This window comes from Doryrhamphus excisus, linkage group LG21 (assembly GCF_037039965.1).
Source record: "Doryrhamphus excisus strain RoL-2023G ecotype Guam linkage group LG21, RoL_Dexc_Guam_v1.1, whole genome shotgun sequence".
Taxonomy (NCBI): domain Eukaryota; kingdom Metazoa; phylum Chordata; class Actinopteri; order Syngnathiformes; family Syngnathidae; genus Doryrhamphus; species Doryrhamphus excisus.
The window spans coordinates 15,006,216-15,146,867 of record NC_136377.1 but is presented as its reverse complement, the minus strand read 5'-3'; the positions used below and the strand labels follow the sequence as shown (position 1 = coordinate 15,146,867).

The 140,652-nt window shown below is 44.7% G+C and overlaps 9 protein-coding genes, 1 long non-coding RNA gene and 1 other non-coding gene across 20 annotated transcripts; 5 read left to right on the top strand and 6 right to left on the bottom strand.

Moving 5' to 3' along the window:
• Positions 1-22,238: 22,238 nt before the first annotated feature.
• Positions 22,239-34,297, top strand: fgfr4 (fibroblast growth factor receptor 4). Its single transcript, XM_078788005.1, has 19 exons — positions 22,239-22,585; positions 24,803-24,984; positions 25,059-25,227; positions 25,652-25,921; positions 26,016-26,105; positions 26,180-26,346; positions 26,432-26,555; positions 27,294-27,484; positions 27,562-27,700; positions 28,597-28,790; positions 28,879-29,024; positions 29,239-29,360; positions 29,431-29,541; positions 29,654-29,844; positions 30,757-30,879; positions 31,099-31,169; positions 31,245-31,382; positions 31,464-31,569; positions 32,544-34,297. The coding sequence occupies exons 1-19, from the start codon at positions 22,465-22,467 to the stop codon at positions 32,718-32,720; spliced, it is 2,832 nt and encodes a 943-aa protein (XP_078644131.1). The 5' UTR covers positions 22,239-22,464; the 3' UTR covers positions 32,721-34,297.
• LOC131138185 (uncharacterized) lies at positions 27,296-55,041 on the bottom strand. 3 transcript variants are annotated; one of them, XR_013625241.1, is made up of 4 exons: positions 54,967-55,041; positions 54,095-54,156; positions 53,893-54,022; positions 27,296-27,781 (listed from the first exon to the last, which is right to left on the bottom strand). It is a non-coding gene; the product is annotated as an uncharacterized LOC131138185 (long non-coding RNA). The 3 variants fall into 3 exon arrangements; XR_009132067.2 differs by lacking the exon at positions 27,296-27,781 and adding an exon at positions 35,164-35,252; XR_013625242.1 differs by lacking the exon at positions 27,296-27,781 and adding an exon at positions 51,567-52,462.
• A 2,846-nt stretch (positions 55,042-57,887) lies between these two features.
• Positions 57,888-62,100, bottom strand: znf346 (zinc finger protein 346). Its single transcript, XM_058088016.2, has 7 exons — positions 61,959-62,100; positions 61,270-61,373; positions 60,950-61,045; positions 60,714-60,855; positions 60,246-60,473; positions 60,061-60,160; positions 57,888-59,139 (listed from the first exon to the last, which is right to left on the bottom strand). Exons 1-7 carry the CDS (start codon positions 62,014-62,016, stop codon positions 58,845-58,847), a joined length of 1,023 nt encoding a protein of 340 aa, XP_057943999.2. The 5' UTR covers positions 62,017-62,100; the 3' UTR covers positions 57,888-58,844.
• Positions 62,101-62,255: 155 nt separating this feature from the next.
• On the top strand, positions 62,256-62,328 carry trnav-aac (transfer RNA valine (anticodon AAC)). Its single transcript has one exon. It is a non-coding gene; the product is annotated as a tRNA-Val (tRNA).
• Positions 62,329-62,612: 284 nt separating this feature from the next.
• Positions 62,613-67,522, bottom strand: LOC131138786 (15-hydroxyprostaglandin dehydrogenase [NAD(+)]-like). 2 transcript variants are annotated; one of them, XM_078787722.1, is made up of 8 exons: positions 67,389-67,522; positions 66,743-66,866; positions 65,198-65,304; positions 64,933-65,029; positions 64,158-64,234; positions 63,916-64,073; positions 63,003-63,190; positions 62,613-62,894 (listed from the first exon to the last, which is right to left on the bottom strand). In XM_078787722.1, exons 1-7 carry the CDS (start codon positions 67,479-67,481, stop codon positions 63,040-63,042), a joined length of 807 nt encoding a protein of 268 aa, XP_078643848.1. In that variant the 5' UTR covers positions 67,482-67,522; the 3' UTR covers positions 62,613-62,894; positions 63,003-63,039. The 2 variants fall into 2 exon arrangements, with proteins under 2 accessions (XP_078643848.1, XP_057944001.2); XM_058088018.2 differs by having other exon boundaries at positions 62,625-63,190.
• Positions 67,523-70,658: 3,136 nt separating this feature from the next.
• On the top strand, positions 70,659-96,226 carry larp1 (La ribonucleoprotein 1, translational regulator). 3 transcript variants are annotated; one of them, XM_058086447.2, is made up of 21 exons: positions 70,659-71,280; positions 82,889-82,953; positions 83,024-83,089; positions 85,078-85,149; positions 86,865-87,015; positions 87,314-87,448; positions 87,542-87,688; positions 88,391-88,553; positions 88,769-88,913; positions 89,870-90,038; positions 90,221-90,390; positions 90,588-90,671; positions 91,323-91,649; positions 94,201-94,324; positions 94,427-94,632; positions 94,698-94,804; positions 94,899-95,056; positions 95,311-95,455; positions 95,533-95,642; positions 95,701-95,828; positions 95,972-96,226. In XM_058086447.2, the coding sequence occupies exons 1-21, from the start codon at positions 70,956-70,958 to the stop codon at positions 96,161-96,163; spliced, it is 3,189 nt and encodes a 1,062-aa protein (XP_057942430.2). In that variant the 5' UTR covers positions 70,659-70,955; the 3' UTR covers positions 96,164-96,226. The 3 variants fall into 3 exon arrangements, with proteins under 3 accessions (XP_057942430.2, XP_057942429.2, XP_057942431.2); XM_058086446.2 differs by having other exon boundaries at positions 90,573-90,671; XM_058086448.2 differs by lacking the exon at positions 85,078-85,149 and having other exon boundaries at positions 90,573-90,671.
• A 2,376-nt stretch (positions 96,227-98,602) lies between these two features.
• faxdc2 (fatty acid hydroxylase domain containing 2) lies at positions 98,603-104,748 on the bottom strand. Its single transcript, XM_058086453.2, has 9 exons — positions 104,619-104,748; positions 104,130-104,161; positions 103,575-103,672; positions 102,823-102,926; positions 102,293-102,414; positions 100,143-100,348; positions 99,713-99,818; positions 99,478-99,644; positions 98,603-99,402 (listed from the first exon to the last, which is right to left on the bottom strand). Exons 1-9 carry the CDS (start codon positions 104,641-104,643, stop codon positions 99,246-99,248), a joined length of 1,017 nt encoding a protein of 338 aa, XP_057942436.2. The 5' UTR covers positions 104,644-104,748; the 3' UTR covers positions 98,603-99,245.
• Positions 104,749-107,722: 2,974 nt separating this feature from the next.
• Positions 107,723-115,882, top strand: macroh2a1 (macroH2A.1 histone). Of its 4 annotated transcripts, none has more exons than XM_058086449.2 (9): positions 107,740-107,921; positions 109,353-109,555; positions 109,855-109,961; positions 110,044-110,235; positions 110,430-110,537; positions 111,329-111,428; positions 112,798-112,887; positions 114,103-114,277; positions 114,708-115,882. In XM_058086449.2, exons 2-9 carry the CDS (start codon positions 109,384-109,386, stop codon positions 114,871-114,873), a joined length of 1,110 nt encoding a protein of 369 aa, XP_057942432.1. In that variant the 5' UTR covers positions 107,740-107,921; positions 109,353-109,383; the 3' UTR covers positions 114,874-115,882. The 4 variants fall into 4 exon arrangements, 3 of the variants coding, with proteins under 3 accessions (XP_078643971.1, XP_057942432.1, XP_057942435.1); XM_058086452.2 differs by lacking the exon at positions 111,329-111,428 and adding an exon at positions 112,222-112,312 and having other exon boundaries at positions 107,741-107,921; XR_009132007.2 differs by lacking the exons at positions 114,103-114,277; positions 114,708-115,882 and adding an exon at positions 112,222-112,312 and having other exon boundaries at positions 107,723-107,921.
• Positions 115,883-122,559: 6,677 nt separating this feature from the next.
• On the top strand, positions 122,560-133,899 carry LOC131137807 (glutamate receptor 1-like). The gene is made up of 18 exons (XM_078788007.1): positions 122,560-122,723; positions 123,410-123,544; positions 124,648-124,887; positions 125,450-125,634; positions 125,752-125,805; positions 127,626-127,784; positions 127,862-128,029; positions 128,100-128,204; positions 128,319-128,429; positions 128,533-128,739; positions 128,823-129,043; positions 129,113-129,219; positions 129,297-129,456; positions 129,521-129,719; positions 129,795-130,042; positions 131,345-131,459; positions 132,305-132,439; positions 133,220-133,899. The coding sequence occupies exons 1-18, from the start codon at positions 122,636-122,638 to the stop codon at positions 133,433-133,435; spliced, it is 2,853 nt and encodes a 950-aa protein (XP_078644133.1). The 5' UTR covers positions 122,560-122,635; the 3' UTR covers positions 133,436-133,899.
• On the bottom strand, positions 133,173-136,752 carry LOC131137810 (magnesium transporter NIPA2-like). 2 transcript variants are annotated; one of them, XM_078788009.1, is made up of 9 exons: positions 136,612-136,752; positions 136,168-136,305; positions 135,628-135,684; positions 135,266-135,356; positions 135,011-135,171; positions 134,762-134,951; positions 134,628-134,730; positions 134,349-134,561; positions 133,173-134,267 (listed from the first exon to the last, which is right to left on the bottom strand). In XM_078788009.1, exons 1-9 carry the CDS (start codon positions 136,646-136,648, stop codon positions 134,061-134,063), a joined length of 1,197 nt encoding a protein of 398 aa, XP_078644135.1. In that variant the 5' UTR covers positions 136,649-136,752; the 3' UTR covers positions 133,173-134,060. The 2 variants fall into 2 exon arrangements, with proteins under 2 accessions (XP_078644135.1, XP_057942122.2); XM_058086139.2 differs by having other exon boundaries at positions 133,174-134,267; positions 134,628-134,707; positions 134,778-134,951.
• A 900-nt stretch (positions 136,753-137,652) lies between these two features.
• Positions 137,653-138,617, bottom strand: ins (preproinsulin). The gene is made up of 4 exons (XM_058086144.2): positions 138,478-138,617; positions 138,226-138,373; positions 137,946-138,136; positions 137,653-137,878 (listed from the first exon to the last, which is right to left on the bottom strand). Exons 1-4 carry the CDS (start codon positions 138,497-138,499, stop codon positions 137,727-137,729), a joined length of 513 nt encoding a protein of 170 aa, XP_057942127.2. The 5' UTR covers positions 138,500-138,617; the 3' UTR covers positions 137,653-137,726.
• Positions 138,618-140,652: the final 2,035 nt, after the last annotated feature.

Below are 140,652 nucleotides of genomic sequence, written 5' to 3'. Positions count from 1 at the left end.
CACACTGCAGTGTTTTGGGAGATGACACATACCGCAATGTCAGAAATAGGCTCGCAGTGATGTCATCTAGACAAGTGTTCCCTTCTATCTTGTCTATGTCTTTGCCACAATAACAAAAATGATAGTTATGCATTATTTACAAAATACATGTAGTAACCAAGGTCTGTTTTGGAATGTTGATCTATTAACTTAACATTTGTACTATTTTTCCACAAATAGCAAATCAGATAAAAGTAGTAAGTGGAGGGCGACGTACAGGAAGGAAGATATAAACATCTTCATTGCTAGACGAGGGGAAAGTGGAGGGAGGAGACGGACACCACGATGGACAGACCAGAGAGTGAAAGAGAGAGACACATTGATTGGATGTGTCACCCAGTGGAGATGAATGAAATAGGGGGGGGGGTATGGGCGCCCAGTGAGAGGAAGCAGGATCCAATCAGACGCCGTCAAGGTCAGTTTGCAATGAATGGGACCCCTCCTCCTCCTCCTCCTCCTCCTCCTCCTGGATGCTCTTACACTGAAAGGATGGGGGGGGGGGGGGGGGGGGGCTCGCTAAGCCATGTCCACTAACACACAACACATCCTCAGGCACATTTTTTAAAAACATACAGCTATTGGATTGGATTTCAGGTGTACCTAATGAAGTGACACGGTGACAGCTTGACCTTGGAATATTTGCTGTGGGTTTGTGTTGGACCTTAGCACTTCCATTGTATCACAGGGGAGATTTTCTATGATTTTCATATTTCGTAACATAGTATCCGCAATTATTCCAAGATCTGGATCAGCCTTTGATATTTTGTAAAACCTGTTGGGAACTTGTCCTTTACTTTTTTCCAAAACCAAATAGCCCAATTTGGAAAAATTCCTGGATCCAGACGGTCATCCGGATAATCCCCAAAATGTTATAATTTCTTCCATATCTCATTTCTGCCAATTTGTGAAAATTTTATCCAAATGCATCCAGAAGTTATTTACAACACAAACAGAGAAACGCCGCCTTTGTGCTGTGCGTGGCGGAAGTAGCAATGATCTACTACTAATACTAATGACTACTAATCATTTATGTTGAAGAGTACTTCTGCATCCCACTAGATCAGCGTCATGTTTACACTAAAATAACTACAGTTCTCACGATGCAAAGAGGGCTGAATCAGGAATTACTGCATTTCTGCAATACAAGCTAATATCACAAGCTAATAGTGCTGTGCAGCGATCATGTTTTTGATCTGAGAACTCTTCAGTACATTTGATCAAGAGTAGTTTTACTACATCTTCTGCTTGGACATTAACACTGCAGTAGCTCTTTGAACTCTGATCACAAAAAAGGGTATCATGTCTCAAACCAGTAACACAGTGAAAAAAACCAAGTACAGTTTGCATAGTAAGGTTTATAGCGTGCGTAAAGCATTGAATACAGTGTTACGCGTTATTATTGACAGTGCCATACCATAGTTACCATAATTCAGTCTGGTAATCAAAGTCTGCTCTTGGCTGTCTTGTAATGTTAAATTGTTCACAAACTGGTAAGTTTGTTGAGAAAAATATGAATAAAAAATGTGCTTATTTGGATTAGTTGTTTTTGTTTGCCTATAAGCTTTGTCTTAAAGATGCAATGATCACTCACTCTTAGAGTATCACAATATTTACAACAAATAGTACCCTTGTGTGTGTGTGTGTGTGTGTGTTGGGGGGTGTTTTGGCAAGATCTGTGTCTCACACACACACACACACACACACACCTGGAATCACTTATGTCCATAAACCAACACAGGAAAGACGCGTGGCTCCACAAAGGACACAGTTCAGTGCTGAGGCCAAGAGCTTTAAAGCCACCTTCTTTACACCGCGTCACCTCCGAGAAAACATCACGTGTCTCCAGCGTTTCACCTGTCGTCCACGTGCTGGAACTACTATGTCCCATTTTAGCATTCTGTCACTTTTCACTCTTAAAAGGCAAAAAAATATGTTCTTACCGTATGTGTCCGTAGAGTGTTGATGAGCAGCAAGCATGATAATATCTCCCTCACTTCATGACGTCTGGATGGGAAAAACTCCTTCATGGACATGATATCGCCTCTGAAAAAAACCAGCTCTTAAAACGCAGCTTGGAGCTCTGCCAACTGGTTTACTCATTTAGTTTGTCTTCAGTGAGTCGGCTTACCTCGCGTGATGTTGCTGCTGGGCCTCACATACTGACTATGCTACTTTTGCTAACATTTGTCTCGCTCTTTAATGTTATGCTCTTATATGTGATATCTGGCATCTAGTGTCACGTTTCGCCATGGGGGAGTTACGATGTGGAGACCAGAACCCAGTGCAGGTAAAACTGTACCTTTAATAATACAGGGTCTGACACATTTGTAGGTTAAATAAAAGGCAAATAAAGTAAAGAAACTAAGTGTTTTTATTTTCAAAAAATACATCTAACGCTGTTTTGCTTTGTTTCGTTTGTTTTTCAGTTGCTGCCATGAATTGGACTGGTGAGCATCGTGCTTTCATTGTGGAAACGTTAATCAAAACCAACCAACCTGTAACTGCAACACAACCAGCGTTCCGTTGGCTTCCGTTGGCACTTCAACCTTGGTAGACGTGATCCCGTACCAGCTCCAAACACCATCTTGTTATGGGGTACCAACTTCACAGCTACTGGATCTGCACTGAAACCAAAATCAACCGGCTCACCTTGCACCACCAGAACTGATTGAATTTTTAAAACATAATGAGAATAAAACAGAATGGCATTATATGTACTTCTGGAAGATAAAAACACCTTTTTTGTTTCTTTACTTTATTTGCCTTTTATTTAACCTACAAATGTGTCAGATCATTTTGCCCAACCCTGTACTTGCAGCTCAGCAGCAGCAGCAGGAAAGCAGCAACAGAGCAAAGAAGATGAAGAGAAGCTCGCACCTGAATTAAATAGACAACCGAAAATTAGAGGCAGGTGTGTAAAGGCAGGAACAATTACAAAGGAAGTGACTACAAAATAAGGGTATGGAAACAGGAACTGAGGCATTGAAAGGACGAAACTAAACAAAGTGTCAGGCAGGCGAACTCCCACATGGTGACATCCACGATGTTTGACAGGTGTGGAGTTACCCAAGTACCTGCCCATGTTTAAAGTGGATCAAACGGATGTCGTGTGGAAATACACAACTCATTGGCACTAAATTACCAACACGCGTTCCCAGTTGGGCTTAAAAAGCACTTTTAAACTGCATCAAGGCCAAATTATCACAAAAATGTGAGAAAAATTCAAAAAAATTCAAATTCAAAAATCTCTAGTGTGTGTGAGACAGGACGCAACACTCCCACAAGGCCAATCATCCACGCTGCAGCTGCAGGTCTTTACACCCTGATGACAGCACGCACCCACACATGTGCAAACATGAGCGGGCCAACCTCTGACCTCCCGTGACCTGAAGGTTTGCTCCCGTGTAGCCTGTGTACGCGGGAGCACCCCCGGGTGACAGATGGTGGTGGCCAGCGTCACCTGAGGCGGGTGGATCAGGTGAGGAAGGTTCGGCTCGTGGGTCAGGGTCAGGCAGTGGGCGATAAGGAGAGGGTCAAGGGAACACGAACCTCTTAAATCAGCCAATCAGAGGCTGCACTTGTTAGATTTTTCATTTTTGCAAGACATCACCAATTTTATGGGAACGCTTTGGGGACGGGACAATGGCGCCACATGGACATCACTTTTTACATTAGGACACCTGTCCCAATACTTTTGCTATAAAATGTTGCTCCAATAAAAGCCATTATTACAGGGCTGCACGGTGTGCGAGTGGTTAGCATGTGGGCCATGTGTGGATTTTCTCCGCTTCTCCCCAAGTACACCCCTAAAAACTGAGGGTCCGATTCGGATATTTTCGGGGTGTAAGTGTTAATATTCACATAATATTCACAAGCCGTACACTGACTACTTTACAATGTATCAGAGTGTGATTTCCTCAGTGTTGATATCATAAAACATTTGCAGAAATCGAAGGGGTGTACTCACTTTTGGGAGTTAATGCAATTGTATTAGAGCTCATGAGGTCCTGCAGGTGTACCTAATAAAGTGGCCAGTGAATGCAAAAAGTGACTCAAACGCACCACACTCAAAATCAGCATTATTGCAAAGGTTTATGCATGGCTTCTGCTGTTTCCATCCGGTCATCCGTCTTGGAAAAAAAAAAAAAAAAAACATCCTCCCGCCGTAAAAGCGGTGACAAAATAGCAGCTCCTAATTGTTGAGTTTAACGCCTGGTGATTACAGGGCCTCATAAACGTCCTCTGACGGAGAAGCCTAACGCACCCCCCGACCCACCTCCATCCGCCCCCTCCTTCAAGGCCACACAGACCGCCAATCAAGCTTTTTTTGTTGTTGTTTTACAGCCCAAGAAGGGGAGGAGAAGTCTGGGCTGCTTTTGCTAAAGGAGGCCAATAAAGTGAGAAATTGGGATTAATTGGGGGGGTGCAGAGGAGGGGGTCCATCATGCTTACTGGCCTTGAATGTGGCCTTATTTATGCTTTTGGCTATATGGATTACTACTACTACTACTAATACTGCGTACTGTCTAAGCCTGTCTATTACTGCATCTAGCTACTACCATTCTGTATACGTAGCTTTCATGGTGTAAGCTTGTAGAAGGTGGAGCTCATCAGAGGCTGACATTGGAGGTAGGGCCAACCCCTCCAGATGACCCGTCAATCACAAAGCTGACACATGGAGAAAAACAAGTTTTCCCATGAAGGCAATTCATAATAAAAGTGATTAGAGAGGTTATTTTAGATGAGCTAGTTAGTAGGATTACACAAAGATTGCCGGACACATTTACACAACATTTTTCACAGGCCAACGAAACCCTTTTTGGAATTTGGAATTTCTTTTGTCATAGTCTAGTCCACAAACAAGGCTTTTGAAATGTCAATAAAAATAACATTCTTTAGAATTTGGTTGCATTTTCATTATTGCTGATTAATGAGTTAGTTGTTGTTAGTTGGGTGCAAGATTACACAAAAGCTACCTGGCACATTTTCACAATATTTTGGAGGGGCAGAACTGGATGAAAGTATGAAATTAGATTTTTTCCTAATAATTTAACATTTCAATGCATCTCCACACAAAAACAGTTGATGACATTTTAAAAATGTTATTTGCACCAGAATGTTTACTATTATCCTTCCATCTTCTACGCCGCTTATCCTCGGGGAGGCGGGGTCCACCCTGGACTGGTGGCCAGCCAATCCCAGGGCACATATAGACAAACAACCATTCACACTCACATTCATACCTATGGACAATTTGGAGTGGCCAATTAACCTAGCATGTTTTTGGAATGTGGGAGGAAACCCACATGCAAGAGAACATGCAAACTCCACACGGAGATGCCCAAGTGGAGATTCAGACCCCGGTCTTCCTGAACTTCAGACTGTGTGGCCAAAATGCTCACCACTCGTCACCGTGCGGCCTATTTACAATTAGCATGAGGACATTTTTTATTGTCTATTATGCAAAAACAACAAACCCAGTTTTTCTAAATGTTGTAAAGGGAAAATCTGCTAATATTTAGTGCAGATCCAGATAAAGGTGTGCCTCAAGGAATTTTCCCGAATTATCTAACCTTACAATGTGATTCCACACATAAATAGTCGTTGGTATCATAAAAGGTTATTGTTGTCATCTGATGTTGATTTGGCAAAAACTGAACTCATGTTGGGTCCATTTTATCGTGGGTTGGTGTACAAGCTAAGGAAGAACCCGTCGGTGTGGATCCAGATAAAGGAATTAATTTGGACTTTGTGATGCCTCAACAACAAAACAAGATCACTAAGAATTAGCACAAGGCCCATGGTTACATTATTGTTATTATTGTTATTATTATTATTATTATTATTGTTGTTACCGCCCCCTGCAGGACTGGAGCAGTATACATTAGCCACTGTGAGCCATTCTAGTTGTGATCTGCAAGTTGCTACCTGTATCAGCATCATGAATTCTGTTTTGTTTATGATTGCTAGAAAAGTATGGCTGCTAGCATGAAACAGCTAAGCAGAGGGTGATGTGTTACTTTAACATTTACATACGTTTAACATTCACATCCGGCTTCATTCTCTTTCCCACTTTCTTCAGGCACAAAAAGCAACGTTCACAACGTGCCTCATACTTTCACTTGTCAGGTTTGCGAAGGAAAACACTTGTGTGGCGTCTTTGTCCGCGGGCCTCCTCCAGTCCGGGCTGAAGATGCCTTCTAATTAAGTCAGGGGTGCTGGGCCTCATTGTTGTGCTAATCAGGCACAGATGTGGACACCTCTACACCGGAAAATCAACCAAGCAGTCCTGACAGCCGACGCCTCTTGGGACGAGAGGAGAGGCGGGCGTCCTGTGGGGACCATTGTAATTGTTCTTTACGGGGATCCATTTCGCCGATGAGCACACATGAAATGAATCAAGCGTTTAGCTGTCAGAACACGGAACTGGTATATTTGTAGAAATAGAGCAGAGGGAACGCTAAAGACTGGAATGCTGACACAACATTAGTCAAACCTGCACATGATGATGACATTGGTGCGAGTGCTGCTGTATAAAGAGGATTTTCCATTGTGCTATTTCCGAGTTTGGGACATTTCCTATCCAAAATCCCCCCTTTTTAAAAAGACATTCAAATAAAAACAAACAAAAATGTCTAAATTTAGAGATACAATCATCCTTCGCTACATTGCCCTCACTCTACTGCAGTTTATCAAAAATCAATTATTAAATGAGCGCTCTTTTGTTGTTGACTAAGTTCTATTGCAGACCAAAATCTTAGGATCAGTTTAAAAATGGATGGAATATTAAATATAATAACATTACATTTGCACTTTGGACCCTAATGAAGCTTTAAGTAGAGCTACAATATGCTTGAAAAAAATAATTACAGTAAACTGAAATAGGTTTACGGCGGTCTAGTGGTTAGCGTGCAAACCTCACAGCTCGGAGATCAGGGTTCAATCCCACCCTCGGCCATCTCTGTGTGGAGTTTGCATGTTCTTTTCTCCGGGTACTCCGGTTTCCTCCCACATTCCAAAAACATGCTAGGTTAATTGGCCACTCCAAATTGTCCATAGGTATGAATGTGAGTGTGAATGGTTGTTTGTCTATATGTGCCCTGGGATTGGCTGGCCACCAGTTCAGGGTGGACCCCGCCTGGGATAGGCTCCAGCATGTTTGTTTTCACCTGATCAAAAGTTTAAAACCACAGACTATAAAACAAATCAGGCATTCATGAGGCCATGCCCTCCTGTGATGGCGAGAACAAAAAAAGTCAAGTGGTAAACCCCAAAAAAAGGCACCTGATGACACCTGCACTGAGCCGGAGGATCCGATTGGCTGTTAGTCAAGACACAGGGAAGTACTTGGCCCATGTGAAGGCCCTTACTGGTGCCCACTGCAGCACCATAATAATCAGACTGCATCTGCGGGAAAAGGGTTTCAAAAAGATTGAAAAAATTCCAAGACAACAAAACTGCCCGTTTGGACATCAAACATGGGGCATTGAAAGGTGGAATCAAGTTCTCTGATGAAAAAAATGAACCTTGGCGGTCCAGATGGCTTCCACCATTGCTGTTACTTACAGTACGACGAGGAGATCCCACCTGGATGTTTTCTACCCGACACAGTGGACGGGGGTCCATCATGATCTGGAGTGCTTTTTCATTCCGCGGAACACTGAAGCTTGAGGTGGTGCAGGGTCGTCAAACGGTGTTATGCTCCAATGAGCATGATTCCCATGAAACAAGAAAAATGCCCTCTGGCATTCCATTTGGGCCAGCTCTGATTGAGCCTTTGTGCGCGTAGTGATACTGGAGAAGAAAGACCTGGTCCTGGTGGGGATGGAGTTGGGGGAGTGAGGGTGCAGAGGTCGATCCGATGCAGGAGAGGCTATGGGATTAAGACTATCACTTTGGAGGATGATGGGACATGAAGGGGGGGGGTCACTCGGTTGAGATTAACACCTCCGTTTGGTTTTCCCATACAAACCTTTCAATCCCTTTGGAATGCTGTGTCCCTCTCCCCCCTTTCCATTGACATCTCTCTTTACCATCGGGGGTATTCCTGACATTCCTGCTTGCTCTGGAGCTAAACAGGCATCTCTTATCAACTAGGGCCAGTGAGATGCAAGTCAACCAATAAAATGTGTTCTTGTCTCGGATGGACTGCACATTTTGGTGACTTTCCACCTTCTGGTCGCAATACCGACAGGTCACAGCGAGTGGATCATTAACTGGATTCTGCATTTAGATCTTCATCGTCCATCCAAAGTCGGACTGTAACATCAGCCGCTAGAGGACAAATGCACGACCGCTAGCCCCGAAAGTACGAGCTTAAGGTTTAAACCTCTCATCATCTAACATCTCATTGTCCTCCCCAAATCCTGCGCACCTTTTAAAAGAAGCCTCGCAACAATGTGGCCCAAAAGACCCCCACGCCTGACAAAAGAGAAAGAGAGAAAGACCCCCCCCCCCAAGAATCCCTCTCCTTCAGCCTGATCCTCCGTTGTGAGAAGCTCTTAATTAGGGGCCAAACTATGAGGCCCGCAGATCCTTCCTCCTTGAAGAGGCCCTGATCTAATAAGCAGAGCAAGGCTGGGATGGGGGGGGGGTAGGACTGTTACCCTGATACATGGGATTATTTGGAGAGGGGCCAAGAAGAAGGAGTGGATCAGGAGTGAAGAAAAGGATGGAATTGATCAGATTATTGGAAGTATGGTATTTTATGGTATGGTATGGTATGGTATTTTATGGTATGGTATGGTATGGTATGGTATGGTATGGTATGGTATGGTATGGTATGGTATGGTATGGTATGGTATGGTATTTTATGGTATGGTATGGTATTTTATGGTATGGTATGGTATGGTATTTTATGGTATGGTATGGTATGGTATTTTATGGTATGGTATGGTATGGTATGGTATGGTATGGTATTTTATGGTATGGTATGGTATGGTATGGTATGGTATGGTATGGTATTTTATGGTATGGTATGGTATGGTATGGTATGGTATGGTATTTTATGGTATGGTATGGTATGGTATGGTATTTTATGGTATGGTATGGTATGGTATGGTATTTTATGGTATGGTATGGTATGGTATGGTATGGTATGGTATGGTATGGTATGGTATGGTATGGTATTTTATGGTATGGTATGGTATGGTATGGTATGGTATGGTATGGTATGGTATTTTATGGTATGGTATGGTATGGTATGGTATTTTATGGTATGGTATGGTATGGTATGGTATGGTATGGTATGGTATGGTATGGTATGGTGTTTTATGGTATGGTATGGTATGGTATTTTATGGTATGGTATGGTATGGTATGGTATGGTATTTTATGGTATGGTATGGTATGGTATGGTATGGTATGGTATGGTATGGTATGGTATGGTATTTTATGGTATGGTATGGTATGGTATGGTATTTTATGGTATGGTATGGTATGGTATGGTATGGTATGGTATGGTATGGTATGGTATGGTATGGTATGGTATTTTATGGTATGGTATGGTATGGTATGGTATGGTATGGTATGGTATGGTATGGTATGGTATGGTATGGTATTTTATGGTATGGTATTTTATGGTATGGTATGGTATGGTATGGTATGGTATGGTATGGTATGGTATGGTATGGTATGGTATTTTATGGTATGGTATGGTATGGTATGGTATGGTATGGTATGGTATGGTATGGTATGGTATGGTATGGTATGGTATTTTATGGTATGGTATTTTATGGTATGGTATGGTATGGTATGGTATGGTATGGTATGGTATGGTATGGTATGGTATGGTATGGTATGGTATGGTATGGTATAAGACTTTCCAATAAAGTACCAACTCATATGGGCAGGGCTTCACTCACAATTTGCAAAGGCCGATACTACCAGAGACTAGATTTAGTATCTGGTCATCCAAGCGGGTCGGGAGGATTCCACATGATGAGATATGATGTAAACCACCGTTGGTCGCTCAAACGTGGAGAAGAGCAATATTAAGAGAGATGTTGTTTATTGGAAATAGATTTCCAATAAAGATTTCCAGTAAGACGCCAGAAGGAGTGACGTTTGAGAAAGAGGAACGGAGCAAATGGATTTCTGGGAAGGTTTCATTGGCCAAAAGCGGACAGGAAGAAGTGTTACGGAGGCCCCTAAGCGCTTCAAGGCAAGGCACCGGCTCCCCTTTCATTCTCCCTTGCAGCCTCTCCATCTTAAAGCCTCCCTTCATCCCATGCTTAGCCACCTCTTAACCCAGCCATCACCCTGAGGCCCCTGCAGCCATGAAAAGTAACCTCTTGTGCTCTTCAGCCTCATGATTCCTATCTGTTCTAGCCCCCTCCCCTCGCACCAATCTTCAGTCCTGAACACCATGACTTGGGGGTCTAACTGGTAGCAGTGTTTAATCTTCATTTGGTCTACCTGTTTGACTCCATTTACATAGTAATATCAACACCGGTCACTTCCTGTTCCCGACGGGGGCGTTCATGGCCATTTCAAACCATTTTGGCATCACCACACACTAGACTAGGGTAGTGTGCTGACATCTCCAACTTCAATTCGGACTGGAAACAACATATTGTGTGGTGTACCCCCGGGGTCAATACTGGGACCAAAATTCTTGAACCTATACTTTATATAAATGAGATCTGGCGAGTCACAAAAGACCTAAAATTATTGACAACTTATGCCCAAAGCTAAGTAAAACTAAAATAATGTTATTGGTACTAGCAGAAAGGATACTTAAGCGCAAAGTGTACATACACCGCTCGCAATTCTCGCACTAACTACTCTTCATTTCTTAGGACTTCTTGAAGTATTATATTGTCTGTACTCACTCGATATTCATTCATTCATTTTCTAACGCTTTTTCCTCATGAGGGTCGCGGGGGTGCTGCAGCCTCTCCCAGCTGTCGTTGGGCGAGAGGCGGGGTACACAGCCAATCCCAGGGCACATATAGACAAACAACCATTCACACTCACATTCATACCTATGGACAATTTGGAGTGGCCAATTAACCTAGCATGTTTTTGGAATGTGGGAGGAAACCGGAGTATGCACGGGGAGAACATGCAAACTCCACACAGAGATGGCCGAGGGTGAACTTGAACCCTGGTCTCCTAGCTGTGAGGTCTGCGCGCTAACCACTAGACCACTCAATATTTTATTATATTATATCAGTTATTTGAATATATTTCTACTGCCTTATAATTTCCTTATGTAAAGACTACATTCGGAATACAGGAAGTAAACAAACATATTAGCAATTAAATAAACTTTGCCTTTTTGGACATGTGGAATTGTGACTTGTAATGTTGTAATGGTGATGTATTCCACTGTGACTTGTATGTTCCAAATAAATGAAAGCATGAACATTACCACAACAAATACCCAAGCCAGGACTTGTGAAAATCAAACATCCAATGCAAATTCAAGGATTCCGACTAAACCTGGTCCCTGAGTGTCAGAAGCCACCAAAGGAATCTAGGCCCATTGGTCTGACGGCTTGATCGTTCTTGACATGAACCATGGGGTGTGTCTGAAATGGGGCGGTGGGGGTGGATTCTGTCACCCTTTTGGCTCTCTCAAACCAATGGCCCTATGGTGAGGGAGGGGCCATGAGTGGAAAAGGCTACTGAGACATCAGACGCTCCTCCCGGCTTGATGTCTTCATAGGCAGCATGAGGTTTCTCTGTAATGTTTCCATGACTGCAATTTTGGAGGGGTATTATACGGTATATTATCACTATATATTTTTCTGCCTTGCGGTCATTATTTCATCTTTTTGAAGATTGTGCAGTTTCAGTCATGTCGTGTTCGTTCATTCATTCGTGGGCGTGCTGGAGCCTATCCCAGCTGTCTTTGGCGAGAGGCGGGGTACGCCCTGGACTGGTGGCCAGCCAACCACTCACATTCATTTTTCTTATTTCTCATATTCAAATGTTTCTTTTTGCAGGCTGGAATGAGTTTACACAATGTTGGTGATTGTTAAAAATAAGAAGTGGGTGCTGGTTCACGCACTTTCACAAAATTCTACATAAAGGCTCAAATATAGAAACGCATTCACCAAAATATTTGAATAGACGGTGCTGAAAGTTCCACAATGTCTTTTAACCTGACGAGGTCAAAACCTGTTAATTAGTGTTCACAATTGACTGCAGCGAGTAGTATAGAGTCTTTTGGCCTGAGCGGAAGAGCTAAGCCTTAAGAGGAGAAAAGGGAGCAGGAGGGACGAGGAACCATTTGATGGGCGTCAGGAGGACACAGAACCGCTTCCGTCCTCTCTTTCTGTTTATTGAAGTGTAATCATGAATAATGCTCCGCATGTGTAACACGTTATGGGATTTCCTCTGGAAGAGTGCGACCGGGCGTCTGCATTCACTCAGTGTTGAGGTTAAGCAAACATGTCTCTGTATGGACATCCTGGGTACATCGCACTGTGTTTGGATGGCACTAATCCGTCTTTTTGCCCGCCAAACTTGCTGGAAACAACACACGTGGGCGTAAATGACATGGAACTTTGAAGAAAGAAAGTGTTTTGCATCATCTGAAAACATCTACAGACTGTATTTGACACTGAATTCTACATTAAAACATATAAAAATGCATTTATGCCATGTTAAGACATAAAATATAGTTTTGATAACAGCAGTTGAATGTAAACAAGATCGCCAAAGACCGACAAATTACCACCACTACCACTGCAGTATGCGTGCCAGGCCGGTATTTGTAGTAGTTGTTTTTTAGTCTACCAAATTATTTAAATATTCAACCAATTTTGCAAGAATGGTTGACTCAAAAAAAAATATCGTGGTTAATTGGTTCCACGTCCGACCTTGGTTGATAAATTGCCAGGAGTAGTAGTCCTTATTTATGAATGCAATATTGGCGACTCCAGATTGTCCATAGGTATGAATGTGAGTGTGAATGGTTGTTTGTCTATACGTGCCCTGTGATTGGCTGGCGACCAGTCCAGCCAGGGTGTACCCCGCCTCTCGACTGAAAGATAAGTGGTACAGAAAATGGATGGATGGATATTGTCAGAGTTAGAGCAAACGTGTGTACAATCTTCTAAATACAGTTGACATTATTAGAGCCCTCCAGACATGAAACAACACCCCTATAGTCATTTTCACACTCATAAAACTCAATAGAGTAAACAAAATAAGAGAAAATAGGCCATTTATTATGCCTATTATTATGCCTGCAGTGCCATAATTCTTAACTTGGGGTAAAATGACATAACATTTGCTTAAATATGTACTTTTTTGACTAATAGTAGGCGGGATCCAACCATGAAACAGCATGATTTATTATTACTGCAATGTGGTTAGGACTGTAGCGGGAGCTGGCCACACTGAAAAAACCCGCCACACTGAACAAGACACGTTACAGCAACAACCATGAAAGAAAACGAGTGTCTCGGCATCTGGCTGCTGGCCACATTCAACTATTTATACCCAAGACCGAGGCTAGCACGAAGAAAAGCATAGATTGTGGGGTAGAAAACTGGTGGGTAAGAAGGTGAGCTAACGCTCTGATCACAATTCTAGTCTAATTCTACTCCATCCCTAGTACTTCAAAGACCGCCAAAGAAATCATGAACATCGTTGGAAAGAAAGAATTAAAGTGGCAGGGGTTCAAGCAGGGTTCATCCTTCTGTATGTGAGTTGAGGAGAGGTTGTGGGGGGTCAGGACTCCCCTGCTGGATGTGATTAGGAGAAGAAAGGGAGAAGAGGTGAGGGCAAACAGTGGTGCTCAATGATATCCATCAACATGTAAACAGCTGGCCGTGTGGGTGAGTGTGTGCATGTGTGTGCATGTGTGTGCGTGTGTGTGCGTGTGTGTGCGTGTGTGTGCGTGTGTGTGCATGTGTGTGCATGTGTGTGCATGTGTGTGCGTGTGTGTGCGTGTGTGTGCATGTGTGTGACCAGCTTGAAGATGGACACCAACTGTACGACCACAAAACCAAGAATGTAAATTAGCTGGGTTTGCAGCTGAGTAGCTATGCTGATGAGAATGCTTGCTATTTCACTGATGTTGTCTAATAATAGTCATTCATCGTGATTGATGGTGTTTTGAAAACCTTTTTTTATTTTTACATTTCTAAGCTTAAAATTTGGAGTGTGTCTACTTACGTATTTTTAGAAATCAAAGTTGAATATTTGTGTGTTTTTTTTTTTTGTCCGCCCAGCATGTGTCTGTGTTGACAGGACCACCAGTACATGAGATGCCATGTTTTAATAGTGCGTCTCTTGCTGAGGGACCCCCCCCCCCACGACCACCATCCCTTTGTCCCTCTGTTCATTTCACTCCCGCCTTGAGACTCATCTCTTTCACTGCTGTATTTTGGCAGCAGATATCCCCCGCACCCCCTGCCCGGTCCCAAACCCTGCATCACAAAGACCCATCCGCTTAGCTCGTCCCTTTGTGTTGCGAACATGCCAGGTAATGATTAACATGAACACACAACAAGACATTGATTCCTCTTAGATCTTTCCCTAAATGTACTTCTACTACATGTAGTTCTACTCACATTTGATAGATAGTACAACTTCAGAAAGAATAAACCTTACCTTTTGGTGAGAAGTTTCTTTGTTGTCCTCTTTGGCTTATATGATGGCTTATTCTCTAAAAGAGAAACAACACATTTTAAAAGTACAAAGGTGTGTGAGGTCATCTGACGTTGCATCCCATCTTTCCACGGTTGTGTGAATGGTTGGGTATGGAGTCTCCAGCAGCAATTGGCTAAGTGCAACATTTGAAACACAACGGTATCATGCAGAGTGCATGACCAACACCTGTGGATTTATGGTGTAGAAATAACAGAGGGCCCCGTCTTTGACGCACTACTCTCTAAACAGCACAAAATAATAAAGCATTTTTTCATTGAACCGCAAACAACTCAAGTACAAGTTTGTTTGTTTTTTTTTTTAAGAAAGCGTTTTCCTTTTCTCGGTTCTTCTTGAGGTCTTCTAATGTCATTGCTGCTGTTTTGTGCTCCGGTTCTGGATTAAACTTAATACTTTTGGTGGTTAACTGACAAATGAAAATTAATAATTTTATCCGGCTGCATGGTGGAAAGTGGTTAGCGTGCAGGCCACACAGCTAGGAGACCGGAGTTCAATTCCACCCTCGGCCATCTCTGTGTGACATTTGCATGTTCTCCCCGTGCATGCGTGGGTTTTCTCCGGGTACTCCGGTTTCCTCCCACATTCCAAAAACATGCTAGGTTAATTAGCCACTCCAAATTGTCCATAGGTATGAATGGGAGTGTGAATGGTTGTTTGTCTATATGTGCCCTGGGATTGGCTGGCCACCAGTCCAGGGTGGACCCCGCCTCTTGCCTGAAGGATAAGCGGTACAGAAAAATCTCGCCCAAAGACAGCTGGGATAGGCTCCAGCACCCCCGCAATTTGCACTAAATACAGAAAAAACACAAAAAATAACGAACATTCTTCTGACCTGAATGCACCTTCATGGACCCATAGCTTGTTGATGCCCAGGAAACACAACACTAATGCAGAAGAAGAACACCATGCAGTCAAAAGACTGCAAACACGAGCAAAAGTCTGAGCTCTCAACAAACTTTGTTTATTTGTTTACTTGGCTGAAAGCTCAGGCAAGGATGCATTTAAGGATGCTCTGCATTTCTTAAATTCCCAGACGCCCTTCAAAATCTTGTAGAAAGTCAGTATCGGTTTGTGTTCGCTCTTCGCCCACTGGAACGCCAGAGTGCTTCGTCGAATCAGCACAAAATTTGGTATGCACCTTTGGGGGGACTGACAAGCACATGGGTGTAAAATTGGAGCCCGATTGGTGGTCTTTGCTTCATATGACCTGACTGTTGATACAATAAAGTACTTCATGAGGAGATATTGAAGGTTCCACATGCAAAGAAGTCAGAAAGCGTAAAGACAAGCTTTTAAATGAAGATGCACCATTGTTGTCCGAGGGGCCACAAGTTTAAATGTGAATGGGACCTGATGTTTCCATCATATGCCCCCCGCCGTCAAGTCGACTAATGAGCAACCAGCCACACCTCGCACATTCTTCTTGACCTTTATCCCACCTCACTTTCCCTCCACACACACACGCACACACACGCACACACACACACACACCACCCAATCATTATCATCCACTCCTCCCCCTATGCTCAATTTGTTATCAGTTGTCAGGCATCCTAGCAGCCCCCCCCCCTCCTTCTCCCCAGCAGTGTTAGCATAAGTATGCAGGGTGGGCTATCGCTGCTATCTGGACCCGGGGGCACCGGGAGGGAACCACCAAACTGATGTCATCAGATATAAACAACACAACACGGGACGGAGGGTCTCGCCCCGCTTCAGGAATCTGATTCTATCAGGTAGAGGTGTTTGGGATGAGGGAAGATAAACAAATAAAAGATGGAGTGTGACATGCCGAGTCCCTGAGATGTGTGTGTGTGTGTGTGTGTGTGTGTGTGATGCTGACCTAAACATTTAGCAGAGTATTTTACTCTTTAAGTTAACCTTTCAGAGGGAGAAAAAAATACAAAAAGAAAGAAATTCAACTCTACACTTTGAAGCAGGGATGGGCAAAAGTTTTGACTCGTGGGCCGCACACTTTGTCTTATTTTATCGGTAAAAATGTCATACAATCTGCTCTATGTGCTTGTGTCATTTTCTTCAGGAGCACTTTAAGCATCAGACCACATCAAATAACAAAACTGGTTTTATTTTCTAAAGGGACCTATTACGCTCATTTTTCAACCCTTTGTATTGAGTCATGGTCTCCTATAGAGCAGCTACACACAATAACCCTCACAGAAAACTTTCTACATCTTCCAGAATTTGCACCTATTCCTGCTGTATTTCCTTTCATTTGTGCTTCCTGCCAAAATGGTCGGTTTTAATTCATTCAACCCACCCACTCCACTGTGATTGGTCACATGCCCAAAGCGCCTCCTAACCATGAACCATATAAGGAAGTCCGCCCCTCTGTGACATCACAAAGGAACGGTTTGAAACCAAGCATTTTGAGCCATCCCAAACTTCATTCCTGATGGGCAAACCTCATTATCTGAAACTTGAACATGAAAATACAACATTGTAACTACATTTATAGGTCAGAAAAGTGGAAAAAGCATCATAGGTCCCCTTGACGACACCAGGATGTACACGAAGAAAGAATGTGTGCTATACAATATGAACTATGAACGATAAAACGCCAACTTCAACCATCAAAAGGTTGCCTCAGATTGACTCAGACGACTTGCAAGTCATGTTGTCAGCTTGCATGTAAGAGGTGTAGTGGTTAGTGGTCTGTACTTTGGAGCAAATGCCCCAGGTTTGAATCTCCACTCGTAAGCATCATTGGTATTTGTCAGGAAGGACAATTACAGATGTTGACAGAGTGAATCCCTGCGATTGGCTGGCAACCAGTCCAGGGTGTACCCCGCCTCTCGCTCAAATCCAGCTGGGATAGGCTCCAGCATACCTGTAAATCTAGTGTGGATAAGCGGCATAGAAAATGGATGGATGGATGCAGCGAATCAACCTGTGGTGTTTTGTTATTCTTGAACTCTTAATAATAAAAAAGTGGCTAACTTCCTTCCCTCCCTTCCCTTATTTCACCTGCTAAATTGGTCCATACAAGTCCTTTATGATCAATCACAACGCAAATCACATGATGGGATGACTCATTAACATTTTTACACTTGTATGATAGTAACTGATAGTGTATGATAGTATGATAGAAACAACGAAACAAGTCACCTTCACATGACATGTTTGTCATTACTAGAGTTTTGTTGTCGCCCATCCATTCATTTATATGGCATGGGTATGCTGGAGCCTATCCCAGCTGTCTTGGGGCGAGAGGCGGGGTACACCCTGGACTGGTGGCCAGCCAATCACAGGGCACATATAGACAAACAACCATTCACACTCACATTCATACCTATGGACAATTTGGAGTGGCTAATTAACCTAGCATGTTTTTGGAATGTGGGAGGAAACCGGAGTACCCGGAGAAAACCCACGCATGCACGGGGAGAACATGCAAACTCCACACAGAGATGCCCCCCAAAAATTAGAATCTTGATGTTTTGTTGTTTTTGTACTTATTAATTAAAAACATGGTTAGCTTCTTTTTACACTTGTATGCGTTATATGTGACTTAATGTGGCGTTAATAAAAGATTATTATGGTAACCCTGGAATAGTTAATAATAATAGTATTTCTATGAGCGTTATGCTACCATGACCATTAAGTCCTAACCCACAGTAGTTACGAAGTCAATCAAGTCCAGCCCTCGGCAGGATTATTGTTGTCTTTGGATTTGATTGTTACGACGGAGAGGAAGTCCTAGAGTAGGGAATACTACAAAGGTCCTGACTCGGATTCAAACATGGTGATGTGATACCTGCTTCAGCCAAGCGAGTCACAGCGTCGCTCTTGGAGAAGTTTAACTCCGGCTGGAAGGACGGTTGGGGCACTCAGCCAGAGAACGGCGCCGCCACCAGGTCGAATGCCATTTAGCTTTATGCGCTAAGGTGTTGACCAAAATTTGGGCTCTGACCTTTGACCATGGTGCACAGGGGAGCAGACGGGGGGGGGGGGGGGGGGGGGGGATTTGACGGTGCTTTACAGCGAAAGTCAAAGTACACAAATAAAGGAAGTCATAAAGCAGATAAGGGGCCACGCTAATGGCTGCTGGCGCTCCATCTACCATCGCTGGGGTCAGCGCCGCCATGTTTGTCTTTAGTGTGTGTTTCTGTGTTGTTGGCTTGATGTCCGGTATTGCCTCATTGTACTTTTTATACCCTGACCTTTGAGATGAAAAAACGTTATGGACGTGTTGACGAGGACATACTGTAACAGCAATGAGTCATCCATCGACATCATCTTGTCACACAGAGAAGACGAACAGACCAGCATGCACTGCACCGAAGCCAATCGTGAGAAAGGGTATTTGAGGTGGCCGCTTGCAAGTTGTGGCATCATGGTAGCCTGGAAACAACGAGAGCAAAGATTGTTCAACATCATGGTCAAACTGTCAAACTGGACCCAAAACCAGCTCCAAGAATCTACAACATGATCTGGCTGTCGATGGTGTCACTGTGCATCCTTCAACTATTCAGCGCACTTTTCACTTTTCACAATGCTTGGAAACAACTTGACTGAACTGGAGATGTTTTGGAAAGAAGAATGGTCCAAAATACGTTCAACCAGAATCTACACCCTCATTGGAAGCGACAGGAAGCATTTATTTCTGCAAATGGAGGCTCTACTAATACTAATACTAATGCTAATGCTAATGCTAATGCTAATGCTAATGCTAATGCTAATGCTAATGCTAATGCTAATGCTAATGCTAATGCTAATGCTAATGCTAATGCTAATGCTAATGCTAATGCTAATACTAATACTAATACTAATACTAATACTACTAGTCATTTCTCTGTTTCAAATTTGTAAATCCTATAAACTTCATTTCACGCCTCATCTATCACTGTGTTGGTCTGCTATATGTCGAACTGATATGGCTGGTCCAAACAACCAGTGATTTATGAAGGAAAATCTGGAAATTGATCAGGGGTGCCTACACTTTTTCATACCACTCCATGTAAAATCTGAGCCAGGCTGATAAAAACGCACGCATGCACGGGGAGAACATGCAAACTCCACACAGAGATGGCTGAGGGTGGAATTGAACACTGGTCTCCCAGCTGTGAGGTCTGCGCACTCACCACCGTGCCGCCCACATTCAGATTATGTTATTCTTATTTTTGGAAAAATGTTAAACTTTATTACTGTAGTATTTTGTATGATTTTACTATCTTAATTTTCCTGAAATTCAAAGACCTTTTCCCTATTTTCTGTTTGCACAAATGCCATTATTGTTAATGTGGTATTTTCCTGTTAAAGCGAGAATAAGATACGGACACCCAGCTAAATACACCTTTTTAAAATGACTCTGGCTGTACGGTCTCTGAATCCACAGGTGTGCCTAATAAAGTGTCCAGAAATGCCACCACGCTGACAAATACACAATAAAATAAAAGAGATGATGTTTTGTGGCATAACGATAAGAATTGAGGTTTATTATGGTGGTTATTTTGGTGACTTTATGTATTTGAAAGAACTCTACAGCTTCAATGAACATGAAAATCCATATGTGCAGCGTTTTCATGAGATGCTATCAAAAGCCACTGGGGGGGGGGGGGGGCTCATCTCCATGTCCTCTGCTGCAGATAATGGGATTACCTCTCTCTTTTTTCTTCTTCTTGTACTGATGCAATTAAAACATGGAGGCCAATTGACACAATTTACTCCATAAAGACTGCCACTTAATTGGATGCGTCTTCTCTCTCATTCACACACACACACACACACACACACACACACCACACACTCACACACACACACACACACACACACACCACACACACACACACACACACACACACACACACACACAGCCCTTATAGTGCTTTATTTGCATGAAGGGGTAATTAGGGAGCCATAAATGGGTAGTTGTCAAAAATAACATTTTAATAAGCTGAAATTTATGGTAGGGGGTGGGGGGGGGGTGTCACGCGCCCACCGAGGAAACCTCTTCTTTTTTTTTTTTTTTTACAAAAGTTTCCCCAATTTTTTCAAGGTACGAGTTAATGGCTGATTTTTATTTGCCGGCTTTGGAAGGATAAAAAGGGGGCTGTTTTTGAGAGGGGGTGGGGTGGGGGGGGGTAACAGAAGTGCACCCCTCCCCTCACACACGCGCACACACACATCCTCCCCCAGCCACCATTGTTGTTGTGGCTGCAACAAAGAGCAGCAGAGCAGTTGGAGCAGAGTTGCTGCGCGGACGGACGCGCTCCCACGTCTCCCCGAGTCGACGTCCCAAGAGCCTGCACCGAACCCCGGACCGAGATTCCCATTAGGGCTCCACGTGTGCGCGGACCGAGTCACCACAGTGGACACTCGCAGCGGATAAAAAGTGAACCAATAAGAAGAAGGAGAAGAGAGTCGTGCGTAAAAGGACCCAAAAGGCGCGCAAGTGTTGGTGTGGACTCACCGCGACAGTCACCCAAAGGGGGAAAGTGGACCACCTTCCCACCCCGGCTTCTGGCGCCCTCCTCCATGGATGTAGAACTCGATTAAGAGCCGGCGGCTCTCTCCACTTCTCCACCAAGGCAGCCCGGCAGCTGTCGCCACTCCGGGCGGGAGGGGGTGCTTTTGATGGATGTATAACAACACCGTCTCCGCTGGAGGACACACAAGAGCCCAGTTAAAACACTTTTTGGACTACATCATCCAAATGGGGATTTCAATCTTCACCAGCTGGGAGTAACAATAAAAGACCAGTGAGGATCAGAGGTCAGATATTCAACCTTGTCATATGTCACTTACTTCTTACCTCCAAAGTAACATGAAAAGGTCCTTCAGCACGGCTGAACACGCTATGCAGGACTTTAGTGGACATGCATTGTACTTGAAACGCATAGCCTTTGCAAACAGTCCTGATGTAGACATTGAACCCGACGGAGGTCTGCAGACTTTGGACTCTTTGGTACTTTTACACACCTTACAATCCTGGGTGGCGTTTATGAATGGATGCAAAGATGCTAAGAAATCATTTTAGGGCTTCTTTGACACATTGATACGTCAAAACAGTCTGATTCCGCACGTCAGTTGTATCTAACACATGCAGTACCTACCATAGAAAATATGTCTAGGGTTCAGGCAGAAGAATTGTTTGACAGAATATGCTTCATTTAATAAGCTAGAGAGTGTAAAAAAGACTAAACTAGACTAAACAATGCCAAAAGTCTGTCAGATCAAATAGAGGACACTGTCGTGGAGACATCTTAATTGGCTTGAGGGAAAAGGCCCAGGTTTATTGACACGCTGTCGTTAGTGATAATACCTTGAGACGGGATTTGCACTTAAGAGATAAGAGCTTGAAAAGAATTGATGAATCCTGACCGATAAGATGTATCACATCCTTTATCTTCAGAGTTAACGATTCAGTGGATAGAGTGGCGTCAAATTCAGGAGGGAAGAGACGGAGACGATGCCACGATGGAGACGATGTTCCGTGTCTCCCTGGCAAGTTTCAAGTGTTTTCCCCGAGCAGTGAGGGCCATCCTTTGACAAACAACAGGCGGTAACAGCCTCCTTATTCATGACGCAGGGGGGGAGCCTGGACAATGTAGGACGAACGAGCGGGGCAGTTTGCGGGACATCTGGTCGAGGATGCAGCTGCTCCCAGCCAAAATACGCATGCTGTTTTCGCTGAACGGGGAATTGGGGAGGGAATCACATCAAATAAAAAAAGGTGGTGATCAAACTCGCTTGTGTTTCTGCTAGATTGAGAAACCGCTGGTGGCCAATGCCAAGACCAGGAGGCCGACTGCAGGCTTCTTACGTTCACCGCAGCCGATAAATGCCAGAGAGCGTCCCCACCGTGGAGAAGATGGCCAGGGTCTGCACACTCTGCCTCCTCCTACTCTGCTGTTGGGACAGAGTCTCGGCCAGATCGCACAACGGAGGCGGGAGAATGAAAGGTAAGGAGAAAGGAGGACCATGTTGGTAGCCTTAGCCAGTGCGTGTTGACGGGATAAATCCCAGGGAACCTGACATCAAGTTCCCCGAAGTGGACAGGGCCTTGCTCAAATTCACGGTAGTATGTCCCCCAAAGGTGTGGAACAAATTTTGTTTCGGCCCTGCAAAAACAACCTACAATGTGGTGTATTGTCAGAAAAAGAATGGTCAGGATGCGTTTTGACACATTTTTACCCTTTTGTGTGGAGCGATTCAGGATTAGAAGCAATCCAAATAAATACATACTGTACACCTTCATCGGGAATACAAAGGGGTCACAAAAGTGTGTTTTGGCTGCCATGAAAAAGAGCTACCTGATCTGTCGGAAGCCCCGAGGCTCGGAAGTGTAAATCAGCCGGGTCGCATGCCAGCTGCAGAGGAAGAAGAGGAGGAGGAGGGATGGGGAGCATGTCGTTGAGGACGTCTTCATTCATTGATGTTTTTCAAACAAATGCCAAACGCGACATAAAACAGGCGCTCCAGATGAAATCAAATGCCCCTTCATGTTTTTCCACGGCACGTGCTAAGTCTGCTCAAAGTCAAATTAAAGGATGTTTTTTTTTTTGACTGATGAAAGACAATGTGGACGCTTCCTTGGAGGTATCAAGGGCAGAGGCCACCCCCCCATCCCCCCCATCCCCTGTGGCCAGGTGAGGCCAGCCAGGGCTTGTTCTGGAGGGAAAGCCTCTTAAGCTTTATTTACAAGACCCAGACAAGTGAAGATGGATCATAGATAGAAGACGACTAGTTTTAACTTCTGCGCTTGTGCTCTGGGGACGCATTCCATCATTGGCCCCGCCCCCCTTCTGGGACAGTGTGATCTCGAGAGATCACAAGAAAGAATCCAAATGTTCTTACATGCTTTGTACAAAGTTGCGGATGTTCGCTTTGTTGTGGTTTTTCTGTCTGCTTTGTGAGAGAAGATCTCGAACGGCAGTTGAGAGCAGACCTTCGCGAGGTTTATCCTGACATCCTATTTAACATCCTATTCTAATCAAGTGTGGTGCGTTTTGGGGTTTAGCTAGTGAGTTTTCTTCATACGTTTCTGCCATAGTTAACTCCTTTTTAATGGCGGCTTAGACACAAGGATTACGCAAAAATACTTTGCACTATACTGTATAAGTGTGTCTTAAATATTGCATGACATAACATGACAGTGTAGAAAGGAATATTGATCCAAATTAGGATTGCTGCGCCTCATCAAAGGTCTGTGCTCGACTGAAAGGCATCCTAGTCAGTGGTGGCTTTATCCAAAGGGGAACATTTTGGCACTTGGTCAAAAAATAAAAAGCTCCAAAAAGTTGATTATTTCATGTCCTCATCAAAAGAGGTGTGAGCCTGCCAAAGAATCTTTAACACTCGGCTGGCATATTTTTGAAATGGGTGCATCTGCTGGTCAGGCCATTCAGCGGGATGACCAAAAAGGACGGACAGCTTGACTTCAAAGCTGCTCTACTGATGCAGATTGATTTCACATTTGAATTCTTGCACAATTTACTTCTTTCAGGTTGGGCTGCCAGCCCCGCCGTTCAAACCGGGTGAGACAGGCCGCCTTGTTTTGTTTGCCCCCTTGCCTCTGGGTGACAATTCACACTCTGCCCCGAGTTCAACGGCAGGGCATGGCCGTCCCTGTCCCTCGCAAGTTCATTAGCACGAGTCCTCGGACTGCAGTTGAGGACGCAACAAGTCTCCTAAACTCTGTGAACAAACCGATTTGTGTTTCCACACGGTGATTTTTTCCTCCCTTCTCCACACTCAATGTTGCAATTGTCCATTTGTTCCTGAGCGCATTAGCAGTGTGTGTACTTTGGGGCAGTTAGTGAAAAAAAGGGCAGCACTTCACTCCGACAGGGGAACAGATTGCCTTTTCACTAAGCGTTCGCAGGAAGCAATCAAACAGAAAATTGCCCTGGAAAATTGCTCGTTCTGAGTGACTGGGCGGTAATGGAGGTCCCCGGACAGGGAGCACACATGCAGACCGAGTGGGCGAGCGACCCAATGAATGGAGGCCACTGTGGCCCGTGGTGACATGATAGTAGCCAGGTTATCTGGGCACTCTATCGCCATTTCCTGGCGTTGTGTAGGAACACAATGTTCGATGTTCCGCTGAAAGCACCAGGATGCGGTAGGATTTTTTTTTCATTTTGTCAACTCCTCTCTCGTCCCTTTCCATCCTGCAGATCTTCGGGCCTCCAGGCCTCTGATTGTGCCGGGTTATCCAGAAAACATTACAGCGCTAGTTTACGGTCAAGCGACGCTGGTTTGTAAGGTCCACCGGCCGGCGTCCACCAAGGTGCAGTGGCTGAAGGAAGAGCTTGGTGGGTGGGGGCAGGGAGGAGAGCCACGCCTCAGAGCCCTCACGGTAGTGCCTGAAAGACCCAAACAAAATGTCGTGGTATTGTAAAGTAATCTGGCTAAAATCTATGTCGTGTGCAGCCCCTGCAGAGCAACACATCCAAGGTGAACACCCTGCACCTGTCCAATATCAGTCTGGAAGATGGCGGCAAGTACATCTGCATGGCAGAGAGCAAACATGGCGGAAAAACTGTACAAGCTATGAAGTCGGCGTGGCTGGATGTCCTTCCGGGCACCGTCATTTCCCCAGGTAACGTCAAGCTTTCAAATCTTCCAATCTGGAGCACAATGGACAATAGGCTTAAGGGTAAGCTGACACTGCTTCTCAGAAATCTGAGAAGAAGGTAAGAAAGTGAGCTCTTCTCCAATGATCCTTCACCAGTTTAGGCTCTTTTCGCTGTTACACGCAGACATGATCACTCTGTCCGACAATAACCCACAAAAGGGCCAATAAAAGCAAACAGCTCAGGGGAGGCGAGGGTGTGTGCTGAGTGGAGTCAGTCGTCTTCATCACCATGGTGATGCCACTGTTTGGGGCAGGGACATGAAAGAGTGGGCTGGGGGTGCATTTAATACATCACATTACGAGGTATCCTGCCGACTGGTCCACGGAAGAAAAATCCTAGCTTGGATCGGCACTAAATTGGTCTACGTTTCTTTTTTTTCCCCATCAGATGTTCGAGAAGACCTGAGCGAGGAGACCACAGTCAATCTTCTCCTAGAAGCAGGCAACGTTCTGAAACTGAGCTGCGATGCGAGCGCTCGGCCAGGCATGGCAATTAACTGGTATAAAGAGGGAATCCGGTTAGCACCCACTCCCCGAACTCACATCCGTGGCGCTGTCATGGAGATCACAGATACTACGTATGGGGATTCAGGAGTTTACGTCTGCATTCTCCGTGGAACTAGAGAAGCTTTGAGGAACTTTACTGTCACAGTGACGGGTAAGGATGAAATATGACGTTAGTAAAAAACAAGGTAACTTTGAAGGTTTTCTTTGAAGGCCAAACAATCAAGTCGATTGTCTTCACATTGTAGACTCGTTGGGCTCGGGGGATGATGATGAGGACAACGGCCTGGAGGACTCATCATCCGAGGTGGACAACGATCAAGTTTACATTTCTAGAGGTGCGTTGGTCAACTGCTTTGTAGTCAACTCAACCTGGAGGCAATGCAACACATCTATGGTCTGGTGTTCATAGGTCCTTACTGGACCCACACCCAGCGTATGGAGAAGAAGCTCTATGCCGTCCCGGCAGGCAACACAGTGAAGTTCCGTTGCCCAGCCATGGGCAGCCCTGTGCCCACTATTCGCTGGCTGAAAAATGGGCGGGAATTTAGAGGAGAGCACCGCATCGGTGGCATCAAAGTAACCAACTTTTCCAACTTCTGGTTTCCTTGGATTCATCTTTTTGGTTCATTGTTTAATTGCCATTGTCTGGTTTGTGTGGTAGCTGAGACACCAGCACTGGAGTCTGGTGATGGAGAGCGTTGTCCCCTCAGACAGAGGAAATTACACCTGCCTGGTGGAGAATAAATATGGCTCCATTGCTCACAGCTACATCCTTGACGTTCTGGGTAAGCTACAATGATTCTTTTTTTTGGGTCCAGAAGTATTTTGAACAATAATTTGGAACCTTCAAGTGAAAAAAAATGTTTTCCTAAGATGTATTCACAACTGTGCAGAGGATGTAAAAAGCAAGTCCATAAAACGAAGAGTTTGAATTCCAAGCCATGCCACCTGAGTGACTGTATTCATGGCAGCCACAGCAACAGCCATCATTCAACTCTTGTGGAAAAAGCATCACACCTACAAATGAAAACATCCAGTGTGGGATGGGGTGGGGGGCATAATCAGGGGGTTGAACGGGGTGACGGGGCGCCTGGCGTCGGCTGCAGTGTGCAGGATGTGGACGGTCAGGCGTCCAAAGTGGTTTTCTACCTGACCTGAAGATTGCGGAGGGCGGCCGGCTGTTTGTTCATTTGTTGGCCGTCCATCCACAGCGGGGTCAGTTTCTGGTCTCGGTCGACGGAGGGAGAGGACTAACGAGATGGCCAACAGGATGAGCGAGCGAGACTAACAACTGATCAAAGAGACCTCGGTGGTCAGCTGACAATACAAATGCTAATGGACCAAATGCCATTTCTTGCTCTTTGGCCGCCTGAATGCGACACAGACAACTGTTGGCTACGATAGCAGGAATAGTTGTCCAAGTGTTCACAGCAAACATCTGCATTATGAGCAGGGAAATCATTCCTTTGTGGCATTTGTTCCACAACTTTGCTCACCACTGTTCTGCTCTCCTCTCTCCACAGAGCGCTCCCCCCACAGGCCAATCCTGCAGGCGGGTCTACCGGCCAACACCACAGCTGTCGTGGGCAGCGACGTCCAATTCCACTGTAAAGTCTACAGCGACGCCCAGCCGCACATTCAGTGGCTCAAACACATAGAGAGGAACGGCAGCCGATACGGTCCTGATGGGACGCCCTATGTCCAGGTTCTCAAGGTTAGTGGGATGGTGAACGTCCCAACTACAAATTGTCCTGTCTTGTGTTCTAAGCTCTTATATACTGTTTGATGCAGACGGGCAGTTTGAACATGTCTGAAGTGGAGGTGCTGTACCTGTCAAAAGTCTCCATGGAGGACGCAGGAGAGTACACTTGTCTGGCTGGGAACTCCATCGGTTACACCCATCAGTCCGCATGGCTCACTGTTCTTTCTGGTAAAGGAAGAACTTCTTGACTTCAAACTTCATGCTTGTGGTAACTCCTAGGTTTGTCACAGGACACTCCAGAGATCGGGTCTACAAGAAAGAGACGTGATAAGATTTTTACATTTCTCTTAAGGGGTACCTATGATGAACATTTTTCAGCCCTTTGTATCGAGTTGTGGTATCCTATAGAGCAGCGACACACAATAACCCACACAGAAAACTTTTTAGATTTTCCAGAATCTGCACCTATTCCAGCTGTTTTATTTCCTCTCATTTGTGCTTCTGGCCAAAAGGGTCGGTTTTAATGTATTCCACCCCATGGCCTGCCTTCGGAAATGCCCACCAAAGCACTTCCTAACTATGAACCATATAAGGTGTTAAGTCCACCTCCCTGTGACATCACAAAGGCGCAGTTTTACCATGCCTTTTGAAACTGAGCCTTTTGAGCCACCCCAAACTTGGACTCATTTCCAAATGCGTAAACCTCACTATCTGAAACTTTGGCATTGTTTAACACGAAAATACAACATTTTATAAACTACATTTATAGGTCAAAAAAGTGGAAAAAGCACAATAGGTCAAGGAAAAAATAGGACAATATGTCGTAATCTACACTCTTCTGCTCTTCTGCTCCCGGTCTCCACCCACTGAGGCAAAAACTATATGACTGGTGCTGAAAGGTTCTGAAACCAATGCACCCTCTTCCTGTCGGTTTGGAGGCCAAAGTTGATGAAAACAAACACGCATGCACATGCTAACATATCAAGGCCGGCACAATTCATTTTCGTATATTGTGTGCTTACTTCATTTATTGTCTTGGGCCATTGTCACGTTTTAATCTCACAAGATCTTGTGACATCTACCTTCCACGACGTGTTTTGACTGATAAAGTGTTTCCACCACAGAGGAAGAAGCTGCTGATTCCATGGACACCATGGAGACCAAGTACACCGACATCATTATCTACGCCTGTGGCTTCCTGGCTCTGATCATGGCCATCGTCATCGTGGTTTTATGTCGGATGCAAGTCCACCCAAGAAGGGAGCCTTTTGATGCCCTGCCGGTCCAGAAGCTTTCCAAATTCCCACTGCGCAGACAGGTGCGTTGCCATGATTCAACACCGTGGTTGCTTAATCTCGATTCACATTTCTCGAAGGCTGAACTTGCTTCTTTATTTCTTCTTTTAGTACTCTGTGGAGTCCAACTCGTCAGGCAAGTCCAGTGCATCTCTGATGAGAGTGGCTCGCCTTTCGTCAAGCTGCTCTCCCATGCTGGCTGGAGTGATGGAGTTTGAATTGCCCTACGACCCGGACTGGGAGTTCCCCAGGGACAAGTAAGAAATTAAACAATGTTCATGTCTTCGCCATGCGAAATAGATGTGCCTCGCTGCCTGCAAAATACTTTTTCCTTTCAACTTATGTTTAGTTCCCAGGATTCAAACAGAAATTGTAGAAATGTAATTTCCTTAAAAGAAAGTCCCAGCCCCAAATTATAGCTGTTTACAATTGGACGTACTTATTTTTAACCCACGGCTATCCTCTGTTTAGTTTAACACTGGGGAAGCCTCTGGGTGAAGGCTGCTTCGGCCAAGTGGTTAGAGCCGAGGCCTACGGCATAAACAAGGACTCTCCAGACCAGGCCACCACTGTGGCGGTTAAGATGCTCAAAGGTAAAAATGATAACCTCAAAAGATCAGTTCAAGTCTCTGCTTGTCTATGAATGGTTTTTTTTGGCTATAGATGACGCCACAGACAAAGATCTTGCAGACCTGATATCAGAAATGGAGCTGATGAAGGTGATGGACAAACACAAGAACATCATCAATCTGCTGGGTGTCTGCACTCAGGACGGTGAGTCGTACGTGGTTCTAAGCCTTGATCAAGGATTCTCAAGACTTCCTCGCCTTTGGGTTGAAACAATTAACTGACCTAGTTTTGTTTGGGCCCCGCTACCCAAAAACAGGACCTCTGTATGTCCTGGTGGAGTATGCTTCCAAGGGCAGTCTGAGGGAGTACCTGCGGGCGAGACGGCCTCCCGGCATGGACTATACTTTTGACGTAACCAAGGTGCCCGAGGAGCAGCTCACCTTCAAGGACCTGTTGTCTTGCGCGTACCAGGTGGCCCGAGGGATGGAGTACCTGGCCTCCAAACGGGTATGTGGAATCCTTTGAATGTAATAAGATGATCAGAGTCTTGGGGTGAGTTCAAACACGTCAAGCCATGCCAAACGCAGTCAAATGGTTATACTAGTATTTATACTAGTATTTATACTTGTGTTTGTTTAGTGGACTAAAGCCAAATATTTTCTGGTTGTTGGAAACAATGGACCTAGCATGATCATGGATCTAAACCACAAAATTGTATTTGAATTGTATTTAAAGCCAAAGATGGGAATATGATGACGTGATGCATGTGTATCCTGACGGGGTCAATGTCAACATAGTTGGGGGTTTTAATGGAATTCAATCGGGGTTTTATGAGCACATGGCCTTCAGATCAATAGTCCAGATGGGTCTTTTTTTTGGTCCCATTTTCTTCGCATGCTCTCTGCTCTTACTTATCAACACTCTTCTTTGTTTGCCAGCCGGCATCTCAGACGGGCTTTCAGGCAGTCCTAGCTCCGAGTCCTGTTTACTCTCCTCCATCCATCTGTCCGTCCCCACCGTCTCACCGGCTTTGTCCCTTTTAGAGCCACCATAAATCTGTTAGCAAACAGACAGCAGAGTGGCCGTCTGGGTGAAGGCATCAGGTTTCTGGCTGCGAGGCCTCCTCGGTTTGCCAGAGAACTGACACTAACCCTCCATTATGGGGGAGAGACCCGCAAAAACCAAGGCTGGTCCGTTCAGCCCGAGTCTATTTCAAATGAAAACCAAAATTAGCTTTAATGACAGCCATTCACTGCGGGTAAACACTGCCTTTCTTTTTTGGACCCTAAACATTTTTCTATATCCAGATATTTGCGTGGAGTGAAAGGCCAAACTTTTACAAGAGTGGACATTTAGCTGCAGCTGAAAAAAAGAATGTGAATGTGGAACTTAGCCGTCCTTGTGTCCTTTTGTTTGCAGTGCATCCACAGAGATTTGGCAGCCAGGAATGTTCTGGTGACCGAGGACAACGTCATGAAGATCGCCGACTTTGGTCTGGCCAGAGGGGTCCACCAGATCGACTACTACAAGAAAAGCACCAACGTGAGTGCGGCGTAAACGCCTTCCCTGAAGACGAGTGTCAGATGTTTGGCTGTTGATTAGCGGGGGACTCAATGGGACAAGCAAGGGGAGACTCGGGAGGGTGGCAGAGGGAAGGAGTTCCTTTTACAGTTAGACAATGAAAGTTGGTAGTTTGAGCGCGTGCAGCTGTGTTTCCGCGGTAACCGAGGGGCTTGGCTCTAACCGTGTCTGCCCCTGTAGGGACGGCTGCCGGTGAAGTGGATGGCGCCCGAGGCCTTGTTCGACAGAGTCTACACACACCAGAGCGACGTGTAAGCACAGCTACAAACCCCGACGGCGCTCCATGTCGTCAAGGAATAAGAAAACCTGCAATTTCTCACCCTCAGGTGGTCGTTTGGTGTGCTCATGTGGGAGATCTTCACGCTGGGAGGGTCCCCATACCCTGGCATTCCAGTCGAGGAGCTCTTCAAGCTGCTGAAGGAAGGACACCGCATGGACAAACCCTCCAACTGCACACATGAGCTGTAAGTGGCAGCTCCGAGAAACAGTTGTCTCTCATCTGTGGATCGTGTGTAACGTTGTTGCTCGTGGCGTTGCGTGTCAAGCTACATGACGATGCGCGAGTGCTGGCATGCTGTTCCCACCCAGAGGCCCACCTTCAAACAGCTGGTGGAGGAACTGGACAAAGTGCTGCTGTCCATCTCTGATGAGGTAAGCTGAGCTAAGCTAATGCTAAGATTTATTGTATGGTTGTTGTTTGCTATGTGCACGTGGGTCAGTGAATAAAAAGCATAGAAATCCTCCTGCTAGCTTAGCATACACATACGCACAAGAACAGTTCAACTAACCTTTGCTAAACTAAGCTAAGATTTATTAGCCCTGGTCTTTTCGCTAAAATGCACATTCACAAACAAATCATTACATTCGGTACTTTTATAACCTCGCGAGCATGCACGCACGGACAAGAGTCATTATCTCCAGCAACGCAAAGCTAACACATGCTATCTACTCGCTGGCATGAAAACAGGAATTTGGTACAACTTCAGCAGACAAAAGCTAAGCTAAGATTTATTACACACAATGTCCATGTTCACTAAGATGTATGAGAACATTAGTTTAGTTTACCATTTAGCTACTTTAGCTTATGCATGCAGACATGGGAGTAAGGAGGTGAGCGCCAGCATTGCGAGGCTAACTAAGCCAAGCTAGCATAGTCTATTACTCCGTTATAGCATGAAAACAGGACATAACAAGGTACATAACAACAGCTGAGCTCAGTCAAACTAAGATCATTTATTACATACCATATCAGTTGGCTAGTGTTATCACAGGAGCGAGAAGCCCAGAAGATAAACATTACGTATGTTTCAGTACATACTGTTAGCACATACGTATGTACATGCATGTTGTTGTTTTTTACCACAACGTGAAGGCCAGATGTGAAATTCAGCACAAAAAACAAAATGTTTGCATCCATAGTGAAGCTAGTTACACATGATTGACATGTAGATTAAGTACAGATGTCTTCGGGTTTGTATGTGTCCACAAATGAGCCGGTCCCGAGCAGATGTGGTTCTCAAAACCGCGTGCATGACCAGAATATTCCTTAGCAAAAGCCACAGCTGGACAATGACGCCATACGTCGTTTTTGTTGTTTACACGTCTCCTGTTTGTGTTCCTTGCAGTACTTGGACCTGTCCACGCCCTTCGAGCAGTACTCGCCGTCATGTGAGGACACATCCAGCTCCTGTTCCTCAGACAACGACTCGGTTTTCACCCACGACGCCTTGTCCTCCGAGCCCTGCCTGCTGGCCTACCAGGATGTGCGCTCCCACATCGACATGAAGACGCCACTCCGATAGATGGACCACATGTCGCTTTGAAAGTTTTGATCCTCCTAGAAAGAGTTTCCATTCGACCTTCACGGTGGCACCAGACAAAGCCCTTAGACACCAGAGGACGTCCCCAAACCTGATTACGAATGTACGGAGCACTGACGATGAAGACGGAGGACATTCAGGACTCAACTTTGGACACCTTAAACAAACAAAACAGCTGGGACGCTTTTGGCAAGCTGAAGCCAACCCTGGTCTTTTTATCAAAGACATTTGAACAAAAGAAAAGAATCCATTTATTTTGCTATGTTTGAAAAAATAATAATAAGAAAAGTTGTTAATTATAAATCTCTCTATATTATAAGATTATTTTACTTTTGTGTTGCTTATTTAAAACAAAAAACAGTCTTAAATCTCAGGATCTCAGAAGTTTCTGTCATAACGGCAGCAAAGTGCCTGAATTTGTGATTCCCTGTGAATATATTCAAATAATAATACAAATATTGTATGTACATATATATCATCAACAAAAATACATTTGCCTTTTATAAATTATTGTATATGCTGCAAAAATAGAAAACATTTGTTTATATTTTTGTACCAAAACCACAAATATGTGCCCTGCGATTGACTGGCGACCAGTCCAGGGTGTCCCCGGCCTCTCGCTCGATGTCAGCTGGGATAGGCTCCAGCATACCCCCACAGCCGCGACCCTAACGAGGATTAAGGGGCACAGGAAATGGATGGATTTTTACATTTGAAATGACTTTAAAGGTCCTTATGTGTCAGTGGTGGTCTACATGACCATAACAACAAGGTCCTGGTCAGAGAGTCCTGGTTTAGGGACTTGCGGGGAGCCCAAGCCCACTGTCACTGCTGAGGGCAAAGTGGTAGTGGGGGGTGGTTATGTGGTCGGGGGGTGGGCGCGAATGTGAAAGCCAGTGTGATTGATTTCAAATAGAAGAGACGTGAGGGAATGGAGATAGAGGCGAGGGGTGGGGAGGGGTGGGGAGGGTGCTGGGTTGTCTCCTTTGTGAGGCGGTAACCCTTCACCCAGCCCCAGTGCTGCCGAGGGGTCCCCCAGGTCTGCTGCCGGGCTGGACAATGAGGGCCTTTAAAAAAAAAAAGAAAAAAGGGTGTGTCCATGGGCCTACTGGCGCTTGTGTGTAAATGAAGAGGCTCTTATTATGTTAATAACACACGGCCACCCCCCCCCCCCCATCTTGATCCCTGGACGCCATCTTTGAAATGAAAAAGTCTTAATTCAACATTTGCCACCAAGAGCAGCTGTAGAGAAGCCCCCCCAGGGAGATGAAAATCCCAAATGTAAGCAGAAGAAGAAAGCTAAGAGTTGTATTTTCTTTTTTTATTTTATTTATACTCTGGACCACATTTGGAAGGCGACGGTGAAGTTATTTTACTTTCTGTGTTGTTTGGAATGAAGCTCTTAATGTTTTCATGCTCCACTCATTCCATTTTTGGCAACAGTGACCACCTTCTGCAATGTTTTCCCCCCTCCCCATAAGAAAAGTTATTCTAGAAATATCTAATTTATTTGTTTATTGTCATGTTTTTATATGAAATAAAGTATAATTTTAAATAGACATGAATGGCCTCCGATGAGGGACTGTTGCTTTAGTTTAGTATTACTTTAGTATTACAAACATCACGTGTTTACACTTCAATATGCCTGAAAAGGAGCAGTTAGAAGCAGGGTTTATTGCACTATATAATAATGATACATTTTCAGATTTCTTAAATGTATATTGCATTCGTTACTGAATAAATTGCTTGGCTGTTGCATTACTTTAAAATATATGTATCATAATGATAAATAGACGTAGGCTATACGTATGTTTGTATTGGCTCTAATGAGGGAACATTGTTTCGATTTGAACATGTTCATCAAAAGTACTGTCTGAAAAGGAGTAGGAATAAGCATAGCCTTTTACATGAAATCATAAAAGTAATAATAATAACTTTGAATCCTTTTTTTAAAATCTTTTTTAGTCTTTTCATTCTTTATTTTATTGTATTTTTTCACTTTTATCATTACATTATTTTCGTTTTTAATGTTAATTTCTATTTTAAAAACACATTTCTGTATTTGCTTTTTTTTTGCTACAAGGACATAGCACTCAAGTTGCCTTGTAGTGCACCCCAATAAAGTAGGACAACACAGTCTCCGTGCGACGTGAGGACGACGAGAGCCAGACGGGCGCTGAAAGCAAGACGCGGCGAGACAGAGCCGTGACGAGACTGGGGTCAAGGGTCAAGAGGAAGGGAGGAGAGGGCAGCGGAGATCCCACTCAGACGCTGCTTTTGAAGTGCGCATGTTTATGTGTTATCTCTCTGTGTGTTGTATGTTCCAGAACACGTGTGCACACTGTGTGGTCTGTACATGCACATGGGTGTATGTTTGTATATACGTACTATATATGTGTGTGTGTGTGTGTGTGTGTGTGTGTGTGTAATAAATCTTGGTCAGTCAGGGGGTTGGAAGCTCCCCAAGGGTCTTCAGGCTGGAGATGATAAAGGACTCCGGGCTCCGTCTGGGATCTGCATCTCAATGAGGAATATTTCCAACAGCGAGTACACAAAACAAATACATAATGATGGTGCAGTATTGCAAGAACATACTATGCAGCCCAAAACAGCAACAATAATCAAAGTGTAACATATTTGAGTTGACATCGTGTAAACGTAGTCCACCTTTTACGGTTGCTTGTCAATGAGTCCTTGGTAGGTACGTACGTACGTATATCGTGACAAGAAGAAGAAAGATGACTGACACTGAGTCACAAATCGTTTGCTTTTTGGGGGGGGATCTAGACATATTTTAATAAATATACACAAAGTGCAACTTATTTTCTTTAGTTTTGGTTGTGCAGGTGTCATTTTGTAACTGTTTGTAGTTTGTATTACCAGGTTATCAAATGTTTCCCTGCCACCAACCAATTTTATACACTGACGTAAATTTGGCTTGTGTGTCTACCTTGAAAAGACGCACAAAAAAGTCTCAAGAACGCAAAATGAACCAGGAGCCATGTTAGACTTTATTTAGAATTTTAAATAAATGCAATGCCATCTGAATAAAATATAATACAATAAATAATATAAGATAAATAAAAACAATAGAAGATAAAGAAGATTGAATGAGTGAAGTCATGGAGCGTTTACTGTTGGAGAATGAGCTCTGTTGCCCCTCTATCATCCCATGGAGTGGGTGGGTGGGGTTGTCCAGTGTCCTCGTGTCTCTCAATGTCTCTCAATGTCTCTCAATGTCTCTCAATGTCTCTCAATGTCTCTCAATGTCTCTCAATGTCTCTCAATGTCTCTCAATGTCTCTCAATGTCTCTCAATGTCTCTCAATGTCTCTCAGTACAAACAACTCCAACAAGAACTAGTTCGCCTTTCCGGTAGAGTCTGTCCATCATTTTTATGTTTATGTTTTTCCTTGAAGTAGCGACTATGTGGGGATTTTGGGCGCCACACTTTCATAAACAGCTCCTCAGAGATGGCTGAACTCGGTAATGCTAATTTTTTTTTTTACTAACTACACCAATTTTACCAACTCTACTGACAAAAATAGAAAATGACACATCAATATGCCAGAATAGCGATGCTTAACCAGAGGCAACAGTGAAAAGGGACACTTCATATTCATATTCATATTCAAGTGTAATTAAGCTATGTCAATAATCCAGTGACCCATGACTTGTACATGTTGAACACGATGCACGTTCGGAAAAGGTCAAGATCATCGTCACGGCCCATCGACCGCAGTCTCGTTGGAAGGACGCGATCCTTCACATCCAGCATCTGTGGGCTGTTGCTTGGCGCTTCCAGGCGGGAATGCATCCAAGAATTTTAACAAAGAGCAGACTGTGTTGGACGGGTTTTTGCCTAGTGCCTACAACTAAAACCACATCCTCGGCCCAGGATTTGTGTTGATTTCTTGCTTTATTTTGTGTGGTAATCCGAATCCAAAAGCTTCCACATATTAAGATATGCCTTTATTCGTCCCTCAGTGGGGAAATTTGTAGCTATGTTCTAAAGGCATACGTGCATCTGCAACATTATGCATAAATATGATACCTTTAAGATGAAATATAGTCATTGGAAGTCATGAATGTACAGCGCTCAAGGTTTTGTACCATTTGAGTCATTTCTAAGTCAAATCATGTGAAACGTGCCACTGTCAATGATTTTGCAGCCAAATAGTAAGTATTTTTCTTTTTGATCGCACAGCAGAGGTGATAATCTTTTACAAACATGTTCCCACTTCCCCTCTGGAACGCTCCAGGGAATGTTCTGTCAACTCCAGCCGCACAGGGGACTGATCCAAAGCGGGATTCAAACGTGCAAAGATTAAAATGGATACTTAAGAAGTATATCCTCTTCTTTTATTATATTCTGTGTTATAATAGCACGTCAACGCTGCAATTGCAGCGTTTAAAGATGAACCATTTTTAAATGAACCGTTTTCCGGCATAACACTGACCCCTAGACCACACACATGTACAAGCATACACAAACCAACACAGAATAGCTTTCTGTCTCACCTTTGCTTGCTATTGCTACATTAAAAGTGTGTCATTTAAGAAGGGCCAAACACAGATAAGCAAGGTTACAACTGGAGCAGCAGCTGTGTGTGTGTGTGTGTGTGTGTGTGTGTGCGTGCGTGTGTGTGCAGCGTAATGTTTGCTAGCCTACTTTATCTGGTGACCTTCGGAAGTACTTCACAAACACACACACGCACACACAGCGTGATAAAGCCAAGAAGGAGGATGAGTGAGATAGTGCTTGATTTCAACAGGAGCAACTACAATACCTCCAAAAAGTGAGTAATACTTGCGTGGAGTATTGCATTTTCATGCTGATATTGCTAGTATTTATATTTTCGATTCAAAACTAGTGTGGCAAAGCAGGTTAAATGTGCAGCAAACACTTAAAGGGATCATTGACTTGTGGACTGCTATAGAGCAGCTACACACCATCACCAGACCACACCGCTTCATACGTGGGTCTTCCAGAATCTGCACCTATTCTCCTGTATTTCTTTGGATTTTGTGGTTCAGACAAAAATGGTGTGTTTTAATGTATTCCACCCACAGCCCTGCCTGCAGGCACGCCCACTCCGCTGTGGTGGGTCACACTTGCCCCAGCTGTGAATGGTGTAGGACTTGATCATCAACGCCGATGTATCTTTTTACAATTTGTTTTACAACATGTTGGATTCCCAATCTGATCCGCAAGTACAGACTGGACAGACACGTTTCTCAAGAAAATAGGTTACATTAAGACGTCTCTCAATGGTAAGTAGCTTTAGCATTTTAGCATTTGGTTTTCTACAGCATCAGTAACATCTAATGTGGCCACTAATTGTGGTGGCAAACGGCTATTAGCAACCCCGCTCCGTGTATACGAGCGCTTTTGCTCCATGACTTTTTACAAATTGTTACTTCATGCTTTGTTCGTCTGACTCTTCCACATGACCAAGTAACTTTGGAAAAGTTTGTTGGCATCTGCATGCTGGCCCACGTTGACAAAATAGTCCAGTGTGAAATGCCGTTGACAGATTAACATACATTTATTTTGCTGGTAGGGAATCAGGAACTCCCGTACGAGCAGCGCTTGGGGAAGGGTGGGGGAAGCAGAGCTTAGGGGAGGGCAGAGAGCCCATATAAGGATGCCCGTCCCTCTGTGACATCACAAAGGGGCAGTTTCACCACGCCTTATGAAACCGTGCCTTCAGAGCCATCCCAAACTTCTTTCAAGGCTCACTTCCAAATGCGCAAACGTCATTATCTGAAACTCTATTTATTTATCATTTATCACGAGAATACAACATTCTAACTACATTTATAGGTCAGAAAAGTGGAAAAAGCATCATAGGTCCCCACCAAAATTGACATATTCCCTGCAATGCTCCATACAATTACTCTCAATGAAAAACACAAATGTGTTCCACCATTGGCCAGACCGTGACAACATCATTGTCATGAACATGGCCATGATATGTTAAGGTCGGGGTGCCCAAACATTTTCCACTGAGGGCCACCTTTTAAAGAATGAAAGGATGCAACAAGGGCCACTTAATTTGTAAACCAACACTTGTACAGTAGCGAAGAAATTATATATATTTTGAGTAAAAAACAGCATCTCAGCTTTGTGTTATCAGTGAAAAAGTGTATCATTACTATGAACTTTGTTTTTTGCCCCCCCATTTATACATTTTATAAAAAGATCAAAAATATAATATTTAGACTTTCTCTTTAATAACCTTTGCGATTGTTTTGTTATATTACAACAGTATTTCCCTAATATTTTGACTTTATGCCCGTAATATATGTTCCCCCCCACCAAAAAAAAATTCTGCTTTATTTTTTTTGTGTTTCTCTTATTATTATGAAATTTTTAAGATAATATTTTTTCCTAAACTTGCAATTTTTTTCATTTTTTTCTTATTGGAATACAACATTTTTCACTTAACATTGTTGTAATTATGATTTTATGATTTTTTTTCTCTGGGTGCTCCGGTTTCCTCCCACATTCCAAAAACTGTCCATAGGTATGAATGTGAGTGTGAATGGTTGTTTGTCTATATGTGCCCTGTGATTGGCTGGCCACCAGTCCAGGGTGTACCCCGCCTCTCGCCCCAAGACAGCTGGGATAGGCTCCAGCACCCCCGCAACCCTCGTGAGGATAAGCGGTAGAAAATGAATGAATGAATTTTTTAGTTAATTTGAGCATTCAACTTTATTCTACTAAAATGATGTTATTTTCCCTCATAATATAACTTTCTTCTCAGACAATTATAACTTTTTTTTGTCTTTTTTCTTGGAAAATATATTTTCAGAATGTGATGCAGGCCAATAAAAAAACAGCCATGGGCTGCAAATGGCTCGGGGCCTTAGTTTGGACGTCCCTGGTCTAAGCATTGTTAGACATATGTCATTTATTCCAGTAAGTTACAATACAATGTACAATGTATGTCACTCAATGCTCTACAGTAAAAGTCAGTCATGTTTATGTCAGTTGGAGGCCCACCCTATTGCCATGTAGACAGGACGGGCCCACAGACAGGCCCAACCCCGCCCGCATCCCCCAATGACTGCCTCGCTTCCCCCTCCGCCCGTCTCCGCCGCACCAGCCGACTGGTTATTTATTGCGCTGTAATTTCTGCAGACTAATTGATTTGGCTCGGCTTTCAGGCTGCTGCGTGGAGACAGGAAGTCGGGCAACAAGGAGTTAAAGGGGGTCGGAGAAGAGTGGCAGCGTTTGTGTGTTGGAGGGCGGTAAGAGGGGAAAAAAATGCAAGGAGCGTAATTGTCAATATGAGACGTACAATTAGTGTTAACTAACAAACAGTGTCGTGATGCATTTGGGTGACCATGATCTGCTGTTCAGGCCAGACACGGTGACTCAGTCTGGGACATGAAGGCAACAGAAGAAGCTTTTAGGGGACTAAACAAACATCGCCCTCAGGCTTCTTTTAGGCTCGACAGTCTTGTGGCTACAAAGACAACATGTCTTTTAAACTACTGGACCATTCAATTGACAGCAAGACATCAGCCAAGGCTCAGCAACTCTTTACACCCCCGTCCTGTAGGTGGCAATAATGTGAAATGTGAAAGTGATACACCCAAAAAGGGGTGTGTCATTTCCCCACTTAGACCCCAAATGTCCGATGTCAGAACAAACAAAACTATACACAGAAACCAATACCTCTCGCTGTGCACCGGTCCACTTTGTAATGAGTTGTGGACTCCTGTAGAGCTACACAGAATAACCAATACCAAAAGCTTTCTAGAGCTTCCAGAATTTGCACCTATTCCAGCTGTATGTCTTTGGATTTCGTGCTTCCTGTAAAAACGGTTTGTTTCCATTCCACCCGCGGCCCGCCACTCCCAAGTGCTTAGGAGGACTTCCGGTGTTGTGCCGCTAGCTGTGAATGCAACTTTATAGAAATGGATAATAAACGGCGATTTATCTTTTCAAAATGTCTGCTTTCAACATTCCAGCCATATGTGTTGGATCCCAAATCCGATCCGGAAGTAGAGACTGGATAGTCCAAAGTTTCAGAAAAGAAGTTACTTTAAGACGTCTCTCAATGGTAAGTAGATTTAGCATTTTAGCGTTTTCTACCAGTGTAGACCCAAGACTCGGGTAGACCCACTGATTGCTGTGGGAAACCTCGCTCCTTGTATGCACACGCTATAATGCTACACAGACAGTCGGACATTGATAGACTGGTACTTACTGATTGCTCTTTTGACTTTTCGACACAACCAAGTAATGTTGGAAAGGCGTTTGTCGGCTCGCCCAGCTCCATTTTGGCCAACGTCCACTAAACTGTCCGATGTAAAATGGCAATTTTGTGCTAACATGTAACATGGAACATGTAACATGGAACATGGAACATGGAACGGATTCCTTTGCGGTTAGAGTTGGACCTTCCGGACTAATTACCGTAATGACGCTATGAGCAGCATTCTGGGGAAGTGGATTGGTTATGTTTGCTTGGAGGGAAAAATCTCTTTTTATATATCTTTTATTCAACCAAATTGGACGTGACCTGTTAGACCCCTCCACAAAGTTTCACAGGAATCATTATTTGTCGTTTTTGCGCAATCATGCTCACAAAAAACCAAAACAGCGCCAATACTGCATGGCCCTGTGGCTTTCAGGTGAACTGACTGTGACTTTTATCAGGCTAATCGTCGGATCTGCTCTTCCTCTCCGCCTCACTTCTCCTGCAGGAAAACAGGAAGACGGGATTAGAGAGCGACGCGCTGCGCTTAGATCCGGAGTCACCGGGCGGAATGTACATACACACGCACACACACTTGCGGGGGCATACACACACTTTTTCTGGTCCGCTCTCCTTCTACACTCGACATTTAATTCAATCCATTAAGAGAACAGAAATATGTAGCTGGAGGAGAACTTGTCAATAACGCACGCCAAACGTTTACAAGCTGCATTATGCTGCGGAGCCAGAGGTGCTCATTACTGCCTTTTTTATGGGTAGAGGGGATCACGGGTGGGGAGTCCAAAAGTGCTAAAAAGAATTTAAAAGACAAAAAACCGAACCACACACAGCAGTAGTCCGGCCCAGTAAAGCCACAACGTTGCCTAGGACAAGATATGTGTGACCTTGAGAGGCGGTAATTGAGCGGAAAGGGGATGAAAAACATCCGCTGGCCCTCACACGCACGCACACAGTGCACACACACACAGTGCACACACACACACAGTGCACACACAGTGCACACACACACAGTGCACACACACACACAGTGCACACACAGTGCACACACACAGTGCACACACACACACAGTGCACACAGCGGTAGTGGCGTTACTCCTAAGCTGGCCTCTCCTCTGCCATTATCTCACGGCCTGAGCAGTCCCCCTCCACACAGGAGCATGGCGTGCATCTGCCTCGCATTATTCCGCAAAAAATTGTGCGCGTCAGAAGACATTAGCGAGGGCTCACTTGCTATTTTATGCTGCGCTGTTTGCACACAACATGAAGTTACACTGTTTGATGTGTGATACCACTGACTCCACTTCCAATCCGTTCCAAACCGGTCCAAACCGGTCAGCCTCATAAACGCTTTTCAACAAATGTACAGAGAATCATCAAACCAATCAAATACTACTGTGATACTTGATGCCTGTTACCATGGTTACACGGAACAAATTGTGTTCGGTCTGGTAAATCCAATTTGGGCATTTTCATTGGTGAAACACTGCATAATACTACTACATACTACTACTACATTATAGTATGTAGCGATTTGTACAACTGTACGACTAAATCCCTGCAAGAATCGGCTCATAATGAACACATAATCCACTGTAGCGTAAAACATGTCGCATCCGCCTTCGTCTCCAGCCAACCTCAGAATGTTCTCTGTGGTCACCTCCCCTACCATTACTTGGATATTTCTGTTATGAGTAAACTCATTCCCAGATTCCCTCGACTGTAATGAGGTTGGAATGCAGATCAGTCATCAAATACTACGACTCACTGGTGCCCCTTGAGGAACAAAGTGGAACGTACCGCTACCTTGTCTCAGTCATTTTGTCCCATTCTTGCCTTGCCAGGTCCGGATCCTTGTTTCCCCCATGACGAGTTCTAAATGTAGAACTTCCTGGCATCTCATTTTATCACGCAAACCACACAAAAGTCATTTCCTGCCACGTTAAAAAACACAATTTTAATGCGCCTCGTTAAGGGCCAAAAGTGGACGGGAGGGGAAGTGTATGTTTGGGTTCCTTAATGACACCACAATTGGATACGACAATGGGCCTCTTTCTCTAAAGAAGGTTGCTTTTCTGAAAACAAATGGACAACTAGCTTTGTTTGTAGCAAAAAAGTAAGCATATCGAATGCACAAATACGAACTAGCGCTGCATTAAATGTTGTTACGACTATTTGGGGTATTGAGGCCCTGTAACGGTAAAACAGAATGTGCCTGTAGGATGTTTAACTCTATCTTTGACAAGTACACAAACATATCAGCCAGATGAACACACACAGTCACTGGCGCACACAAACCCATCTTTCACGGGGGGCCCATTCCCACCCGGACACAGCCCACCTTTCATTCACGTCCAGGGCTGAGGTTTTTTAACATGTGATGAACGAGATTATTCAAGGTGGGGGAAAAAATGGAATAGGTGTTGAGTGTGTGTTTTGGGGAGGAGGACCGGCGAGCGCAGGGGTCTCGAGATGTGAGAAGTGGCGGGTTTCCGACTAAATAAGACACTTGAAGAGACGACATTGGGCGCCAGTTGGGAGACTGGAGAGACTCTGTTCAATGAGAGAAGTCACTCACTGTTGCTTTACTCAAACTCACATTTCATAACAGTCCATCTTCTCAAGGGCCAACGCAATAGAGATGGCACTTCAAAATCCCGAGACATCAATAACCTTGCTTAGCGTTACAGTAAGTCCTTGCTTATCACTCTTAATTGGCTCCAGACCCAACCGTGATAAGTGAATGTAGAGAGGGGCGGCACGGCGGACGAGTGGTTAGTGCGCAGACCTCACAGCTAGGAGACCAGGGCTCAATTCCACCCTCGGCCACCCATCTCTGTGTGGAGTTTGCATGTTCTCCCCGTGCGTGCGTGGGTTTTCTCCGGGTACTCCGGTTTCCTCCCACATTCCAAAAACATGCTAGGTTAATTGGCCACTCCAAATTGTCCATAGGTATGAATGTGAGTGTGAATGGTTGGCTGGCGACCAATCCGGGGTGTACCCCGCCTCTCGCCCCAAGACAGCTGGGATAGGCTCCAGCCCCCCCTGCGACCCGCGTGAGGAAAAAGCAGTAGAAAAGGAATGAATAATCACAAAAGAGCCTCAAAGGTGAAAAAAAGATGAAAAACGGTGGAGGACTGCAAGTTGACCAACATCCACCATCTCTGGCATCATGGAGGAGCGGAAGACGACTCCAGTAACAAATCTGTGGAGCTTTGCTCAATTCCACGCTCAAGATACTTGAGGCAGAGCTAGATAACAACGGTGCTCACACTCAATCCCCACACCAAGGAAATGTCAACCACTTGGGTTGACTCATTTTCAGAGGATAGTAAATCCCTAAGGTTCATTCATTTCGATAGTATCGCCCCTAACAATGGAATGTGAGATAAGATGAAGGTCGGTGAAGCTCGACTGGACTTAAATTGTGCTCTGGCTGCTTTATTACCTCCTGAGCTGCAGGTACTTGGCCCCCCCTTCATTCTCTCAAGTGCTGTGTTGACAGTGAAAACAAGTGCAGGGGAACAAACGCCGGGGGGGATCCAAAGAGGATCTGATTGCACCGGCGTCGGCACCACCGCCCTGCTCGGCATCGATGGTGGCATAAAGGCTTTGGGCGTTCCTTAAGATATTCCTGCTGGAATGTCACCTGAGAGCGTTCAGGAGGAAGTGTGGTTGGATTCCTGGCAGGAGGTGTGGACGGACGCCTACACAGAGACCTTGAAATTCATTCCATTGATTTGGGATCACGTCTAGTCGTCTGTTTTTATGTGCAACATTCAAAAGGAGGCTTTGTGTCATATCGCAAAATATTTGTGTTTGCCGTCAGGAGGAACGATGGGGATGGAGGCCACCGGCGAGGCACAGAAAACCATAAAGCATTTATCCGCGTTCATGCGCCTTTGATCGCTCATCTGCATTCATTTCTTATGTGCCAACCATGAGGAACTCATTCAAGACTTTTGTTTTACTGCATTTTTCTTTCCTCCATGAATAAATGTTACGACTGTAGAGCTTTGGACACACAACGATGGATGCAAAAAGACAGCACAATAAAACTACTGATTCATGTGACTAGAGGGAAACATTTTGACGAGTCAAGTCAAAAGCGGGTGTGTTTATTACTACTGCACTCTTCCTCTATTTATACGCTGCTTTTATGATGACACTGTGTCTTATTGCACAACAAACATGCTCTGTTGTTGCTTTATCAAAACAAACTGCAGATTGCTTTAATATATTTTTGTCTCGCATACCGCACACGTCAATGTTTTTTAGGTGTTTAGGTGTCTTTATAATGTACTTCCTGAAAACATGCTGTGCCCACCCACTCTGTTTACTCTCTCACTGTCATCTTTTATTTTTCTCAAGCTGTTGCACCGGGGGGGAGGCCCTCCTCTCACTTTTCTCACCAAATTTTCTATTTATTCTACATATTTTTGCGATCCACCCCGACAAAAACTCACTCGCAAAAACGGCCACACTGGAGCATCAGAAAAAAACGTTAAACTTTGCTATGGCTTCCTGTGGGTCCAATCATTGCAAAATGTTGTACTCATGTTCACCATGACAGAATGTGTAAAAAAAAGTCTGTAAAATGGACCCACGGTGGGTGACGTTGGTTCCAATTGTTCATTTTTGGCCAGTTGTAGTGGTCGTTAAAAGACAAAGTTGTTATCACACCTTCAATTTCTGTCTTATGTATCATATTTTGATAATTCAACTCAGAGTGATACACCGTACAGACTCAGACCTTGACTTTGTTAAGCATTTTTAAATAAACTAAACCATTACTATTACCTTGATATACCCCCCCCCCCCACACACACACACACACATTATACAAAATACAAGCCAGATGGTAAAGTCCTAATGTGAGGTGAAAGTATTTTAAGACTTAGTTCAGGAGGAGGAGCGGAAGAAAGAGAATGAGAGGAGACGTTAAGGTCCAGGATGTAGAGGAAGGATAAGAAGTGAGATAGAGGGGGGAGGTAACAGAGGAGGGGTGAAGCCCAAATTTCCAAGGGAACAAAGAGGCACTTATATAAGCAGCAGCAGCAACAGCTGAAAACATCTTTAGGTCCTGTGTGTGTGTGTGTGTGTGTGTGTGTACTAATTCATGTTTCACATATTTAGCAACGCGTCTGCTTACACTTTGACTATCCACGTAATTAAGTTCACCTGCACCATGCACCTTTACACCTGTAATAATAAACACTACATGTTTTTGCTTCATTTAAAGGTCAAATTTAGTGATGTAAAAAAACAAATCCACTGGATTCATACTCAATTTACAAAAAAAAGAATGTCATTGACCAGTATTTACAAAATAGCACAGGAATTCCCATTCAACACATTGCTTTGATTTTGTGAAATGATTGTATTTTGTATTGTATCATTTCATAACGTTCATTCATTCATTTTCTACCGCTTATCCTCACGAGGGTCGCGGGGGTGCTGGAGCCTATTCCAGCTGTCTTCGGGCGAGAGGCGGGGTACACCCTGGACTGGTGGCCAGCCAATCCCAGGGCACATATAGACAAACAACCATTCACACTCACATTCATACCTATGGACAATTTGGAGTGGCTAATTAACCTAGCATGTTTTTGGAATGTGGGAGGAAACCGGAGTACCCGGAGAAAACCCACGCATGCACGGGGAGAACATGCAAACTCCACACAGAGATGGCCGAGGGTGGAATCGAACTCCTATTCGAATTCCTACAGCCTATTATATATAGGTATATTATTATTACAAAAACATGAAACGTATTCAGGTTTTCAGCACAACATTTATGACTATATATACATTTGAAAAAACAAGACAAGTCACTATGTCCACTATTAAAATAATTGAATTTGTTAGAAATCCTGATCTAAAATCTTTTTTAGGAAGATGATCAAAGTATCAAAAGTGTTTTTAGTATAATGCGGTGCACAATAATATATGAATAAATACGTCATTCAATAGATAGATCTCAGACAATGAAAAGTAGTATTTGTAAATATGCGTATTTATATATTGCATTAAATGTAGCGTCCTGTGAGTTATATCCAGCACAGCTATGAGACAACTTCAGTTCCAAGCACATCTCAGTTTGCTGCACTAATCATTGGTCAAACTGTCAAGCGTCGACAAAAGAACAAAAATCACCTCAAACAAAGTCACAAGACCAAGTGTGCCTCCGCGGCCGGGCGTCTCCATCCCTGACGTTCCCCTGCCGCCTTCCCTCTCTTCCGCTTTCTCCCCCCCTCCCTTATCTTCCACCCTTCCTCCTGTGCCAGCTGTTGTTTTGAAGGCTGTAAGCGAAAGGGTCCACGGGTCAGGACCTCGGCGGTGCTCCGAGTCTGGACAAATGCGGCCATTGTAGTTGAAGTGCACGGGCCATTAGGTGTTTATTATGTGTGTATTATTGTGGGTAATCCTGCTCTAGGGTACTTTGTGATGCGTGGGAAAATGGATGTCTAATTATGATTTGTGGAGGACTGGGGTGATTAGTTGCTAAATCTGAGGTGAATTATGTATCCTGGCAGACAACACAGTTTCAGTGATTCCTGGGAAGAATCCTCCACCATCCCAGGTCTGGACTCAATGTGAGCTTTGTCCTGTAAGTGAGAGTCAAGAGGAAAGAGCCCGGTCCTCTGAACTCTGGCCTATGAACCTGGAGGTCACATGTCCCTGGAAGCCATTTCAGAGGCCTGCAGACCTACGTAGAGGCAGCTGGAAGATCTCAATTTCAAACAGTACAGAATGGTTGCAGAAACGCTCCTTGGCGGAGACTCCGTGGTACAAAAATGCGCAGCCTTGAAAGGGGGGGCTTTTTGTTGCCCCTTCCGTTCTCTTACAATCTGAGGTTACATTTCTCAAGCAAGCGCTCCAATTATGAACACTTCATCAGTTGGAAGTGATGCTGTCAAGCAGCCCAGCTAACATGTACCATCTGACGTTTGTCGGTTCTCCGCAGAACCAAAGCAAAAACGCTGTAAAAGCATCAGATGTGGTCATGCCAGCATTCGGTGGGAGAGGTGAGTTGGGTGAGTTTAACCTTTGACACGCAGCAGGGTCACGTGTCCCCCAGAGGCTCTGGAAGGCAAGTGAACCTTCTGGACTCGTAGTACCTGCAACAGTTTGGACACGCTAGATCGAACATATGGATTCTTCTCCTGAACTGCAGGAATGACGGAAGACTGTTAGCGTCAATGTTGTGTTCCGGGAGGTACAACTGAGATCACTTGCTCTGTTGTTTGCTTGGATGAGGTTGGGGTCTGCAACATCATACGAGGTTTGTCTACGTAAGTCACCGGTGTTGAAGTCGCATCCCACTAAATTTGCAGACAAAAACAGATTTCCTCACCGGACAATAAACTGCACATGTACACATCATAAAATGGTACATCGTGGCACACTCAAAATCATGCATTAGACGGGCCAATCGTGAGCTATGAAACGGCAGGAGGTCAAGACTCAATGTAAGAGTCTGACTCACTGGGTCATCTCACACAGAAAGATTCAATCGTCAGACAACAACACTCAAAAAGTAGCAAAGAAATATACAATGTAAGTACCGATATGAGTTTAATATTTAAAAAAACGTTTTATCTCTTTCCCATAATGCATTTAGACACAGCAAAGCATCTCATTGCTGACTCTGCCCACCAGAGGGAGCCAGAGGAGCCCAGTTGAATGAATATTTAAACAATTAATAGTAGTAAAGGAGGTGTCACAAGCATAGCAGTCAATTATCCGCACCTCAGTATAAGATGTAGTAGCTGATACCGGCCAATACGGTGTGCTTAGTTGTTTGAAGACGGGGTTCTGAAAGGTCATTTGGCTTGTGGTTTACTCAGATGAAGCTGGTTTTCTGCAAAGTTCGAACTTAGATCCTCTTATCATAAGGTTTTTTGTTTGCTATTATGAAGATGGCACTCTGCAGGGTTCAACCTTAGATCCTCTTATCATTTACTTTGCTCATATGAAGATCGTGTTCGGCAGACAGATGATCTTTTATTTTGAAGTAAGACTAAAGTTTCCTTCCATTATTGCGTATGTTTTATATGCCGTACATAATTGCCTTATGGAAACTGACCAAGAGCGTGTTCCAAACTATTGAACTATGAAGTCTGCCTTGTTGAACTATGTCAATCCCAGTGTGACTTTAGTTTTGCAAGAGGGTAGATTCAAAGTCTGGAGATCAGATAATGGGATCTACATGTTAACCTTTAACCCTCAGACTTACTGACTACAAGTCACATGCCTTCATAAGCCAAATTCTGTGTTAGTGTCGGAGGTTAGTATTGCGGAAAGGTTGCAGAGAATGTAAGTTATTTAGGTTAAGTGAAGATATCTAAAAATAAATAAACTTGTGTAAATGTCATAGCAGCTGTGCCTCCTGTAAATACAGTAGCTTCAAGCGCCACACATTAAATCAAACTCGTGTCGCCAGTTCCATTTAGTTCGCCGTCTGCTGGGACCAGACGTGACGTATAGCACGCATTACTCAGCAGAACTAATCGAACGTGTGGGTGGTCCAGGCAGCTCACGACAACGCGCTAATGAACAAAGTTCAGCACAAGCTGATAAGCGAGGTGGCAGGACTCAAAGTGCACAATTGGACGGGACCACAACAATGTGCCTTCCTTTGTGTGTGTGTGTGTGTGTGTGTGCGTGTGTGTGTGTGTGACGCAACTTTGCTTCTCTCGGCGGCCACAGGAGGCCGGACGTGTCTGAGTCAGGCAGGAAAGCCAGCACGGCGAGGTGCCCACTGAGTTACGTCTAAGCTCTAAGCACTCCAAAGTCCGATGAAGGGAACGTCCTCCTCACCATTTTGGCATCTGTGTCAATTCAGAGTGCCTCCAACTTTCTGAGGGCAAATCAAGTGTCGACTTTTATGAGCAGGCAGCAGCTGGAAGCATCCTTCCCAATGTGGCTCCTTGTTATCTTCTCATTGCAGTAACACTGCAGGCTGCTTGATTATTATGTCATTTGGAATGGGATGTAACGTAAATAATGTTTTCCCATCTCTCCCATGCGTTGACTTGTGACCTTGTCATCCCTTTTGAACTTCCCTTGCTTTCTCCCATCTGTGTCCCGACACGTTTGGTGTCTCATCCAGTCAAAGCCATTTGTGTCACTATTTGTGTCCCATTAGTCCTCATCAGCCTGGTCTCAGCCAATCGAATCCCTGCATTCCCTTGGGTTCGAGCACCTGTCTCTCAGTTAAAGAATGGCTTTGGTATCACCAGCAAGTGTATTATATTTCCGTTCATATGCATCAGCCTTACAACGAGAGTGATGTCCTGCCCTGTTATCTTGAGATTTTCCGTGTTCCTTCGGGCAACATAAACACACTCGGCCGATGTCAGTGCCGTGAAACAGTTGAGACGGGCTTGTGCTGAAACACGATGCGGATATCCTGCCGCCAATAACGTGCTAATTAGGTTTGGCCTGTGGTGGTTGCCATAATCAAATCTATCCGGAGTGGATCGGGTGAAAGGCGAAACACGATCTGGGGGCCAAAATATGCATGACGTTTCCTCTTTTCAAATGTGTGTGTGCGTGTGTGTGTGCTTCAAGGCTAAGGATAAGGTTACACAATAATGATTTTGCACTCTTGAAAAGTCACATTTGTTATCTAGAGCAACAAAAAGTTGAAATGTTCATACTAATAACATGAATAAATCATGATAGGACACAATAACCTTTGGGTACATAGAACTTCCAAGCATATCTACAGAATATTGGACGGGTTTTAGCCTATTTACAAATTGAAAAAATATCAATATCAATGCTTGCTACGCCGCCGCAAGGTGCATGCCATGTTTCTGGGCTACCGTGGGAGAGGAAGGACATCGAGTGGAGACTTAATGTGTCATCCAACATACAGTTGCCAATATCTGCTGAAGAGCTATAAATAGATACAGTAGTAGATACAGTAGCATCTCAGCACTGTCAAAGATCCTCTAGATGACAGCAGCGCTCTGCTACTTGTATGGGCCTATTGGAAAAAACACGAGTCAAAGATCCTCTATATGACAGGACAGCTCTGCTGTTTCAACTCTAGTCAAGACAAATGAACTAAAATACAGATACGTATAAGGCCTTCAGAAGATGCATTCAAAGATGTGATGATGCTAAGTAGTATTTGACAATGGTCACAGACACACTAACGATAATAACATAATAATCGTAAAAATGATGATACTTGGGCTGCACGGCACTTAGCGCGCAGGCCTCACAGCTAGGAGGCCGGAGTTCAATTCCACCCTCGGCCATCTCTGTGTGGAGTTTGCATGTTCTCCCCGTGCATGCGTGGCTTTTCTCCGGGTACTCCGGTTTCCTCCCACATTCCAAAAACATGCTAGGTTAATTGGCCACTCCAAATTGTCCATAGGTATGAATGTGAGTGTGAATGGTTGTTTGTCTATATGTGCCCTGGGATTGGCTGGCTGGCGACCAGTCCAGGGTGTACCCCGCCTCTCGCCCAAAGACAGCTGGGATAGTCTCCAGCATACCCAGCGACCTTTGGGATGATAAGCAGTCAAAAATAAATGAATGAAATGATGACACTTCCTGTCCTCCACACGTCCTCCACACATTTATTGCAACACACATGAGTGTGAGTCTCTTAATTGGCTTCTTCTACTACAGTATATTGGGTAATATGAGTGTCAAAGTGACTACAGGAGTGTTAATTCATGTCTAGATAGCTGGAATAATGTTGAAAAAGGTATTCAGGTTATAAACAGGTTTTCTATACATCAACTAAGTGGGATTCCTAAATAAGGAATCCTACGGCAGGGTGTGGAACCCTGGAACCAATTAACCATGATAAATGTTGTATGATTTTTGTATACGACAGGAGCCCTCTGCTATTTAAAAAAATGCTCCTTAAAGATCTTCTGCACGACAGGAGCCCTCTCTTGTGCAAAGTAAACATAATAAAGAATATGATTGAAATAAATCTGTGAGACCCATCAAATGTACCGAGTTACATGGTTTGGAGCTCCGCCTTGCAAGTTCAGAACCAGCAGTAAAAACCCAGTCGAGGAAATGAGAGCACTGCTGAGAGAAGGAGAACCTCCAGCTGACAGAGCTGCGGATCCACCTGTTCCCTGTCCTCAGAGCCGCTTCCTTGTCCGGATGTGGGAACCTGGGAATATGGATGACTCCGCAAGGAAAACAAGAGTGCTTTCTTTTTTTTTTTTCTTTTTTATTATCCGACGTCTTAATGATCTCCGGATGGAGTTCTGTGGCGGAACGTGGCAGAGATGCAAACCTCAGTATTGCCGGAAACAAAAAAGATCTGCTCTCCTGTCTGTTGCGTTTTGGTTGGCTCGTAGTGATTCACTGTTAAATGCCGGTTTCGGAATTCGTGCTTGGTGGGCCCACTAACACGTCCAGATTATAAGGAAGGGAATTGGAAAAAAAAATGTCCTTCCTTTGTGGTCGCACAACTGTAAACACTGCGGTGGACATGCTGGCCTGGTTCTTCCTGGTACAGCAGAAAACACAAACAGTATTAATGCGCTTTGACCCGTGTTTGTCCTAAAAGGAGAATGTTATTTTAGGTTGACGCATGCTCAAGTGTGATTAGTCGTAGCGCGGGCCAACATCTTGTGGCTTAATTATTATTATTATTATTATTTGACAGTGGGAGGAAGCAGGAGGCAGGCCGGCCAGTTTCAACATCCAGTATGTGGTGTGCTGGCAATCCTGCATCATTAAGCGATACTGTCAGCACTCAGACGCAAAACGGAGGTCACGGGGGAGTCAATGCGCGGCTTTTGGGGCTGGGGGCTGCTGGTGGGAGGAACAGATTATGCAGTTAAAGCGCTTGCAGGGGAAGTGAAGTTTTAATGCTGACAAGGTTCCTGTGGAGACTGTTATGCTAATCTGCTCATGCTAAACGCTGCAGAACGTGCGCGGTGGAAGAGGGGAAATGCACCATGAAAACGTATAGCTCCGGCCAAGAGACGCATGGGGGCAGGAGGTGCTGAGGAACAGTGCAGAGGAAGCACTCAGGAAGCAAACACGGCATGTTTTGATGGGTTTTTTTCTATTCTACTGTGACCTGACCACGAGGGGAGGGTGACATCTTTTTACAGCGGACGCTGCATCCGCCCCCCAAAAAACGCACTCTTCACTGCACTGCACACCAGATTTTACAGCTGGATGAAGAGCATCAATGGAAAGCAGACAATGGACACAGCGTCCAGGACCCGCTCGCCAGCACAGGATTTCCTGGCTTAGGCCAGCAAAAGAATAAATAAAAAGAGAAAGTTACAAGCTTTCCGGCTAAGCGGCAATAAAAAAAAACATGTTGGGTAACGTGGCACGTCACACCAGAGGTGCTCATATCCGCTGTGGTGTGAAGGTGGATTTGTTCCTTCACTAATCAATGCAAGCTTCTGTCATACCTTCAAACGTTAACTTCATGAGCTAGTCAAAGATCCTCAACGTGACACGCAAACAACAAAATTGATACCAGAACAACAGGCTTTTATTGCAGGTTTGAATTTTCTCGCAAGCGGCTGAAACTAGGGTAAAGGTAGGGTAGGTAAATCTCAATTCGGGCCTGCACGCAGGCCTCACAGCTAGGAGACCCGAGTTCAATTCCACCCTCGGCCATCTCTGTGTTTGTATGTTCTCCCCGTGCATGCGTGGGATTTTATTTTACTGTTTTTTTTTTACATGATTGTGTGTTTTTTATTTATTTCTTTAAATCATTAAGAAGCCTTATGAGAGTTATATATTTTGTATTTTAGGGAATGTATTTCCATGTTTAATTGGGGCTATCTTACCCATCCTAAATAGAAAAAGGAAGCCATGTTGATATATGTCAAATCACCAAGAATGGATCAAACCTGCAACGTGTGCCCTCCCTCGTTAGCAACACGATGGAGTGCCTTTAGTTCCTCTCACCTTTGATTTCCTGGAGAGGAGCTCAGAGTGCTGTGATCTCCTGAGGAGGGGAGCATCAGGGACTCCTTCCTGCCCCCTCTCTTTGGTGGGGGCCAAATAAGCCTCTTAGCCACTGATGATGGCTCACAACCTGTTTAAAAAACAGTGGTTGTGGTAAAAGTTTCCATTTAAGATACTTTGAAGACATCTTTGGATTCAATACCTGGAGGTTTGATATGCAGAGTCCCCAAAATGTCCTGCAGGGGGAACCACTGAAAAGTGGCCCTGAAAGGTAGGAGGTTTTGGTTAGGTTTTGTTGCAAATAGAATTGAGAGAAGTTACTGATCACACCAAAGGACAAGGTGAATGGGACTCTGAAGTAGCTTTAGCCTTTTGACTGACATACATATATTGCTAATATGCAAATGTTATGTTGTTTTATTCAATATATGGTAAATATTAAGATGGACAAGTGCAGTTACATTGTAGATAAGGTGCACACTTCTTGGAGAAGAAACAGGTTGGACAAACACGGCTCATTGGCATTAAAGATAAGGAGTTATGACGCCTTCAAGTGCAACGTCTGTATTCAGAGACACCTGTATTGTTATTGTTATTGTTATTATTTAAATCCAATGCCAAACGGTGGTCCAGTTGTGTTGGAAACACGCCACACGGGAGCAGGACCACACAACTTTTCTCCAGTTTTTCCCTGCAAGCTCACCCTCTGCTGTCAGGTTAGGGTTCATGTAAACACAAGGCCATACGCATAAGGTTTAGCCATCTGACGATTAGCCAACGTGACGTACGGATGGACGGACGTGGCCAGTTCTGGGACAGGAAACGCAAAGAGGAAACGTTCAGTTGATCCAGCTGTTTTCTCCCTCTCGTTCCCCTCGTATCAAGTGTCCGAAGGGGGCTAGGGTGGAGGGGGGAGGAAGGGGGCATTCAAACAGGTGTCTAACAACTCCAGCAGCTTGTTGGTCGATAGGGTTTGTTTTTTTTACCTCCAGTGCCCAGCTGCTTTGACACACACACACACACACACACACACACACACACACATATACACATACATGCACATAAAACACGCACCATGTGTCCATCTGTCACAAGAATTCCATATAATCCATGGGAATGTTCACATGTCATGGATGGACAGTTTGTAACCCGACCAGTCAACCACCTGCAACACACACAATGACATGACATGAGTGGCAGTATTTACACTTACAGTTACATGAGTGAGTGCCAGAGAAGGTTAAACGTCCATCATCTGATTATATACATATTTAAAAAACACTTCTGCAGTCTTAATATGCTTGCTGACAGCCGTTTCTCGTATTGGGTTTGCGATATTTAGCTTGGCGAGAGGGGTACGCATATTGTAGCTAGCACCCTACAAACACCAACTAATGCATAACAGCACCACCCAGTGGCGGACTTGTGTATATTACCAATCATTGTCAGGCTCCTGGAATGCTTAACACACCGTTCAAGAACTTTAATTTGAACTTTTTTTACTGCTTAATCATGATGATTTTTCTCATTTGTTTTACACAAAAACAGAAAAATAGTATATTGTTGTTTCTTGAGTAAGAGGTATGTGTAGTGTAGTGTGTAGTGTAATTATTTACTTGTATTTTAGAAAAGAATAAAAATGTAAAACATGTTTTGTTCTCGGTGTGAAAAAAGAATGAGAGGGCATATTTGATACCCACACACTAGTTTAACAGTCCACCTGGAACTATTTGTCTTGTTTTATCTGTAAAAGTGTCATACAATCTGCTAATATAAAAACAAACACTTGTGTGATTTATTTTCCAGGAGCATATTAAAAATTTTACCAGATCTAATCACGAAATTGAATTTTACAGGTTTTTTCCCCACTGAATAAGACACAGTGGCCGGCGGAGCTACCATTGGCTACTCTCCGGCCACCCCACTGGCCATTGAGACATTTCAGTTATCAACTTGCCACCCCGACGTGAGAAATGGTCTCGCCTTGTCCACCCCAATGAAAAATTCCTTGAGAGGATGTGTGATATACAATATATATAAACACATTGACAATTAAAGAGAATATGAACATCCCTCCTTTTTACTGGTTAAGTTGTGTGTGTGTGTGTGTGTGTGTACATCAATACACCATGGACAGCACATCTTTTAGTAAACCTCAGCCAGTAAATTCACAGCCACCGACAAGTGAGAGTTCCAAGAGAGAAAGCACTGCTGAACAAAAAGAGCATCAAGGCTCATATTAGAAGATACCAGAAAACATATTGATGATCCCAAAAATCTTTGGGACAATACTCTGTGGTCTAATGCGACAAAAGTTGAACTTTCTGAAAGGTGTATGGCCCATTATATGTCATGTAAAAGTAACACATTTCAGAAAAAGAACATTATACCAATAGTAAAATATGCTGGTGGTAGTGTGATGGTCTGGGGCTATTTTGCTGTTTCAGGATCTAGAAGACTTGCTGTGATACATGGAACCATGAATTCTGCTGTCTACCAAAAAATCCTAAAGGAGAATGTCCGGCCATCTGTTGGTGACCTCAACCTCGATCCAAAACACACCAGCAAGTCCAACTCTGAATGGCTGAAGAAAAACCAAATGAAGACTTTGGAGTGGCCTAGTCAAAGTCCTGACCTGAATCCTATTGAGATGCTGTGGCATGACCTTCAAAAGTCCTTGTGCTGGAAAAGCCTCCAATGTGGCTGAATGACAACAATTCTACAAGACGAGTGGGCCAAAATTCCTCCACAGCGCTATAAGAGACTCATTGTGTAATATGTTATGGCAAACGCCAAAGGATGACCCAACCAGTTAAGTTTAGGGGGCAATGACTCCTTTAAAACATAAAAACTTTCACTTAAAAACTATTTTGTGTTCACATTGTGATATATTTAAATTTGATGAGCGGAAACATTTAAGTGTGACAAATATACAAGAAATAAGAACTTAGGAAGAGGGGACACCCTTTCTCTCACGTGTGTGTGTGTGTGTGTGTGTGTGTGTGTCATCATTGCTAGCTGTCATTGTGTGACCCAGTCTAGTTTCTGGAGAAATGAAGTGGCGACACCGTGTGGATGTTGTGGTGCACTGCATCAAACTTGAGACAGTGAAGAATGTCGCGGCAACTGACAATTTTTGGTTTATTTGTTGATGCTGGCGCATGTCACACGAATCTACTTGAAGAATACAAGGAGTGAGAAAACGTAACGAGGTATTTTCCTTCTTTTCTTTTTTAATCAATGCACGACTTGCAATCTTCCTTTCGTTCAAAACGCAACTTAGTGAGAAAGCAAAGCATCACCACCCAGGAGAATGAGCACAAGCTATACAGCAGAAAGCAGCCACCTTATTCATAGAAAATGACATCCAAAAAGCATTTCCCTTTAGCAGCCATTCGGTAATAAAGTCATTCAGTCAGTCTTTGTGTGAGGACAATGGTTCTGACATCGCTTGTCCTAATTTTGACATCACTTGAACAACATTGACAATTGAACCAATAAACAGTAAAGTAAGGGGGGGGGGGCTGCTTGTGACATTTTGGCAACAAAGTCAAAGACATTTCCAGTGTTACTATTGACCATGATGTACTACCAGGTGTCTCTTCATTATTCTTAAGCTCACTTTCCTCTGCACGGTACCAATTCGGCTTGGCCCGACTCTCTCATGATGCTTTTGCATACGTACTATTCCAGGCATGACACATGGGTGACGTAAACCACTGTTGGTCGCTCGTTTGGCAAGACAAAAGACGACTAAAACAATATTAGCTAACTCTGCAAGCTGCAGTGTAAAACTCCACTGTGTCCACTTGGCTCCAAAGTAAAATGTCACTTTCAGCAAGAAATGAATATGAGTTTTACAGTTTCCCATTGTACTATTTATAATTACACGGGAGATATGGGCATGTACCTTTCAGTGGAAAAGGGGGCAAAAAGTAATTACCCTTATTGCACTCGGTCACCTCTTGAATAAAATGCATCTTCTATCCCAGGGAGTGTCTCCAATGGCATATTCGGTGGTGTTTCACGGTGCTATTTTCAAGTGAAAAACCGAGGGACTCAAGAGTAGTGCACAGTATGTAAATATGAATGTATATGTAATAAAGTCTATCTGCCCTCACTCTGCTCTTAAATAACATGTCTCCTTACACAAGGATACAATACGTCCTTACGGAAAAAAGAAGCACTGAGCTGGACCCGTGCGCTGGAAAGTAGCATTAATAAAAGTAATAAAAATATACTGTCCTCAGTCTCCTTGAATAAAATGCATTTCAAAGTCTCATCACAAATGATGCAGTCAAGTTCCCTACAGTTCCCTGCTGCACTATTTTGAAAAAGTCATCACAATAGCCAAACTAATGCTCTACATTGGAAAAGCCCTCAGTCTCCTCTTGAATAAAATGCACCCTCTTACCCATCTTACCAATAGAGGAATTCAGAAGTGAAAAACCGAACGACCGAAAGTGAGTAAGGACGACGCGGCACCGTGCAGTGGAAAAGCGGGAAAAGTTGTGTAATAAAGACGTTTCTAGAAATGTTGTAAAGTGAAATGGATGTGGGATCACGTGACCTTGAAACTCATGCCGAGCATTAAGCAGATTTGGGTTTTTACACTGGTAATCATCGAATGCTAAAAACAAGAGTGCGACTTCGGAGCCCAAAAAAAAGGTTTTACATTCTATAAAAAATAATTTAGATTAAAAAAAACTAAGATATTTCATACTGAAGTTGAGGCTCCTTAGGAAAGAAACCTTCCAGAGTCCAAAGCTGCTTTTTCGGAGGGGGGAACCTACTAGCATGATTCTGTATGGATGCAAAGGTCCAATGAAACTTAGTTGTTTGTGGGGTTTCTGTCCCGAGTCCTGACCGAATCCTCCCACTCAAGTCGCTCGCTGGATCCTGTCTCATGGGTGTTAGCATCCCCTTAAATAAGCATTCTCCTGAGGGCCGGACTAGCTGTCTAAGGAGACAAACTGGTCATCTCCCGACCCAAAAAGGCTGCCCTCAGTCACAAACTCGTCATCTCCCAATGCGGAAGGGTTCCCAAACTGTTGGCTTGCTGTTCCAAACTCGTAATCGCCGTTGCCAGACTGGTTGTATCCGCTTCCAGACTGGTTGTCGCCCGTTTCAGCCGTGGTCTCAATAGTTTCAGAGTGGTCGCCGCTATCTGTTGACTTGTTTTTGTTAGCAGGTGACTGTTGGGCCATGTGCAGGTTCTCCGATGGCTCCAGGCCAGATTTTTTCATTCTGTAACCAAGTTAGAGAAGGTGTAATTTGGATGGAACGCCATATACACAAGTTGTTGCTATTTAGCATGTAGCTTAATAGAGCTGAGGTATCTTATCGCCCATCAGTTGTCATTCTCATGCCTGCAGCATGTAGCATTTTTCCTCCTAGCGACGAGGTCATTTTAACCAATCAGAGGGCCGAAGAAAGCCATTCCCGGAAAAGGCACCATACCAACAATGTCTGCATTTCTAACTTGCAGTTTCTAATCAAGTACACAAATGGCAGGCGCATCATTTGTAGTGTCAAGAGTGGTTAGCATCCAGCGGCTTTAGCCACCTCTTCATTTGCTTTAAATGTTGCTACTCGGTTGTGTTACACTCATTGCACTGTTGCTTATAATGAACTCATCAGTGCTGTTAATGCTGGCTGAGAACCCCCCTGCTGCTCTTACAACATGGGTTGTGTTGCTGCTGTGTTGTGCAATGCACTCGTTTATAAATGAATCGTGTGGTCAAAAAGAGCCTCAATTTCCTTTCCACTTTCTCATGCACTCCAAATCATTACATAAAGGGGACCTAACACACAAATTTTCGGGCCTTTGTATTGAGTTGTGGACTCCGAAAGAGCAGCCACAAACGATAAAGAAAGCTTTCTAGATCTTCCAGACTCTGCGCCGCTTCCAGCAGTGTTTCCATAGATTTCCCTCCTCCCGCCCAAACATTCATTCATTCATTTTCTACTGCTTTTTCCTCATGAGGGTCGCGGGGGTGCTGGAGCCTATCCCCGCTGTCTTTGGGCGAGAGGCGGGGTACACCCTGGACTGGTCGCCGACCAATCGCAGGGCACATACAGACAAACCAAAGTGTCATTAAAAAGCTATTACAAACCAACTATATAACATGTTCCTATTAAAATGATGAAAGGCTGTGTTATACATACTGGTTCTTATGTTTGGCCCCGCTGATGTGAGACTGGTACTGATCCACAGAGTTCACCTCGATGTTGCAGATGGTGCATAGCAGACCTTGCCCTGCGGCAGCTGGAGGTACGAAGAAGATAAACGTTAGCAAATATCAGGAAGAGATACTGGGATAATATGTGGTGAAGGGGTTCCTCCGTGTCACCTGGCGTGGTGGGCTTGCCGTACAGCTTCAACAGGTTGAGCTTCGCCATGTGCTTCTTGTGCTTCTTGCCCACGTAGTGCTGCTGGGCCATCTGTGCGTTGTTGAAGGAGGCCTGGCAGATGGAGCAAAAACGGTCCGGGTGTTTGTCGTCCACGCTGTCTGTGCCGGGATCTTGTGTTGCCGTTTCTGCTTTCTTTTTGGGCTGTGCTGGTACAGCCGCTTGGGCTTCTATTGAGGGGAAATATATCATAATTATAGAACTTAACGAGCAGGCCTACTGCGGTTCCTCAAACAGTGGACGGGTGGGTTATCCCTAACTGCAATGTAATCTTCAGATTTACAAATGCCACATCTGCATGCGGATGTGGATGGCAATACAGCAATTGCAGCAACAATAAAACTAATTGTCGGATCACCATAAACGAGTTAGGAAAAGAGGTGAATGGGCCGATAAAACCCAAAACGTACGAGACAGAGGATCCGCAGTTTGGTGTCTCAGATTCTTGGCGTGAACTTTGCCCTGGTAGTGAGACTGGGCTATAACGGAAGACGTGAAGGTCATCTTGCAAATGTCACAGATCTTCATGGGGTCAGATGTGTCAGTTTCCACCTGAAAGAGACACACAGACCAAAGCAGTCAAGCATTATCCTAAAAATAACGTAACGTTATATTGATGGCAGTATTGGATAAAGACTTAATTTACCGAGTCAGATGATGAAGACTTGAACTTTTTCAACTCTGGACCGCTCTTGTTTTGGTCTAAAAGATAGCGCCTCACCTTGTTGCCGTGTTTTTTACTCTGAAAGAAGAAAAGATGCATTGGAGAAGGTCCAAAAACACCAGCAATCCATGATGCCAATAGGTTATGATTAACAGCTGGCCATTGTGTCATTAAGTGCTGCATTATACTGATGCGTAGCGGTGCATGTGCCCCTGGAAAACTGAACTCGTTCTACAGCTAACAGTGAACAACATTCATTTCATAGTAACGTTCCTGATAGACGCTTTTGGGGGCTCACTGACCTGATAATGAGCCAACTTCTGGGACTCTGAATTTAGGACAGCATTGCAGATGTTGCACAGGCTGTCGGTAAAGAGGTCACCGTGCTCCTTGATCATCTTATTCACTGTAATGGGGAGAAACACATTGGGATTATCCCACATTTCATGCGGTTATGATAGGAGTAAACTGCTGCTGCTTGAGCATCTTCTCCTCGTGTGAACCCGTCTGCCAAGTAGTACACACTCAGAATTTGTTGAGAATCTTTTGTGCAGGAAAAAAAAACACATAACCCATAACAAAACCCCTCTTTAAGTGAACTAATGCTAATACTAAAATCAATTTTAGCAACAGTCAAGCTGCGTGTCTATTCTGTATAGCGGCTAATGTTAACTTAAAATGTGATCCAATCTGTATATGAAGTAAAAATAAAATGCAGAGAGGGCAAATATAAAAAATAACTCTCTGGGCCAACTGGTATTACAGCCATCAGAACAGATTAGCATTCATTCTGCAAAAATAATCCGATGCCAACACGCTCTCGTCGACCTTGGCGACCAGGCGGCTGCGGTTATCTTAGCTTAGCTTAGCCTAGCTTGATTAATACTTCAGCAGCAAACTACGCACATTCGTTAGCGTTCGGGAAGCCGATAACAACACATAAGTTAAGTGAACATATATTCCGGTTTCCTTTGGAAAAAGAAGTGCCTACCTTGGTCCAGCCCGGATGGAACGCAAGGAAAATTTTCAGTCTGCATGGCGAAGGCCATAACTTCGTATCACAACGGTTTCTCTCTCGTGCGCATGCGCCACCTCTGGCGGACGTTTTTACACAGCTCGCTGTTAGCAGTTTCGTGCATTGGTAATTTTCAACAGATCTCTATTGATACTACAGTGAACTATGTACTGTACGCACAAAGTATGTACAAAGTTTGCACTGGCAACCAGTACAGGTACACTATTTATACCTTTGTTTATATAAATTGTACTTGCACTTCGTGGTGAGACAGTTTCCGTAGTGTAGTGGTTATCACGTTCGCCTAACACGCGAAAGGTCCCCGGTTCGAAACCGGGCGGAAACATGTTTTTTTCCCTCCTTTTAAAGGAATACAACTTAAAGCCGAAAGAAACTAACAAAAACTTAAATACCAGAGTCAAGATAACAATCGTAAGCACTAAATCAGCAATTTTCTCTGCCATCAATTTAAAAAGAAGAGAAGAAACGGCCAAAGATGAAGGTATGGTGCTATAGCATGACTTTACTAGACTAACTGCTGTCCATCTCTTTACTTGAATTTCTTTACTTGAAGTTTTTATTCTGTAGATGTGGCTTTACGTCAAATGCAATTTAGGGGGAGCTTGAGCTTGTTAAATAAGCAACTTCAGTAGTTGGAAAAAGTTTGTTGAGATGGGGAGAAAGGGTTGCATCATGATGCAAAGTGGCATCAACTTGTATGCAGGTCAATAATGTAGGAGTGTAGGAATTCAGTATTAAAACAACAATCATAGAGTACTTATGAAGGCAAGGCAAGTTTATTTAGAGAGCACAATTCATCCATCCATCTATTTTCTATGCCGCTTATCCTCACTAGGGTATGCTGGAGCCTATCCCAGCTGTCTTTGGGCGAGAGTCAGGGTACATCCTGGGCTGGTCGCCAGCCAATGGCAGGCCACATATAAAGAAACAATAATTCACACTCACATTCATGCCTATAGACATATGCACAGTCGAATAGAAATATGTATCAGTGAATACCGGACACTAGCTGTTTCCATTCATTATGTTGGAGCTTCTATTTGCGCTCCTGATGCATCGCGTCACTCGTCATGCCGGTGTTGGCGAATGTGCCGGACGTCATTCCGTTGGCGGCCAACAGCTGGGTCTCCCCATTCTTGGTCTCGTCCGTCACCAGCTTAAGAAAACACTCAGCCACCTGGGAGACACTGAAAGCGAAAGCAGCGCAGTCACAACAAGGAAAAACGCATCTCGTAAGCCTACATGAAGTGATGGTGGCTCTTCCGGCACCCTGGACTGGCCGCCAGCCAATCCCAGGGCACATATAGACAAACAACCATTCACACTCACATTCATACCTATGGACAATTTGGAGTGGCTAATTAACCTAGCATGTTTTTGGAATGTGGGAGGAAACCGGAGTAGCCGGAGAAAACCCACGCATGCACGGGGAGAACATGCAAACTCCACACAGGCCGAGGGTGGGATTGAACTCGGATCTCCTAGCTGTGAGGTCTGTGCGCTAACCACTTCTCCACCGTGCAGCCTTCCACTCTAAATTGTGTGGCTTAAACCCCAGAGAATAGTGTGACTATTTTTTAATGGGTTAAGATTTTCAGATGAATCACATGCTAACATTTTATATTTGATATGTTTATTAGACGTTGACTACACTTTGATTAATAAGTGAATTCCAAATGTCAAGGTGACAAGCACACAAGTATTTTTTGTGATAACAATATATGCTTGGAATATCGTGTTGTAGATAAAAGTCTAGAAGGACTGCAAGCGGTACAGTTTTTCTGCCAAAATGAAAGAAAAAAGACATTGAGAAGGAGAAAGTTGAAGTGCATTACATAACATATATAATAAAGTGAAACTATTCAGGGGGTAAAGTCATACAACATGGAGGTGTTTCACTTCTCACCCTTACCTTAGTATGCCAAGCTTGTCTGCTACTTGGAGAGCAGGCTTCTCCAGTTGGCAGTATTGACCCATCTTGTCATGAAGCTCGGTGATCATGTCGGTTTGGACCAAAGCTGGGCAGAGGGCATTGACACGCACGCCGTAGCCCAACCTGGTCGACACATCCTAATAAACACACAATGACAACTCTTATTACAGCGATTATACTTCACTACTTCTGCAGGGATGTGAGAAATGTTTGGTGCTCACCGCCATGGCTTGCGTGAAGATGTTCACGCCACTCTTGGTGGCACTGTAGACCGGCAAGCCTGGCAGAGGCTTGAAAGCTGCAGGATGGATGATAAGAGCGGAAATAATTAACTGAGGTTAATTAGTTCTCGACCCAACCATGATAAGTGAATTTCCGCAAAGTCAAAATGTGAATATTTTTGTAGTTAGAGCTTAGAAAATCTGTTTACTAGCTTTAATGTTTTAATGTTTTAACATTAACAAATAATAATAAAATAACATTAGAGCTCTCTAGACATGTACTAACAACCCCACAGTCACTTATACACTCGCATTACTCGAGAAATGATCAAAGTAAGTAAGCCATCTAAGGCATAATGTAAGTACACATGTGTGTTAGACAGATTGTAAATGTAACGGGACGACAGGAAGTGACGTCGAGGTTCAGAGTTGAGTTTTAGCTAGGCGTGGGTTCCTAGCCTAGTGATTATTGTGCCTCTTTTAGCCAAAAATGAGCTGCGTCATTGTTTAAGCCACAGGGTTCAAAGCGTGTGAAAATGAAGTCCAGAATTTACAGTAATCAGAACGATGGCCGTGTGCGAGTACACCCGAAATATGCACTTTTATCCAGATTTGCAACAACATTTTTTTTCCCTCGGCCCACTCTACAAAGTTAGATGGAAATTGGAAAAAGGATTTTTTTCGCATAATCCTGCAAAGTAACTTAGAACAATGAAAACAATAATGACATGAAATGCATGATGAGCATAGATGAACTATGCTGTGCCTTCTTTACCTGCTATGGATGAAATGTTGACAATGATGCCTCCCTGACCACCGTTCAACTTGCTCATGTGCTCCAGGGCCAGATAGGTGGCCCTGATGACGGACACCTAGGGAAGACGGGTTCTTTATGTCAAACCAACAGCAGTCACTCAACTTGTGGAAGGTTGTGAAAAAGCAAACAAGGAAGCGTGACACAACATTCACCCTGCGACAGGAGTCACAAATGATCACCACCAGAGGATATGCATCATCTTCGTCTTCTAGCTACATCTTACAAAGTTGATGGCCACGGTTTTCTCAAAGTCCTTCTCGTTCAAGATGCCGGCATTGTTGCAGAGGATGTCTATCCCTCCGTAGATTTTGACGGTCTTCTGAAAGGCAGCTGGAGGGCAGAAGATAGAAAAATCATTCAACCAAAGTGACATCTCGATTATCTCCCATCTCCCACGACTTCTCCAACTTCTCAACTTGGATCTACTTTAGAAAAGCCAGTGTACAGCTTGTACAGCGCTGAGCACAAGTCAGCACACAGAATGTCGAAATAGTTGGCAACACAAGTGAGTCCACCTCACAGTGAACATGTCCTTGGGGTGACTATTTAGTCTGAGCACCATTGTTTTTATAGCTTGGAGCTTATAGGTTGTTGGAATCCTCCCCAACTCCCCTGCAATAACATCCCTGGTGGATGTCAGACATCTGACACCTTCCACTCCTCCACCTTCCTTCTTTCCTTCCACTTCCACTATTGGGTTGAGGTCTGCAGGTCTTCACCTTCAGCTTCCTCAGCAAGATGGTGGAGGTGGAGGTGGAGGCTCGGAGGTGTGTTTGGCACTCCAACGTGTTTCTGCTTCACAATGTGAAGGTACAAGTTGGAAATCATGCTTCCCTTCAATGAACCGCAGCTCCCCGAGCAAGCTGTGAGGCTACCACCACCACGCATGAGTGGAAGGAAGACAATTACCTGACTACCCACTTGTGTCGCCAGCTATTTAGACGATAACTACTGTATATACAGTATCATGGTACAAGCCGTATGATGAGTACTTTAAAGTATAGTCAAGTTTGCTTTCTTTAGTATTGTCCGGTGGTGCACCAACTTGCATCTATCCATCCATCTATTTTCTATGCTGTTTATCCTCATTAAGGTTGCGGGTGTATGCTGTCTTTGTACACCAGCCAATGGCAGGGCACATTTAGACAAACAACCATTCACACTCACATTCCTATGGACAATTTAGAGTTTACAGGCATGTTTTTGGAATGTGGGAGGAAACTGGAGTACCTGGAGGAAACCCAGGCACGCACAGGCACTCCACACAGAGATGCCAGTCTCCTGAATGTGTGGCGAACATGTTTACCACTTGCCCACCGTGCGGCACGTGTAACTGTGCACCTTTCTATTGTATTGTATACCTCCCCTGCGACTTGCACAGCACTACTCGTAATGCCTTAGGTCATTAATGCTGCCAGTTAATATGACAAGGTCTGAATGAAACCAGATGAGAGTTTCATGATACCAGGATTATTTATGTACTAAACAAATACACAAAGTGCCAGACACAAACTATTTTCTGTAAATCATTCCCTGGAGGCGTATATTTTTAGGGTCAATTTGTGTTACAATATTTGAGGGGAATATTAGAATCAATACAACAAGAGTGCTGATGAATGTTCCCCTCTAGGGGTAAAAAACACAAAGTCTCACAGGGCAAGGTGCCTGAAGTGGCACAGGTTATAATCAGCCAGGCAGGTTTGCACAGGAGAAGAACACCACCCATAGAATGGACCAACAATCTTACGGTGCTTCCTTCTGTGTTTACCTTTCAGTTGCACCTCAGACTGGACGTCACAGCTCAGGAACAGAGCTCTGTCTTGGCCGTCCTCCTTGTTGAGAACTTCCATGAGGTTCTTTCCTGCACTTTCGGCCACGTCCAGCAAAACCACCTGCATCCCAAGTGCATCACATACACAGCCTCTATCACAATGTTTGACAATGAAACAGACTTGATCCCTTTTTTTCCACAGAGAGACACTTTACCACTCTGTAGTTGACCAAATGCACCATAACAAGGCTGTGGAATCACTGCAGAGCCGTCTTTAAGGCTGCATTCACATTCAAAGGGCGACAAAGGGTGCACAGATCGAAGAAAATATGCATAAAGGCCAGTTTTCATGATATATTACATGACAGAGCTCAAATATTCCAAATTAAAATGACATATGCTAGGTTATTTTTATAGTCTGTGCTTTTTACAAGATTACTTTTCACAAAAAGCTTCTAAAATATACTTATAAAGACCTGTGGTCCTGGTCTGATAGCATTCACATTGGAGATGACGTCATCTGCACACCAAGGTTCGATGACACTGGACCAAACCAAGCAGCGGCAGCGCAAACGCACCAGTTGTTTTTTAACCGAACCAAACCAAATACCGAACATGAACATGAATTTTTAAATTGTCTTACCTTTGCTCCATTTTTAAAAAGAGTCTCGCTGATTGCTTTTCCAATCCCCCCTGCGGCTCCCGTCACTACGCAGACTTTCCCGCTTAGTTGCATTGCTTTGTGGCCCAGGTAGAATTAGAAAGTGTGTTCAAGTCTGATTGCAAGTAAGGAAAAATGCATGGGGAGGGACTGCCCACAAGCAAGTCTATGCATGGTGGCAGGAGATTACACAATCGGCCACGCGAATGTTGTTTTTTTCACTTTTGCAATAATCTGTTTAATAACAATACTAAAAAAATGTAAATGTTCGTTTCGGAGAAATGAAACAATTGAGCTAATATGACTTTCAATTTCAAAACTCTTTCAAAAGTATTTTTCCTTGTGGTGTGTATGGCTTTGGGGTAGTTTATTGAGGAATTCTTATTGATTTATGTTGATATTGTGTATGTTTTGTGACTTTTATGCCCCTGTCTCCAAGTCAGCTTTCGGAGAGTTCACAAATATTGTGAAATAAGCTTGCCTTTGGTTGACTATAAGCGTGCCGAATCTAGGCTGACGTTTGTAGAATCCGCTCAAACTTACACAAATGCGAACAGATATCACAGACGACGTCAAAAACGCAATTTGATTTAATGCGCGCCTTACTGCCTGTCCGTTTCGTATGTGTCCACTAGAGGGAGCTACAGCGCTGCAACACACCCTGTATGTGAATTCCTATATGCTCCAGTTTGTCCATTTACTCGTGTAAATCAGTAGTTTAATGTTCATTCATTTGTGAGTTTAGTTAAAGCTCTTGGGAGGACTCTGGCAGTACAGCCTCACTCTGTGTACTGACAAGCGCCTCAAAGTGTTTGGTGGAGTTCTTATCAATGCTGAATAGCAGAGTTCCCTCAAGCTACTTCATAAGCTTCTTGACACAGTCACTCCTACAGAGCTCCTGATGAGCAGACTGAGCATGACCGTACATGCTGCTGGAGTATGTAGACGTTTTGGGAGCGTTGCCAACACATTGCATTGCATGTGGCACAGCTGAGAGGTCAGGGGTCACATTTGCAAACAATATTCTGCATAAACTAACATGAGACTCTCCAGCAAGCCATGACTCGCTTCCCCATATTAAATATTGTACATAGTGCCAGGCTAAAACAATTATCCTATGAGCAGATACTGGTGAGCAGTTTTGCAATAGCCCACAAACCTTACTCAAGTAAGTCTCAACCCGCTTTTATTGTAGGCTGGCCTAGCAATAGCAGGAAGCTCTATCTCTTGGAATGTAATGGAGCACTAAGTCATGTCATTACTTGGCCTATTATTTATTGTTTTATTGTGTCACAAACCCAAAAAGGTTGTTAAAACAAAGCAAGTGGCGGCCTGAGACTTCAGTTGTGTATGCCAAAAATGACAACCACAATAAATGAATTGTCTTGTTCTGTTTCCTAAAATTGCTGATTATATTAGCTGATGTTTGTCGAGATAAGTAGGTGTATGCGTATATACTATTTAACCTCCAGCTGTGGCTAAGCTAATGTTTGCAAGTGTATAGGCCTGTCACGATAATCAATAAATCAATGAACCGTATAATAAATATAGATTTGATCATTTTGCCGGGGTCGATATATTGACGAGTGCATGCATGTTTGCATTTGTGTGGGGGAGTGTTTTCCCAGCACTCTGCTCAATCTTGGCGGAATGTCATTGGTTCATTTTTTTTCATTTTCAATTTTGTGACTAGAAAGAAATAGGCTGTAGGCCAATTAAAAAATTAGCTGTGTGCCACAAATGGTCCTCCGGGCACACTTTAGACACCACTGCCAAAATACAGTAGAAGCCGTACTTCGCAGCATACGTGCTTACGAGCGCCCCCCCCCCTCCCCCCATTTCCCAATGTCTGTCCTGCTTACTGGGCAAATCTGCCATTTAGTGGCTTTCAGCTGTGACTTGCTGACCAGCTGCTGACTTGTTGTGTTTTCACCCCCGCCATCCCATTTTGGGTTTGACTGGTGATTACGTTGCTAAAGAGGCGGACAATGCCAGAGAGCTTTACGTGTTACCAGTGTGGTCGGCCACAAAGAATAGCACGCCGCCATTGATTGAAACATCGGCCTGCTTTACAGTGAGGGGACGCTTGGTGAAGAGAAGCAATACAGCAGTGTATGACAGAGGTGTGTCTGCAAGTACAATGTGATTATTTAACATAAATTATGTTATTATCCCTCAAGGGAAAATTGCTCAAAGTCCAAAAGGTTAAACATAAATTGATGGGGCAAAAAGGCACACCATGGAATGTCCAACAGAAAGGGAACTTCCAAAACTTGGCAGGGGGAGAGGCCAAAGTCCACTGAGTAGTAGGGAAAGCAGTTCAAAATGGGTTGTACCAACTACAATAAAAAATTGTATGAATGAGAAGTTGGAGATGCAACAGCGCTGGTGGCAAACATTGAACTTCTACAGCAAAGGGGAGCCCCAGGATTTTTTTCCAAGAGCCCCAACAGACTCTTGAATTGCCTGGTGTATCGTGAGACCATTCATGTACCGTGGGATTGTGCATGATTGCCTACATTCTTCTCAAACCTAAATGCACTCCCTGTAACACACATCAAGTCAAACTGGTACCTCTGAGCATGTTATATAATCAATTACGCCACCTCTACTGTCATTTTTTTCTCCTCAACACACATTTTTTTAAACTAGCAACAATTTGACACACAATCCCCGTTAACCTTGCTTACACTGTGACAGTAACCACATCAAAGTAAAATACTACTACTGTACTAGAGTTCTCCGGGCGTGCGCGCGCACGTGTTGCTGCGTTGTGGACACGTGCAGGGGAGAGTATAGCGGGCGTTCGTCGACACCTCCTTTTACTGTATAAGCAGCTATACTCCCTGCATTGTTTATAAAGTAAACGACAAAATTGAGTATTTCTCGGTGTAATTGGGCTCATTTGTGTGTTTTGGGTGGGCGTTTCATGAGTTATAACGACGCGATGAGAGTTTAAAAACGAAAGTTTTCAAGCTGTTGATGTTGCAATTCATGACGTACAACTATCTTTTTGAAGTTACTTTGATTGCCGCTTACATGCATGTATTTGTGTTGGTAGTTTGTCAGTGGTTACTCAGTCAGACGTATATTGTCAAGTAACACTTAAAGCAAACATAAAAGCAATACATTTTCGTAATAGAACGCTCGCATTGTCGTTTTTACCCGAAGGCCATGAACGCAGCATTATTGTGACGTGACCCAGACGCGCGCTCCCGTCTGTACGTGGCTGCCCCCCACCCCAGCGTACGTGCGCGCCCCTCGTATCGCGTGGTGGCGAGCGACCATATTGCTGCTACTGGCTGAGTAAGGGTTGTTGTCCTGTGTAGGCCACTGTGGACGCGGATCTTTACATTTTTTTTATGTTTTAACCGAGTGTGAACCACTCTGCGTCTTAGACTGAAGACATTTTGGTCTAAGAGCGACAGAGGAGCGGCGCACTCCCACCGAGCAACTTCACGTTTCCCTAAGAGCCAATTCCGTCCGGGGAGGGGAGGAGGAGGATTGGTAATCCCGAAGTGGGGGGGGGAAGAAAGACGGCGGTTGGAAATGGCCACTCAGGTGGAGGCTCTCCTGCCGGGCAACCCGCTTATTAAGGCGGAAGAACGCGGCGAAGTGATTCGCGGCGAGCCTGAGGAGGACGGTGTGGTGACCGAGCGGGGTGCCGTCGAGCTGGAACGAGGTAGCGCCGGGTGTGAGGAGAACCACGATCCGGAGGCGGGCGAGGGGGGATCTGACAGCGAGGCCAAGCCGGGCGAGGAGGGTGTTGAAAGCAGGAAGGAGTTTACCGAGGCCCCCCCGCCCAAGGTGAACCCCTGGACGAGGAAGATGAACGCGGTGACCCTGGTCAGCGTGAACGGACAAGCACATCACGGTGCGTCCCCCATCCTTCCTCAATTCCCTCCTGTAATGTATGTTGTACGTCATTCTTGTGTCCGCGGGTTCGGTCACCCAGCAGCTGTCAGGTGGGCCAGGTAGCTTTTAAAATGTCAACCCCCGTCTGGGCTGTTGCCCCCCACAGCTAGCATGCTGGATATATTTGGAACACCGCTCAAGGCTATTCCGGGAATCCAGGTTGGCTAAAGTACAGATATGGGTGTCTCGTTGCACAAGAAAGGATCACACCCTGTTTGGAAAGTCGCAAGCATTAAATGCAACTTTTGCAGCTACATGACATTTACAACTAATGAGGAAAAGTAGTGTGGCGTGTGTGCATGTTGCCGTGTGTTCACATTAAAGTGAAACGATCAAGGGTTGCAGACGTCAGGAGACTTTTACAGTGTATCCCATTTTAGGGTTTATCATGACCAAACATTCTGCAAACAGACCTTTACACCTGAGCGTTGACACTCCTCCTACTCCTCATTTTCTGCTTACACGTGCGTGTTTCACACTATTTTGCATTTAAAAAATATTCGCTCAAACGACAGTGGAGACACCCACCCACCCATCGTGTCGTCTCTTAAAGACCTGAGTTGAAAAAGCCAGGACTGGAAGGCTAACTGCTCTAGCCGGATAGCAAGCTAACATGCTAACAATAGCTAACGCCTTTTCGGCCTAGTGCTTCGCCCGGCCCTTTTCATTGGCACATGCAAGCTTAAGCCAAACCGCTGCTACCCCATGCAGGCACTTTGTAGTTAATGTCAACACCCGTCGGTTCCAGAAGCGTTAGCTTGACTGAGAGACGTATCATCTGGCATTTTAGTTCAAGCGTCTTAAAAACGAGCAGGGTTGTTTGAGACGTCACGTGTTCACTCCACGTGTTGCCCGAGAGAACGGCATGGCATGCTAGCATGTAAAGCTAGCCGGCTAGTTCAACACGATTAAAAAAACACTCCCATGTTGTTACTCTGTGCCACTGATTGTATCTGCTGTGTGCTTAGCCGGTTGTCATGCCGCCTTTGTGTTGTGCACGGTCGCCGCTGCTAAGGGTAACGAGTTAGCAGTAAAAGCTAGGTAGTCTCTGTGCAAGTCATCGTGGTTTCTACATTAGAAAATTGGATGAGGGCAAATACAACAGACAATATGGTGTCATTATAAACGACGCGAAATCTTTGCTGATGAGGTAATTGCGTTTTAAAATAAACTGGGTATGGAGACTGATGGCCACAATGTAAAGACAACGCGTCTCAGTCATATTTTACTGCATGTATTTACATTTTATAGCTGGCTTATGGCAGCAGATTGTACACTGAAATACAAATGATGCTGAATTGATCCAACATTAACAAGTAAACCTGCCATTTTCTTTACTGACTTAGCGACTGGTGAGCTGGAATCTATCCAGCTGACTGGCAGGGCACATGGACAAACATTAACACTCACAGGCAAACATATGTACCAAAGATTCCCAAAGTGGGGTGCGCCAATTGTATTGGGGCGACTTGAATAAAAATTGAAAACAATTGGCGCCTAACACTCATAGTTACAGGTGTGACAGAACCGCAAGGAGAATGGGGCAGAAAGGACACGGGGTATGAAATTGCCCATTGCTCTGTGTGCATCTTGTGGACAAATAAGTCATTTTGATTATGTTGTGCATTAACCCTGAACTCACGAGCATTGATTTAAAAAGCTCAGTTCACATTAGAGGCGTCAGTGCATTGCATCATCGTGTATCCACCAGCTTTCTTGCCTCTATGATCATTTTACATTTCGGTTACATTTAGGTGACGTTGGGTCCTATGCTAGCGTGACACATGATTGTGTAATTAACTTAAGATATTGGATATTAACAATATCTAAGGTTGTTGATATTGAGCGCCATGCCTCTTTGTGTGTTGTCCTTTTTAAAAATGGTGTTTTGTGTCAAATGAAAGTAAAAATTTTACACATCAAAGGTTAATCGTTTGTCATCCATCGTCTTCATTGCAGTGAGCACTGGTTACATAACGCATGGTCTTTTATGCTTTTATTTTGTTAAAAAGTGAGAGTTTATTTTGACACCAGAAGCTTTTGTTGGTGTTTCCCCTACTAAAGACATCAAAAATTGACTTGAAGTCTATCTTTTGCGTCACGTAAAAACACGTGTCAGATGCACGTGCGAATTGCCAGACCGATTAAAATAAAAGCGATTTGAAAGCGTATGACGCGCTGCTACGCCCGCATGAAGTTAAACACCTGGTGCCATTTTGAATATTTAATTTATATTGGTGTTCCAGTCCCCACATGGTACTGCGGCGATAACCTTTGTTGAGGGTGTTAAACTTTCCCCTTCAATTTGGTATTAAACTAAACCATTAAACCATAGCCATCGTGATTGGACAAAAAGGGCAAAGTATGCATTTTTGACCTAGAATCACTATAATTATTTTGACTATTTCAAGTTAATTAAGATTAAAAAAGGTTTTTTGTTTTTTTAAGTGGGCAGGAGTAGGGGGTACCTGGCTTCAGGTCATATGTCTGAGGGGATACACGACTGTAAAATGTTTGGGAACTGTACCGTGACACAGCCGTTCGGGCACATTGAGGGGGGAACTACTGCTGTAGCTACGCAGCCCAATATCTTCACCACACGTCTGCATGGTGATGTTGCGTTTTCTTCTTCATGCGAGTGGCGGGAGTTAAGTGGCAATCAACTTTGACGCGCATTACCGCACCTAGCATGTTGGTGTTTGGCCCTCTGTTACGAATGTGATACTCCAACTGGATTGGCTTGATCTCACGATCTTCAAAATACAGTGGATTAGCAGCCTATCCTGAATATCGTACTCCCTCCTTGTTAGTTGGGTTGCTATGGTATGCTGTGATGCCTTCGGTCATGTTAAACATTCGTTTTTATGCTTTAAATTTGTATAAACTCTATTGACGGTATGTGTCAGGTTAAAAAATCCACCCATAATCACTTGAATTAGGTAATAGTGATATCAATTCATTTGGAATACACCACATATTCCCACAACAATCTGCATTTACATTGGATAATTGGCCATGTGACACGTGTGCATGTCATTTTTATGGACTCTATGGGAAAGATGGAAAAAAAACATGAAAAGCAAATATTGTCGGGTAACTAGATGGGGTGGGGGGCACAGCGGAAACCCGCTGCTTGTTGAAAAAAGCCATACATTCTAATTTCCATGTATGCAATAAAACCACAAACATCACAAGATTTGTTACTAAGCTGGCAACACTGATCCATCCTGCTTTTTCTTCTCTGGCTGACTAGGTAATAAAGATGTCAGAATTCCAGTGTTTGCAAAACCATCTTACCGTCAGTGTGATTGGTGGATCATTTTGAAGTGTTGTTGTTGTGGAGACCGCTGGAGAGCCAAAGAAGACACTAAAATTGCACATTTTTAAAACCTCTAAAAATGAGTTTGGGAGTGTAGTCTGTGTGTAGCGTGTAGTATTTGCAAAAGGTTGAATTTCTTATCACTAGTGTGTACTCTGTGTGTCCTTGGAAGGAATCCAGTCATGGATAAGAGCAGTCTGAAAAGTGGAAATGTATTTCAACATCCCAGGTGGTTTGTTTTAGGGTGACGGTTTCATCTTATTCTTATATGTATTGATGTGGAAACTGTAAAAAAAAAAAAAACTTGAAATGAGTCAAAGTTGCTTGTTGTGAAAATACAACCCATAGTTGAGGGGCTGTTCACGGCCATTACTTGTCAAATAAACCCAAAATATATAGGTTACTATTATTATTTTTTTAAAGCTCCACAACAAGCACGCACCCTTGGGCAAATTCTTTTACTCTGAGATGAGCAAACTTTTTCTAAAGTCAGTTGCAGTCCCACGTTGTGTCCTTACGCTGAGGGAATTTCATTTTCATTGTTTTCATCTGCGTCATCTCTACGATGCCAAAACTGGGAATTCACTGGGAATGTTGTCACAGTTCACATGATGTTGATATGCCAAAAGCAGCCGGCATAGTTGCAACTAATAACTCACTGCTGTAGTGTTTTGTTGATTCCTTTACCCTTCCATATGCCTTCCATACAGTTAGTTTGACACTGCTGACATTCCTTCCATTTTCAGTGAAGCCCAGTGTCAATGAATGGAATGCTGTTAAGCTAGCAAGCAGCATGATCAACACTTAACTGTAGCTCAGTTTGTCTCAATTGTCAAATATGTCAATGTTTACTTTTCATACATGTCACATTATGGTCTCCTCATGCATTGTCGAACCCATTGGTGATAGTGGACAATTTGGAAGTCCAAGTAGCCCAAACAGAAGCTGTAGTAATTCCACACTTGATCAAACTTACTTAAGATGTGTCAGACGTTGCTTCCAAATGCGATCTCAACTTCCGCTTCACTCATCTATGTCACTACTTTTTGAAGTTGCACTCTCGACATCATGGGAATGTAGTTTTTCGCCATAAATTAGCGGTAAGAGAAGGAAAGTAGGTGCTTATACACAGAAATGTATTTCTCTGTATCTGCACATTTTCTTGTAAGACTTTTACCAAAAAGCCAAATTTCAAATCAGTATGATGATGATGTATGGGGGAGTGGTATGTTTCTACACTGATCCCATGTAAATAGATATTAGCTCAGTTTACTTTTATTGTGAGTAAATGAAATACATGGGAGTAAGATACAACTCAAGGTACTTTTTAAAAATAAAGTGCTCTGAGCTTTACAGAAAAAGTTAATGGAAGATTAAGGCTTTCTCTCCAAGTGTCTAGTGGACGACACCCAACTGTCAAGATGATGTGCATGATTGGGTCCACGGCACGAGATTGTCACAATTTTTATTACAATTCAGCTACCCAGGCAGTTTCTGGTGGAAATGCTGGAGCGTCTTTCAAATTACCAGGAAATCGGAAAAGTCCTGAAAAAGTCAATGCAGAGGCAAACATGTACAAATTAGCGTGGACACATTGAATGCCTCCTCTCGACCATTGGCCTTTTAATGTTGAGTCTTTTTCTTTTTGTTGCAACTGTGAATAGACCCGTCACCCCCACTGTTTTCATCAGACAAACCTGGGGGTTGTCGATGGTGATCTTTTTACGACGTGTCATAAACCTGGAAGTGTTGCAGAGGCTTGACTGAACCAAATGACTAGCTGGTTTGTTCGCTGATCGGGGTGCATGGAAATTAGAGATTGGCCCGTATAGGACCTCCTGTGTTGTCATGTACATGCATAGATGACTTGGATGCAACCCATTAACCCATCGTGGTCACACAAATTATGTGATCTATGAAAACACAACCTGGTGTGAGATTGTGCGCTTACGCACTTTTGGGAGACATGGCAAAACGTCTCAATCATATGTTTGAAATATACTTGTGTGGAAACCAAAGATTTATCCATCATTGCATGAAAACATCATGCCATTATTGACTTAAAACATTTTTGGACAGTGTTGCTTTTGTGCATCACACTGACTTATCAATTGTTATTAATACATCATAAACATCATTCCGCATTAGTGTATCTGGACTAAAAAGATACATGGAAAAACACAGCACAGTTCTTGAATATTTCATCATTTTCTATCATCATAAGAACATTGTATTTGAGCAGTCAGCAGGGCAGTTGTCTTATTCATTGTGTTGAGGTTAATACAGTTTATACATGCAAAACAGGCTGTTACCACCTGGAGCGTTCTGCCATGCGCAGTATTAACCAGTTTTGGTCCATGTGGCCTCCACGGTGCAAAGACGCTCTTTATTTTTAGAAGCTTTTTGTGAAATATGAGCTGGTAAGAATTGTAGATTATAAAAATGACCAACCCAGCAGACAAGATTGTGTTTTGTCTCTCAATTAGACCTGGAAGATACCAATCATGTCATTACAGTGATGACTAACATAGCCAGCATGAAAGCTAAGTGAACCGCAAAAAATGTAATTTGTGGTCTAGACCACAGTCACAAATTTGAGCTATTTGGAAAAAAATAAAATAAAATTGCAACATTTACATATATATGCCCAAAATGTTTCTGGGTCATTTTTGTATTTGGGTCAATGCATTGTTTAATAATGTCTGCATGGTCTTCCTTGCACTTTGAAAATATAACTGGACTCCACCTCAGTATGCACACCCGACACACCCACCATCAGCTGTTTTGAGATGAGCTCTTGTCTTTTAAGTGATCCAGTTCGAACCGCTTTATCTGCCCCGGGGCCGCGTCTGCACTGTGTGATAGTGCTTGACAGGGTGTGGACCGTTCGCACTGACAACGCATCCAGTCGGTTGCTGTATCGATGTCGTCCAGCATCCAGGGCCCAAGACTTCCAAAAGGGTCATCATCGTTGTTTGTGCAGTAAAAACTTTCTTTACATAGCATTGCGCTGGGGGGTTGTTGTTTTGAACGACCTGTGGGCTGATTGGATTAGTGAGTCATTGTCAATAAGTAGAGTATAAGTGTGATGCTCCACAAACAGCATCAACGGCAACAGTTAGAGCTACAAACAGACGCATCTCCTTCCTTTTTGTCAATGTTTGTTCATGACACCAAAACACAATCTTGACATTTCTGCCATATTTTCTGTATTAGATGTCTGTTTGAATATTGAAATGTTTACCATTTTAAGTCATTTCCCGGGTCCATCCCACCCAGAAGTTCCTGTTTACTACAATGCATTCCCTGTTATGATACAGTTCTCTTAGTTTCTGTTCTAATATATATTTTGTCAACACTTGTGTTGAAGGCTTTTGCCTCGTCAGATAATTGCCATTGGGACAAATGTTTCAATACTGCAGATGGAAATAAAACGCCCAAACCCCACAAGACGTTTGTGGAAAAAGCATGCCTAGGTGGCAGTAAGTCGATTCACATTTCTTCTGCTAATAAGCGCCATGGTGACTAGTGAATGTTATTGTTATATGAATATCACAACACACACTACAAATTCATTCATGGCTGTTGGCACCTGATTGCTAGTGTCGCTCACAAGTGTTCTGCAATTGAATTGTTAGTAAAAGGTGTCTTGCTGTCAGTCAATCTGCAGACTGCAATTTGCAGTCGATCTGTCAGTTTCAGTAAGTAAATCATTTTTTTAAACTACTTCTATTCTAGGAATCTTAGAATAATAAAATAACAGCCCTAAATCTAGGGCTCAATAAGTAGCTATCAAAAAATGATGACAGAAATGACATGTGAATAATTCCCTGGTCTACATATAGCGCATGGCAGGAGGAGCGATCACATTAATCATGCAAATGTGTGTTTTTTCTCTACAACTGGTGAGGAGTGATGGCATTACGGTCATCCTATGGCCCATTACCTTGATCACCTACCACACCCTCCAAAGCTGCCTACCTAGAGCGCACACTGCTGTGGAAGACATCGCCCAGATAGCCAGTGATAACAGCTGGGAAAACAACAAAATGTATGCTTAAAGGGATTGTATGCTGCAGGGTTCCCCAGCTGCCCCCCAGAGGGGGCCAACATGTGAATGCCCTGCTTTGGGCGTAAGTATGCCCCTTTTACACATGCACATGCATTAGTTATGTTTGCTGGTTAATGATAGTGATTTGGCAAAGTTGACCCGTCCAGGGTGTACCCTGTCTGTCGCCCAAAGTCAGCTGGGATTAGCTCTAGCGAGGACAAGCGGCATAGAAAATGAATGGCTAGCTACTCCTGTTGAATGTATAGCGTGTCGGAACAACATGAAGGTAAATTGTTGGTCGCCACGCATGAAGAGTTTGTCACAGCCAAAACAACAACAACAATGACTGACCTCAGCACTGTTGTTTGTGCTTATATTGCCCTCTCCAACAAAGTGCGTGTTTGCTACATGTTGTCGAGAGAGCTTGAAACTGTACTGTGGTGAGCTGAACTGGGCTGTACCCCCTGTTGTATCAGTATAAGCTGGGGAGGGGACTGGGCTGCTTTCCCAGCAGTGCCACTGTGTTTATCTAAGCCCGTAAAGGCGACGTGGCACAAGCGATACCCATGTGAACCTTTGCTGACGTCTGTGCCGCCGGCAATGTCTCCAACTTCCTGTTAAGAGACGTTTGATATAGACGATGAATTTAATATCGGCAAACAGCAGGAGACACAGCAGTTGAATTGAACTGGCGGGGGTTGAGGCTAACAAATGTTAATGGTTGCCTCTGGCAGACCACAACTGGCTTGTCCTGCCCTGCGAAGACAGACTGAGTGAGTTAAAGCACAGAGGGAGAGGAAGGCAAGATGAGGATGACGATGGAGCGAGGCCACACATGTTTCTTTTTTCCTTTTTTTTTTGATGAATAATAGCTGAATGATTTCTTCGAATGAAAAGTCACATGTTGGTACAGTCAATAGACACAACATGAGATTATAGTATTATAAGTTGTATCTTTTTTTAGTTTTTTTTTTTTGTCCTGTCCAGCCATTGGGGCCGATAGTATTATTGATCTCAATGCCCTTACATACTAAACAGACTTGGTCTGCCAGGGAAAAGTGTAAACTACACCTTCCTTGTTATATGGGGTATTATTTGGCTTTATCTGTTTTCGTTATGCAAATTTAGAGTGTCCGTAGCAGGAGGGGATAGAAAAGAAGAAAAACAAAAGTTTTAATTCACTAAATAAGCTAACATAACATCAATCCGCTGTGGGTCAATACTTGCTAAGCAATTAAATGTATTCCAATGATCTATTACAAACTACATTGCCGTCTTCAAATATGTTTTTGTTTTGATTACACGATGTAGCAAAATACATGGACTGCACAGAAGACAAAAGTGATGGATCACACAGAGACCTCTGTGTTTTCCGGTTTACAGAGAAGCATAACAGTAACGGCGGCTCATCAAGGGTGACATTTGGTATTTCTGGTTCTAACATCAAAACATAAATGTTCCAACTTACTGTAGCACGTTTGCAGCATGCGAAGGTCACCAAACAACCTTATTAAAAAGGCAAGGTACATGTTTATTGGTTCTGAAATGTTTATTTAGTTAAATTGTTTTAGTTTACATTTTTGCAAATGGTGGTTGCTGCAGAAAGGTTGTTTTATTTTATTAATTTATGGTTTTGTGAGGTTTTCCCCCCAACAAAAGTAGGTAAAATGTTCAGTTGTCCATTTGTTTGTAATGTGTAGTTTTTTTCATAGTTTTCTGTGTGTAAAACTGTCTATAAAATGTGTTTGGGTGTCTGGAATGGATTAATTGGGTTTACATTATTTTCTATGGGGAAATTTAGCTTTGTTAGCTTTTCAGCATTACTCAACTTTTTTTCCCTTATGGACCTAGTAATAGCATTTTCCAAAATACATATTTGAACGATTTCCACATACGAGAACAGCGTCCATGTGGTGTTTTGCTCCAATTTTACATAACTTAGGGTTACAAATACGCAGGCAGGGCCAACAACAACCGAAGGGGACCTCACGTGAAACCCAGCAACATGACAGTAAACGTGGTACTTTAAAAATCATGTAATCATGTGCTACACAATACACAGGTAGTTGGATGTTTTTGTTTGCAGGTGTCATTTTTGGGGGGGATTTGGGCCATTTCTAGATTTTCTGTGTGTATTTTTTTCATCTGTAGAATAGCCAAAAAAAGCCTTAAAACACAATGAGAAAATTGCACTTAGGCTTGGCCAGAGGGGTTCCAATCTGTACATGAAGTGGCTACGTGTTGCAGGTAAATGGCAAGCTAAAGTTACTAAATTATACCTCCTCAATGTTCACAGCACTGCCCTTAGCTTACCTGAACTAACCCGGATCTCCCGCCTCACTAACCCCATTTCATTGCATCTCATTGTAATGGCATGGCTTAACAATAACAGGAACATGATGTGAGAAAGCAAGTTTCACTGATGTTGAAGCAGGGCGGACACGTAGAAATAAGCATTTTATGAGCAAATCTTATTTTAAACCCAGTGATGCTTTTCATGTGAAATTCTAGCAGCGACCCAAATGAGTTATGTGCATAATAGCCAAACAAGTTTATTTGCAGGGTTTATGAAAAGACGATTCCAGCGTTTCTAAGCTGAGACCTATGGGGGTTTGGTGAGACAAAGCTCATGTTTGTTAGGCGCCTGTGGAATGTGCATTTGTTGTCAGTGTGGCCAGGATTTAATGCTTTTGGTGTGGATATTAGGTACTGACGTCACATTTTTCCAGCAGTGTCGCCCCATGGCTTTGTACGTCCAATGCAGCAGTGGCTTGGCACTTGACGTTTTAGGACTCTGATGTTTTGGTGTTGTAACTTTGGGATACGTTTACATTTAAAAAAACAATACAGGTTATACTGACGTGATGGAGCATCGTGTTTGTGTTTTGATGGCAAGTCACTTGTGGTCCTGTCCTGTCCAAATCCACAAATCATGCGTTGCTCTGCCCAAAGAGTTTGTCAAATGTCCTGACCCATTTGACCTTAAAGTTGCCGTCATCTGATCTCTAAGTGCCGATTGAATGGGGTCATCACTGCTCCCCTGAATGCCCAGGTCCTGTCCACATGGGAACGTTCATTCATACTGTGGACTATTTACCATTAGGAAATGGTTGCATCCAGACTGAACGGATCACTGACTGAAAACGATGTAATACACAAGGCACACATACGTGTGGCGCTGTGATAGACACACAGACACAAAAACGTGACACGCCAAACAATGGAAGAAGGTGTGTGCATATGTCTGTCGTCTTCCGCTTTCCAAGGCTCAATTATTCTGCTCTTTGAAATGCTGAGTCATTGAGCATTGTGTTAAATACAGCTTGTGGAGTCTCCAGTGGTGTTTTCTCTAAGACCTGAGTCATGATGACAATGTATTAAAAAAAAGAAATCCTGCTTCCTTAGTCTTATCAAGGTTAGGTCTTAGGAATTCCCATGATGGATTATAGCCTCTAAAGGCTGAATTATGCTACAGCAAAGTCACAACACCACCCCTCTGACGTTGGTTTGCTCTGTTCATAGCACGGCCTGGGGTGAAAACTTGATGTGCAATTTTCCACCAAAACACCAGGGGTAGTGTTTTCCTGTGAACGCAATCACAACTCTTCTTTGTGACTAGCTATTCAGCTTGGGGTGTGATAGTAAACAATGGTGACTGAAGCGACATCCACATAAAACAATCTAGGGCTCTCCCGATACAACTTTTCACTTCCGATTTCGATACTGGGTGGCTATATGTAACGATTCATGGCAGGGAACCATGGCTCAGTAAAAGCTGCCACCCATTGGAATTTTTTTTTTTTACATGAGGGGACATATTATGCCTTTTCCACTTTTCTGACCTTTTTTTAAATGTAATTGTGTATTCTCCTGTTAAACTATGCAAAAGTTTCACATAATGAGGTTTGCGCATTTGGAAGTGAGCCCTGAAAGAAGTTTGGGAATGTGCATTTGCATTCATGGTCAATGGTTTGATGTTTATATACTGGATGAAATGAACCCAGTGAGAAATTCATTATAAAGTTTATATAATTGAAATGAAACAAGCAAACGTGACAGAATCTGCATCAGGATTGTTGAAATTCAAAAGATGCCCAACACTAGTTGTATGTTTTTTTGCTAATGGATCCATGAAACAAGTGTTCCTGTTTTTATCACCTGCTTTCTGATCTTCATGCATGTGTTTTCTTTTAACAGAGTCTACTGGTCCCGCCAAGGTGGTGAGAGCAGGCAACCCACCTAAACCCAGACGTGGAGGAAAGGTAAAGTTCTGCGTTTGTGAATTTACCTCCACTTTCACTTTCAAGAAGTCTCACTCTATTGTTTGTTCAGGTTGGGGACTTTGGCGACGCCAATAGCTGGCCCACCCCAGGGGAGATTGCAACTAAAGACATGCAGGTAGGTGTTTTTGTTTTGATGTTAGCCTAGTCCATGAGACATGGTGGATGTGAGTCTGTCCACTGTCTGATGGACATTTGTTGCTGTTAAAGGTCATATGGGGGTGTCAGCCATGATACAGTTGATTCCTGAGAGCAACTCTGTGGTAGATTGGCGAGCTCAAAGAGAAATTTCCATTGGACCAGTTAATCTAGTAGACCTTAAAGGAAAAGTGCACTACATTGGAATCAACCACAATCCTTAGGTGAAACATGAGAACACGTCTTTCCCTTTTCTGTGTTCTCAAGAGAGAAAAACCGTTTACATGGTGGAGCTAACGATGCACGTCATGGGACGCACCTATTTAGACTATCAAGCCCTCTGAAAAAAAAAACATTTTATTGTTTCATATACATGCTGCGACTGTACAGCAACAAGTACATACATTTTTTAAAACGTTACCGGAACATCTTTTCCTGGGTGTATTAATTTCGGATCTCTTCCATCAACAGCAGAAGCATTTTACTAATCATGGCAGACTGTTTTGAGAGCCACCGCTGACGACTACTTTTGGACAAATGATACATGAGGTGGTGTACAGTGTTACCATCGATGATCAGGCTTTGTGTGTATGGCGTGGAGGACATGTTTCACATAAGTATTGTAGGTGATCACCCCCTCCTCAAAAATTGCAGTTTCACTTTTAAACTGGGGAATAACCTGCTGACATCTCATGAAGCTCTTGATCGCCCCCAGGTGGCGGTGTACGGTACAAGTTAATAAATCCCACTTGGTCTGAGCTCCATTAGACTTGGTCAGACCAGTCAGTCATTTTAGGCCATTCTCACCCACCGCTGGGTGTTTTGGTGTTCATTTGGTACAATTTAGAGGGAAATGAAATGAAATGTCACATTTTCTGTCTGGGGTGATCTTGAAGATGCTCTCTTTAGTAAAATAGTGAGCTGTTTTGTATCAAATGGATTGCTTTTAAAGTAGTTGATAGGGCCTCGGTATGCAGCTACACGCTCCTGTTTCAGAAGGAATTGAGGTAAAAGTGGTCCTCTCAACGCCAAACACCTGTTGCACAGTGCCTAGCGCATCTCTTTCAACTATACATCCCGGCATAGTGACCACCCCTCACCCTCAGAGCTGTCAGCTATTTCGGACCTCCCCGGCAGTGTGTGGCCCGCTAACCTCCCCTAATTTAGACACCCAGAACTGAGTGAAACACGCAAGAGCGTGCGCGTTGCTCAGCAGGAAAATGTGGGTCACTGTCATCAAGGGCCAGGAATAACTGGCACTGTAAGGGAAGTGGAGGGTGGACTTTGGATGGCCAATGCCTGGGAAGGGATGTCCTTTTAGGGATTCCCTCATAGTAATCCGCCCCTGGATCGCTGCTGCTGCTGCTATTCTTAGAGGGTCTGTACATCATGTCATATGAGGTGTGCATGCCGGTTGGTGATCTTGAGGTCTTGGAACAGTTGATATTGACTCGTGTTTAGCGTTACGACCATGTGGATGCAGGCGGCATGGTTTCATTGACTAGTTCTTTAGCTCAATATATGGTGCGTTTCTTTCACCACTGATGGTTTTGGGCATGTTAGCACTTGAATTAATTGCCTTTTATTCAGTTTCAGTAGCAATTGCAGAAAAAGTACCCAGAATCCCTCTCCTTTTGTTGACATCGCCACCATTCCACCGCATATTTCACTCTCCTTCAGTTATGCATATTCATTGCCTTGCACATATGTTTTCACAAGAGAAGATTGTAAGATTGAAGAGAAGTTTTATAGCCTTTTTACAATATTAAAAAACAAAAAATCTCAGTATGCGGCCATTGATGGAAAAACATTCCCATTTAACATGCAGGCTTTTAGTTTGTCATCTCATGTGTGCATCTGTGTACCATTAGCATGAAGCATGTGTGTTTGTGTCATCGTGGTCCATGTCATTGTCTCCTCTAAACCTGCTCTCCCCTCCCTCCCTCCCTCCCTCCCTCCTCTGTTCAGATCGAGGCAGTGACACGGACCGTGTCCTGCTCCCCGACTATCAGGCAGGTCAAAGACTCGTGGAGATCCACTGTAAGTTCAACCGGCAGCCCTGTAAATATGCTGGAATGCCTGCAACTTGCCTGCCTGTTGACAAATCCACCCGCTCTCGATGGATTATCATGCTGCTAATCGGCTCAGCATCAATCGGCACCCGCTGAAGAGTAGTTCATGAAAGGAAGATATCTATATTTTTCATAGTGTAGTTTAAGATATCATTTTGTGTCAGAACCTCATTCAAAAATGTAGCCAGAAAGGGATGTGAAGCACTACAATGAAATATATAGACTAATCAAACTATCTGAGCTATCTGTGGCTGACAGCAGGCTAAAATAAACAAAGATGGCAGCCAAACTTGCCAGAAAAGTCTCCTCAGTTTAAAAAGACATTGTTGATATTTACAGAAATATCTGTCATCACTGTACTACTTAAATATACTTAAGTCGAGAAATGTTGTTTTAATGTATTAATGAGGCATCTTTTAGCCATTAACCTTCCTCAAGCAGCTACCAGAAATTAGCCAAACAGCTACATAAATAAAATGTTCCCCTGTTTAAACAGGATGTAGCTGAGCAGTGTAATGCTTTATGTTACTTGGCAGAAGTCTAAGACTAGCTATAGCAATGTTGAAAACCCATGTTTTAGCGATGGAAAAATCTGATGGTGAGCGTTCTCAGGTAGATTACTTCATCTTCAATTTTGTATTACATTTATCTTGTGTTGGACCACATCAAGTTAATTCTTAAACTTAAAAGGTCTATGGAATGTTTTTTTCCCCCCAAGAAATACTACGTGTCATGTTTGCATTGTGTGTGGGGGGGTGAGGGGGTGGATACACAGCATGGTGCACTGCAGTGTGAGGCATATGACACTTGACTTTGGAATCATCAAAAACATGAACAGTAAATCGCTACAGATTTTCACAGCATAACTTATATATATATATATATATATATTTATTTTTAGTACAGTTGTCAGTGGGTCAATCACAGCTTTTGTCTTGACTCACTGTTGAAGCAATGGGGACCAAAGGCGCTATTTTTCTGGTAGAACATCTGCATCTCCGAGGTCTGCTAAAAACGTTAAACAGATTCCGTTTCCGTTGTGCCGTACGGCTGGCAGAGACGAAGCTGCTCCACAACAGAGCCGTGACCGATTAATTTTGAGTCTGGGGTGAGAGTTTGACTGCAGTTAGCTTCTGGCTGTTGACTGTGGAAGTCAGTTAGCCTAGTGAGCATGCGTTAGCAGTGCTGAGTCATCTCCTGTATGTAGAGGGACAATATTACATTGCTACATTGTGCTTGGTAAAGGACAACATATCTGTTTTTAAACTTGTTTACTGAAATGTTCCACCTGCATTTGTCATCAAGTGGCACTTCCTCATGACTCTCATTACATCTTGGAACCACACATTCTCATAAGCCTGGACAGTTGCAGATAATGGATGACCTGTAATGGACACGTGCTGCTGCAAGAGGGATCTTTGATCTCAGATGTTTAGATTAGGGAATATGAGGCATGGGTGCCTGTTTCAGGTTGGGAAATGCTATGTATATGAATCTAAATGTTTTGCATGATTCCTGTGCAAATAACTGCGTTTTTGTGGTGGCGTTTGTGATGATGCGGCCTTGGGTCTTAATTATTTTGTACACTGAATGGATTCAACAAATATAATAACTGCTCATTTGATATATTTGCAGTACAAGCTAACGTTTACTGACTAGCATGCATTCTGTGTCTCCCCCCAGGCTCACAAGAGGATGTCCACCAGGAAGGAGATAAAGGAGAAGAGGGAGAGCGACGAGGAGAGCAAGGAGAACCTGAAAACTAAGTCGGACGACTCGGGAGAGGAGAAGAACGGCGACGACGACTCACAGAAGAATGGGCAGAAGAAGAAAGGTGAATGTTATGGCAATATTTGTGTGGCAGTGCGGCAGGTTGTATTGTATCGTCACGGTGGTTATTATGAACTCAAATAAGACACCTGATGAAAGACTCCATGACGTAAGCAATAAAACACGGCCTGTTGTCGCCTGACCTTTGCCTCACGGGTCACTGAGCTTCACAACAAGACTTTTCGTTATTTTTTCCCTCCCTCTTACAATTGGAGGGAATCTGTTGTTCAAAATAAATGTGTTAAATTTAGTAAATGTGGAACAATCAAAGTGACTGTGACTGCCCCTGTCACCCCAAACAGGAAACAAACAAAAGTGGGTTCCCCTTATGATTGAAGTCAAGTCTGAGGGCCCCAGGGAGCGCTCAGCCTCCCGTAACAACAGCAGGCCTAATGAAAATCCTCGCCTGGCTCCCAACGCCAGGAACGACCTCCGTGGTAAGCGGGTCGTCTTAAGGATGTAAAAATACGCACAGCTGTACTTTCTATATTGTTGGACTAATGTCTTACTCTTCTCGGCCTCTCTTGCAGACTGGCACAGTCAGAAGTACGAGCGGGAGTGGCGTGACGACCACGATGAGGTGTCTAGTGTAAAGAGCGAGGGAGCGCCATTTCGCGGAGGCTTCAGGGGTCGTGGACGCGGCAGAGGAAGGGGCCGGGGTCGAGGCCGGGGCAGAGGCAAGTTACATTACAGAAGCACTCTAAACTATATTTACAGTTGCACCCTGGACTGGTGGCCAGCCAATCCCAGGGCACATATAGACAAACAACCATTCACACTCACATTCATACCTATGGACAATTTGGAGTCACCAATTAACCTAGCATGTTTTTGGAATGTGGGAGGAAACCGGAGTACCCGGAGAAAACCCACGCATGCACAGGGAGAACATGAAAACTCCAGAGATGGCTGAGGGGTCTCTTAGCTGTGAGGCCTGTGTGCTAACCACTCAACCACCTTGCAGCCCCAGAAACCAATAATTCAATGTAGTTGAATTAACAAAGGAAGATGTGATGATATGGATGATATGGAGCCAATTCCCATACAATACCTGCACTCATTCCTGGAGTCAAACTCTGCTCCAATTTATACATTTGTATTCATGTATGCTAGTTAAAATGTTATCACGTGTTCAATGGGTTAAGAAAGTTAATTTCAAAATAAAATGCCAATTTCACAAGAGGAAACCAATTATTTCAGCATGAAGGCAGACAAGATGAGCAGTGAGCCATAACAAGAGTCATGGAATGAGGAAGGTGGTTTAGTTGTGTCTGTGGCTCAAGAGAAGATAACAATTGATACCTTGATGATTTAATTGATTTTCCCCCCACAAATATACATTTAACCAGATGCATATGTCTCTCTTCCTGTCTTCTCAGGCCACTACGACTACCACCAAGCTTACAAGGCCTATGACATGAAAGACGGACCTTATGGGCAGAAGTTCGGCAACTCTGTAACTTACTACTACGACAACATGAGCAGCAGTGACCTGTACTCTGTGGACCAGGACCTACTCAAGGACTACATCAAGAGGCAGATGTGAGTAGGACCAGTGAAACAGTTACTTGCTTTCATTACATGCTGCAGAAGTGATGAGCTATTCATGTCTCTTCTCTGAGGAAAAATAAATTGACAATGAGGAGAACTTGTTCCTTTCTGACCTCAGCATGACAATGAAAAGCTGTTTTACTTTTGTTTGGAGAACAAGCAGCATATCTCTAGTGTCGCAACAAATGCATTGTCTCTTCCCACAGTGAGTACTACTTCAGCCTGGACAACCTGGAACGGGACTTCTTCCTGCGGAGGAAGATGGATGACGAAGGCTTCCTGCCTGTCGGACTCATCGCCAGCTTTCACAGAGTGCAGGCCCTCACCACCGATGTCAACCTCATTCTGGAAGTATGTGCACTTTTATTAACATATAAGGCCTAAAATCACCCAAAAACCTAAATCATCAGGATAGATTTTTTTGGGTCTATTATGTGTGAAAGAACCCTTACAACGCTTAGAATTTCCCTCTTTTATTGTGGTGAATTGGTTCCTTGATTAATTCCTTCAATTTGTATTTTTAGTTCATTTACCCATTTTTATGCCATTTTATGCTTAGTTTAGGCAGGAAATATGTAACATTGGCTGGCTTCAATAAGCTAATTTTTGGACCAATAGACCGTATTCAACCATGAAACAGCATGAACTGGTAATTATGATAATATATATGGAGTCAAGCAACGAAATTTGAACATTAATGTGGCGCGAAACGACTAATTAACAAAGAAACCTCTGTACAAATTTTGCAAACAAAAAGTCCCGAGCGTTAATATGTATGTTTTTATATCATTGGTGGAATTGTCTTTAAATAGCTATTGTGCTTTTTCCACTTTTCTGACCTATAAATGTAGTTATAATGTTGTTTTCTCATGTTAAACAATAAGTTTGCACATTTGGAAGTGAACTCTGAAAGAAGTTTGGGATGGCTCAAGTCTTGGAAAAACTGCGCCTTTGTGATGTCACAGAGGGGCGGACTTCCTTTATATGATTCATAGTTAGGAGGCGCTTTGGGCGTGTGACCAATCACAGCGGGGTGAGTCGAATAAATTAAAAGAAGCACAAAATCAAAGGAAATCCAGATGGAATAGGTGCAGATTATGCAAAATCTAAAAGGTTTTCTGTGCTGGTTATTGTGTGTAGTTGCTCTACAGGAGGCCACAACTGAATACAAAGGGTGGAAAAATGAGCATAATGGGTCCCCTCTAAACACTAAAGATGTGCATCATTAGATAACCTGGAGATATTAGATAATCATCTGGACAAGACTGCTTAACTCCAATGGCGCTTTCGTCCTCTCTTCCCGTCAGGCTCTGAAGGACAGCAAGGTCGTGGAAATAATGGATATGAAGATCCGTCGCAAGGTGGAGCCGGAGAAGTGGCCTCTCCCGGGCCTGACGGTACCCAACCACACCGACTTTTCCCAACTCATAAACTGCCCGGAGTTTGTCCCCAGGCAGATCACAGAGGAGTCCAGAGGTGAGTGTAACTTAGGATAAGCTATTGCTTTGTAAACATCTGCGTAAATATGTATGGAGGTTTAACAGCGTAACTTAAATAGTTGTGAATGGATTTGGATGAAATTAAATATAGCGTCACTCAGACAGACATGTTTTATTCTAACCACTAGTAAAACGTCTGTTGCCCTCTGTCGTCCGCAGGTTCTTCCAGGGCCTCGACGCCCGTGAAGCCCCCTCCCAAACATGAATCTGACACGCCTTCCAACCTTAAGACGATGCCTAAGGGCCTCTCTGCCAGCCTCCCAGACTTGGACTCAGAGTCCTGGATTGAGGTCAAGAAGAGGCCCAGACCCTCACCTGCCAGACCCAAGGTCAGCGCAGAGAACGTGACAATAACGAGAAGCGTAGCGCATTCACACCATATTCACTCATGCATGTCATCATTAGACGTGCAAGCAAACATTAGTGCTGTACTTTGGATTGTACTGTCAGCTCACCGTCATTCTCCATCATCTTGCTCCTCCTGCTCGATCACGGCCATGCATTAACGCAGACGCCCTCCATGCAGCAGCAGAAGGAAAAGGACGACTTGAACCGCTCACCGCTACCTCATTCTGGCACCTCCCCTTCTCCCGCCACCCCTGGAAATAAGGTAAAGAAAAAGATGAATACTATGTTCACTGGATAGGTCAATTCAGATTTTTTTCTTTTGCTCATATGTGACCTGTATTTATTTATTGTATTTTTTTAAGTCAGTGCGAACACTACAATTTTTTTTCTTATGTGACTCGTGTGTATCCCATCTACTGCAGTCTGAACAGTCAGGTTGCATATATCCAACCTATATGTCCTCAAAGGCATGGTTTACTCTGCAAGACTTGGATAAAGTTACTTTCCAATGTATCCTTGTCAGACAAACATTATTTTTAAAAAGTGTCAGTTGTAGTGCCTCCTGCTACCCACACACTCCTTGAAACAGACGCACAGTCGCAGCAAGTTGTACACAAACTGCCACAGCCAAAATTCCTGCCCTCTTCTCTCCTGTGTTGAAGCATTTGGTTAAGAAAATGTTGATAGAAGATCCTTGAAATGTACACCAACGCATTAAGGAGAGCATACACTAACAAACTTTACTTCCATGAGCACATGTTATTTGTGTGAGACGTGGTACTTTTGCGCATGCATGTCACTCCAAGGTGCTTCGCTTTCACAACCATCCAAAAAATGTATTTAAAAATCTTTATCGGGCATCGAACCATGCAGTGTGAACACACAGCAAAAATGACTTGCGTTGTCTGATCAGGACGGCGGTGAGCAGGACGAGCCTGAGGAGCTTGACTTCATGTTCGACGAGGAGATGGAGCAGATGGACGGACGGCGCAACACATTCACCGACTGGTCCGACGAGGACACGGATGGCGAGATCGATGACCACGACGTTAACAAGATCCTGATCGTGACCCAGACGCCTCCCTACCTGAGGAAGCACCCAGGGGGTGACCGCACGGGGCACCACACGTCACGCGCCAAGCTCACCAGCGAATTGGCCAAGGTGATCAACGATGGCCTCTTCTACTACGAGCAGGACCTGTGGGACGACACGTACGAGCCAGAGTACGCCACCATCAAGGTGAGGCTATTTGAACAAAGCCCATCATCTTGGCTGTGATGTCATGACGAGAACACCTTCCAGGAATCAGACTCAAACAAATGCAGCTATGAAATCACAGCAAAGCCAAGAAAGTAACATTCACAACAGTAACACACTGTGTTACTGATGAACCTATACTGTGCTTTGATGACTATGATAGGAAATGCGTGATACACACAAGTATGTCAGTAATTGACACTGATTGAAGTACAAGAGCAGTGAACAGCGATTGCGGCTACTGGGCTGGCTACTCAGGAAAAATACTTACTGACAACTTGGAACACATTTGGAAAGGAAATGTTTGACTTATTTGCGTCAACAAATGTACAGAAGAATTGGCATTGTTGCATCTATTAAGTGAGTCTGGAGAAAATATGACATTTCAAAGTGTCAAATCCATAGGAACCCTGATATCAAAATAACATTATTTTAATCATTTTACAATTTTTGTAATTTTTTTTTTACATGTATATTGGGCACTAAATGCCTAATTCAAGAAGGCCGTAACCCGCATGATGCATTGATAGGCCTCACGATTGGTCATCGGTGAGAAAAATAATGTACTTCTGGAAAAAGAACACAAAAGAACAGGTAAAACTGTACTTCTACCAAGTTCCATCTTTGATGCATTCAAGTTCACCCTCTGAACAAAGCAAAGCAAAGCCAAGTCAAGGTAGCTTCTGACCGCTTCCACTTTGACACAGAGTTATTCTCCTTCGGTTTGAGTCGTTTCTGGATGCAGGAACGCAACGCAGAACAGAGAGTTTTGTTTTTAGAGCTCCCAATTGTTCCTTTGTGAGGCCTTCACGCGCTCACCAGCGCTCATCCAGTGCCGTGTGGAAAGAGGTTTGTTTTTTTTGAGTAAATAAAGCCCACATGCACGGCCGAGACCTGAGCAGACGGGAGCTGAGGGGGGAGGCAAAGATGGACATTCACAGACCTGAAGGCGTTTGTGGTGAAGAGTCAAGTGTAAGTTGTTGTTGACTGGTAACTCTGATATGGCGGTGTTTGGGCGTGAGGCTTGTTTTTAGGATGCAACGGCTATTGTTTTTGAAGTGACGTCCTCATGGAAGGTTCAGGTTTGTGTGTTGATGCCACCCCACCCAGTCGGCGCTTTTAGTAAGCACTAGGAGCGCTGAGGCGTCAACATGAAGGTGAAGCGAGTGTTTCTGGCAGCCATGTTTTTTTGCTGCCTCTCTATCTCCAGACTTCTGCAGATCAGGTTGGTGAAGGTTGTCTTCATAGACCAGGTTAAGCTTTTTCTTATTGTTCCTGTACACTGCCACTGGATAACTGCTACTAAAATATGGTATACTATTGAAGATTATGTCGTTCGCTGTCTTTTATCCACTACAGTGTTATTTGGAACATCTGATGTGTTTTCTAACAGGAATTGGGACAAAAATAGTATGTCATTCCTGATCATTTTTTTTGCTTGAACTTCAACCAAACAACCAAATGTGTGTTTACTACAGGTGGGCAGCAGGTGGCAGTAATGCGCAATACAGCAAATACCAACTGCCAAAAAGGATAACATCGAAATGGGTGTTTCACATCCAATCAGATCGTGAACTATGGCATCGCTACTGTGAATAATAATACACGTAATATGGAAGACTTGTCTGTAAATATGTATTTTTTAATTATAAATATCAAAGGACAGCTGTACAACCCTAATGTAAATAGACAAATAGATAAGACAAAAGCAGTGAGCTGGCATTGTTCAACTCCAAGCTGCAGCTCTTAAAGAGAGTTTGGATGACGTCCCCACCAGAAGTGTAGTGCATCAACTGTGGCCCCCACTTTGTCCCCTGAGCCAAGTCCTGGTCGTTTTTGTGTGTGTGTGTGTGTGTGTGTTAAAGTATTTCCGGCTAGTTGGTAGGGTCACTCTCAAAACAATATTCGTTCCAAAGAGTCATGCATTTCCATCACAAAAACATGGCTCTCAAAAAAGCCAGAGCTCTCAATCGCTTGGCGTTATTTTCTCTCCATTTGTACCCCAGCGCACTGCCCCTTGTCCATTGTTGTGTATGTGTCCCACAGTGTTTACATGCTGTGACACAAGAGTTAGAGGTCATACAACGTTATTTAAAATAAATCTGAACTATCCCCTTAATGCTGCACTTGAGCCAATAAGGGACTTGACACTGAAGATAAGATCATCAAATGGTCTGTCAAGCAAATTGGACAGTCACAGGTGAGCTTGGGATCACTTTACACCAAGCAGCTGCAGGGAATGAGCTCACTAGGACCCTTTGCAGCCTTTGAACCACCTGTTGCAGTATTGCAATCGGGACAGAGACTGGTGGTCCCAAAATGCAGAACCAAGATAGAGAGTTTTATCCCAGCAGCAATTGTCCCGTCATCAATAAGGGCAATGGACTCAAACCTTCTAATCTTTTATCTTGATGCATTTTTCTGTACATATAGTGTTGTATGATGCCTCTCTTGCACTAGACACTAATTTACATACGGTATTTAAAAAGAAAAATCATTTCTGAATGTACCGTTTGTCTCATTTAATGTGCAGCAAGAGGTGGAGAACTTCAAGAAGGTTCATCTGATCAGCCGCGAAGAGTTTGACTGCCTGACCCCTGAGCCCCCTGTCGACCCAAACCAGGAAGTGCCCCCCGGCCCCCCACAACCCCAACAGAGTAAGGATACGCACACCTCAGTAAACTGTTTTATGTTGACTGTTTTGAAGGCATGAAGGCTATCAGGACAGGAAGTGCTGATCTTTTCACTTGTGTCCTCAGTTCCTACAGACGCTTTGGCAAACAAACTCTTTGGCGCCCCAGAGCCTTCGTCGATAGCGCGATCGCTCCCGACAACTGTACCTGACTCACCCAACTACCGCAATGCCCGCACGCCCCGCACCCCACGCACACCTCACCGGAAGGACCCCACCATGACACCTCGCTTTTACCCAGTGGTCAAGGAGAGCCGGCCCGTCGACGCCAAGGTAAAACATCAGCTCCAGGTTAAGGCAGACAGTTTGACACATTTTTTGTTGTTGTTGAATTCCAGACGCCGAGGAAAAGGAAGACCAGGCACAGCTCCAACCCACCCATGGAGTGTCACGTCGGGTGGGTGATGGATTCCAGAGAGCATCGTTCCCGCACTGCCTCAGTCAGGTGAGACCCACCTCTTCTGTGGACCTAACTGTGTTCTCGTCAACACTACACAACCTAGTAACGGTCTGTTCCTCACCTCTTCTTCCCCCACTAGTTCCAACGCCAGCCCCTCAGAGGGCACACCTGCCTTGAGTAACGTGGGCTGCACTCCGCAGTCCCTCCCCAAGTTCCAGCATCCATCCCATGAGCTACTGAAGGAGAATGGCTTCACGCAACACGTCTACCACAAGTACCGCCGACGCTGCCTAAACGGTACACACACACACACACACACACACACACGTTGGGTACTACATACTGGAATTGCTGAACTTAACACCTCTTCAAAGGTGGTCAGCATCCAGCAGCTTTATCTACTTGTGCATACGCTTATACTTATTGTGTATACCTATTGTTATGTAATTACGTAAATAAGTATGAGGTCAAATTAATGCATATTATCATGCTTTGCAAATCATTAATAAAGTGTAAATAATGACAAGCTGGACTTTTCTAAACAATTTCAGAGCGAAAGCGGCTTGGAATCGGGCAGTCCCAGGAGATGAACACACTGTTCCGCTTTTGGTCGTTCTTCCTACGTGATCACTTCAACAGGAAGATGTATGAGGAATTCCGGCAGCTTGTGGTAGAGGACGGGAAAGAAGGATACAGGTGGATACAGCCAGGAACATTCAACATTTATACAGCTAGGAGTTAAAATGCACAGAAACTGATTTTCTGTCTCCCAGGTATGGGTTGGAGTGCCTGTTCAGGTACTACAGCTACGGTTTGGAGAAGAAATTCAGGCCCGAGATATTCAAGGACTTCCAGGAGGAGACCATGAAGGACTACGAGGCTGGTATGTCAAGGCTGGAAGCTTAGCTTTATGAGTAGATGACCGATGTTCCAATTTACAGGTCAGCTGTATGGACTGGAGAAGTTCTGGGCCTTCCTCAAATATTCCAAAACCAAGACCTTAGAGATCGACCCTAGGCTGCAAGAGTATCTGAGCAAGTTTAAACGCCTGGAGGACTTCAGGATTGACGTGAGTAGAAAGGGACATCAGTGCTGTAAGGCATGAGATGGGGTGGCGTTGGCCAGTTGTGTGATGTTCAACGTTGAAAGCCCCTGTTCTGGATCCAAATCACTGATCAAGCTGGCATGGTTCTAAAACGACCTTCTCTGTAGCCGCCAATGGAGGAAGGAGGCCGCAGGAGACACCCGTCCAGCGGAGACGGCCGCCGTCGCCACCCCTCCCATCCCTCGAGCCGCCCCCAGAGCCAGAGCAGTTCCAGCCCCACAGCCACCGGCCCTACCCCCACCGCCGCCAAGGATGATGCCAAAACCGACTTCGCACCAGGTGGCAAGACACTAAAGTAGAAGACACCAGCCCACATGGATTAACTCGTATGTTACTGGTTCTCAAGGGAGGGTTCCACCTCGCTTCTTCACAAAGCCCACCCACCCACCCAATTCTTTTTTTTGTTCTTAAAAGGCTTGAGGAATGAGTAAAATAACCAAGATGGCGTGCTTGATGAATGTGTTTTGGAGCTGACTGTCTTAATGAGGCAAGATGAATGACACGTGTCAAACACATTTTTTTGCAAACCATCGCCAGTCCACCAGGTGGAAGCTGTTACGGTTATTTTATTTTTTTTTTTTAATTATTCTGTGGCAAGAATCCCCTTACTCCGATCTCAAGATTTTTCTTTTTTGTGGTGTGGCAGCATCGGAGACCTGGGAATAGTTTTGCTGGCATCCAACCGGACCAAAGCGGTTTGAACCGAGTGACTGCAGACCCCCAATATTTGATTTCCTGGACTTTTGAGGAGAAAAAAAGTGAACTCAACATTAAAAAGAGGAGGAGAAAAGACTTACTTCAAACCCTCAGTGTGGATACGATCGATGATACGATCGATGAGATTTGCCTTATTTTAATGGTTTTAGCTTGGAGGTGGGGGTGGGGGTGGGGTGGGGGGGTGAGTGTTTGCCAGTTGCCTTGCGAGCATTTCCAGCAGAGGCCACAAGGTGGTGCCGTGTCTGCCAAACAGCTTCAACTGTCTTCCAAGTGTCATTTTGGGTCTGTTACAAGTCCTGTGGGTCCCTCACTTTTTTCCTTGTGGCTTTGTCACACGCATCCACGTCCTTCCGGAGACTTGTATGGTGACTGGATCGTTTTTGGGTGCTTCCTTCACGTCCTGCTCGGCCATTCTGCATCCATCCATCTGTCTGGACTGGAATCATCGATTTATAATCTGGATTACTTGAAAAACTGGCGCGTCTGGATGGGGCGCCGTCATGCCCCGTGCGCTTGAAATTCCTGTCTGACACGGATGTCCTCCATGATGAAGAGAACTAACAGATGACTTACTTGCCTTATATGTGTACGTGCTCATCAACGTGTTTAACGCTTCTCTGTTTTCAATTTGCCGTGTCGTGTTGTTTTTTTTTTTTATTGTGACAGAAGTGGGATTTTTTTTCCTCCCCCAAATGTCAGTTCCATCTGGATCATCCAATGTGGATTTTAAAACGACACGAAAGGGAATGTTGACATCAAGGGAGTGGACGGGTGGACGCGATGACAGAAGCTCTAACTAATTTTGTTTCATGTTGAAATTGGTTCCATTTCCCCCCAACCCCATCTTTTTATTTTTTATTAATGGGCTTTGGTTTGGTTAGCGCCACTTAGCTGCTTTTGAAGCCGCTTACAAAGAAACACTTGGATTTTGTTTTTATGAGTAAAACAAATTAAGATTTTTTTTAAGTTCAAGCACCAACAAGCTACTTCCTGTCACATGTTTTAACACAGCCAGAAGGAGCTGACTGCATTACCCTTTGGTCAGCCACCCCCAGGGGCCCCCGCCATTTGTTCATGTTGCAGCAGCACAGACGGATGTCGCCGTGTTCTTGTTTCTCTTCAGGGAGAGTTAGACGTGTTTCAGAGGCTTACGTATGATGCATCAAAGTGTTCAGGTGAGGTTAAAAGGTGAGAGGACGATACGGACGCGACTATGGTTGGCTGCAAGTATAGCAGGTTGACTTCTCCCCACCCTCCTCCACCAGGAGTTCAGCTGGTGTGGAAGTTGTCCACCCTCTGTCACCTATTGGGGTGTTTCTAGCTCTCCACCTCGAGGGGTGCGACACCCTCAACCTGAGCTGGCCAAAGCCCAAAGATGCAAAGCAGTGCGAGTCAAGGATATGAGGAAATATTGTTGCTTATGTCAGCAGACTGAAAAAAAGGACCAGTTGTCCACGCTCTGCCCCTTATTGGAGTATTGCAAGCTCTCACCTCTGGAGGAGTATGCCGCACCCTCAAAATGAGCTGGTCCCAAGGGGGCGATGTGGAGCCCGAAGATGATGAGGAAATATGGTTGCTTATGATGTCTGCAGAATGAAAAAAGAACCAGTTGTCCACTTGGATTTGGATTGGCTAGTTGCTAGCTCTCAAACCAACTCTCGGATGGGGGTTGCTGCACCCTCAGCGTGAGCCCGCAACAAGGGGACGGCGTGGACCTCGACATGCAAACCAAGCAAGCAAGCAAGCTTAGCGCTGCGTGTGAGGAAACATGGTTTATGTCTGCAGACTGAAAATGGACAAAAAGTATCATAAAGCCATATGAATATACTTGGAAACAAAACACACAACCTGTCTATGAACTGTTGCATCACAATATCTTAGGCTTGTCATGAGGAAAAAAATGTGAAAATGACCAAAAAGGAACAAAAAAAGTATATCTATAAAACGGAAAAATGTAAAATACTTGAATGAGATCTTGTATCATAACATTTAATATTCACTATCCGCTTTGTAGGCTGATGTGATTCGCTTATTAGTGTTATTTGTAATTTGTAGTAATTATGCTTTTTCCTTTTAATAAAAGAAAAAAAAAACCCAAAACGGACACAAAAACAAAGGCTGCCTGTTTTATGTTTATGTTTTGACTGTACAGCTTGCAATTTAAACACACAAATAATTTCAATTTTTAACATTAAAATTGTCTCAAAGTGCACAAAAGTAGAGCAGCGATTAAATACAAGTGTTGTAGTATTAAAAGTACAGAACAGGTCCATATGTTTAAAGCAGGGACTTTTTAAAAAGGTGGTTCTGTCGGGAAAGCTGATTGCACTGATCACAGCCACTAGGGGGCGCACTTGCACATGGAGAGTAATGCCGTGACATCGTCCTTTTTGTAGTTTCGTGTTTCAGCCACTAGGAGGTATACATTGTACTGTATAGACGCAGATCGTTGTGGTTTCTTCTTCTAGCCGCTAAGAGTCATACTTTCATGGTACAGTCTAAGAATGTGATGTTTGTTTTAGCCGTTTTAGCCGTCAGGGCCACATGTGATTTTCTTCCCGATTCCACCTGAGATGGTGTGGTCATCAGTCAGTATAGAGGTACAGTTCTAACAATGATCCTGTGTTCATATGTGTAAATATGAATTGTCTCGTCCTCAGGTGCTCATTGGCTTTTCTTGGGGGTGTCGGGGATGCTCTCTGTAAGCGGGGTCAGGTTGGTAAGCAAGGTGTGCCGCTCGTATTGCTTAGTCTGTCTGAACTTGGTGTCTGTCCCGTGGAGGCGATCCAGAACACCGAATACGCCGAAACATTGGTTGAACCTGAAAACATGAAGAGAAACGAGTTCAAATACAATCTCAGTCCTCTGAAAAGGATTGAATTTTGCTTTTGGTCACCTGAGGTGGTGGAAGTCATGGAACTCGGGGGAGGGCAGGAAGGGGAGGTGGTACCCGCAGTGGGAGATGGTGGTGCTGACCAGAGCTAAGCAGTACCAGGTGCATGTGGTGGACAAATGGGAGGCCAGGACCACTGGTCCGATCACCACCGGCAGCAGGTTGGAGAACTAAAGTCCCAAAATAATACCGATATTAGTTTGTTTTTAATGAACTGACTTGAACAAGCTACACTCACCACATGCTCCAGTGGGTGAGCATAGGTGGCCACCAGGCCAATGGGGGCGGTCCACTCGTGGTGCTGCTTGTGGAAATGTTTGTACAGACTGGGATGGTGGAACAGCCTGAGTGAGAGAGACAAAAAAGATCCAACAAAAGGTACAAAGCCATGGATCTTATCTTACTGCCATAGTTGATCTTGGACACCATGGCTATTTCAGCTAAGGAACATTTCATTAGAACACAATTTTAGTGACAATTTGGCTAAAAAAAATCTGTACAATTTAGAAGTGCAAACATGCTAGAGGCTCTATCTCGTGGTGGAAATGGTACATTCAAACCTTTTTGACCATGGTGAGAATTCAATGTAAAACACGCATGCAAATGAGATATTTTTCAATGGTAAATAAACCAAAAATAAGTTATGTGGTGATTTTTTTCTCTCCTACCTGTGTGAGTAGTAGAACAAGACTTCCTCCAAGATGGAGAAGAAGGCCAGCTCGCTCAAGGCCCAGTGGAAGGTGGGCAGCTCGGGGCCACACGGGTTTCCCCTCCAGGATGTCAGGTGGTAGGCTGCCACCACCATGGGGGCGGAGATGAAGACCTGGTTGAAGAGCACCGTTCTCAACGCCTGACGCAGCTTGACTGGGTCCACCTGGATATGGAGGTGACTGCATGCTTGTATGACATTCTAATACTCATTTCAAATCAAAACGTAACCTTAACCCTTCAAAGGTCAGTTGGATATAAACAACAATAAGTGATGTATTGAGTACAGTGATGGATTACTCTAGAGCAGTGGTTTCAAACATTTCAACTGAGGGACCACTGTATACATAATTAACAAAATACATGGTAAAAAAGAAAATAAACGGAGAATTAAATTATAACAGGGGTTTCTAACAAGATTGAGATCATTAATGGGATGAGAGTTTCGCTGCTTTTTTGGTCAGAGGTCATAAAATGTAGTCTGATCTGATCTAAAAATAGCATGTAAGCATTCGCAGAACAGGGATGAAAAAGGAAGTGGATGTGGACGCCTTGGATTTAACTGGTAAACACTCCTTTTGGCAGCAATAACGTCAACCAAACAATGCCTGTGGTTGCAGATCAGACATGCACCTCAATCAGGTTAAGGTTAGAAGTTTGACTGGGCCGCTCCAGAACACCTACTTTCTTCTGCTGAAGCCATTCTGTTGTTGATTTGCTTCTGTGGTGTGGATCATTGCCCTGTTAAGACACCCATCCTCTTTAGAACTGTTGGATAAATGGCCCCAAATTCTTCTGTAAAATTGAAGATTGGCTTGATGAACTTGTGTATTCATTTTTCCACAAGCTCTCTGGGCCCTGAGGCAACCAAGCACGCCCTATACCTCCCTCCTCCATGCTTCACAGTTGGGATTGGGTTTTGATATTGGTGTGCCGTGCCATTTTTCCTCCACATTTTGTTTCCACAGAACATTTTGCCAATAGTACCGTAGTCCCGACTGATTGGCTCTGGGAGAATCCATAGCCTAGAAGTTCCCTTACTTTTTCCTCCCTGTACTGTGAATGTTGACATGTTTTTTTCAATAAAAATATGAAACACAACTGTATATCTGGTTTTAGTTTAAGCAGAGCGTTAATTCTTTTTATTTAAATGAAGATCAGACTACCTTTTATGACCATTTTATGCAGAAATGAAAGATATTCCAAAGGGTTGAAATAGTTGAGTGACCAATCATCTTATTCCATCCAGAGAGAGATTTTATGTTAACAAAATATATACTTTTTTGTTGAAGTTGTTCTACTAAACCACTATTAGTTACATGCACTAACCGGTGATGGTGTTGTATTTTTTGGTTAGGGGGAAAAAAGGTAATCTTGAGTGGGTGGCCACACTGCATTGTGATACACTTTGTATGAGCGTTTTGCCTCCGGTCGGCATGGAGGCGCTCGGCAAGAGGCTCGCGGAGTGACTGATTGTTTACTGAGAAAATAACCAAGGGACGTTTTTGATGACATCTGTCAGCAAGTTCAAACATGCACACTGTGGATGAACTTGCAATCAATACTGTGATAAAGCTGGGGAGATTAAGTTCCTGCACGGTGCTTATCATGTTATCATGTCGACTTATCTCTGGTGTGTGCAACATCAACTTTGTGTTACTCAAATACACGCAGAGGACTTTGACACGCTAAGTGAGGAAAAGTAACTATACTAACTGTATACGGTAAGCCAAAATTCTTCAATTGATCATTTCCATTTTTTTCCATCAGTGATGTAACCACCTGTCTATTAAATGACCAGGAAAAGGTTTCATAGCCGGACAGTCGAGGCGTTGTACGTCCTTGAAGTTGGTCTACATGTGTGCAGGCTCGGAATAACGACCCGTGTAACTTTATTATTGCAGTGACTCAGCAGTGACCACACTTATCAGAGGTTACGTGGAGTCATACTCCATTGCATGTTTTCACATGGTGCTTCCAAAGATAAGCAGCAATTACAAACCATGAGGAACATCATGGTCTCCTACACAGTGCAGTGAAGAACATTTGTTATTTTTTATTTGTGTTAAGTTGCATCCAAATCCATATGATGACATTAAAAAAAACATACCGGATTGTTCTTGTCCTCTTGAATACGGTAGCGGGTGATGAAGGAGGGTCTACCTGTGGTGTCCACCAATAGCAGCAGAGCATTGAAACCCCAGAACACCACAGTGGGCACCAGCATCGTCCCTGTGGACAAGACAAAGCCACACGTGAAGACACACAAAAAGATCAAAACCGATGAAGATGAAGCAGTGTCCTCCCAGATGGCACAATGTGGTTTATATTTAATACAGAGCGACGCATCCGTAGCAAATTAATAGACTTGTCTCTTGCTGCTATTCAATGATTTTACTGTATTGGATTTAGGAGTTATCTAGCTACAATTTTAGTTGAGACACTCAACTCTTTATGGCACACAACAAATTTGATCCCTTATCAAATCTGATGGCTTTTAATCTATTATGTAATGCAGTTGACTTCATAACAGCATAAAACATGACAACATTTGTTTGTCCTTGGCATGAAGACACCATGTGACGCTTCAACACTTCATCGACTTTGACATTGCTTTAGAGAATGGAAGATGGTCCTTACCCATATAGAATAGAGCTTCGCTGTGACCCTCAAACATGACATGAAGTTTGCTCCACAAGTTCTGCCAAAAGTCTCCTGACGCTCCCCAAAACCTCTGAAGATGCCTGGAGGAGGAAAAGCAAGATTCCTACTTTAAAAAATGGACACAATGGACTGAAAACTGCAATCCAGAGATTTGACCCAAATTTGACCCACTCTTATCGCAAGTTAATGTTACCTTAATAATTTGGAGGTCATGAGAAAGTGGAAAGAAAAATATAGTCCCAGCCAGTGCTCCAAATGGGAAGTCTGCATCAAAACTAAGCCAAATCAAACTTGTGATTGACCAAAAGGCACAAATAAACAAAAATTAGGCAACCCAACCGAGGTTGTAATAGCGGTAGGAACCAAAGTGCCAAGCCAGCAGGAATGGTGTAGGTGAGTTGATTGTCAACAGTACAGCAAGCGTAACGTGCATGACTTTCATATGGACAGTTAAATTAGCATTTTAAAGCGCATGCAGAGGTAGGTGACGCTACTTGATGCTGACCACTCATGATACATTTGCTGCAATCTTGTGGCGTTAAGAGTTACTATCAGGAGGTTGGCTACTGCCACAGCTGTTAATTCCAATATTTGTTGACCGATTTAGAACCCAGCGATTATTTGTTGTAGAATACGCAGCCGGTGACCAAAGGGGACTTTGTTGACTAGAGGCACGAAGGACTATTATCTCGCATAGTAAGATTTCACAAACAGTAACTGGATCATACCATGTCAGCGAGTTACCAAAGGCCGCCAGGAACAAGATCCCGGATCCGATGACGAAGGCTGCCTTTTTGACAGAGTCCCACAGTCCTCCGGAGGCCTCCTGGATGGAGAAAAGGCAACATGAGCATCTCCGTTGGTCCACTTCTCGGATGTCAAGCGGTCACGCTCAGCTGGGATCCACACAGCGTCTCAAGTAAGTGTGCAAACATTACACAATATCCATATAGTGGCTTAAAAAAAGCTCTGCTCGTTTTATACACGTACTAACTCACATTGTGTCGCCTAAGTCAAGACCCCCCCCCCCCACACACACACACACCTTGACCCAGCAGGAAACATTCAAAACCTGAAGATGACTTGGCTTTAACTCAAGTGTGTTGGGAACATCGACTATGGAGTGAATGTGTGGAGGTGTTGGAGCCACGAGAAACAAGCAGCTATCAAACCCATCTAACCAGATGGTCTGGATACAAAGCAACATTATGAGATAATAGTGATTGTGTATTTTGTCATGAGTCACCAGGCTTTTTACTTTTGTGTGAGAGTGATGTTCATACCTGTCTGCTTCTTGTTTGTGCTACCCTCATGTCTGTGAAACACACAAAAACGAATCATATACAGGTATATTTCATTGCTGACCAGTATCTACAACTAATGTAAGAACCTTTTTTTGGCTTTTCGTGGTCCACTTATCAAAGTAGGATTATTCCAGCTCCTGTTATAATCCAACTACACGCCACATTTTTTACTGAAATTCTCTGGGGCACATGTAGTTCAACCTAGACAGTTGTGTCCTTTTTTTGTCCTTTTTGAAGTATTCAACACAATGATAGTATAAAATAATATAGTGCTCAATGGAAATGTAAAGGCAATACACAAGGTAATTCATGGAGCTTTACAGAGAAAATGGGAACATTTACTTCATGAAATAATTCCATACAAATGCACAAAATGTCTGCGAATATATATTATTGATAAATGAAGTAGTGCCCTTGACTTTAGCGTATAAAAGAGACAAGAAGATGTCCAACAAAAGACAAACTCACCTTTGTCCTCTCTCTCCACTGACATGTCCCTCACTGCGGCACTTGGTCTTTTTACACCATAGCTTTTGTTTACAGCCCAGCTCCACTTGTGATTGGCTCACTGCACGTCAGCTGACTAGCGTCACCCCCGGAAGTGGCGGAGGATTTCCTCGCCAAGTTGAAGAGTGAAGGCTTCAAACGCAGTTTTACCTGCATCGTACACCCGAATTAACATGTGGGAACACGGTAATAATTGCATTTGAATCTGGCTAAATGTACGTAACGTGACGGGCAGTGGGACAACATTAGGTGCGACCAATTGATTTGTTGATACCGGGGTGATATTTGTATCGGATCGATGTTTTTCCAGTTTTTCACAAACATCCACGTTTTTCGTGCAAATATATTGAATATTGTTTACAAAGTACGTTCTTGGGCAAGAGAGCTTGGGGGCAATATTAGCATTTGCTTCTGTTTAGTTATTTGCCACTATTTTATACTTTATACTTGGGCAAACAATTGTATATAATAAGAAAGGTTGTGGTTAATTGGCCTCACAATAACGTTGACATTCCTTTACTTCCGGTTTTTGTATCGTACTTCCTGTGGAGGCTATTGTCTCATCAAAGTAACTTAATATAACATTACTGACTGAGTGACCAGTGTAGAATAATACATATCAAAACGTGTCGGTCAATGCATTTTCTGAATGCCTTATATTTGTATTTTAGTCCGTTTGTCCATTGTTAGGCATGGAAATGCTAACCTTAGTCCAAAATGCATATTTTGGACTAATAATAGGCTGTATTCAACCACAAAAGAGCAATCCCATTCAGATTATAGACATGATCAACAAAATAGAGGCAAAAAAAAAACATCACAATCATTCAATTATCTTAAAAAAAAAATGGTATCAGCAATACCGGCCTTTGTCTAATTCAGGTTAGGGTTTCAAAGTCAGGTTTGGGTTTCAAACCAACACCTCAAAGTCAACGTCTGCTGTTAAATAAGGTTAAAAACATGACACGATGTTGCCATGTATACTTCTTATGACACCAACCAAAAAGGTGTGTTTCTATAAAAGTCCAAATTTGTGGCTCGTTTTTCTTCGCATTTGGTCAGAGACACGGTTACCAATTACCAATTACAACAAATTACGTCTTGTCTTTGAGATAGGACTTGAACCAGTTTAGAGCCGGACCAGCGATTCCCACCCAACTTTCTAACATTTGTAATAAGATCACATGGACAGGCGGCACTCAGGCAAGCAGAACGAAGACTCAGACTTTGACTGCGTTTGTGTTCAGGCGGATATCATTTTTCACCTTGATCAGAGCGATCACCTTGATCAGAGCGATCACCTTGATCAGTGTCATTACTGTGGTCTGACCTAAAGCCTAATTGGAAAGTATCAAATCCCGTGGTAGAAAGGAGAATGTAAGTAAGCTGCTTTTTCTAGGCCTTTTTCCCAGGAATGGTGGGTTTGATATACTGTACTTTATCACATACTACAGTATTAATTGGCCCTGTACCCTAGAAAGCGCCCATGAATGATACGGGAAAAGGCCGCAATGATACTGTGTCACAGCCCAGGGCAGTGATACTGATAAAATCTAGAGTTTAACCATGTCCAGTATCAGCCCCCGTAGCTGTCCACTCAGAGCGCGCTGCTCTGGTATCGTGCCCGTGAAACAACCAATCAGAGAACAGCGCACGAGCGTGAACACACAGCGTTTGTTTTGCTGCCGTCTGCTCTGTCAACATGTCAGCGGTTAAATCGTAAATATTAGTATAATAGTAAATATTAAATAGTACGTGATAATAAGCTCATGATGAAATAGTATGTGATAATAAGATCATCACATGGTTTGTCTGGTATCAGGCCCAGTGCCAGTATCAGCTCTAACATTCGGTCTCGGGCTGATACTGACACTTGGGGGCATGATACCTGGCCTGATACCAGACAAACCATGTGATAACCTATAAATACCAATATTTGCTCGATACTGTGGCATCAGGACTGCTTGTTTTTAGAAGAGGCTTTTGGAAATGTACCATTCCCAAGTGAAATGTTAATGTGGTAGCAAACAAGTTCTGAAGTTCAACACACTTCAGAAATCCAGTGGACATGTCGATGGACACAGCCTGTTCTGTGATGATCTCTTTGACTCAGCTCTTTGTTTGAGCTCTAGGCGTCTAGCTCATGCCTGCAGAGGAGTTATTTGTTTGGGGAAATGATTGCATTTATCATGCTGGAGCCTATCCCAGCTGTCTTGGGGCGAAAGGCGGGGTCCACCCTGGACTGGTCGCCAGCCAATCACAGGGCACATATAGACAAACAACCATTCACACTCACATTCATACCTATGGACAATTTGGAGTCACCAATTAACCTAGCATGTTTTTGGAATGTGGGAGGAAACCGGAGTACCCGGAGAAAACCCACGCATGCACGGGGAGAACATGCAAACTCCACACAGAGATAGCTGAGGGTGGAATTGAACTCTGGTCTTCCATCTGTGAGGCCTGCGCGCTAACCAATCGGTGTTGTCAAACCTAATTATTTATGTAAGCTGTGTCTTCAACAACTGCAGACCCGGATTCCGGTTTGGGTTCAAGGGACGCGGTCAAAGAAAACACAGAAACGATAAGATAGTGTGTGTGCTTGGCTGTGGGTAGGCTCAGCCCCATGCTGAAGTTCGACCAAACATTTGACACCAGTGATCCACTTGGTATCACAGGTTGTGATGTGTGAATTCACATTTACAGTCCTCAGATCACTTGCGTCCTTGGGGTTGAATTACGGAAACGTCTGCGCTGATGTCATTCCTATACTTCTCACAGCCACTAGGCGGCGTGTTTGCACACCACCTGGCGATTGGCATTATAGGTGATGTATTAATCATCTTAATCCTCCTCATCGTTCTTTTTCGCAATTTTTAAGGTTATGACAGCATCTCAGCGCCATTTCCGAGGCAACAATGATATATATGAAGCATATGCAGCGTTAACGTGATCTCAGTCTCAGTATAAATAAACAAGTTGTCACACAGGAGGTAAAAGCTTTCAGAGTACACCGCATTGTATGATGGATTTTAAGTCTCAAGACTTGAAATCATGTGTGGCGGAGTGACGGTGAACGTCAGCAGGTTAAAGGTCACACTGTGCAGGTCTGGTCGGCTGCGCCCCGCTGAGTGTCGTCGTTGGGCGGCCGGCAGGCAGCTGCTGTTTCTCGCTGTGGATTGTGGGAGACGGAACGACCGCACCGAGCGAGGAAGCCGTCTTACCGGAGACATTTTAAACGCCCTTGCCTTGTTTCTTAACGTAAGTACACCGCTTCCTACTCCGACACCACCACCGCGTCCCTGCCGGGTTCTCTCGCCTCTTCGGTCGGTGTTGACGCCGTCGCGTCGCGGGGGGGTGAATGTTTTTTGACCGACGTGAGAGCCAAACTGAAGGCCGAGATATCGAGCTCCCATTCGGGGGAGAAGGAGGGCCGGGGATTGGCCTTCACAACGCGGCTGACATGTTGCGGAAACCCTTGCCGGTTTGACCGTCGTGTTTTGGCAGCCACCGGAGCTGGAGCCTGCTTCGGAACCGACATGCTCCCACGCCGCGGCCAAACCTTCGGTGCGGTGCCTGCGAGGTGACACGCCGATGCGGCGGTCGAATGTGGCGGTCAACAACCACCTTCACCTGGCCGAACCCTGGAGGCTGACGTCGTGTTGCATGCAAAGCGGTGTTTGGTGCCTTTTTTGGGAGGGACATTACAACACACGACTGACTGACAGCTGTCAGGATACATCGATTCCATGTGCCGTAACAGCACCATCGTGCATTTTACAATTCACCACCGCCGCCCTGGAAATGCATACGCAAGCAAATTTGCCCCTCCTGACACATTCCTGATGCTTAGTTCATATTTAAAGAGGACGGCATGAATAAACTAGTTGGTGACAAAGCTTCATTTGAATATTGGCTAATTACTGCGTCAGCAGGCTAATCAAGCAATAATAATGAACTGGATCGGCTTGAGATATTTAGGGTAGAGTTGATTAAAGATGCACGACGCTCCATTCACATGCTTTAAAATACAGTGGTCAACACGTCCAAATGCTCCAAACATTATCCATCACCAAAAACAACCATTAAACGTATGCATTTTTTCCTAAAAATTCTGCAAAGACATCAAAGTGGCAGGACCGAAAACATGCAAGAAAAAATGCTATAACTGACCAAAACAACTGAGAGTAATGCTCACAAAAGTTCACAAAAACAAAACCAAAGTAGCCATACCTGAGGGATGCTGGGCTGGATGAAAAGGTACATTTGACTTTGTCTCTTGGTATAAATCTGTTGTTCCACAACACTTAAAAAACACCCCAGCTAAGCGATAACAAAGACGTAAAGAAAAACTTTCTTCTGGGCATCCTGCGCTTGTCAAGGACATCCCTCAGGTCTTGTTGTCCTGGTATTCTTCACATGAGTCCTCCCAACGTATTTACGTTATTTACAACCACTTCCTGTATCCTTGAAGCAGTCCTGGCATTATTTGGTCTTGTTGTGTCCCACGTGTGCCATGCTATAGCGGGCATCGCCCCTCGCTTCATTAATTCATCCATTTACAAGGACCTAAAAGATGTTCTACTCCAGAGAACACACGAGTTGTAGCTATAGTTTCCCTCAGATGCAGAAAGCAGACATAGAAAAACATAGCAAAATAAACAAGATTTAAAAGTACCTGTGTCCCTGCAGGAGCCGAACGCTGGGACCGCCCTATTGAGCCATGTCGAGCCGAGGTGGCAAGAAGAAGCTGACTAAGACGTCCCGGTCCACTAAGGCCGGCGTCATCTTCCCCGTGGGCCGCATGCTGCGCTACATCAAGAGGGGCCTGCCCAAGTACCGTATCGGGGTGGGAGCACCCGTCTACTTGGCGGCCGTCCTGGAGTATTTGACCGGTGAGTTTGGACTCATCTTTGTTCATCTTTGTGACGTGTTTGCTGATGATGGAGCACTCTCATTGTGTTCTTACATAGTGGCCATTTTGTAATGAGGGCAATGGGCACAGTGCCCCACTACGTGCAGCAGATGGCGCTGTAGTAGAAAGACTAAATGAATGATTGCAAATAGGGCCGTTTCTAATGATTCCCTGTTGTCCAGCGTGCTTTGGGGCACATTTATAAATGTTGGTTTGACTTCTGATTTTTGCTCTGTCCTCATATTGATTGTTTACCTTCCCTGGCATTTTTTAATGCAGCTGAGATCCTGGAGTTGGCGGGCAATGCAGCCAGAGACAACAAGAAGGGTCGCGTCACACCGCGACACATCCTGCTGGCCATTGCCAACGACGAGGAACTCAACCAGGTGGGTGGATCCAGGTCCATGTGGTACATGGCAAATGGCAAAATGCGTTTGGTTATAACCCCGCCTCCCGCACATGTACCAGTTGTTGAAGGGCGTGACCATCGCAGCCGGAGGCGTCCTGCCCAACATCCACCCTGAGCTCTTGGCCAAGAAGAGAGGCGCCAAAGGCAAACTGGAGACGCCCCTCTCGCCCGCCCCGGAGAAGAAAACCAAGCCGGCCAAGAAGACGATGGCCAAGAAGCTGGGCGGGAAGAAGGCGGCCGGGAAGGCCAAGGTAAGGTACACTTTGGGTCAATTCCGATTTTTTTTTTTTTGTGCTCCTATGTGGCCTGTATCTTCGACGAAAGCGTCGTGCTTTTGTGTGACTTCCGGGACGCTTTGCGTTTTGGTATTGTCAACAACGGCATAAATACCCTGTATGGACTTAGCCAAAATGTCCAACGTGATGCAAGACATTGTCCTCCACAGAAACAAGGGGAGGCGAGCAAGACGGCGTCGGCAGACAGCACCACCGAGGGTTCCCCAGCGGACAGTTTCACCGTGCTGTCCACCAAGAGTCTCTTTCTGGGTCAGAAGGTCAGTCCTGTCCACGCACCTGCTAGAACCGCAGTAGAATCTGTAGCATTCCATTGCAAAGTCTTCCAGCATCATGTGCAAAACGTTTGTCTGCTGGCTTAGCTTTTTTTTTTTTTAACTGCTTTGATTGAATTAAAGACACAATCAGAAAAGCTTGCTTAATTTGTTGTGATTGCACCTTTAACAGCTTTGAATGCTTTCTGTCTCACTAATACAATAATCACCCCCCCCCCAATTGAAATAATCAAATTTGGTGTTTTTATGACTTGGGATGTGCTGATGTGTGCAATGACATGGATGGGTCGATACATTAGATTATTCCTATGACAAACCATAAAGGAAGGGGAATACTGGGCCAACATTAAAGCAAAGATTCAAATTGGCGGTTTTAACAGTCGTGAGCGTCATCAGTGCATCCTATAGATTAAAATGCATGAATGCGAGTAATGTTAACAGGATGAAGCCCGAGCTTGTTCCACCTTGACTTTTCCATTTGACATCACTTTGTATTGGCGTAGTTGTTTCAAGTTAGTCATCTTTAGCAATAACCATGAAAATATGACATCTTTACTAGAAATACATCTGCTAGCATCTGTAAAACTGACGTTTATAAAGTAAGAGCACGTTCCCTACAGGCCACGATATGAGCAACACCAGAGTTAAAATATTAGAAAGTCAAGGCGTGTTTTGAGGTTCATGCGGTGTCACTTTGGTTTTAATAGCTTTGCTTCCTCCCTCCTTCCTTCCTTGTCGCTCTTGCTCCTCCTCGGCATGCCTCCTCCCCTCCTCAGCTCAACCTCATCCACAGTGAGGTCAGCAACTTGGCTGGCTTTGACGTGGAGGGGGTCATCAACCCCACCAACGCTGAACTTGAGCTAAAAGATGATCTAGGTGAGACTCCGGCCTCCCACCCCACCGGCTTACCCCCACCCTAACACCCTGTACCCCTACCCTCTTGGTCGCAGCGAGGCTTTGAGACTTTGGGGGCTAGGGGATGATTAAATAAGTTATTTTCAGTTATTTTATGTTGCATGTTTGCTCCTCCTAGGTGACTTCCTGTCAGGTGACACAATTTGACTTCCTGCCTGACAGGAAGTTGATGCCTGCTGTTAATGAGACGAGAAATTAGGACACCTTATTTAGTCAGAATGTTAATGTAGGGGAAATGAGCTGACTTTACCGCATACATTTCTTGTCTGAATATTTTAACATTTCAATATTTTAATAATATATTTTTTCCTCTCAAAGATATATATAATAAAAAGTTATTTTCCTTTCATAACAATTAAACATTAAAAAGAGCCTTAAAATACAACACTGCAATATTAAAGTAGTCCTGCCTCTTCCTGTCTGCTTTGTTTTTCTCGATGAGTTCATTTGAGGCAGCAAACTCGCCGACCTGCAGTAATTGCACCCTCTGCTGGTGGCTTCAAGTAGTACAATCTGGTCGACCACTATTGCTTCAACAAGTAGCGATTAGATCCCTCCGATGCGACATTGTGAGTGGAAAAAGTATATAAAAAAATGATCACACCCATCTGTCATTTTTAGTAAAATTCAGCTACATTCTGACTAATAAAGGCACCTCCTGATTCCATCGTTTACTCACCTGTTGATGTTTCCTGTGATGCCATCAGCCGCCGTGTTTTCACCGCCATTGTTGTTGTTTGTTGTCCATCTGTAGTTGCAAGTTGTCCAAGCCGACATTTCCATAGTGGAGAGTGACGCTGTCGTTCACCCGACCAACTCGTCCCTCTATACGGGCGGTGAAGTAGGTAAAGGAAGCAGCTTCCATCGCCATAGCAACATACCGCTGCTTGTCGCTTCTTGTGTGGCCTGACTTGGGCTGATTAGTCTGGAGCTTTCTAACTGGCGCAACATCAGGTCGAAATTGGCACTTGGATGTTCCTAATGTTGTGTCCAAGTAGAGTTGGTGCTTGCTCTTCATGCTTCAGTAATGTGATTAGATGGCAGCTTGGTTCGTCAATCCACAGCAGATCATGAAGGCATCTTATCAACTTGATGGACTTCTGGCATCGTTTTTATGGCATCGAATGTCTAGAACATTGACGTCACGTTGTACTTGAAACCTGAGTCTGACGATCAAAGACGTCACAGATCACGCGGAGACCCTCAGCCTGCTTCAGTGTCTGTCTTCGTGCTCGTCTGCATGATGTTTATGGCTGCCTTGTTGTCCTGTCTTTGCCGCCTTGGTGCAGCGCTTCAACGATAGGTGTCACAGCATGTGGTTCTCTTGCAGGTTCTGCCCTGGAAAAGAAGGGAGGGAAGGAGTTTGTGGAAGCGGTGCTGGAGCTGAAAAAGAAGAACGGGCCCCTGGATGTGGCAGGCGGTGAGTGGGAGTTGTCTGACCCCAGATTGTTGTTTTCAAAGCTGTAAACATGTACGCATCTGTTAGGGGCGTCCGGTGATGTCGGCCGGCCTGGCATGAAAATGAGACCTCGGGTCATATGAGTGTCTGGTTTTCATATCACGTCACCGTGATAGCACCAAGCGCTGCAGAGCAACAAGCCCAGCATGTCTGCGGTCTGGAATGAATGCCAATTTGGGCCCTGGGATTATAACATCCTTCTGATCTGCAGTTGTGCCTTGTTGATCGCGGTTAATTGGTTCCAGACTTGACCTCAAGAAGTGAATTTCCACAAAGTAAAAGTTCATATTTTTGTTGATGGAGCATAAAGAACTTTCACAATGTGTTTTTTAATCATAATTGGATCTCTATAGACATGAAATAACACCCTTCTAGACACCTTTACACTCCTATTATTCTTTGTTTACGCCACATTGGTAACGCACATGCAGACATGAGACAGTCACAGCTTTAAGTATTGCATGCTAGTGAGCTAACTAATTAGCCTCCAATGTATTAGTTATAAACCTAAAGGTATTCAAACAGAGTGGGGAAGGACAACAAAGTAAGAAGCCAAAAACGTACCACTTCCACACAGAATGGGAGGCTGATGTTTTTTCCACTCCATGTCATGACATGCTATGGCTACTGAGGACTATGTGAGGTGTTAAAGGGGACCTGTTGTGCTTTTTTCCACTTTTCTGACCTACAAATGTTGTTAATGTTGCATCACGCACATTTGGACGTGAGCCCTGAAAGAAGTTTGGGATGGCTCTCAACGTTCTGTGTCTAACTGGCTCACTGTGATGTCACCGGGACTTCCTTATATGGGCGTTCTTGAATCCAAGCTGTACAGCAGCCCCCCCCTGCTCTGCAGCACTATGTCGATTTCATGTTGGCACAGAGTGTGACCAATCACAGCGGAGTGAGCGTGCCCGGAGGCGGGCTGTTTGTGGAATAAATGAAAACAGCCACGGAAATCAAGCTGGGTGCAGGTTCTGGAAGAACTAGAAAGCTTTCTGTGCTGGTTATTGTGTGTAGCTACTCTATTGAAGTCCACAACTCGATACAAAGGGCCGAAAAATGAGCATGACTGATTCAGTATCGACTAGCATACACTAATACCACCTAGAGGACGAAAGTTGTAGTTTTAGTCAAACGGGACCGATTCGAGTTTATTTCTGTTCATTTTTCCAGCATTGTTAACCGGCGGCTTCGGCCTTCCCGCCAAGTACGTCATCCACTGCAACAGTCCAGCCTGGGGCTCAGACAAGTGCGAGGAGATGCTGGACAAGACGGTGAAGAACTGCCTGGCTCTGGCGGACGAGAAGAAGCTCAAGACGGTGGCCTTCCCGTCTATCGGGAGTGGAAGGTGAGGGAGGGAATATTCATTCATTCATTTTCTACCGCTTATCCTCACGAGGGTCGCTGGGGTGCTGGAGCCTATCCCAGCTGTCTTCGTGCGAGAGGCGGGGTCCACCCTGGACTGGTGGCCAGCCAATCCCAGGGCACATATAGACAAACAACCATTCACACTCACATTCATACCTATGGACAATTTGGAGTGGCCAATTAACCTAGCATGTTTTTGGAATGTGGGAGGAAACCGGAGTACCCGGAGAAAACCCACGCATGCACGGGGAGAACATGCAAACTCCACACAGAGATGGCCGAGGGTGGGATTGAACTCGGGTCCCCTAGCTGTGAGGCCTGCGCGCTAACCACTCGCCGGGTTTCAACACAAAAAACCAAAAATACATAGCATGTACGGCATGATAACACTGGAACGTGTCGCTATTCAGGAACGGCTTCCCGAAGCAGACGGCGGCCCAGCTGATCCTGAAGGCCATCTCCAGCTACTTTGTGGCCACCATGTCGTCCACCATCAAGACCGTGTACTTCGTGCTGTTCGACAGCGAGAGCATCGGCATCTACGTGCAGGAAATGGCCAAACTGGAGGCGAGTTAGAAGACTTTTGCAGACATTTTGTTTTTTCACACGACAAGCTAAACGGTTTGCTAATCATTTGTTTAATATGAAAGAAATGTTTCTAAAGGCCGGGAACTTTTTTTGCAGTATATTTTTTCCTATCTATGTTTTTAATTTCCTGAATGTGAACCTTTTTGCTGTTTCAACGTCATTGTGCGCTGCTTTTAACAGCGCCACGCTTACGCTATTGGAGGGGTTTCATTTTCTCAACAGGATTTACAGACAAGTCGTAACAAAAATGGGTAACTGCATGTTAAGGCAGCATTCATAGTAAAAAAAATCTTTTTCATCTCAGTGATGCTCTTGTGTTTTTACGTGTCGCCTTCAAATGTAAATTGACAAAGATTGAAAGTGGACACAAGAAATTTCTTTTTCGCGTTATGTGTCGTGTATGCATTTGTGCCCTGCAGAGATCTTTTTTACCCCAAGTGGAAAAATATGGGAAGTTAATGGAAAAAAAGTAATCCTAGGCCTAACAATCTTATTGATTTTGGATCAAAGTAAAAATTGGAAAGAGGTGTGTGGAAGAGGATTTTTGCAGGGCATTGCTGGTTTGTAGAAGGTGTTTATATTGATGTTTGTAGATGGAGTATCTGTGTAGATTCCTAGTTTGTAACATAGATGATTATGTTGTGTTTTAATTTGCACATCTAAAAAGGCACTGTTTGATTTGAAAGCCAACAATGTATCACATTGTTCCTTGTGTGTGTTTGTGTGTTTTGTCCAATTCATTTAGCCGTAAAGACTATTACATGAATACAACCCTGCTGTGCCAGCCTGTGGCCGCTAGATGGCGCACTGTGCTCAGGTATTGGTGTAGTACTTTTCCTCTTTTTTTTAAATTTGGATTTAAACAAAACAAACTTTCAACTTTCTTATTGTTATTATAACTAAAAACAAATGCTTTCTAAAGAATTACTACTTACAGTTGCAGATTCTACAGTTCAAAAAATGTCTACACACTCGGTTAATAAAATGTTTGAAAACATTTGGACGATTGTGTTTTTGCTTGTGTTTGGGACCCATTATGCTCATTCTCGGCCCTTTTTGTATTGATAAACGTCTCGATCTTCCAGAATTTGCGCCTATTCCAATAGTTGTGGGCGGATCATCCAAATATCCATAATATCAATATTCCCTCTCTCCCTCTCTCGTGTTTGATTTTCCGTCACGTGACTCAGCAGCAACAGGCAACCAAACAACACCACCCACCACCACCAAGCCCAGACATACCACAGAGAGAGCAGGAGGATGGCAGTAAGAAAGGACCGCTGTTTGGTCATATTTTCAGGCCGAAAACGAGACCACGACAAATAGTATGATGTGTAAGAACTTTTATTGTGCTAATAAAGTTTTTTATATTTACTAATCAACTCTACCCAAATTATTTTCTGAATTTTAACTGATGATCAAAGGGAAATCATCAAAAAAAGGTCATAAAAATGAATTCTCATTTATATTGATGTTTCAGCCACCTTCAATATTAAAAAGTATTGATATCAGCCATACTGTGTCTGTATTTATTGGTATCGGCTTCATACCAAATCACCCCCACTATATTCCAGCTGTTTTCCTTGGTTTTCCAAAACGGTCAGTTTGAATTCATTCCACCCGCGGCCCGCCTCCGGCCACGCCCATTTTGCTGTGATTGGTCCCACTGAGCTTGCACAGCTTGTGCCCGGGCACGCCCATATAAGGAAATAGAAAAAACTCTCTAAACTCGAGGGTGCAGTGCACGGTAACGTCCATAGAGGGCGCTAGTGTTCAATTTACTTCCTGAAGGCACGCTGGCTGGCAGGCAGGGTCACGTGGGAGTGCTTTCAGCTGGAAACAGGACGTCTCGTTCGATATAGTTCATGTTTTTTATACTAATGACAATAAACCAAATACTGTTCCTATAACAGTCACATATTAGGGTGAGTGGTGAGATGAATCCCGCACCAATTCTGCCCCTTAGTCCTTTGTTGCCCTTCATCTTACCTCTTGTCTTCCGCCCTAAAACCTAAGGCCAGCGGGAAGAAGCCACTATACTGGGACACCACTTCATTCTCATTACGTCACCCTTCACCACATGCTGGCTGGGACACAGGCAGATGAGACAAATTGTTTATAATACATGTTCCCTACCAAAAAATAAGGTGCATGCATTTCTAGCAGGGATGCGGGGGTGGAGGTGTATACCCTGGACTGATTGCCAGTCAGTGACAAGTTGCAGTATCTACGTATCTACCCAGAAAACATCTCACTGCATGTATGCTTAATCAATGAATCAACAATAATCAACTAGTCATCAATTTATGTATTTATATTTATAAATATTTATATTTATTTTTAGCAATTTATCAATAGTCAACAAGTCATGCATTTATTAACAATCAACAATTCATTCATTAATCAATAATAATCAACAATTCATTAATTCACCGACTGTAGCCCGCAATTAATGCATTCATAGACATCCATCAACAATTAGTAATTTTATTATGATCAATTATTTACATTTTACATACACATCACTTGAACTCATCAAACCTCACCTTTGAGCATTCACACCTGTCGGCATTGGAAAACACCTTTGAGGTGAAAGAAGAGGCACAACTGTGGTGCATTCAGGGACACCAAACAAGGTGGGAATAAACACTAGAAGAAAAATAATGAAACAAAACAATATAAATAGACAAAAACTTCGGATCAATATATTGTAGGGATGTCCGATAACATCGACCACCGATAATTACTGGCCCGATATCAGCCTAAAAATCTGAAATCGGTATTGGAATTTTCCCTTGTAGTGCACGTTGCATTTGCGGAGGTTGCAGCAAAATTATTTTTTATTTCTGCGTGCACTCAGGAAAACCTTGCAAGCAACCAGCTGACAAAACTATTTTTTAAACACGTTTCTTTAAAAAAAATAAAAGTGGTTGGGGATCGACTGCATAGCGTAGGAGTGGTTGGTGCGCAGGCCTCACAGCTAGGAGACCCGAGTTTGATTCCACCCTCAGCCATCTCTGTGTGGAGTTTGCATGTTCTCCCCGTGCATGCGTGGGTTTTCTCCCACATTCCAAAAACATGCTAGGTTAATTGGCCACTCCAAATTGTCCATAGGTATGAATGTGAGTGTGAATGGTTGTTTGTCTGTATGTGATCTGGGATTGGCTGGCCACCAGTCCAGGGTGTACCCCGCCTCTCGCCCCAAGACAGCTGGGATAGGCTCCAGCATCCCTGCAACCCTGATGAGGATAAGCGGTAGAAAATGGATGAATGGTTGGGAACCCCCGTTCTCATGGTCCATGCATTCATCAACCAAATGTGACATGAAGATGTTCACTTGTTAGGAACCACCAGGGAATGAATATGTGTCTCACACACGCGTCAGTCCCAGCTGCTGTCACATTACCTCCAAGACCCTGTGGGATCACGGTGTGTGTCTCTGCCCCCCCCCCCCATCCAGGTTGTACTCCTCCGTGCAGCGAGTCGTGGAGCCCGCATGTGGTCACATGACCTGGAGATGATCAGCAGCTGGAGGTCAAAGCTTAGCTAATGCACAGTGGTGAAGAAGATGAGGGGCTTCCTCAAACAGGAAGTGAAGGCTGCATGAACATGTTTAGCCTGAGGGCGGGAAAGAGCGTGGAGGATGATGATGATGATGATGGTTCAGGGAGAACACATTCACATTGTTATTGTTGTTATTATTCTGTGATACAAACACGACCTCGTTAACACTCGTTAGCGTTGCAATCAGGCCAAGCCTTGACATGACTGATAGCTTCATTCAGACGGGAATGTTTGAAGCTGAGAGCACCACCACTTTCTTCAGTATGACTCCAAACAATCCAACCCGAGGCTGTCTTCATGAGACGTTTAGAAGCTGCTTCCTGGCCCCTGCGGTGCCACTTCCTGTCACAGCAATCAGCAGAAGCCCCGCAGCTGGCTTCTGGCACACACACACACACACACACACACACACACACACACACACACTCAGCTAATGAGCAAAGACTCAGGGGTAATTTGGCGTGATGCTGAGGTTAAACCACACTATGTGACATCTGGACACACTCTGAGGGGGCGGAGTCACAAACAGTGTGCGTCAGGAAAAGGCGGCGATCAAGTGGGAATTGACGATTTGTTGTGCTGAGCAGACACGCTGAAGTCAGCACAAGCTTTGTGCTTCCCTGGAATCTTGGAACATTATAGCAACAATGGGCTGTCAGCACGCACACGCACGCACGCACGCACACACGCACGCACACACGCACACACACACACACACACACACACACGCACACACTGCTGAAGTAAAGCAGAGGGAAGATGATGAAGGTGATGTCAGCCAGTTCTTGTGTTTGACCCGTGATTTGCAGGTTGCCATGGCAATGAGATGCTTCAACCTGCACACTTTTTCACAAACTGGCCCCGCCCCTGACATCTGATTGGCAGGCATGTGAGCAGAAAGTCATGTCTATGGCACGTGTGTGTGTGTGTGTGTGTGTGCGTGTGTGCGTCTATATCTTGACGAAAATCACCCCCCCCCCCCCAAAATGTTGATTTTCCACTCGTGTGCGTGGGCATGCATGCATTGTCAGGAGGGCGGCGGTAGACAAAGGACAGTTAAACAGCGTGGGGGTGGGGCTTTGGGGGGGTTGCTATGGCGACAAACGAGGAGCACGGTTAAGAAGTACTGGATGTGAAAGGGCGTCATGTGGAGATAAGACATCATTACTTTGACTTGCGGGACTATTCTGGGATGCCGTGTTCCGACTGGAAATGCCCAGGGTCGTGCAGAAGTGTCCCCCAGCTGTGAGCCCCGCCCTCCCCCAGCTGTGAACCCCCCCAGGGGGGCCAGCTGACCTCTTCTGCAAACTTGACATGTTTATTGGTTTAACGCTGTCCGATCATGTCCGTCTTAGCACCTTCTGTCCTCTGACCTACTGGATGTGTGAGTCGTCATAGCAACAAGACTGCAGCCTGTCCCTCCCACTAACAAGGCCTGTCCTTTATTTGTTAGGATGTCTAAATGTCCTCACTGTGTCTGAAAGTCCCCAAATAAACGTCGTGGTCTATTTTAGGAGACGTGCGTCCCTTGAAGTGTGCAGAAAAGTTGTCTTCAAACAGGAAGTGTCTTAAACGACAGTACGTGTGAAGGTCCTCTGACCTTATCAGCGTGATGGTAGTCAGGTGTGAAAGGTGGTGCATGAAAGATGTAGAGGGCTGACAAATAATGGATGTTATTATGGGATGTTTTATTGATGTATTTACATTAATGGGGCCCTCTTTTATTATTGAACAGTGGCGACTTTCTTCCTGAGCTTAAGTCCACAAAGTAAGACTTGAAATGTTCGCTACACGCCGGCGCCGAGAAGCGTGCGTACGTGCGTGACGCCACGTCCACGTGACCCTCACCCGTCCATCCAAGTTACATGCTAACAGGAAGAGCAAGTCGTTAGCATCAGATGCCAACACCTACACATCCTGTCATGCGACACGCTGCCTGAGCGAGGTAAGGTGGAGGTGGACGGCGAGCGGGAACAAGCTGACCGTGCTGAACGCCGCTTGCCGCCGTCTTACTTTTAATGGTTCCCGACATCAATAAAACATGACATCATCGCGTCACGTGACATAATTAGTCACAAACTTCAGCTTCAACTTCTCCCTTTCTGGCTGCAGGCGTTACAAAGATGAATAAATAATGATGCATTGTGCGCCACCACTTCACATGTGCACGCGCTTGTTCACGCCGCTGTGAGCAAGCCAACATGTGGAAGCGTGGACAGGAAGTGGACCGGTTAATTTCAGGAATTCTGCAGTATTCTGTGAGATTCTGTGGGATGCTCACTCCCTGGGCTGCTGGAACAAAACCATGCTCCCTGCAGGATGACGACAACTTCACATCTTCCTGGCTCTTTTAAAGATGTTTCAAGACTGCCTCGTCATCATGACAGTGTCAGAAACACAGGGGGGGGTGGAGGGGGGGGGGGATTTTTTCTTTAACTAACATAAACGTCAATCACACACATTTATATAGACACACAAACAAAAGAAAAATACTAATACATAAATGAGATTGGAAATTGGACTGTAAGGTCATACATTTACAAGAAAAAAAGTCCAAGGCCAAAGGTCACATAAGCCCCCCCCCCTTTTCACAGCTGTCTCAGGCAATGCCTGTTACAATAGAGGATCAAAGTAATCCGAAATTTCAAGCATATCATCATAAATTTAGGAAAAAAAACAAATGGACTGAGCTGGCTATGAAAAGGGGGTACCTTTGGCCTGGGGGGGGGGTAGTGAGAAGGACTAAACGTCAGAGATGTAACATATCGGCTTTTTTGCTGAAAACCTGAATATGAATATTGCCCAACTCTCCATTTACAGTACCGATATCAGCTGATACCGATATGTGTAAGATGACATATCTCCTGGTATCAGCTGATACCGATATGTGTAAGATGACATATCTCCTGGTATCAGCTGATACCGATATGTGTAAGATGACATATCTCCTGGTATCAGCTGATACCGATATGTGTAAGATGACATATCTCCTGGTATCAGCTGATACCGATATGTGTAAGATGACATATCTCCTGGTATCAGCTGATACCGATATGTGTAAGATGACATATCTCCTGGTATCAGCTGATACCGATATGTGTAAGATGACATATCTCCTGGTATCAGCTGATACCGATATGTGTAAGATGACATATCTCCTGGTATCAGCTGATACCGATATGTGTAAGATGACATATCTCCTGGTATCAGCTGATACCGATATGTGTAAGATGACGTATCTCCTGGTATCAGCTGATACCGATATGTGTAAGATGACATACGTATCTCCTGCGGTGGAATGAACACCTTTTTTTAATATCAGTTTTCTTGATCGGGAAAAGAGGAAGAGGAACATTTCCTTCATTCCTCTATATTCAACTTTTCATTCATTCATTCATTTTCTACCGTTTATCCTCCACGAGGGTTGCGGCGGTGCTGGAGCCTATCCCAGCTGTCTTCGGGGGAAAGGCGGGGTACACCCTGGACTGGTCGCCAGCCAATCGCAGGGCACAATATTACAACTTAATACTTGTAAATGTATGACTTTTTATTGGAAATTTACGACTTTATTCTCTTTTTCTAAAAAAAAAATGACACTGAAAAACTTGGGAAAGAATAAAACAGATTTCTACTAACCAGCAAAATATGTCACTTGTTTTTTTTCTTGTTTTTTTTAGTGTTGAAACCCGGCTGCACGGCGAGTGGTTAGCGCGCAGGCCTCACAGCTAGGACAACCGAGTTCAATCCCACCCTCGACTGTCTCTGTGTGGAGTCTGTGTGGACAGCTGGGATAGGCTCCAGCCCCCCCGCGACTCCCGTGGTTGAAAATGGATGGATGGGTGGTCATAATACAGTAAATGAATACAAACAGATGAACGCGAAGACGTGGATAAGCGCGTGTCGGAATGATCTTAATCATGAGTTCATTTCTAATAACAAACTTACGATGCTGACGATGTTGATGATAGTGTGCATTGTGCCATTGCAGCTGATGTGATTGGACTGGAGGAGGAGCAGGAGGAGGCAGGGGTTGGTTCTTCTAAGACACACACACAGTCAGTCACTCGCAGCCGCAGCTGGCCGCCTCTCTCTCTCTCTCTCTCTCTCTCTTTCTCCAACACACACACACACACACACACACACACACATAGACATAGACAGTCAGAGAGCGTGTGTGGTGTTCAGCATGAAGACGATCATGAAGAATCTGGTTGTGCTTCTGTTGCTCTTTGGACTCAGCCATAACACAAGTTTTCCTGCTAACATCAACATAGGTGAGTCCTGCATCCATACACACTACACTATTCCGTACAGTATGCTCGACATGTACTACACGGTACTCTCCACATACTCAATACACACTGCACTCTACTTGTACTCTATAAATACTACACACACTATACTCTATGCATACTCTATACGTACTGTATGTACATTCCAAAGTTGTGTCAGTGTGTACGCGTTCATCAACATGACCCAAAGTCATCAACTCAGGTCCACATGCGTGTGTGTGTGTGTGTGTGTGTGTGTCTGTGTGTGTCAGTACTGCAAAGGATAGAAGGACATCTTGAAGTTGATCTGTTTCAGTCCAGACTGGATCCACTTGGAGATCCATCACTCTTCTCTCACCTGCACACGTGCATGCTAATGTGCTCGCGGCACGCATGCTGCAAAGCTCAGCATTAAAAATCACTTACAGCACATTCTGTGTGTGTGTGTGTGTGTGTGTGTGTGTGTGTGTGTGTGAGAATGCTCTGCTTCCAGCTACGTTTGCGTGTGAGGCGGAGCCAGTCAGTGATTGACAGCAAGGACCAATAGATTCATGGAATGAATTAATGAAAATAGAGAGAAGATGTGACATCCCAGCAGCACATGATGATGCTAGCAAAACCGTGTTTGTGAATCCGGCAGCTCGTCACGGAAACTTTGACATGCCGACATGTTTCTGTTCCTACGTCAGGTGGACTCTTCCCGCCCGCATCCCACGAGTACGAAGTGTTCCGCTTTGCCTTGGCGGCACATCAGGACGTGCCCAGACTGGTGCCTCAGGTGGACGCCGTGGAGACGGCAAGCAGCTTCGCCATGACATATGCTTGTGAGTCTTTTTCATGTATGTTTGCTAATTGGCATGCTTGCTGCTAGCATAGCTTCTTACCATCAATCAAACTCACCAACAACCTGCCGCCATCATCATCATACGGGGGAGGGGGGCCTGCCCCTGAATGGAGGCAGCCATCAAAAGAAGCAAGGGACTCACTAAATGGACTGTGGCTCCGGGGTTTGTTCTCCACAATGTGCTGACCTCATTTTGTTGTGGCGGAACACAAAACGGACTCACTCGCTGCATCCGAAAAATACACTTATACACATGCACCCATGATGCACCACATGTCACCTTTGACCTTTGGCTAACGTGAGAGAAAGCAGCGCCTGATTGGTCGATGTCGATGTGACATATCAGTCAGCAGTGGACACGCCCCATAGCGGCGGCAGTCACGCCTTGTCGTAGAAGCAGCCACGCCCTGTAGAGTAAGCAGCCACACCCCTTGGTAGAAGCAGCCACGCCCCCTTGAAACAGCAGCCATGTCCTCTGGCAGAAGCAGCCACGCCCCTTTGCAGTAGTCACATCCTATGGAAGCGCCGACCATGCTCCACGGCAGAAGAAGCCACTCCCCGTTGTGAAGAAACCCCGCCCCTTAGAAACAGCAGTAGCCACACCCCATTTCAGAAGTTTCCAAAGCAGCCACACCCCCAGAAGCAGCAGCTGTGTCCCATGAGAGAAGAAGCCACGCCCCCATGGCAGGAGGAGACATAGATGGCATTGCCAGTAGATATCTCACTTGCTAGCTCATTTTTTGTCCTGCATTTAATTACTACTAGATGGGACCGTCTCTCTCTGAAATGGACTCAACACAATCCACAACACACACGCTAATGCTGAGTGACAGCTCATTAGCATGCTAGCATTAGCCGCAGGGCTAACAGCTATAGAGCTGAGCTGCAAGGGAACAAACGTGTTGTTGTTAGCATGTTAGCGTTCCCAGTGTTGATGTGAGGAAGCAGACAGGAGTTAATTTTGGAAGCGCGAGAGTCAACCACAACCAAAGGGTATCGTGTCTTTTCCAGGAAGTCCCGTTTGATGGATGAACCGGACTGAATGCTGACACTGTGTGACCTCATGTGACCTCTGTGTGTCAGTCTGCTCGCAGTTGGCCAAGGGAGTCCACGCCATCATGGGCGTGTACGACCTGAAGACCGCCAACATGGTGGCGTCGTTCTGCAGCGCCTTGCATGTCAGCTTCATCACGCCGTCGTTTCCCACCCTCGCCAACAACCAGTTTGTGCTGCAGTTGCGTCCACAGCTGCAGGAGCCGCTCATGGCGCTGTTGGACCACTTCTCCTGGACCCGCTTCGTTTACATGTATAGCGCCGACACAGGTGAGCCAACCGCTGGTAGGACAGCATCACCATGGTCCTTTTCACAGAACCACAACTGTTCTGCTCTCAGACTTCATCCCTCCTTCATCCTCCCTCCTTCTCCTCATCACCGCACAGAGAGCTTTTACGTGTTTTTGTGCTAATGAGACAACGTTGGACTTCAATGTTTGATGACGTCTCCATGACGACCGCTCAACCCAGCAGCAACATGTTCTGGTTCTGTTTGTGGTCTACTAACGCCTTGCTGCTTCGTTACACTAATGCTAACACGCGGTTAGACACGCTTACACACACACACACACACACACACACACACACTGTTGCTTCATGCGCTGATGCGCACGTGTCAGCAAAGACAAGTCAAGTTGAAGAACATTTTTCTGCCCCCATCTTTTTTAGCGACCTCTATGTGTGTGTGTGTGTGTGTGTGTGTGTGTGTGTGTGTGTGTGTGTGTGTCTAACCGCGTGTGATGATTACATCAGTGTTGTGAAGAGTCATCTCAGCCCCGCCCACTGCAGTATTAGCCCCTCCTTCCACACTATGTTCCTGTGGTTCCGTCAGGTCTGCTGGTTCTCAAGATGATTCTGGACCGTGCGGCCGAGCAAGGCTGGCAGGTGACATCAGTCAATTTGGACTCGCTGACCGAGTCCATGTTCATCAAGCTGCTGGCCGACTTGGACTTCAACAGGGAGTTCCAAGTGATTGTGGACTGCGAGTCGGACCGCCTCAACGGCATCCTGGGCCTGGTGCGTCCTCCAGAACCGTGCAAGTTTTTCATCTGTCAATCAACAAAAGCTCCTCCTCTTTCTGTCCGTCAAACTGCTTGTTAAGCCTCAATGAGTGTTTCTTCTTTTTTGTGCCAGATTTCAGCGCAGAGAAGAAACCTGAAGAACTATCACTATATCCTCCTCAACCTGGTGACTATATGCAACACACATCTTTTTCTAAACACACACACACACACACACACACACACACACACCTGTTTCCATCCATGTCTCTATATAACTCTCTATATACGTATCTCTATGTATCTCTATATCGCTATATCTCTATATACAAGATGACGTCTGGCAGAGTACCCTGTCAGAAGGAGTTCCAACTCCCACCTCCGGGAGAGCTTTGACCATGTTCTGAGGCAGGCCGTGGACATTGAGTCCGAGTGAGCCATGTCCCGTTCCTCCATTGTCGAGGCTGCTGATCAAAGATGTGGTCTTAAGTAGTCCTAATCCATTGGTGGGCATCAACAGTAAGAGGTACAGGGAAGCCATTGGAATGACTTCCTGACAGATTCTGGAGGGGGAATAAGTACCGTGTCAACACCATACATGGCGGGGATGGTGGGACCTTGACTCCATATGTGGTAGACCGGTAGAAGGAATACTTTGAATACTTTGTTTGCCCTCCTGAATCCCATGACACATCTGGTGAGAAAGCTCCTAGGTGGTAAGACCCAGGTGGATGAGATCCGACCAAAGTTCCTTCAAGCCCTGGATGCTGTTGGGGTGTCTTTGTTGACACGACACTGCAGCCTTGTGTGGGCATCGGGGCGGTGCCTCTGGACTGGGTGGTGGTCTCCGTTTTTTTAAAAAGGGGGACCAGAGGGTGTGTTCCAAATATTGTAAGATCACACTCCTCAGCCTTCCTGGTAAGGTCTGCTCAGGGGTTCAAGAGGAGGATCCTCAAGGAATTCTGTAGGGAGTACTCTGGGGGTATCAGACCACCTAATTCAGGCGGTTCACTCACTGCATGAGCGGTGGAAAAGCTTGATCTGCATTGCAATCATTTGGGTTGGACTTTTGTCATCCATTCTGTTCAGTACTTTCATGGGCAGAATCTCCAGGGTGTTGAGAGGATCCGGTTTGGAGGCTGCAGGATCGGGTCTCTCCTTTTTGCAGAGGATGTGGTCCTGCTGGCTTCATTGGGCTGTGATCCTTAACTCTCAATAGATCGGTTCACAGCCAAGTGTGAAGCGGCTGGGATGAGAATCAGCACCTCCAAGTCCAAATCCATGGTTCTCTACCAGAAGTGGTCGGAATTCCATTTCCACAACGGGGAGGAGGTTCTGCCCCAAGTGGAGGAGTTTAAGTACCTCAGGGGCTTGTTCACAAGTTAGGCGAGAACGTGAGAACGTGAGATGGACATACGGTGGTGTGGCATCTGTAGTGATGCAAACTCAGGCAAAGCTCTCCATTACCGCTCCATCTATGTTCCTACCCTGATCTATGGTCATCAGCTCTGGGGAGTGTCCAAAAGGACAAGATCGTGGGTACGAGCGGACGAAATTAGTTCTCTCTGTAGGGTGGCTGGGCTCTCCCTTAGAAGCACTGTCGCCCGAGAGAAATGCGGAGTAGAACCGCTGCTCCTCCACATTGACAGGAACCAGATGAGGTGGCTCGGGCATCTGGTTGGGATGCCTTTCAGACACCTCGCTGGGGAGGTGTTCTGGGCACGTCCGACCGGTAGGAGGTTTTCGGGGAAGACCCAGAACACACGGGAGAGACTCTGTTTCTCAACTAGCCTGGGAACCTCAGGATGAAGTCTGGTCATCCATGATGGACGTTCATGATATACTTCAATGTTTCTGCTACTTCCATGTTTTTATGCAATACATTTCTATGTTTGAGTACAACACATTTATTTCTCTCGCTTTCTATATGACACGCTTCTGTTTCTGTGTAAGAGGCGCTACTGTATGTAGTCCGTGCACGTGCTCATGCATGTGTGTGTGTCGCAGGGCTTCGCGGAGTTGAACATGACAGAATTCCAGAAGTTGTCTCCAAACGTGACAGGCTTCCAGTTGGTCAACTGGTCCGATTCAACCGTGCTGAATGTCCAGCAGGACTGGATGAACTTTGACACCAAGGATGTCAAAGCGCCTCGTCGCAGCCTGCGGGTATCGACCTCTAGTAAATCATCCACTTCCTGTCGGCTGCCGCGGCGCTGATGTGCTGCTGTGCTATGATTGGTCAGTACACAGGAGCTCTGACCTACGACGGTGTCAATGTCCTGGCGACGGCTTTCCAGAACCTCAGACGACAACGCATTGATGTCTCTCGCCGTGGCAACGCTGGAGAGTGTTTGGGCAACCCTCCTGCCCCCTGGGGACAGGGAATCGACATTCAGCGAGCCCTGCAGCAGGTCTCACGTACACACATACGCACACACAGCACCACTGAAATGACCTACGTACATACGTGTGCGTGTGCAGGTGCGTCTGGATGGGCTGACGGGCCGGGTTCAGTTTGATGAGCGAGGACATCGTAGCAACTTCACACTGACAGTAATGGAGCTGGCCCCCGGCGGACCCAGAAAGGTTCTGTTGAGTCTTTTTCACACGCTAATTGGCACACAGTGTGTGTGTGTGTGTGTGTGTGTGTGTGTGTACCATTGACGTGGTTCTGCTCTAGCGGTCTGTTCCACTGTTCAGGTGGGCTTTTGGAGTGAGAAGAGAGGTTACGTTAACACAGCCAAGTATAAGCCTACATTAGAGGACTTCTACGGGCTCCATAACCGCACCTACGTGGTCACTACGATCCTGGTGAGACTTGCTCACCTGAAGATCTGACACCCCTTCCCATCAAGCGGACTTTGCCGCTCAGTGATTAAAGTGTTAGTAAAAGAGGCGTGGCTTGTCCCAACAGGAAGCGCCATACATGATGCTGAAGAAGAACCACGAGCAGCTGGTGGGAAATGACAAGTACGAAGGTTACTGCGCTGAGCTAGCGGCCGAGATTGCCAAGCACGTGGGCTTCAGCTACCGACTGGAGCTGGTTGGCGACGGCAAGTATGGCGCCAGAGAGGCCGACACCAAGATGTGGAACGGCATGGTGGGAGAACTGGTCTACGGGGTGAGTGATTATGCTAGCGTCCACTAGCTTCATGCGCTGATGTCACAAGATGGCCACCATGATGCCACCATGATGTCCCGCAGAAGGCGGACGTGGCCGTTGCCCCTCTGACCATCACACTGGTCCGTGAGCAGGTGATCGACTTCACCAAGCCCTTCATGTCTTTGGGCATCTCCATTATGATCAAGAAGCCCACCAAGTCCAAACCAGGCGTCTTCTCCTTCTTGGATCCCTTGGCGTACGAGATCTGGATGTGCATCGTCTTCGCCTACATCGGCGTCAGCGTGGTGCTCTTCCTGGTGAGGTCCCGCCCCCCTGCACCTTTCTGACCATGAAGGAAAGCCACTCATTTGGTGTGAACATGTCAGGTGAGTCGCTTCAGTCCTTACGAGTGGAAGAAAGAAGATGAAGATGATGATGAAGCTCTGCCCTCCTCTGCTTCCACTTTTCAACAAGCTCCGCCCATTTCCTCCTCTGCAGGTATCCTATCATCCTCAGTGTGGTGCCTGCCCGTCTACCAGCATTTGACACTGCTTCCTTTCTTCATTTCCTGTCAGGGTACCACCTCCCTCTGGTTCAGACCCTGGACCAGAACCAGAACCACAATCAGCAGAAAGACAAGGAGAGTCCGGAACACTCCAATGACTTTGGCATCTTCAATTCCTTATGGTTTTCCTTAGGAGCCTTCATGCAGCAAGGATGTGACATCTCCCCTAGGTACGCTTCACATGACCTTATGTGATGTACTGTGAGGGTGTCCTCCACCGATGCTCCCTTGCAGGTCTCTGTCGGGTCGCATCGTGGGCGGAGTCTGGTGGTTCTTCACTCTCATCATCATCTCGTCATACACGGCCAACCTGGCAGCCTTCCTCACCGTGGAGAGGATGGTCTCGCCCATCGAGAGTGCAGAGGACCTCGCCAAGCAGACTGAAATCGCTTACGGGACTTTGGATGGGGGCTCCACTAAGGAGTTTTTCAGGGTGAGGCAGCGTCCTTCATCCTCATTCGCACATCTCGCCCTCCTGATCGCCATGTTTGAATTTTATTCTCCACAGAGGTCAAAGATCGCTGTGTTCGAAAAGATGTGGTCGTACATGCGTGGTGCCGACCCGTCCGTCTTTGTCAAGAACACCAACGAAGGCGTGAGCCGTGTGCGAAAGTCCAAAGGGAAGTACGCCTACCTGCTGGAGTCGTCCATGAACGAGTACATCGAGCAGCGCAAGCCTTGTGACACCATTAAAGTGGGAGGAAACCTGGACTCCAAAGGCTACGGCGTGGCCACGCCCAAAGGATCGCCACTCAGGTACTCAAACAGAGGACTAAAGCATGAATGAGCAAAGCTAACGTTTGTTAGCCGTTTGTCTTCAAGCCGCCATTGCTGATTGTTGTTTTTCCGTGAGTGTGTGTATGTGTGTGTGTGTGTGTGTGTGTGTCTCTGTCTCATGTGTGTCTCTCTCTCTTTTGTATGTCTGTCTGTCATCCACGTCTCCGTCCCCACAGTGCGTCCTTCCCCTCGTCTGTGTGTCCGCCGATCATGGCTGCCAACAGCTGACACCGTTAACGTCTATGGTCAGTGATGCCATAGCGCACGTAGTCACACACATGTCACGGTTGCTTAGCAACCGTCACTCACAGAAAAGAGTGTTTTGGAAGGCCTGCGTTTTGTCGAGAAAATTGTCGACGTCCTGTTTGCGTTTCCGTCTCGTCCTCGTCAGTCTTCCGACGAGGCCAGTGTGCCATTGTTCACCTTTTGTCCACGTGCACGCAACAGTCAGCAATTTTACAAGCAGCCATTTTTGGCTCCAGTTGCCTAGCAACAACTCGACGTCTCTCAGCACTCACTTCATCCACGACAATGGACTTTTGCTGGCGAGGGGACCACAGGGCTCACACACACACACACACACACACACACACACAGTGGACAGAAGAACCCCCACAAGCAGAGGAGAACATGCCAACTCCACATCAGGAAGACTTTCCATTCCTGCAGCTCCAAAGTGACACCGATGGTACAACTGTGCTTTGCTACATTTGTCTCTTAGCTTTTCTTTGCTTGGAGAAAGTTTGTTTGCTTGTTGAAATCGCGAGCGTGAGGTTTCTCCTGCTAAAGTGCTACCACGTGTCCGTCCTTTGTAGACAGAAGATTAATTTGCCCACGATAAAAGGAAAAAAAAGGCAACAAAAAGGCGTGATGGCGGCATCGGAGGAGGAGGAATCCAAAGTCAGATCACCTTGACCCCAACGGGTGGCGACAGACGACAACATGGCGGTAACCCAGAAGAGCCACCGGGAGGGAGCGTCCCCTGGTTCCACCACGCCTCTTCCATCATGATGCTAACGCTGGAGCTTCCTGTTGGTGTGTTTTAGATGCCGTGATATAGAGTAGAAATGGAGGCGGAGTCACGGAATATCGACGCTTAGGACTTTGACCTTTGACTCGCTGCTGTGTGTCTGCTAGTTTGTCTCCTTGTTGTCGTGGCGGTGTACGCACAGGTCGGCCATTTTGTCTAGCAATAACATAAGATAACATGGATGGATAATGTTATTTATGTTATTCCCCCCGCCCCCACCCCCACCCCCACCCCCGCCTCCCTGCTGGAAGAATCCCAGTAAACCTGGCCGTTCTCAAGCTCAATGAACAAGCCATCTTAGACAAGTTGAAAAACAAGTGGTGGTATGACAAAGGAGAGTGCGGACACAAGGACTCCGGCAGAAAGGTCAGTTGGCCCGCTCCCTCTTCTTGTCTTGGTCTGGACCCTCCCCCAGCACCCCCCCAGCCCCCAACCTGCAGCTGCACTCTGACAACAAACGTCCTCCATGACCTTTGCATGACCTACGCACCTACGCAAAGCACAACTTGTTAGTGTAACAACAACAGGAAGTCACCCAAAAAATGGGTTCGTAGAGCGAGAGCACAGCCAGGCTCGTCGTTAGTTGTTAGCGGTTTTGTTGTTTTTTCTTGACGAGGAGCATGAACACCTCGTAGGTCCAGCATGACCAGCAGAGCTCCGCCCACTTAGTGGAATGTGACATTTGACATTGCAAAGGTAGCCCCGCCTACTTTCAACCGTGATGCCAAAGGTCACATTTTCTAACGAGGACAAAAACAAGCAAGCTGCTTTTGCCTCCAATCTGTCATGGAGCGTTGTCATGGTGACTGCTGCATGGCAAGCATAAAGGACTCGAACAAGGGCTTGCAGAGTCCAGTGCGTAAGCATCGACCACATGACAGTTGGAGAGGAAAGCATTCTGATAGGCTTCCTGGATTTACAACACAGGCCCCGCCCCCCTGAGAGCTGCATGCTAATGAGGTCATGCATGTGACAAAAGAGCAGCAACGTCATCGCCAGCCAATCAGACAAGAGATCCAGCGCTAACCTTTGACCTTTTCTGTACCGTGCACGCCTCCTCCTGCAGGACACGCCCCTCCTTAAATGTAATCTATTACCATGGAGACAGAGAACGCTAAATACATAAGAATGCTAAATGAAGGTGCTAAGAAGGCCATCACACAAATCTGAAGTTGTATCAACACCATGACCCCGCCTCTCTGCTCTGATAGGACAAGACCAGCGCTCTCAGCTTGAGCAACGTGGCAGGCATCTTCTACATCCTGATTGGAGGACTGGGATTGGCCATGATGGTGGCGCTGCTGGAGTTTTGCTACAAGTCACGCTTGGAGTCCAAAAGGATGAAGGTAACTCATGACCTTGGCTGTGTGGGCGGGGCTTAACACTCATGAGAGCTTGTCGATGCTGCTGCTGCTGCTGATGTCATAGTGTCGTGGTTAGATGGATGGATGGATGGATGGATGGATGATGAATGGATGTCATGATGGATGGATGGATGGATGGATGGATGGATGGATGGATGGATGGATGGATGATGAATGGATGTCATGATGGATGGATGGATGGATGGATGGATGGATGGATGGATGGATGATGACTAGATGTTAAATCGGACAAAAGCGGATGATGGATGATGATAAGTAGATGGTTGGAAGGATGGTTGATTAATCGATAGAGGATAAAAAGATGGATGATGGGTGGATGATGAATAGATTGATGATGAAAAGATGGACGGACAGACGACGAGTAGATGGATCGGTGATGAAAACATGGATGATGGATTATGAACGGATGGCTGGTGAATAGATTGATGAGGAAAAGATGGATGGATGAAGAATAGAAGGATGGATGGAGGATGATAAGACGGAGGAAGTGATACAGGACTGGGATGTTGTTGTCGACCCATGACAGATGAAAGGAGATAAAGATGGTGAGGATGGGGAGGTCAGTCGAGTCGGATAAGAGGAGCAAATGAAGGAAGTTGGGATTTGTTTGTTCCAATCACCTTGAGGAGTGTCACCTTGAGGCGCATCCACATCATTAGTGGAACGGGGGCACACGCACACGCACACGCCCGCTTTCTGCAGCCTCCACTGAGCTGATGTAGTCGGCGTGGTTTCTTCCAGGAGCTGATTGACGCCGCCATGTTGAGCAGCGGCCTGGGAGCGATGGCGCTCGCAGGGGGCGGGGTCACAGCGGGCAGGTTTGGAGGAGGCGGGGCTTCAGGGCTGGTGGGAGAGAACGGCCGAGTGGTGGCGCATGACTTGCCAAGATCCGGCGCTCAAGGTTTACCATGCATGAGTAAAGCTGCCAGTTTGGGATTGTCCTCCAACGTCATGTGACCAGCGCCAAGACACCTGATTGGATGCAGTCACCTGACAATCATCCAGCATTACAGGAAGCAGCACTGGTGAACTGAGTGCACCTGAAAGCAACACACTTCTCCTCCTTCCTTTCTTATTTTTCCATTCTTTTTCTCCTTTTTCTTTTTTTTCCTTCTTCCTGGTTCCTTTTCCTTTCCTCTTCTTTCTTATGTTCTTCTTCCTCTCTTATTTTCCTTGTCCTTTTTTCTTTCATCTTCTTTTTTCTTCTCCTTCATCTCCCTTGCCTTCATCACAGCATCACTGGAGGACTCATGAACGCAACCTTTTGACCCTGACCATTTGTCTTTGGGCCAATCACAGTGAAGCTAATTAGCATACTGATTTGAATATTTCACCATAAGCTTGTTCTTGTTTGTGCTTCCCGGAATGAACTTCACATGAACGTGCTTGTTTACAAATACTAATAAATTTGTTTCAAGTAAGTAAGTTCATGTTTCCTTGCCGACACGCTAGCTAACATGCTAGCTAACATGCTAGCTAACATGCTAGCTGACCCACACTGAAGAATCAAAGTCAGGTTTTTCAGAATGACATGTTACATTGTTGTGCAGAATATGTGACCTTGAGTATGACCTTGAAGGAGTCAGCTGATGATGAAGACTGTCAGTCCTTCATTGGCCACTGGAGGGCAATTGTCCACCACCATGTTGTCCATCAGTGTGTATTTATCGTCTTTGGTAGCCCCGCCTCCTCTTTGTACTGCTCCGCCCCCATTGTCCACAACTACATCTGCTGGCTCCCGCCTCTCCACAGATTGAGCCGGCTGATTGGTCAGCGTCGTCACGGTAACCTGTCAGGCATTGTGATATCATGCCAGGTCAGAGGAGCGATGTGATGACGCTGCCAGAAGATCGTCATCAGTGGTACACACCTGCAACTCTCTGAAGAGCTGGAGCATGGCCACACCCACCACCATGACCAGGAAGGCGCCAATCGTTGTGACGATATCCACGGCTGCCATGTTGCTCCACTCACGGAAGAGGACGACAGAGGTGGACAGGACGACTGAGGTGAAGAGGACGTAGTAGATGGGGTAGACGAGTAGCGTGTTGAACGTGTCCAGAGACTTGTTCAGGTAGTGCACCTGCACACACACGAATACAAACTGTCTGAGTGAGCGCAGCAGCATGAGGGGGCGGGGCCAAAGTACCTGCATGACTATGGAGACAAGGAGGGTGAGCAACAGGATCCAGGTGAGAGGATGTGACAGCACAGAGACATCATGGAGGACTGGAACACAGGACGGACAATGTAAGAGAGGACAGGCACAAGATGGCGGCATGTGGGCATTGTGTCTGACCGCTGCGGATGGCGATGGCGAGGCCCTTGACGGAGGACACCGTGAAGGCTCCCAGCAGTGAGCAGATGGCGACGTAGAGCAGCACATTGGAACGTGCCACGGCAGGCGCCAACCGTGAGACGCAGACGAGGCCGCCGCACAGCAGGGACACGGACAACATGAACGCCACGAAACCTGGTACACCCAATATGGGGACACGGTCACGCCTCCAAACAAACATGGTGGAGACTCACCGGGGTGCAGCAGCATGGCACTCATTTCCTGGAGTGATGTCACTTCCTGTTCCTGAGGGGCATGGATCACCAGCAGGACGCTTCCCAGCACACAAAGAATACATCCCAGCTTCCCCAACACGTTCAGTACCTCGCCCAGCAGGAACCAGGAAAGAAGTGCACTGCAACCAGTGACCATACATTGTCAGCAAATGTGTGTACCGGTGTGTGCCGGTGTGTGCCGGTGTGTACCGGTGTGTGCGTGTGTACCGGTACCTGACCAGCACGCTCAGAGCTCCCAGCGGCGTCACCAGCGTGGCTGCAGCAAACATGTAGGCCGCAAAGTTACAGGCCTCTCCAGCGCCCACTGCAGGACAATGCTCACATCAACGTATAGCACTAGCATGAGCACCGTTACCATGACAACGGGAGCAACATGAGCAGCACGAGCAACATTTTGAGTACATTTTAGTAACTTTAGCATTAGCAACACAAGCCGAAGCAGTAGCATGAGTTATATTAGCATGAGCAAATATAGCGAGGGTAACTTTTTTGTGAGCAACATAAATATGCAGACTACACACACATATGTTGTATGCTAAGATGCTAATGTTTGTTTAACTTGATATAGGTCTTACTGGTCAACAGGCCGCTCCACCACAAGCAGTCCTTCAGGTAGCCATGACCTCCTTCACCTACACACACACACACACACACACACACACGCACACGTTAAGCCTGGTTCTGAGTCGAAGCGCCAGTGTACATTACACAGATCTGCTCCTCCAACTGGAGCGTAGCTTGGCGTGGACCCTGGTTTTTAGTACATAGACCGCATGCAGACCCCCCTTTGTGAACACTTTCTCTGATTTCAGATCCACATTTGCAATAAGAGTGACCGATGTCACTTCCAGCTCCGTGGCTTCTATGTCGCCATCCTTTTGTAACTTTTCGTTCCTTTTTTCCAGATAGCCAACTCATCTACAATTTAGCTCGCTAGCTTGATTTCTTCATCATGAGTGAAGAATGGCAATTAAAGAGAGTCCATGGTATTGTTATTGGAGCTCCAACTCATCAATGTGCTACAAGAGTTGCTTTTATTGCTCCCCAACACAGGAGCATACACTTAGCTGTGCCATAACATCTCGAGGGCGCGTCCACGAGCATCAGCTGCTCACCTGCTCTAGTTTGCCCCCTGCTGGCCAATCGCAGGAGAGCTTTCTTCTTCAGGATGACACTGCCACCAATCAGGATGGCGGAGAGCAGAGCCAGGGTTAGCCCCACCCACTGGTTGTAGAAGCCGCCGGTCAGGACATCTGGAAGTAAAAACATTTTCTTGGGGCTAAAAATTCTCAATTTGACATCATTTGCCACTTTAGTCATGCAGACGGAAACAAAACAGAGTCAGCAAAGCGGGTCGGGTCGGCTCGACCCGTTTGACCAGGACTGGCTCATGTTGACACAACAGGTCACAAGACCTAATGTCAGCAAATACACAATAAAGACTTGAAAGACACTAAAGACACAAATGACGAGAGTCTTCCTTTAGCATTTATCATCACGAGCCTTATCATTGTTAGCATTATCTTTGTTACAATTGTTGTGTCATAAATAGTCCTCACCCTCACCACGTCCGCACGTGACGTTGTTCACTCGCATCCTGGAATGTGTCAACAGGACCAAAAGAGACACTTCCGGTCTTTCAGTTCCTTCGGTTCAGTCCTGGTTCTCTCAGGATGGCAACAAGACAACCTGCGCAGGTAAACATGTGACCCCGCCCTCTCCTGACGGCCCGAGTCGAGCCCAGCCGAGTTTAACCGAAGACCACTGTCTCCCTCTGGTGGCCGCCGCTCAACAATGCACCTAGCTCGTAATCGTTATAATACTACTGGAATAATAGTCTAATGGTCTAATAATCTAAGGCTGTCCGATTAATCAGTTTAATCAATTAGCAACTACGTCTCAAATATGCCAGTTTGTACTGTATTTAATGAAAAGAAAGTGACAGGACAGGATTATATACTGTATATTTGAAAGTATTAACAGCTCCAAATGAACTGAAAGTGTCAATCAAGCATAATAAAAGATACCACACAAGCCAAAAATCTTACATTTTTCTTTAATCCGGGCTGCGTTCAATGACATCACGTCATTTAATGTGAATGTTCTTGTTTTCAGTGTATTTCTTTGTCGCCATAAAAGTATACAGGTGAGTATCCCGCCTGTAGGGGGCCACACATTGTGGCATACATTCTTACTAGATGAGTGCTGAACACAATGAGACCCCCTCGCTGCCCCCCCAAGAGAATGCCACCCATATGGCCCATCGCTAGAAGCGCCACTGGTGTATAGACTCTGTGTGACTGTGTGGGGATGCTCCACTGTGCTTCCGTCTGCCGCCATAACAGAGAGATAAATGAAATGGATTAGTTACTACCATTAACAGATTGGGCCAGCCCTATTATAATCATATTCATGATTTCATCATAATCATACCACATTTTACCATATTTCCTCATCAGAGCCATGAAGCTAAATGTTTCATTTTTTTCTGTTGTTCAATTATGTATTGGGCGGCGGGCAGGAATGTGTTTGCGTCTAAATATTATTTCATAAAGACAAATAAAAATAAGATCCGCTCCCGTCTCAATGAAGAAAACTTTATTTTTTAGGAAAAATAATTTGATGTCTTCACTCAGCCATGCAAGGAGCCGTCTAGGCCAGGCCAGGCTGCTTTTCAGTTGCAGTAGTTCTGCAGGTCGAAGATGTTACACGGTTTGTGGCAGCACTGCTCCACGATGCCCCGCTTCACCATCACCTCCATCTGGTCCTTGAGGGCCAGCTCCACTGCCTCGTTGTCAGCTGTGCCCACTTTTGGAGGGAGGAAGCCTGGTGGACAAAATAAGATGCTGTCAGTGGGCCGGCGTGGCGACACGACGGGCGGATGAGGCCTCACCCATCAGGGGGTCCACGTCCCTCTTGGGGTTGTAGAAGAAGCCTCTGTCTCCACACACCAGGTACAGCGCGTCCACCAGGTGGGACCCACACAGGTGCTGCGGGGAGGCGGCGGCCTGGAAGTCCGGCCCCCACGCCAGCGACAGGACCAAAAAAGACACGGCCTGGAGCCACGGCACCGCCATTGTGGAGCTGCACACACACACACACACACACACACACACACACACACACGCAGGTCAGCTGACATGGCGACCACAGACGCAGGAGGCCGAGCTTACCTGGAGGGTCCGAGTAGGGTGATGGCGTCAATGATGAAGAGGATACCAAAGAGGAGGAGCTGAAAGGTGTGAGGTCGAGCACACGACCTCAACCCTTCTTTATACTGTGTGACCTCACCAGGCCACGCCCCCTGGCCTGTGCTGCTTTCTGTCAAGCAAACACAACAAATGAGGCGACTTGATGCGATTGTTTCTGCACAAATATTGACTCTCCACATCTTCTTCTTCTGGACACGTCCTCTATGTGCTCACCAGGCCCTGTCCTCAAGAACATCTGTCCTTAGGGTGGCCCTGGTCCTAAACGGGGGTCCTGGTCCACTTCCGCACAAGACGTAAAAGATGACACATGGAGTGCTAAAGACTGCCAGAAGGTGTGACGATGTCCTCAAACAAGGAGACACATCCCTCCTCCCCACCACCTTACCACCTTAGTGTCTCCGTGCATTGAGAGAAAAAAAAAGTCGACATGCTGACACAGCACATTTGACCAGAAAGGTCAGCAATCTCCATGACGACATCTCCATGACGATGTCTCCATGACGCCAGGAACTATTTAAAAAAAACATTTCAAGCATGTATTTGAATCATACTTTAACATTTATAACAATTTATAACAGTTATAATGCATGTATTTGTATATTACTATTATTATTATTATTATTATTGTATACATATAAACACATGTAAAAGAGTGTAGCTCTAAATGTAAATATATGAAGCTCCATCGTGACCATTCACCTTGTGTGGACTGACTCGATAAGTGTAGCAGTAAACGGGACCACAGAAGAAACTTGCCCCGTATGTGACTAGGACCAGACCAGAACCCAAGAACCTAAGGAGAACCTGCCGAGAATATGACTTTCATGTGACCTCAGGCCTTTTTGGACAGACATGAACATATATGTCTTTGTCTTTTTTGTGCATTTTAAGGATATAAAAATGAGATATCTCCAGAACGCACAGAAAAGATAAAGACCTGTTCATGTCTTACAAAAGGATTGTGGACCATGGGTGAAATTGCCCCAAAAAGTGCAGTTTTCCTTGAAGACCCTCCAGGTCTGTTTAATGTCATACACAATATGACCACAAGAGGGCAGCATCACAACACATCGTCATCAGTGGTTGTGTAGTGTGTACAGTACAACAAAACAGCACTCACGTACTATTGTTTCCTCGTTTTGTTATATGACAACCTTATTGCCACTATGGGTTAAATGATTTTTTTCTTCTGAAAATGTAATTTGTTTGAAAAATAATAAACCACATGAACATGAGTATTCATAGTGTTTATTCAACACTTTGTACCTTTGGCTTTTTTTTTTTTGTACCTTTAGGTTTCCATTCTGGATGTCTGACTGGTCTCTCTAAAAAACATCAACAAGGCATGATGCTGCACCACCATGCATCTCTGAAAGTCTTTTAAGTGTTTCCTGTGTTCTTATTTTGGTGACACAATCCTTGATGTCACTTCCCTTCAGGCTGGTCTTCTCCATTGTCTCATGATAAACAGCCAGCCTAAAGGGAACCCATGATGCTCATTTTTCCACTCTTTGTATTGAGTTGTGGTCTCCTGTAGCGCAGCCACACAATAACCCGCACAGAAAACTTTCTAGATCTTCCAGATTCTGCACCTATTCCAGCTGTGTTTCTTTTCCTTTAATTTATTCAACCCATCCACTCCGCTGTGATTGGTCACACGCCCAAAGTGCTTCCTAACTATGAACCATATAAGGAAGTCTGTCCCTCTGTGACATCACAAAGGTGCAGTTTTACCAAGACTTTTGAAACATTTTGAGCAATCCCAAACTTGTTTCAAGGCTCACTTCCAAATGCACAAACCTCATTATCTGAAACTTTGGTATTGTTTAACACGCGAATACAACAATATAACTACATTTATAGGTCAGCATAACAGGTCCCCCCTGGTTCATTGCCCAAAAGCAAACATTGTAATTTATGGTACTCCCCAAATTGTGAAAATGACAGGATGCAAGGGTCATACTTTGACATTTTGTGAAGTAACACAGATATCGGGGAAGAAGACTATTATTAGTAGTAACGTTGCTCTTTTTGAAATGACTGGAACTCTTTTTGTTAAATAATCATCAGAAATATTCTTTTTGTAATATCATGAATTTATTCCCATAATATTAGGATTGTTTTGCCCAGAAATGACTACTTAATATCACAACTTGAAAAAATGTACTTTTTTTTTCCTTAATATTTCAAAGTTGTGCTACCAAAATTATTAGGACATTATTTTTCCCCATAATCCTATGAGTTTAGTCTCATAAAATTGCCACTTTTTTCTCATTAGAGGATACAACTTTTTTCTCTTCGTGTTTCCGCTTTATTCTCATTTAACAACAGCAGTTTTTCATTGTGTTGTTCTTGCAAATTTTCTTCTCATATTTACAACTTTATTAC

Coding starts and splice junctions, on each gene's coding strand:
- fgfr4 (XM_078788005.1), top strand. CDS start 22,465: ATGCCAGAGAGCGTCCCCACCGTGGAGAAGATGGCCAGGGTCTGCACA. Junction 29,361..29,430: donor GGCGGTTAAGATGCTCAAAG/GTAAAAATGATA, acceptor TTTTGGCTATAG/ATGACGCCACAGACAAAGAT. Junction 31,570..32,543: donor TGCTGTCCATCTCTGATGAG/GTAAGCTGAGCT, acceptor TGTTCCTTGCAG/TACTTGGACCTGTCCACGCC.
- znf346 (XM_058088016.2), bottom strand. CDS start 62,016: ATGGCCTTCGCCATGCAGACTGAAAATTTTCCTTGCGTTCCATCCGGG. Junction 60,856..60,949: donor AGTCTTCATCATCTGACTCG/GTAAATTAAGTC, acceptor TGTCTCTTTCAG/GTGGAAACTGACACATCTGA. Junction 60,161..60,245: donor CGGCAAGCCCACCACGCCAG/GTGACACGGAGG, acceptor TCGTACCTCCAG/CTGCCGCAGGGCAAGGTCTG.
- LOC131138786 (XM_078787722.1), bottom strand. CDS start 67,481: ATGCAACTAAGCGGGAAAGTCTGCGTAGTGACGGGAGCCGCAGGGGGG. Junction 64,235..64,932: donor CAACATTTCATCCATAGCAG/GTAAAGAAGGCA, acceptor TCCATCCTGCAG/CTTTCAAGCCTCTGCCAGGC. Junction 64,074..64,157: donor TCTTCACGCAAGCCATGGCG/GTGAGCACCAAA, acceptor TGTGTTTATTAG/GATGTGTCGACCAGGTTGGG.
- larp1 (XM_058086446.2), top strand. CDS start 70,956: ATGGCCACTCAGGTGGAGGCTCTCCTGCCGGGCAACCCGCTTATTAAG. Junction 83,090..85,077: donor TTGCAACTAAAGACATGCAG/GTAGGTGTTTTT, acceptor TCCTCTGTTCAG/ATCGAGGCAGTGACACGGAC. Junction 88,554..88,768: donor GACTACATCAAGAGGCAGAT/GTGAGTAGGACC, acceptor CTCTTCCCACAG/TGAGTACTACTTCAGCCTGG.
- faxdc2 (XM_058086453.2), bottom strand. CDS start 104,643: ATGTCAGTGGAGAGAGAGGACAAAG. Junction 102,927..103,574: donor TTTGGTAACTCGCTGACATG/GTATGATCCAGT, acceptor TTCCTCCTCCAG/GCATCTTCAGAGGTTTTGGG. Junction 100,349..102,292: donor AAGAGGACAAGAACAATCCG/GTATGTTTTTTT, acceptor CTCCATATCCAG/GTGGACCCAGTCAAGCTGCG.
- macroh2a1 (XM_058086449.2), top strand. CDS start 109,384: ATGTCGAGCCGAGGTGGCAAGAAGAAGCTGACTAAGACGTCCCGGTCC. Junction 110,236..110,429: donor AGGCGGCCGGGAAGGCCAAG/GTAAGGTACACT, acceptor TGTCCTCCACAG/AAACAAGGGGAGGCGAGCAA. Junction 114,278..114,707: donor CCGTCTATCGGGAGTGGAAG/GTGAGGGAGGGA, acceptor GTCGCTATTCAG/GAACGGCTTCCCGAAGCAGA.
- LOC131137807 (XM_078788007.1), top strand. CDS start 122,636: ATGAAGACGATCATGAAGAATCTGGTTGTGCTTCTGTTGCTCTTTGGA. Junction 127,785..127,861: donor CGCCTCGTCGCAGCCTGCGG/GTATCGACCTCT, acceptor ATGATTGGTCAG/TACACAGGAGCTCTGACCTA. Junction 131,460..132,304: donor ACAAGGACTCCGGCAGAAAG/GTCAGTTGGCCC, acceptor CTGCTCTGATAG/GACAAGACCAGCGCTCTCAG.
- LOC131137810 (XM_078788009.1), bottom strand. CDS start 136,648: ATGCGAGTGAACAACGTCACGTGCGGACGTGGTGAGG. Junction 135,172..135,265: donor GCTCTGAGCGTGCTGGTCAG/GTACCGGTACAC, acceptor CACTGGTTGCAG/TGCACTTCTTTCCTGGTTCC. Junction 134,952..135,010: donor TGCCATGCTGCTGCACCCCG/GTGAGTCTCCAC, acceptor TGGGTGTACCAG/GTTTCGTGGCGTTCATGTTG.
- ins (XM_058086144.2), bottom strand. CDS start 138,499: ATGTTCTTGAGGACAGGGCCTG. Junction 138,374..138,477: donor GTTCTTGAGGACAGGGCCTG/GTGAGCACATAG, acceptor TTTGCTTGACAG/AAAGCAGCACAGGCCAGGGG. Junction 137,879..137,945: donor GGACGTGGACCCCCTGATGG/GTGAGGCCTCAT, acceptor TTTGTCCACCAG/GCTTCCTCCCTCCAAAAGTG.